This window comes from Caretta caretta, chromosome 14 (assembly GCF_965140235.1).
Source record: "Caretta caretta isolate rCarCar2 chromosome 14, rCarCar1.hap1, whole genome shotgun sequence".
Classification (NCBI taxonomy): Eukaryota; Metazoa; Chordata; order Testudines; family Cheloniidae; genus Caretta; species Caretta caretta.
The window spans coordinates 37,406,217-37,550,395 of record NC_134219.1 but is presented as its reverse complement, the minus strand read 5'-3'; the positions used below and the strand labels follow the sequence as shown (position 1 = coordinate 37,550,395).

Sequence of the window (144,179 nt, the reverse complement as noted above, 5' to 3'; positions counted from 1 at the left end):
CCGCAAGCCAGTGGGGTCGTGGAGCGGACCAATCAGACCCTTAAATGGCATCTCTCAAAAGTGTGCCAAGAAGCCTCACTGCAATGGCCTGATGCTTTGCCCCTCGTCCTACTCGGTATCCGCATTCTCCCAAAGGGTAGATTAGGGCTTAGTCCCTTTAAAATTATGTTTGGAAGGGCATGGCCTATGAATGGCACCCCGGTTCTGTCAGGGGAATAGGAGTTGGGTAATGTTTTTTCGTCACAGCATATGTGTTCCCTGTCTGCTGTTCTCTTGTCTCTTCACAGGTATACCAAGGATTCCCAGCCTCTCCCCTTGGACTCTCCCGTCCACTCCTTACAGCCTGGTGACTCCATGCTTGTTCGTACCTGGAAAGACAAGCCTCTCCAGAAAAAGTGGAAAGGACCCTATACCGTCCTGCTGATCTCCCATACAGTGGCAAAGGTCGAGGGACACAAGAACTGGATCCATCACTCTCGTCTGAAGGCAGTACCCGCCCCCTCGTCAGCAGAACAGTGGACCGTCCAACCTGCTGACTCCTCATCTAGTGACGATCTCGGGCTAACGCTACTGTTTAAAAGACACAAATAGCTAGCACCTTAATGCTAAAATGGGCCCACCCAGGTACTGGAGACCCTGGGTTAAAAATAAACTCTGGTAGTAATTAATTGGGTAACATTGGTATTCTCTGTATTGGTATTTCCAAACTATGCATATCAGGAGAATAACTCCTTTGTTTCGCTTGTGCACCATGTTGCTACTTTAACAAACCAGACTGATTGCTGGGTATGTGCTCCAACTCCACTGTCCCCCAAAACGGGAATGCCCCTTGACATGCTGCCCCTGACTCTAGCAGAATTAGCTGCCACCAAAAAGCAAAAAAGAACGGACTTGCCATTCTGGAACAAAACCTCTTTACAGCAAGCCACTTATCAGGACCAGGAGTATTCAGTTGCAGTACTCACTGAGGGAGTATTATGTTTTACCCGAAACCAATCTGATCACTATGGGCGTCCTGTGAAAAAAAGCTCCTGTGTTATTACACAGTAGGCTAATGGATATTAAACAAAAACCAAAAAAAAAAAAAAAAAAGGTCAGCAGTGTAAATGTAATGGTTCCTCCCCTTTTAAAAAAAACTCTTACAAATAATCTCACCACAAAAAAAGGGTTTGGAAATATAACTTGCTGGAAATATAATATCTCCAATGTAGCAAGACCAATGGTGGGTTTATAGTGGTCCCTCTGGCAAGTGTAATTTAAATGGCACAATTAGAAACCCCCCCACTTGTACCCAATCAGGAGGATGGGATGCCCCCTTAGGGGCATATAAACTGTTTAAAAAAGCAGCCAAAGCAGCCTTAAATATCCCTTAAGAAACAGTCCTTACTGGGCCCTACAGGGTCACTATTTTGTATGTGACCAAAAGGCTTACAAGGTGCTGCCAGCCAACTGGACAGGTAGCTGTTATATAGCTCATGGAGTTCCCCATTTGCCAATAACTGCCACACTGCCCCCCCAAAAAAATTAGAAATGCCCAAGATACCTCTGTTAAGTCACACAAAAAACCCCCTGCGGCGACTGACTATGGCATTAAAGGGCAACATAAAGAATTCCCTCACACCCGAGAAGCTTGTAGGGTCCTCTGTACTGAGAATAGCGCCACTGTTTACCGGGCCAGCCATGGCATGCATAGGCCGCTATACTGTAAGGCTGCAAATGGTACTTGAGAAAGTTGCCTAAAAGTTAAAGGACTCGGTTAGTAATTTAAAGTCAGCAATAAAAATATTAAATAAAAAGGTACAGCAGCTCAGGACGTTTTCCCTCCAGAACAGGCTGGCTTTGAACTATCTCTTGGCATCCCAAGGGGCGGGGGGGTTGTGCCCTCGTCGGGCCACAATGTTGTATATATATAAATAATAGCAGTTATAAAATCTATAAAAAGGTGGTACAGGCTGAGGCCCATGCCCGAGCCGGAGCACAGCTTGCCTATACTGCCCCCGAGAGCGACTGGTTGCAAACCTTGTTTTCAAGCTGGGGTTTGTCGTTTTGGCTTGGTGGTTTATTTAGCCTGTTATTGACATTTATTTTTCCTGTATTGCTTGTATTACTTGTATTATGCTGTGCAGTATCATGTGTGAAGACCCTTTTGCAAAAGTTAATAAGTCATTCTCTTCAGGGCTATCACAAAGTGCTTATGCAAAATCCTATTGTAAAAAAATAAGTAGCCCAAGTAAAAAACTCAGAGCCAAGGCTGTTGAGTGTTCTCAAAGGAGGGAGTTGTTGGGAACACTGGGGCATGGCCACTAGGTAACTCGAGGGGATGGAAGACCACGAGTGTCGATGAAGCCCCCTCGCACTAGGCCCAAGTGTCCTTGCCCCCGCGCCCCGGCCTGGAGGCACTCGCAGCAGCTATGCATACTAGGCCCAAGTGTCCTTGCAATATGTTGCAGAGTCAGACTGCCTGAAACGAAACAAGGCCAAACAAGACAAATATGGAAAAACAATGCTAAAGAAAGCAGCTTTATGTATAGTTTAACAGCTGGTACAAAGGACAAAAAAAACTAGCTGGTAACTAAATTGGCTGGCTATATGGATACTTAGGACAGCTTGCTATTAAATAAGTATGCTAAAAAAATGAAAAAAAGCCTGTGTAACTTCCTGCTCTGTGTGCAGGATTTGAGATTCTATTCTCCCTATACCTTCTTTAAAGCTACAAATAAACTTTTCTGCTTCTCCAACCCATTATAATTATTAAGTAACACACACCGGGCAGCAAACCCCTGCTGTTGCTCCCCTCTGGCACTGGGTGCTGGCAACAAGGTTGAACAAAACCGGCCCCAGGACCGACCTCTGGGGCACTCCCCTTGACCCCTGTTCATTGTTTCTGTTAGATAATAAAGTCTTGTCATCAAATTTAGACAGTCTAATACAAATAAAACACAATGGATGACATGTTGGTCCCGACAGATCATTTCTTATGCCCCTAAAGACACAGTGGAGAATCCAGGAAGAGCTCAGGTCAGTGTTGTCTATCTAAGTGAAAGGACCAAGGAGGGAAGTTGCCATAACCATGTTCCCATCATACAGTTTCTAAGAGGTGGAGTGGATACAATTGTTTGACCAATTTTTATTTATTGATCAAAATTAATGTTTGGACAATGAAAATACTAACTCCTGGTGCAGCATAGATGGGGACGTAAGCCTGGGAAATATGCCACCCCTGAAATTGTGCTTATTGCCATCCTCACCATATCCCGCTGCAAACCAGCTACCACCATTGCACTAACATACGCCGGATGCAAACAGCCAGGCCCCAGCAATGACCTCTTGACACTTCACCAGGAACAGCTTCATCGCTCTTATCTAGGCTAAGCCCAGCTGTGACCAGCTCCAGCAAAGCACCAGCATCGGGCTCACAGGACCCTTGGAGGCAGGGGGGTTGGGCAGACAAAGAGATAGACTCACAAACCAGGGCCACTGGGACTGTCCAGACCCAGCTGGGGGTTTGCTAAGGCACATGTAGAAAGCAGGACATTTCTGGGGTTGGGTCTGTCAAACGGCCAGCGAGGAGGGACTTGGCCTGTGGCCCTCAGGGCAGCAGCTGCTCTGCCGCCACCAACTGCACAGAGCAGTTCAAAGGGAGGGGACCTGTTACAATGAGTGTCCCCAAAACTGACTGTAACAAGTGCCCGTCCCGAGAGGGCTAGTTCTCAGGGCACCATGTCCAGCTAGCCTTAGGTACCACAGACAGCTCTGCTCCACGCAGGGTCCCCTCCTCAGGGAATGAGGCAACCTACGGTGAGAGGAAGCGGCTACCACCTACCAATGGACAGAACTCCTGTCACGCCAAAATGGCAGTGCTGGCTCAGTCAGTGGGAGCACGTCAGGGCTTGGCCAGAGGCAGGGGAGCTGGGCACCGGTGAGCACGGTAGAATTTCAGCACTGCAGAAAGGATTTTCCAAGGGACCGAATGGAGTTAGGCACCCACATCCCTGTGAAATGGCAGTTGAATGCTGAACTCCCTTATCAGGGGGTAGCCGTGTTAGTCTGTATCCACAAAAACACTGAGTCTTTAAGGTGCCACCGGACTCCTCATTGTTTAACTCCCTTCGACGCCTCTGAGAATCTCAGCCTGGAGAGCCAGTGAGATTCTGTTATGGTCGGTTCAATCTATGCATTTCCATTGGAAGCAGACACCACAGCAACAGAAATGCACTGGACTGATGGGAAACCCCTGCGAAACCTTTGAGAGCGTCCACTGTTGGGTGTGCTGTTGTAGCCAGTAATGTTCCATTCAAGCTGTTCTACGATTTGGTTCTCTGCGGCTCTAATTTGGAACAGCGCACACCTAGCAGTAGGTAAGAAATGAGGAAAGATGTGATTATGCCCTTTAGGGTCACTAGAGGGCAGGGGAATGAAAATGTGCAGCCATGCTGACCAATGGCCAATGGATAGCAGTCAAAGCAGAAGGACAAGAAAGGAGATTTTTGTTGCCAAATGACCATCACAGGGAAGTGGAAAGGGAGGTGAAGCTGTATAATGGCATATAAGTGGTGAGGAATGGGCTTCTAGGTATGTAATGATAGTAGCAGATGTTGAGGAATGAGAAAGGGGCTGTTATACAGGCAGTCCTCAGACTTAAGACACAATTGGTTCCTGAATATCACGTCTTAAGTCGAAACGTCCTAACTCGGAACCAAGAGTTGTAAAGTCGAAACCAGCATTGTAAAGTGGATTTTATATTTCAATTTATAAATGTCATAAGTGCCCTTTGTCTTAACTCAAACTTCATAAAGTCGAGGACTGCCTGCACAAAATAATGGCCAGCATGTGACAAGAGTCAAGAACTGGAAAGAGGCAGCTATAGCAAGAAGAATCCACTAGAAGAGAGCAGAATAATGGGCTGTCATGCTGGGAAATGAACACTAGATTGCAGCAGAGTAGAGGAAATGAGCGGGGGGTTGCAGAAATATTGACTAATGACCAATAGATTTTAGTATCCAACACAATGATGGAAAAGTCATACTGTAAAATGGCCACTAGGTGGCAGCATGTTGTAAGGGTGAGATATGAGCTGCTATTTTCAGAAGTACCCACTAGATGGCAGCATATATTTCATATTAATAAAGGTGTGGTGGGAGTACATTATAACAGGCCATCACCTTGGACAGGCATCTTCCAAAAATATAAGCTCGTGTTTGTTCATCATCAAATTATTTTCCATATAGGATCATTAGAATTAAATAAAATGCAATTGTACAAGTCACACTGTACAAGTCCCATTGGGCATTGTTAGCCACAACGCTTTGGAGACACAAAACGAACCATGTGGGAGAAAGGTTGAAGTGGTACCATATTAAAAAGTGTGAAGACCGAATACAAATAGGAGGGAGCATTTACACTTTGTAGATCGAAGGGGAAGCTCATTTTCCAAACGTAGATCAACTGTACCTGCTCATTCCTTCAGGTAACTGCAGGTCTCTTCAGTGAGAAAATCCAGTTTCTGCAGAAAGAGGAGAGACAAGAACCTCAGCTGAAGATCCTGAGTCCGAGTGGCCAATCCCTGAGAAATAAGAGCTCATCGCTTCAAGCTTGGGCTGTGCTGTGGTTACAGGTGAGCACCGTCTTCCTGACTGCATTTCTATACCTCCACCAAATAGGGGCATGAATGTGTTTTGTGAATATTAGAGGGACAAGGTGGGTGAGGTAATATCTTTTACTGGACCAACTTCTGTTGGTGAATGAGAGAAGCTTTTGAACTACACAGAGCTCTTCTTCAGATTAGTATGTGTAGTTTTAGGTTCACCTTCCCACAGCAGTGCCAGTCAGCGTTCACAGCAGCATTTCACAGAGATGGAGCTTGAGATCCATGTCTTGTGACAAGTCCTCAGTTGGGGATCTGCCCCACTGACACAAATGGAGCTACCTTGACTTACACCAGCTGAGGATCTGGCTCAGTGTGTGCCCCAATGGGGTGGCAAGTGGTGCTGGAATCTTACTAGCCCAGATCACATATGCCAGATTGTTTCTAGACTCCGAGTTCAGGGACAGCATCATCCCCCCACCCCCGCACCCTGTGCCTTTCTTGTTCCTGTATTTTCATCCCACATTCGTTATGGAGTGCAGAGGGTCACACCCCACTTAGGGTTGAACATGAACCTGGTTTTGCCCCTTCCTAAGATCCACCCTCCAAAGAGCTGTATTTTATTACTGCACCAGTCAACATCAGGCAACAGAAAAGGCATTGCCAGTCTCTGACAACATCACCATCACACCCAGAGGAACTAAGGGAGAATTTACGCCACTTCAGAATTTATGGCATAACCTGATCTCTTGTGAGGGGCTGAAAATTATTCCTTCTCCGACAGGGTACTGAAATGCTGAATAGACCAGAATATATGGTTAGACTAATTTCCATTAATTCTAACAGAAGATCGTGCCTAAGGGTACTAGACTGCACTGGAAATCTCAGTCCAAAGTATTGGTTGATGTATTTATTGATTTTGACTCTGGTCATTGCCAGAAGCGAAATACAGCATTTAAGCATCATTGTTAAGCTCTAGTATGTTACTAGATGGGATATGACAGTAGATAAAGAAGTGGTCTGATCTGTCTTATCAGTACTCGGCTACCAGAGAAATGGCCTGTTATATTAGTCATTGCTCTGATATGGCAGAAGGAGGTCTACATTGATACCAATGATCTGTCCTCGGACTGAAACTCCTGGCACTTAGCTCTGAAGTCTACATTTAGTCTAAAACTTAGACTCAGTAAGTTTTATAAATGACTAAAGTCTACATTTAGTCTAAAACTTAGACTCAGCCTGTAACCAAGAGAGGAAGGTGCGTTTCTGAATATTTATGTAATTAATTCATGAGACTTGATTAACTTTTAACTTTATGTTCTTCCAATTCAATTTCACAGTTTGTTTTCTTGTTCCTTGACTCAACCCATGGCAGACAGAGACTGGAAAAATCAAACAGCTGTCACAGAATTCATCTTCCTGGGATTCGGGGATCTCCCTGATCTGAAAATTCTTCTCTTCCTCATGTTCCTAGTGATCTATATCGCAACCGTGACTGGGAACATGCTCATCACTGCACTAGTTGTGACGGATGAGCACCTTCACACCCCCATGTACTTCTTCCTGGGGAACTTGTCCTGCCTGGAGACCTGCTACACCTCAACCATCCTGCCCCGGATGCTGGCCAGTCTCCTGACTGGGGACAGAACCATCTCATTCAGTGGCTGCATCACACAACTGTATTTCTTTTGTGCTCTGGCGGCTACAGAATGCTGTCTCCTAGCAGCGATGTCTTATGATCGGTATTTAGCGATATGTAAACCCCTGCACTATTCAACTATTATGAATACCAGGTTTTGCCTCCAGTTGGCTGCTGGGTCAGGGTTAAATGGTTGTTTGGCTACTGCAATCTTTGTATTATTCATGTCTCATTTAATATTCTGTGGCCCGAATGAAATTGACCATTTCTATTGTGATCTCATCCCATTGATAAAGCTTTCCTGCAGTGACACACACCTGAGCATACTGCTGGATTTCGTACTGGCCTGTGTATTCACCCTGCCTCCATTCCTACTTACACTGACATCCTACGTGTGTATCCTCACAACCATCCTGAGAATCCCTTCCACCACTGGGAGGCAAAAGGCCTTTTCCACCTGCTCCTCTCACCTCATCGTGGTGACGATTTACTATGGAACCCTCATGATTGTCCACGTGCTACCGAATCGTGACACATTAAACATCCTAAACAAAGTGCTCTCTCTTTGCTACACAGTCCTGACTCCCCTGGTTAACCCACTCATCTACAGCCTGAGAAACAGAGATGTCAAGGAAGCCTTGAGCAAAGCAGTCAGTAAATATGTGGCTTTCACAAAAACAAGCAGAGAATCCTCGATTATAACTTAGCCTAAATCACCCAGGCAGCTTTGAAAACCTCAGGCTATCAGCCTCCACTGAAATTCATTTGAAATCCCCCATTGAAAATCTCACCACTAATGTGAAAAAAATGGAGATGATCTGTATGGAGTCACTGAGACAGTGTTGGCAGTCCCACGCTGTCTCCATGTAACAGAACAGAGAGGAAAGTGAGATTGCGGACAGCTCTGTCACGCTCTCATGTTCACCACTGACACACGCAGAATGATGGTATTTTTCTCCATAGTCTTGTCTTAACATTCACCCTCTGTGAGGAGCGTGTACAGCGTCTGAAACTGCACAGAGCTGACACTGTGTAAGGCACAAAGTCCACTAACGATCAAAGTAAATCCCTGTGTGTATCCGCTGTTCATTGTTTCTCTGTGCTAGATACTTAAGTCTTGTAATCAAATTCAGACAGTCTCATACAAACAAAACGCAATGGGTGACATCTTCATGTTTCTTGCTGCAGACCGTTTCTTATGCCCCTAAGGACACGATGGAGAATCCAGCTGGAGCTCAGGTCAGTGTGGTCCATCTAAGTGGAAGGACCAGGGAGGGAATGGCCATAACCATGGGCCCATCACGGAGTTTTTAACTGCGCAACAGGCAGAGTGGAGACCATTTTAACCAAGTTTTTATATCCATAAAAAAGCCATTTCTGATCAAAATTCATGTTTGGACAATAAAAATACTAACTCCTGATGTAGCTGAGATGGGGATGTAAGCCTGGGGAATCTGCCACCCTTGAAATTGTGCTTATTGGCATCATATCCCTTTGCAAACAAAACACCTTCCCGACGCTCACACAGACCAGATGCAAACACCCAGGCCACAGCAGTGGCCTCTGGACACTTCACCAGGAACAGCTTCATCGCTCTTACATGGGCTAAGCCCAGCTGTGACCAGCTCCAGCAAAGCCACAGCACCAGGCTCACCGGGCCCTTGCAGGTGGGGAGGTTGGGCAAACGAAGAGGTTGTTCTCACAGCGAAGCAGTGTAAGAGACACCCCACGTTGGAAAATTGAGGGGACTCAGCTGTCCCTCTGTGCAGATTGTACCCCAAATAATGTCACAGTATCTTAGTTCTTGCTTTATCTCCAGCACTTTTTTGATCCACTCTGCCATTCTCAGGAGGTCGATATCCCCTATCTTTGTGTCCTTATCTAGGGATTTTACTATTAGGTCATTTCCCCCCATTTCCTTTTCCTGCCCTCCTATTCTTCTTCTGGTTCCAGAGAATCTACGCTTTTCTTTTTCCTTGCTTGCATCCACTCTTCTTCAGTGCTTCCCCTATCCTCATGGTCTAGCCTGGTTTCAGTTCACTTATCTCTTTCATCTCACACTGCCAGCCAGCCAGCAGCTCCTCTGTCAGCCCATGTGATAAATAAAGGTGGGGGTGGGAGGGAGTAGCTTCCTTTGATGGACACCCAGCCAGCCAGTTTGCTGTAAAATCTCTCTTGGTAGCTGTTCTTTCCTTGCTTTACCTGTAAAGGGTTAAAAAAAAAATCCCCTAGGTAAAGAAAAAAAAAGTGGGAAGCACTGCAGCTCCTTGATGTTCCAGGAGGGCCACCCAGGTCTGGACAGCGTTCACCTTCCTGAGGTCCATCCAAAGGCTCTCAGAGTAACACAAGTACTCCATGGAGTGCTGGTCAAAGCTGCCCCCCTTTTGTTTGCAACATGGGGAGTTCCATCTCTCAACCCATTCAGGTGTACCTCGCGCCCCTTGGATCATGCTGGATAGAGGACGACCCACTTCCTCCATGTCCCACAAGGACAGCCTTCTACAAGTGTTAGGGGTGGTCCAGACAAACTGTCAGGATCCTGGACAAAGGTAGGCAGGAGTAGTGGCAGGAGCTTGGGGTCCCAGTCAAGCTGAGGGTCAGTGTCAAAGACAGAGTCAGGAATTGGGCCGAAGTTCAATACCAGGTATTGGTGTCCCAATCTAAGGTTCCAGGGGTCGATCAGGAGTCAGAATCCAAGTCAGAGCAGAGGTCAGTACTGTGCGTACAGCAACAGAGAGGCAGGGCGATTGTGGCAGATAGCTGGAATCCATGTTGTTCCCTGAACACTTCCTGGTGCGCCCCATGGGCACATATGGGAGTCAAGACCACTGTCAGTCCGATCACTCGAGGTGAAGCTTACTGTGGCACCCAACCACTGCAGATTGTGGGCCGCAGGGAATAAATCAGCTGCAGCTGCTGGCAGGTGGCTGCGTGGAGCTATTAGTTACCTAATAACTCTACAGGTTCAAGTCCTGCTGATACTTACAGCCACTTTGGGTGGCTTGCTCAAAGGTAGATAAGGGTTATATTCTGCAGGAACCCCACCCGTGGTAGATGTAGACAGATCTCAATGGTGTGGTGCTCAAAAGGACTATCCTAGGAAAAGTCCCTTGGGGGAAATGCATGAACCAGTTTACTAGAGAGACAAGATGGGTGAGGTAATATCTTTTATTGAACCAACTTCTGTCAGTGAGAGAGACAAGCTTTTAGCTACTATACTGCATGAACCAGTGTAGTCAGGTTCAGATGCCCTTCTCAACCCCCCAGGGGACCTTTAGGAAGGAACCCTGAACTAAGGGACTTTGAAGTCGATAAAAAAAAAAACCAGCCTGTGGCTCAAAGGGTTAATGTGATACTTGGATATATAAACAGGGTAATCTAGAGTAAAGAGGCTATTTTACCTCTGTATTTGGCCCTGGTGTGACCACTGCTGGAATTCTGTGTCCAGTTGTGGTGCCCACAATTCATGAAGGATGTTGAAAAACTGGAGAGGGTTCAGCGAAGAGCCATGAGGATGATTAAAGGATTTGAAAACCTGCCTATTCGTGATTGAACTCCTTGAGTCTATCTGTTCAGCTTAACAAGGAGCAGGTTAAGGGGTGGACTAATCATAATCTGTAGGCAACCATGTGGGGAACAGAAATGTGATAATGGAGGGCTCTTCAACCTAGCAGAGAAAGGTAGAACAAGATCCAATGGCTGGAAGTTGAAGCTAGACAATTAATACTGGAAATAAGGCACAGTTTTTATCAGTGAGGGTAATTAGCCATTGGAACAATTTACCAAAGAGTCATGGTGGATTTCCCATCAGTGGAAATTTTTAAATCTAGATTGGGTATTTTTTTTCTCAAGGGTCTGCTCTAGTTCAAACAGGAATTAATTCAGGGAAGCCTTACAGCCTGTGTTACACAGCGGTTCAGACTAGATGATCCCAGGGACCCTTTCTGGCCTTGGAATCTATGAATCTATGAATAAGTGGGGAGAGATTCTGATTGGGGTGTCAGACTGTACGAGAGGCCGTGACTGCAGGGGGAAATCTGCCTCATTGTTCTTGGGGGTGTACCTGGGTTAAGTGGAACCTGCTTCAACTGGCAAGGAAAGGCAGTGTTTCTATAAGACAATATGTGCATAGGATTTTATTGTTTTAACCCTGTTTCCCTCTGGCTATGACCACAGTAATAGTTCTTATGTTACAGTTAACTTTCTGTGGCCCCAATGGAATTGATCCTTTCTACTGTGAATCCACAGAAATAATAAATCACTACTGCTGCGACACCAACCGCACGGAGCTTGCCAATACCATTGTGGCTGCTATATTCACTCTGCCCCCATTGACACGGCTGTCACCAACATGTTAACTGAGCACCTCCCGGTCATTAACAATAGGACACCTCAAGAAAGAAGAGTTTGTCGATATGGGGAGAAATTATATCAATTTGAAGAAATATGGACCCTGTTTCTTGATACTTTTGAATAAAGAGTGTTGAAATAATGCCTGACTTCCATTCCACAGGACCTCTCTGCTTTCTCCCTCCTATTTCCTGCTCCTGTTCCCAACTTACATTTTTTGCCAATTTGTGTCTTTTTTAAATTGTTGTTACCCCCTCCCTCTCTTGCAATGTTTGTCTGATTTTGTATTGTCTAGTCTTGAATCTCTGGCAAATTGTAAAGTTGCATAATTGCATTTTTAGCTCACCTGTAACATATGCAGTGTTAGGTAACATGTACAGGTTGAAACAATTGTTCTTGTTTGTTTCTTTTTGAAAATTAATAAAAAATGAATCACAAAAATAAAATGACAGGACACCTCACAATTACTCCCAGGAGGTAGGGAATTAATATCCCCGTATTGCAGAGGCACAAGGCAGATTACGGGATATGCCCAAATCCACGCAGGAAATCTGTGGTTGAGCTGGAAATTGAATGCAGATGTCCCACATCATGCTCCAGGGTCCTATCACTACACCATCCTTCAGCACCTGAGAGGGTAAAGCCTCCTCATTCCCATTGGTTAACCTCCTGTGCCTTCTACTGGCCACAAAATACTGACCCCACAAGCAGAAGGTAAGGTTTGAGAAACAGGCATTTATTCACTGTAAGAGCCATTGGATGGCTAACAAGGCAACTGGTGAAAAAGGGGATGCTGTACTGTTTAATGGCTACCCTGGTAGAGGGTGAGGGACGGGAAAGGGGCAGCTATACTGTATTATGGGCACTACGGGGCAGCAGTAATTCTCTAAAATGCCCTCTAGAATGCAGCTTTTATGACTATCGACAAAGCAATACTACTGTCATTATTCCTTTGTATTATGGCCAGGCTGTAATAGGATCATCCAGTAATCTGGCCCTGGCCCCATTGTGCTGTACAATGTACAAACACAGAATAAGAGAGTCTCAAAGAGCTTACAATCTAAATAGACAAGACAGACCCGGGGTGTGGACAGGGCTATAACTAGATTTAGAAGGATTCAATTTTTATGAGTAAATGATGGTACATTTTGATTCACTGCACACACATTGTCAGCCAATACTATCAAGTAAACAAACACTTGGATGCCACCATTATGGGTATGGTGCCATAAGATAGATAGATAAATAGATATTGTAGTCAGTTCTTTGTCTACACTTTGGTTTCTTATGAAATATATTCAAGAGACCAAATAACTGATGTCAGTCTTGTTTATCAGTAGGGTACAGGAAAAAGTTTCTATAGAATACCAGTCTCAGAAGAGCAGTCCCATGCAGCGATGTTATATTCACCTTACGCAGAAGGTGTACTCCCAAGATTACACATTTCAGCTGGTATTACTTCCATGATTTTACAAGTTACACATTTCTTTATAGAACAAGGAGTCTGGTGGCACCTTAAAGACTAACATTTATTTGGGCATAAGCTTTCATGGGTAAAAAACCACTTCTTCAGATGCGTGGAGTGAAAATTACAGATGCAGGCATTCGATACTGACACATGAAGAGAAGGGAGTTACCTCACAAGTGGAGAACCAGTGCTGACAGGGCCAATTCCATCAGGGTGGATGTAGTTCACTCCCAATAATTGATGAGGAGGTGTTAATTCCAGGAGAGGCAAAGCTGCTTTTGTAGTGAGCCAGCCACTCCCAGTCCCTATTCAAGCCCAAATTAATGGTGTTAAATTTGCCAATGAATTTTAGCTCTGCAGTTTCTCTTTGAAGTCTGTTTCTGAAGTTTTTTTGTTCAAGTATGGCTACTTTTCTTTACCCATTACTAAAATCCAACCCTCAGTTCATTCCAGTTCCCTAACATGTTGTTCTGTTCCTTCCTTATCTTTGTTTCAGATAGTAGCATTCCAGGTACTGATCTGCGAAGGTACTTCCATAGCTTGTAGGAAGACATAAAGCAAATGTATCTTGATTTTGACAAGTTTCCTATCTGCTTCTGCCAAATGCTTACTTCAGCAAATGCAAGATGTTATGGGATACTTACTGTAGGTGAACAGGATTATGGTATAGGCCAGTTTAGGCTATATCACTGTTATAATATTTGTGCTTCATGTTATTGGTGCTTAATGCATATCTATATCTATCTATCTATATTGTGACAGGGTCGGGCCAGATGGCTATAGGAGAGTAATTTTTTTTTTTTTTGAGCAGGAAAGAGTTTTATTTGCATAACACTTACAAAGAATCACCAAAAAGGATAAAGCAAAGCTATGCAACAAAACAAAAGCAAACGCAAGGTATAACACAGCAGCCTTCAGGAGGGAGAAGTGTTCAGGCTATCCTGGGCCCAGAGCAGGGGGGCTTCCTCAACACTCGTGGTCTTCCACCCTCCTGAGTTACCTGGTGGCCTAGAGCGGGGGGTCTTCCTCAACACTCCTTCCACCCCCTCGTGTTACCTAGTGCCATGCCCAGTGTCACCTATTATTCCTCTCCTGATAGTGCCCGACAAGATGGGCACGGCTGTGGGGTGGGCAGTTTGAGGGTAGGGGGACGTACACCCACGTGTGATAGGACCCCTCCTAGTGATGATGGTATCCACAGTGGCAACAGCTGTGGCTGGGGTCTCTCAGTCTTCTCCTCAATCAAAGGGTCAGACGGAGGGAACCGGACGGGGTCACCGAGCAGAGAACCTCAGACAACACCCAGCACTCCTCAAAGGTGTCAAGGGAGTCAGTGGACGCCCGGATACGTGAATGTACTGAGGATCGTAAAATGGCCCTACAGTTGCAGGACACTTCATTGGCCAACCTCCTCTCTCTGGTTTTATAGATGGCTGTTTTATCTCGGGCTAGGAGGAGGTTAACCAGGAGATCCCGCGACTTTGTGGGGCCACGGGTGGGGAGTGTGTAGATAAAAAGGTGAGGGGAAAAGTGTAGCCAAAAGCATAATAAAATATTCGTGAGGAGCCGGAAAAGGGGCTGCAGCCTGGCACGTTCTAAATATACGTGTGCCAGGGTTTCCCTCACGTTGCAAAAAGGGCAAGTATCCGGGATGGGGGTGAACCGCGTCAAAAACACACACGTGCTCACAGCTCAGTGAAGGAGCCGCCAACTAATGTCGCCAACGGGCCTCGGGACCAAGGTGGAATACAGGCTGGCCCACCGGGGCTGCTCACCCTCCAAAGGTGGCAGGACGTCCCCCCACTTTGTATCGGGGCAGGACACCAGGGTGTGGGTGTGAAGGGTGTGAAGCGTGAGTGTATATAGATGTTTCCATGGTGCGATTTGGAAGCTGACCGGCTGCAGTTCATGCAGCCGGCTCACAGTGAAAGGGCGAGGGGTTTGTTGGGATCTACGGGGCAGGGGCCCAATTGAAAGGTCCGGTGGGCCTGGGGTAGAGGATGGGCGGGGTGCGCCCTCGCGCAGGACTCGGTTGAGATAAGCCCGAGCAGCAGGCGTCAAGGCGGCCTTCACCTCCTGAAGTACGCGCCGGGGGGTACCAGGTCTGGAGAGCCCCATGCGCCGAGCGAGCGTCAGGGGATCCAGCCAGTCTCCCCAGGAGGTATCCGACTCTCATGACTTCCGCCAGGACCAAACTCTGGCGCACCGAGCGGGACTCCGCCACCTGCACAGGGAGCTGGGGGTTGTGTAGCAGGGGCTCCGCAAGGAGATCTGCTCCCACGGTGGCCGCCATGGACCTGGTTGTTGAAAACAGTTTCCAGGTCCGGAGGAGGTCGTGGTAGAAGACTGGCAGCCCTGAGAGGTCTCGCGGAAAACCTCTCGGACAGAGATAAAAGAGCTGCCGGTCGTATCGGAGCCCTTGGAAGTGGCGGAGGAAGGCGTGCGCCAGTATGCTCTATGTCGAACTACCTGCACTATAAAGGAGCCTCTGCAGGGCCTGGAGGCGGAAGACACGGACCTGAGTGTGCAGACACTTCAGGCCCTGCCCTCCTTCCTTCAGGGCTAGATGAAGAACCCCAACAGGGGCCCAGTGCATTCCTGACCAAAAGAACTCTAGAATCGATGTCCAGAGGTTGGTCAGGAAAACCGGGGCCGGGACCAGGGTTTTGAGCTGGTACCAGAGCGTGGACAGGACTAGTTGGTTAAGCACCAGTGCTCTCCCTCGGAGGGAGAGACATCAGAGTAGCCTCATCCATTTCCAGATCCGCTCTGTAACCCCACCCTCTAAATTTTGCCAGTTCTCCGGTGGGGAAGGGTGCGTGGCGGAAAGGTAAACGCCTACGTAGAGCAGTGGCCCCACGCTCCACCAGATGGTCTGAAGCGCGGGTGGGAGGGAGCTCACCTGCCGCCAGTCCCCCACCGCCAAGCCAGAGCACTTGAACCCGTTGACTCGGGCGGAGGAGGCTGCCGAAAAGATGCCCTGGCAAGCCTCCACGCGCGCCAAGTCGCCCGGGTCCTGGACCATGAGGAGCACGTCATTGGCGTACGTCGACAGGACCAGCTGCATGTCCGGCTCCTGCAGCACCAACCCTGTCAACCTCCTTTGGAGGAGACAGAGGAAGGGCTCGATTGCCAGAGCTTACAGCTGGCCCGAGAGGGGGCACCCCCGCCATACTCCTCGCCCGAAACTGACCGGTTCGGTCAGGGTCCAGTTGAGCCTAACGAGACACTCCGCGGAAGCGTACAGCACCCGGAGAAAACTCACAAACTGAGGTCCGAATCCAAACGCCTGCAGAGTGCCCAGGAAGTACCCATGGTCCACTCTATTGAACGACAGACCGTCTCTACGCCCGAGTTCCAAAAGGTCTCGGACTAGAAATAGGTTGTCAAAAATGCTGCGGCCCAGGACACTGTAGGTCTGGTCTGGGTGGATCACGTCCGCCAGCACGGACCCTAGCTGCAGCGAGATTGCTTTCGCTATGATTTTGTAGTCTGTGCTAAGGAGCGAGAAGGGATGCCAATTTCATAAATCGCAAAGGTCCCCCTTCTTCGGCAACAAGGCGAGCAGCGCTCGCCTGCATGAAAGATGGAGGACGCCACCCTGCAAAGACTCGGCCCAGACAGTGGCTAGGTCTGGGCCAAGGATGTCCAGAACGCGCGGTAGAACTCCACGGTCAGCCCGTCCATGCCTGGAGATTTATTGGTGGGCATGCGACGGAGGGCTTCCGAGAACTCGGCCAGGGTGAGAGTCAGCTCGAGTTGGTCTCGGTCGCCCACGCTGACCGTGGAGAGTTCCTCCCAGAGCACCCTGCAAGCACCAGGATCCGTCGGATCTGGGGAGAAAAGGCTTGTGTAGAAGTCAAGGGCCTTCCCACACATCTCCACTGGATCCGTGAGGGGGGTGCCATCTTCTGGTAGAAGGCAGATGACGTGTTTCTTGGCTCCCCTTGTTTTCTCCAGGGCGAAGAAGAAAAGGGAGCCACGATCCATCTCCCGAAGGAGGCGGATGTGAGATCGAACAAGGGCACCTCGGGCCTGATGGTCCTCGAGGGCCCAGAGCTCCTCCCTCTTCTCCCGGCACACTCCACAGAGGAACGGGTCCTCGGGGCTGGCAGCCAGACGCCTCTCCATCTCTAAGACCTCCCGTTCCAACTGCTCTATCACTGCATTCCTCCGTCGGCTGGTGCCCCAGGTGTAGTCACGGCAGAAGAGCTTGGCGCGCACCTTCCCTAGATCCCACCGTCCCTACGCCAAGGGAAAGGCGCGCTGCTGCTCTCGCCAGGCCAGCCAGAACTCCTGGAAGGACGTCACGAAGCCCTCATCCTCCAACAGGCTGTTGTTAAAGTGCCAATAGGCCGGCCCTGGCCTCTCTGCATGGAGGGAGGCTGTTATGGTGGCTAGATGGTGGTCGGAGAAAGGGGGCAGCCGAATATTGGAGGAGTGGGCTCGTGAAAGATGGAAATGGGATAAATAAATACGGTCCAACCAAGAGTGGTGTGACCGATGAGCCTCCACCCGGACAAAGGTGAAATTGGAAGTGTCATCTGGGTGGTGGTCACGCCAGACGTCCACTAGGGAGTGATGTTCGACTATTCCTCAGAGAATGTTGCGGCGGCCGGGCTCAGCTCGGCCCCTGAGCGGTCCCGTTCCTCGAGGGTGGTGTTAAAGTCCCCTCCCAGGACTAGGCACTCGTGAGAATCTAGGGTGCTGAGGAAGTCGGTGACCTGCTGATAGAATTGCGGCCACTTCAGGCTCGTTGTTGGGGCATAGATGTTAACGAGGTTGACCGCGAGCCCCTCCATATGGACTCGAAGATGCAGCAGGTGGCCCGGCAAGGTGTCAGTGACGCCTAGCACCTCGGGCCATAGGTCGGGGGAGAACAGGGTTGCCATTCCAGCTTGTCGAATTGTGAAGTGGCTAAAGTAGACCCCTCCCCCCATTCCAGCCGCCAGCTGTCCTTGGCGGTCGGATCCGTATGGGTCTCCTGCAGGAAAACCACAGAGTACCCCCCCTTCCTGAAGGTAAGAGAGCACCTGGGACCTGCGGAGAGCCATCTTACAGCCCCTGGTTTTTAAAGTTGCGATAATGAGAAGCGTCATGCGGAGGGTTGGGGGGGTGGGGGTTCCTTGTTGGCTGGGGTGTTCGCGTCCCCTGGCGGGTCGTGCAACAATCCGTGACCCATCCCGTAAGTGAGTAAATCATCACGGAAGCTGCGGGCCCGCCTGTAGGCCGTGGCACCGTGCCTTCCTTTCCCTCTACCCTACTTTATAAGGGCCCTTGTGGCCTGGAGGAGTTGATCAAAGTCCCCCCATAGCTGGAAAGCTAGCTGTACCCTGTTGCAGGAGCCACAGATGTCTTCTAAAAACTCCCGCAATGCTGAAGATTCATCAGTAACCTGAAGGTAACCTGTGGGTAGCTATCCCACAGTTCCCGCAGTCTCCGCTGCCCATTGGAATTCTGGGTTGAGATCCCAATGCCTGATGGGGCTAAAACATTGTCGCGGGTGGTTCTGGGTACATATCGTCAGGCTCCCGTTCCCTCCCTCCCTCCGTGAAAGCAGCAGCAGACAATCGTTTCGCACCTTTTTTCTTGAGTTACCTGTGCAGACGCCATACCACGGCAAGCATGGAGCCCGCTCAGGTAACCGTCACCGTATGTCTCCTGGGTGCTGGCAGACGTGGTACTGCATTGCTACACAGTAGCAGCAACCCATTGCCTTGTGACAGCAGACGCTACCGTACAATTGGTAGCCGTCATCGTCATGTCCGAGGTGCTCCTGTCGGCCAGGAGTGCCTGGGCAAACATGGGCGCAGGGACTAAATTTGGAGTGACTTGACCAGGTCATTCTCTTTAGTCCTGCAGTCAGTCCTATTGAACCATCTTATGGTGAGCAGGCAGGCGATATGGATGGCTAGCAGTCCTACTGCACCATCTTCTGCCAAGCAGCCATGAGATGTGGATGGCTTGCAGTCCTTCTGCACTGTCTGCTGCCAGCCAAAGATGTAAAAGATAGATGGAGTGGATCAAAACAAGAAATAGACCAGATTTGTTTTGTACTCATTTGCTTCCCCCTCTCCCCCATCTAGGGGACTCATTCCTCTAGGTCACACTGCAGTCACTCACAGAGAAGTTTCAGAGTAACAGCCGTGTTAGTCTATATTTGCAAAAAGAAAAGGAGTACTTGTGGCATCTTAGAGATTAACCAATTTATTTGAGCATAAGCTTTCGTGAGCTACCGCTCACTTCCACAGTATGCATCCGATGAAGTGAGCTGTAGCTCACGAAAGCTTATGCTGAAATCAATTGGTTCGTCTCTAAGGTGCCACAAGTACTCCTTTTCTTTTTACTCACAGAGAAGGTGCAGCGAGGTAAATCTAGCCATGTATCAATCAGAGGCCAGACCAACCTGCTTGTTCCAATAAGAACAGTTACTTAGGTGCACCATTTCTTATTGAAAGTCTCATGAAGTCCTGCCTGAAATACTCATTGATGTAAAGCCACCCCCTTTGTTGATTTTAATTCCCTGTAAGCCAACCCTGTAAGCCATGTCGTCAGTCGCCCCTCCCTCCGTCAGAGCAACAGCAGACAATCGTTCCGTGCCTTTTTTCTGTGCAGATGCCATACCAAGGCAAGCATGGAGGCCGCTCAGCTCACTTTGGCAATTAGGAGCACATTAAACACCACACGCATTATCCAGCAGTATATGCAGCACCAGAACCTGGCAGAGCGATACCGGGCGAGGAGGTGACGTCAGCGCGGTCACGTGAGTGATCAGGACATGGACACAGATTTTTCTGAAAGCTTGGGCCCTGCCAATGCATGCATCATGGTGCTAATGGGGCAGGTTCATGCTGTGGAAAGCCAGTTCTGGGCTTGGGAAACAAGCACAGACTGGTGGGCCGCATAGTGTTGCAGGTCTTGGACGATTCCCAGTGGCTGCGAAACTTTCGCATGCGTAAGGGCACTTTCATGGAACTTTGTGACTTGCTTTCCCCTGCCCTGAGGCGCATGAATACCAAGATGAGAGCAGCCCTCACAGTTGAGAAGCGAGTGGCGATAGCCCTGTGGAAGCTTGCAACACCAGACAGCTACCGGTCAGTTGGGAATCAATTTGGAGTGGGCAAATCTACCGTGGGGGCTGCTGTGATGCAAGTAGCCCACGCAATCATAGATCTGCTGATATCAAGGTTAGTGACCCTGGGAAATGTGCAGGTCAGAGTGGATGGCTTTGCTGCAATGGGATTCCCTAACTGTGGTGGGGCCATAGACAGAACCCATATCCCTATCTTGGCACTGGAGCACCAAGTCAGCGAGTACATAAACCGCAAGGGATACTTTTCAATAGTGCTGCAAGCTCTGGTGGATCACAAGGGACGTTTCACCAACATCAAGGTGGGATGGCCGGGAAAGGTACATGACGCTCGCACATTCAGGAACTCTGGTCTGTTTCAAAAGCTGCAGGAAGGGACTTTATTCCCAGACCAGAAAATAGCTGTTGGGGATGTTGAAATGCCTATAGTTATCCTTGGGGACCCAGCCTACCCCTTAATGCCATGGCTCATGAAGCCGTACACAGGCAGCCTGGACAGTAGTCAGGAGCTGTTTAACTACAGGCTGAGCAAGTGCAGAATGGTGGTAGAATGTGCATTTGGACGTTTAAAGGCGCGCTGGCGCAGTTTACTGACTCGCTTAGACCTCAGCGAAACCAATATTCCCACTGTTATTACTGCTTGCTGTGTGCTCCACAATATCTGTGAGAGTAAGGTGGAGACGTTTATGGTGGGGTGGGAGGTTGAGGCAAATCGTCTGGCTGCTGGTTACGTGCAGCAAGACACTAGGGCAGTTAGAAGATCAAAGGAGGGCGCGGTACGCATCAGAGAAGCTTTGAAAACCAGTTTCATGACTGGCCAAGCTACGATGTGAAAGTTCTGTTTGTTTCTCCTTGATGAACTCCCCCGCCCCTTGGTTCACTCCACTTCTCTGTAAGCTAACCACCCTCCCCTCCTCCCTTCAATCACCACTTGCAGAGGCAATAAAGTCATTGTTGCTTCACATTCATGCATTCTTTATTCATTCATCACACAAATAGGGGGATGACTACCAAGATAGCCCAGGAGGGGTGGTGGAGGAGGGAAGGAAAATGCCACACAGCACTTTAAAAGTTTACAACTTTAAAATTTATTGAATGCCAGCCTTCTGTTTTTTGGGCAATCCTCTGTGGTGGAGTGGCTGGTTGGCCGGAGGCCCCCCCACCGCGTTCTTGGGCATCTGGGTGCGGAGGCTATGGAACTTGGGGAGGAGGGCGGTTGGTTACAGAGGGGCTGCAGTGGCAGTCTGTGCTCCAGCTGCCTTTGCTGCAGCTCAGCCATACACTGGAGCATACTGGTTTGATCCTCCAGCAGCCTCAGCATTGAATCCTGCCTCCTGTCATCACGCTGCCACCACATTTGAGCTTCAGCCCTGTCTTCAGCCTGCCACTTACTCTCTTCAGCCCGCCACCTCTCCTCCCGGTCATTTTGTGCTTTCCTGCACTCTGACATTATTTGCCTCCACGCATTCCTCTGTGCTCTGTCAGTGTGGGAGGACAGCATGAGCTCAGAGAACATTTCATCACGAGTGCATTTTTTTTCTTTCTAATCTTCACTAGCCTCTGGGAAGGAGAAGATCCTGTGATCATTGAAACACATGCAGCTGGTGGAGAAAAAAAAAGGGACAGCGGTATTTAAAAAGACACATTTTATAAAACAGTGGCTACACTCTTTCAGGGTAAACCTTGCTGTTAACATTACATACATAACACATGTGCTTTCGTTACAAGGTCGCATTTTGCCTCCCCCCACCGCGTGGTTACCCCCTCAACCCTCCCCCCTCCCCATGGCTAACAGCAGGGAACATTTCTGTTCAGGCACAGGCAAACAGCCCAGCAGGAACGGGCACCTCTGAGTGTCCCCTGAAGAAAAGCACCCTATTTCAACCAGGTGACCATGAATTATATCTCACTCTCCGGAGGATAACACAGAGAGATAAAGAACGGATATTATTTGAACGCCAGCAAACATACACTGCAATGCTTTGTTGTACAATGATTCCCAAGTACGTGTTACTGGCCTGGAGTGGTAAAGTGTCCTACCATGGAGGACACAATAAGGCTGCCCTCCCCAGAAACCTTTTGCAAAGGCTTTGGGAGTACATCCAGGAGAGCCGCGAATGCCAGGGCAAATCAATCCTTTCACATGCTTGCTTTTAAACCATGTATAATATTTTAAAAGCTACACTCACCGGAGGTCCCTTCTCTGCCTGCTGGGTCCAGGAGGCAGCTTTGGGTGGGTTCGGAGGGTACTGGCTCCAGGCCCAGGGTGAGAAACAGTTCCTGGCTGTCGGGAAAACCGGTTTCCCCGCTTGCTTGCTGTGAGATAGCTACAACCTCATCATCATCATCATCTTCTTCGTCCCCAAAACCTGCTTCCATGTTGCCTCCATCTCCATTGAAGGAGTCAAACAACACGGCTGGGGTAGTGGTGGCTGAACCCCCTAAAATGGCATGCAGCTCATCATAGAAGCGGCATGTTTGGGGCTCTGACCCGGAGCGGCCGTTCGCCTCTCTGGTTTTCTGGTAGGCTTGCCTCAGCGCCTTAAGTTTCACGCGGCACTGCTTTGGGTCCCTATTATGGCCTCTGTCCTTCATGCCCTGGGAGAATTTGACAAAGGTTTTGGCATTTCGAAAACTGGAACGGAGTTCTGATAGCACGGATTCCTCTCCCCATACAGCAATCAGATCCCGTACCTCCCGTTCAGTCCATGCTGGAGCTCTTTTGCGATTCTGGGACTCCATCATGGTCACCTCTGCTGATGAGCTCTGTATGGTCACCTGCAGCTTGCCACGCTGGCCAAACAGGAAATGAGATTCAAATTTCACGGTTCTTTTCCTGTCTACTTGGCCAGCGCATCTGAGTTGAGAGTGCTGTCCAGAGCGGTCACAATGGAGCACTCTGGGATAGCTCCCGGAGGCCAATACCGTCGAATTGTGTCCACAGTACCCCAAATTCGACCCGGCAAGGCCGATTTAAGTGCTAATCCACTTGTCAGGGGTGGAGTAAGGAAATGAATTTTAAGAGCCCTTTAAGTCGAAATAAAGGGCTTCATCATGTGGATGGGTGCAGGTTTACGTCTATTTAACGCTGCTAAATTCGACCTAAAGTCCTAGTGTAGACCAGGGCTTAGAGAGAAAAGGTGGGTGAGGCAATATCTTTTGTTGGACCAGCTTCTCTTATCAAAAGACTAGCTTTTGATCTTACACAGAGATCATCTTCCTGTCAGACCCAGACTCATGCTCACTGCACTGGGAAATTTGAAAAACGTACCATATCCTCCCAGGAAAAATAACACCTGAAGAAACATTGGAAGTCCTGAGAAGTCCTCATGGAAACAATCAGTGTTAATAGATGCTGCAGGGTCTGCGTTTGGATAGAAAAGAACCATATCTTGAATGCCAAGAAGAAATCCAATTACAAGCTAGAGACCTCACAGCAGAGGAAAGGTCCAGACTAGTCCAAATATTCCAGGAATTTGACTGTTTTCTCTAAAGAAAACCTCGTTGTGGACTCGGTGTGCTCCACATTGTAGAGATCCCCTAGCTTTCCATAGAATATTAGGGTTGGAAGAGACTCAGGGGGTCATCTAGTCCAATCCCCTGCTCAAAGCAGGACCAACACCAACTAAATCATCCCAGAGAGGGCTTTGTCAAGCCAGGCCTTAAAAACCTCTCATGATGGAGATTCCATCACCTCCCGAGGTAACCCATTCCAGTGCTTCACCACCCTCCTCGTGAAATAGTGTTCCCTAATATCCAACCTAGACCTCTGTCACTGCAACTTGAGACCATTACTCCTTGTTCTGTCATCTGCCACCACTGAGAACAACCTAGTTCCATCCTCTTTGGAACCCCCCTTCAGGTAGTTGAAGACTGCTATCAAATCCCCCCCTCACTCTTCTCTTCTGCAGACTAAGTAACCCTAGTTCCCTCAGCCTTGCCTCGTAAGTCATGTGCCCCAGCCCCCTACTCATTTTTCTTGCCTTCCGCTGGACTCTCTCCAATTTGTCCACGTCCCTTATGTAGTGGCGGACTAACTCTGGACGCAATACTCCAGGTGTGGCCTCAACAGTGTCGAATACAGGGGAATAATCACTCCCTTTGATCTGCTGGCAATGCTCCTACTAATACAGCCCAATATGCCACTGGCCTTCTTGGTAATGAGGGCGCACTGCTGACTCCTATTCAGCTTCTTGTCCACTGTAATCCCCAGGTCCTTTTCTGCAGAACTGCTGCTTAGCCAATCGCTCCCCAGCCTGTAGTGGTGTGGGATTCTTCTTTCCTAAGTGTAGGACTCTGCACTTGTCCTTGTTGAACCTCATCAGATTTCCTTTGACCCAATCCTCCAATTCGTCTAGGTCTCTCTAGACCCTATCCCTACCCTCCAGCCTATCTACCTCCGCCTCCAGCTTAGTGTCATCTGCAAACTTGCTGAAGGTGCAATTCATCCCATCATCCACATCATTAATAAAGATGTTGAACAAAACCGGCCCCAGGACCGACCCCTGGGGCACTCCGCTTCATACCGGCTGCCAACTAGACATCAAGCCATTGATCACTTCCAGTTGAGCCTGACAATTTAGCCAGCTTTCGGTCCACCTTTTCAGTCCATTCATCCAATCCATACTTCTTTAACCTGCTGGCAAGAATACTGTGGAGACCATTTCAAAAGTTTTGCTAAAGTCAAAATATATATCACATACACCGCTTTCCCCATATCCACAGAGCCATTTATCTCATCATAGAAGGCAATCCGGTTGATGAGACATGACTTAGCCATAGTGAATCCATATTGACTGTTCCTGATCCCTCTCTTCCAAGTGCTTCAAAATGGATTCCTTTAGGATCTGTTCCATGATTTTTGACGGGGACTGAAGTAAGGCTGACCAGTCTGTAGTTCCCTGGGTTGTCTTTCTTCCCTTTTGTAAATATGGGCACTATATTTGCCTTTTTCCAATTCTCCAGGACCTCCCCTGATCACCACGAGTTTTGAAAGATAATGGCCAATGGCTCTGCAATCACATCAGCCAACTCCATCAGCACCCTTGGATGCATTAGATCTGGACCCATGGACCTGTGCACATCCAGCTTTTCTAAGTAGTCCTTAACTTGTTCTTTCACTACCGAGGGCTGCTCATCTCCTCCCCATACTGTGTTGCCCAGTGCAGCAGTCTGGGAGATGACCTTGTCTGTGAAGACCAAGGCAAAAAAGCATTGAGTACTTCAGCTTTTTCCACATCATCTGTCACTATGTTGCCTCCCCCATTCAGAAAGGGTCCCACACTTTCCCTGACCACCTTCTTGTTGCTCACATGCCTGTAGAAACCCTTCTTGTTACCCTTCACATCCCTTGTTAGCTGCAATTCCAATTGTGCCTTGGCCTTCCTGATTACACCGCTGCATGCTCTCGCAATATTTTTATACTCTTCCCTAGTCATCGGTCCAAATTTCCACTTCTTTTAAGCTTCCTTTTTGAGTTTAAGCTCACCAAAGATTTCACTGTTAAGCCAAGCTGGTGGCCTGCAATATTTGCTATTCTTTCTGAACTTCAGGATGGTTTGTTCCTGCACCCTAAATAAGGCTTCTTTAAAATACAGCCAGCTATCCTGGACTCCTTTCCCCCTCATATTCGCCTCCGAGGGGATCCAGCCCATCGGTTCCTTAAGGGAGTCTGTCTGCTTTTCTAAAGTCCAGGGTCCGTATTTTGCTACTTTTCTTTCTTCCTTTTGTCAGGATCCTGAACTCAACCATCTCATGGTCACTGCTGCCTAGGTGGCCGCCCGCTTCTACTTCCCCTACCAATTCTTCCCTGTTTGTAAGCAGCAGGTCAAGAGAAGCACGGCCCCTAGTTGGTTCCTCCAGCACTTATACCAGGAAGTTGTCCCCAACACTCTCCAAAAACTTCCTGGCTTGTCTGTGTATTGCTCTCCCAGCAGATGTCAGGGTGATTGAAGTCCCCCATTAGAACCAGGGTCTAGGATCTGGAAACTTCAGTTAGTTGTCCGAAGGAAGCCTCATCTACCTCATCCTTCTGATCTGGTGGTCTATAGCACATGCCCACCAGAACATCACTCTTGTTGCTCTCACCTATAAACTTAACCCAAAGACTCTCAACAGGTTTTTCTCCAGTTTCAAAAGGGAGTTCTGGGCAATTATACTGCTCTCTTACATACAGTGCAACTCCTCCACCTTTTCTCCCCTGCCTGTCCTTCCTGAACAGTTTATACCCATCCATGACAGTGCTCCAGTCATGTGAACTGCCCCACCACGTTTCCAATCATGTCATAGTTCCTTGATTGTGCCAGGACTTCCAATTCTTCCTGCATGTTTCCCAGGATTCTTGCATTCGTGTACATGCACCTAAGATAACTAGCTGATTGCCCTACTTTCTTAGTATGAATCAGAAGTCCTCCTGTCTTTTACCCTCCTTGTGTTTCCTCCCGGTATAGGAAAGGTGCAGCCCAATGGCCAATGGACAGCAGCCAAAGTGGAAGGGCAAGAAAGCAGAACTTGTGTTGCCAAATGACCAAGAGAGGGAAGTAGAAAGGGAGGTGAAGGTATAGAATAGTGTATAAATAGCGAGGAAAGAGCATTGAAGAGCAAAGGACCTCTATGCTATGTAATGAACGCTGGATAGTAGTAGATGTTCGGGATTGAGAAATGGGCTGTTTTACTAACTAATGTCCACCAAGTGACATGAGAGTCAAAAATGGGAAAGAGACAGCTATAGCAAGAAGAATCCACTAGAGGAGAGCACAGTAACAGGCTGTCATGCTGGGAAATCGACATTAGATGGCAGCAGAGTAGAGGAAATGAAAGGGGGGATCAGAACTACTGACTAGTGACCAATAGATTTCAGTAGCCAATAAAATAATGGGAAAGTGATACTGTAAAATGGCCACTAGGTGGCAGCATAGAACATAGGGTTAGAAGGGACTGCAAGGGTCATCTAGTCTGACCCCCTGCCAAGATACAGGATTTGGTGAGTCTCAGCCATCCAAGCCTGATTACTGTCCAGCGTCCACTTTCTCTTCATCCTTTCTATACATTGGTGACCAAAATTGGACACAGTCTCCAGCTGAGGCCTAACCAGAGCCCAGCAGAGCCTTACTGTCACCTCCCGAGACTTGCATGCTATGCCTCTGTTAATGAAACCTAAAATTGCATTTGCTTTTTTTGAAACAGCATCACATTGCTGACTCATGTTGAGGTTGTGATCCACCACAACTCCCAGATCTTTCTCAGAAGTGCTGCTGCCAAGCCAGTTATCCCCTATTCTGTATTTGTGCATTTGTTTTTTCATCCCTAAGTGAAAGCAGGTGGTAAGGGTGATATATGGACAGCTAGTTTCAGAAATGCCCACTAGATGGCAGCATATCTTGAATATTAATAAAGGGCCGGTGTAAGTACATTATAACAGGCCATCACCTTGGACAGGCATCTTCCAAAAATGAAAGTTGGTGTTTGTTCATGATCTCAGATATTTTCCACATAGGATCATTAGACTTAAAAAATTTGCAATTCTACAAGTCCCGCTGAACAAGTCCCATTGGACATCGTTAGCTACAAAGCATTGGAGACACAAAATGAACCAAGTGGGAGAAAGATTGAAGTGGGAGCATATTAAAAAGCATGAATGCTGAATACAAATATGAGGCAGCATTTACACTTTGTAAATCCAAGGGGAAACTCATTTTCCAAAGGTAGATCAAATGCACGTGCTCATCCCTTCAGGTAACTGCAGGTCTCTTCACTGAGAAAATCCAGTTTCTGCAGAAAGAGGAGAGACAAGAACCTCAGCTGAGGATCCTGAATCCTGGTGCCCAAGCCCTGAGAAATAAGAGCTCATCGCTTCAAGCTTGGGATGTCCTGTGGTTACAGGTGAGCACCATCTTCCTGACTGTATTTCTATACCACCACCAAACAGCGGCATGAATGTGCTTTGTGAATATTAGAGGGACAAGGTGATGAGTTAATATCTAATATTGCACTAACTCTAGTTGGTGGAGGAGAGAAGCTTTTGAGCTACACAGAGCTCTTCTTCAGGTGAATATTAGCAGTTTTAGCCTCTCTTTCCCACAGCAGTGCTAGTCAGCATTCATAGCACCATTTCACAGAGGTAGAGGCTGAGATCCATGTCCTGTGAGGAGAGCGGAGAAGTTATTTCTTCTCCTACAGGGCACTGAAATGCGGAATATACCAGGAAACATTTTTAGAATAATCTGCATTTATTCTAACAGAAGATCAATGCCTAAGGAAAATAGACTGCAGCGGATATATCAGTTCAACATTTTAGTTGATGTATTTATTGATTTCTGACTCCTAAGTCGTAGCATGATTCTGGCAGTTGCCAGAAGTGAAATACTGCATTTAAACATCATTGTTCAGCTTCAGTATGTCACTAGATAGGATAGGACAGTAGATAAAGAGTCTGATCTGCATATCAGTACTCGGCTACCAAAGAGAAATAGTCTGTTATATTAGTCATTGCTCTGATACGCCATAGGGTTGTCTAGGTGGATACAAAAGATCTGTTCTTGAACTGTGACTCCTTGCACTTTGACTAAAGTCAACACTTAGTCTTAAAACTTCAGCTGGTAACCAGGAGAGGGAGGGGAGTTTCTGAATATTTATGGAATTAATTAACATTTGATTAGCTTTCAGCTCTATGTTCTTCCAATTCAATTGCACAGTTTGCTTTATTATTCCTAGACTCAACCCATGGCAGACAGAAACCAGAGAAACCAAACGGCTGTCACAGAATTTATCCTCCTGGGATTCGGGGATCTCCCTGAACTGAAAATTCTTCTCTTCCTCATGTTCTTAGTGATCTACATGGCAACTATGGTCGGGAACATGCTCATCACTGCACTAGTTGTGACTGATCAGCACCTTCACAGCCCCATGTACTTCTTCCTGGGGAACTTGTCCTGCCTGGAGACCTGCTACACCTCGACCATCCTGCCCCGGATGCTGGCCAGTCTCCTGACTGGGGACAAAACCATCTCATTCAGTGGCTGCATCACACAACTGTATTTCTTTTGTGCTCTGGCGGCTACAGAATGCTGTCTCCTAGCAGCGATGTCTTATGATCGGTATTTAGCGATATGTAAACCCCTGCACTATTCAACTCTTATGAATACCAGGTTTTGCCTCCAGTTGGCTGCTGGGTCATGGTTAAATGGTTGTTTGGTTACTGACATCTTTGTATTATTCATGTCACAGTTAATATTCTGTGGCCCGAATGACATTGACCATTTCTACTGTGATCTCATCCCATTGATAAAACTCTCCTGCGGGGACTCACACCTGATCATATTGTTGAATTTCATACTATCCTGTATATTCACTCTACCTGCGTTTCTACTAACCCTGACGTCCTATGTGTGTATCATTGCGACCATCCTGAGAATCCCTTCCACCACAGGGAGGCAGAAGGCATTTACTACCTGCTCCTCTCACCTCATTGTGGTGACAATTTTCTATGGAACCCTAATGATTGTCTACATGCTACCGAAACATGAGACACTGAGAGACCTAAACAAAGTGCTCTCTCTTTCCTACACAGTCCTGACTCCCCTGGTTAACCCACTCGTCTACAGCCTGAGAAACAGAGAGGTCAAGGAAGCCTTGAGCAAAGCAGTCAGTAAATATGTGGCTTTCACAAAAACAGGCAGAGAATCCTAGATAACAACTTTGCCTAAATCACCCAGGCAGCTGTGAAAACCTCAGGCTATCAGCCTCCAGTGAAAATGAGTTGAAAACCCCCATTAAAAATCTCATCACTATTGTGAAAAAAAATGGAGATGATCTGTATGGGGTTACTGAGCCACGGTTTACAGTTCCGTGCTGTCTCCATGTGTCAGGGTTCCCACCCCACTTTGAACTCTAGGGTACAGATGTGGGGACCCGCATGAAAGACCCCCTAAGCTTATTTCTACCATCTTAGGGTAAAACTTCCCCAAGGCACAAATTCTTTACCCTTGGAGGGTACATTGCCACCACCAAGTGATTTAACAAAGATTCAGGGAAAGGACCACTTGGAGTTCCTATTCCCCCAAAATATCCCCCCAAGCCCTTACACCCCCCTTCCTGGGGAGGCCTGAGAATAACCTAGATGAGCAGAGACCAGCCTTGGGTTTTTAGGGTCCTAAAATCAGATTCTTTTAAAAAAAGAGCTTTATTAGAAGAACAAAATAAAGATAAAAGAACAACTCTGTACGATTAGAATGGAAGATAATCTCACAGGCAGTCAGATTCATATGTGGACATATCGATTCATGGGACACAATCACAGGGGCTAATCACATCAGCCACACTATCAGAGGGCTCATTCACCTGCACATCTACCAGTGTGACATATGCCATCATGTGCCAGCAATGCCCCTCTGCCATGTACATTGGCCAAACCTGACAGTCTCTACGTAAGAGAATAAATGGACACAAATCTGATGTCAAGAATGATAACATTCAAAAACCAGCCGGAGAACACTTCAATCTCTCTGGCCACTCGATTACAGACCTAAAAGTCGCAATATTGCAACAAAAAAGACTTCAAAAATAGACTTCTACGAGAGACTGCTGAATTGGAATTAATTTGCCAACTGGACACCATTAAATTAGGCTTGAATAAAGACTGGGAGTGGATGTGTCATTACACAAAGTAAAACTATTTCCCCATGTTTATTCCCCCCCCCACACTGTTGCTCACATGTTCTTGTCAACTGCTGGAAATGGCCCATCTTGATTCTCATTACAAAAGCTTTTCTTCCCCCTCTCCCTCTCCTGCTTGTAATAGCTCATTTTAACTGATCACTCGTGTTATATTGTGTATGGTAACACCCATGGTTTCATGTTCTCTGTGTATATGAAATCGTCCTACTGTATTTTCCACTGCATGCATCTGATGAAGTGGGCTGTAGCCCATGAAAGCTTATGCTCAAATAGATTTGTTAGTCTCTAAGGTATCACAAGTACTCCTGTTCTTTTTATGCAGGATGATGGTATTTTTGTTCACGGTCTTGGCTGAACATTCACCCTATGTGAGGAGTGTGTACGGCATTTGAAAATGCACAGAGCTGACATTGTATAAGGCACAAAATCCACTAATGATCCAAGTAAATCCCTGTGTCTATTCCCTGTTCATTGTTTCTCAATGTTAGATAATAAAGTTTTGTAATCTAATTCAGACAGTCAAATGGAAATAGAACACAATGTGTGGCATCATGTTTTTTGCTGCAGTTCTTAAGTTCCTAAGGACACAATAGAAAATGCAGCCTGAACTCGGTTCCATGTTGTCCATCTAAGTGGAAGGACCAGGGAGGGAGGTGGCCATAACCATGTTTCTATCATGGAGTTTAACTGGGCATGAGGCAGAATGGAGACAATTTTAACGAATTTTTTATTTCCATAAAAAAGCCATTTTTGATCAAAATCATTTTTATGTTTATATTAATTGTGATTATTGCCATCATACCCCTCTGCAAACCCACCTTCACTGCACTCCCACAGGCTGGAGGCAAACAGCCAGGCCCTCTGGACACTTCACCAGGAGCAGCTTCATTGCTCTTATCTGGGCTAAGCCCGGCTGGGACCAGCTCCGACAAAATACCAGCACCAGGCTCACTGGGCCCTTGGAGGCAGGGAGGTTGGGCAAACAAAGAGGTAGACTCACAAGCCAGGGGCACTGGGACTGCCCAGACCCAGCTGGGGTTTTGCCAGGGCACCCGTAGAACTGAGGCCGTTCCTGGGGGCGGGTCTGTCAACTGGGCACCGAGGAGGGACTTGGCCTGTGGCTCTGCAGGGCAGCAGCTGCTTTGCTGCTGCCAGCTGCACAGAGCAGTTCAAAGGGAGGGGACGTGTTACACTGAGTGCCCGTCCTGAGAGGGCTAGTTCTCAGGGCAGCATGTCCAGCCAGCCTCAGGTGCCTTAGACAGCTCTGCTCCATTACAGGTTCAATTATGCATTTCCATTGGAAACAGACCCCACAGCAACAGAAAAGCACTGGATGGATGGGAAACCCCTGATAAACCTTTGAAAGCCACTGCTATTGTTGTATGTGCTTTTGTAGCCACTAATTTTGCAATCATGCTGTTGTCCGGTTTTGTTCCTAGTGGCTCTAATTTGGAACAGCGCACCCCTAGCAATAGGTAAGAAATGAGGCAAGATGTGATTATGCTCTCTAGGGTTACTAGAGGGTAGAGGAATGGTAAAGGTGAAGTGGTGCTGCCCAGTGGATAGCAGCCAAAGTGGAAGTCAAGAAAAGGAAGTTATGTTGCCAAATGAACAGCAAATGGAGGTGGACAGAGGTAAAGCTGTATAATACAGATTAGATGGCATCAGTGTAAATGGTGAAGAAAGAATTTTGTGGAGCAATGGACCTCTATGCTATGCAAGGAACTGGAAATATCTTTAGCAACCAAAGTGAGGAATGTGAGTGAGCAATGTACAAATGAAGATATTGAGGAATTCTGAAATCGTGCCTAAAGATGGGAAAAGTGTACCATGGTGGAACAAGGATTGTGAAATGGTAGCAGGTGTTACGGGACAAGAAATGGGCTGTTATACTGAATAATGACCAACAGGGACACAAGAGCATCAAGGTTGGAATGAGGTCGATACAGCATCCACTGTGATTAACTCCAGAAGAGAGCAGAGGGTAAGAACTGAGCAATAGACTGTCATGCTGTGTAATCGACCCTAGGGGAATCAGATTGAAAGAAATGAGGAAAGCTCAGGAATATTGGCCAATATATTTCAGAACAGGATAAAGTCCTCAATGTGAAAAGGAAAGGTCATTGATGCTGCAATGTGTCCACTAGAGGGCAGCATATTCTAAGCAGGAGAATTGGGCTGCTATTATCGGAAATGTCCAGTAGATGGCAGCAGATAAAGGCTTCATATTATTTATTATTATAGGTTTCAGAACAGCAGCCGTGTTAGTCTGTATCCTTAAAAAGAACAGGAGGACTTGTGGCACCTTAGAGACTCACAAATTTATTAGAGCATAAGCTTCCGTGAGCTTCATCGGATGCATCCGATGAAGTGAGCTGTAGCTGACGAAAGCTTATGCGCTAATAAATTTGTTAGTCTCTAAGGTGCCACAAGTACTCCTGTTCTTTTTATTATTATAGGGGCAGTAGGTTTTAACAGGCCATCACCTAGTGCAGTGGTTCCCAAACTTTTTGGCATCACACCCCCTTTTTAATTTTTGAGACACCCTCATGCCCCCCCACCTCTCCTTTACCATCATCCAACCCGCCCTGTTCCTTGTCCCCTGACCACGCCCTCCCAGGATCCCCCTTCCCTAACCTCCCTCCCGGGACCCTACCCCCTATCCAATCCCCCCGCTCCCTGTCTCCTGACCATCCCTGTCCCCCCCAGAACCTCCGCCCCATCCAACTGCTCCCTGTCCCCTGACTGCCCCGCCGGGACCTCCTGCCCCTTATCCAACCTCCCTCGCCCTGCTCCCAGCCCCCTTATCAGGCTGCTCAGAGTGGCAGAACTGGCTTATTGGAAAGCCTGGGAGGTGTGGGTGCAATCTGCGCTGCCCGCACGGCGGCGTAACTGTGGGGGAGGGTGGGCAGGAGGGGAGGGGGCAGGGGCTCGCCTCCCCAGACGGGAGCTCAAGGGCTGGGCCGCCTCGTGCCCCCCTTGGAATTTCTTCATGCCCCCCCGGGGGGGATGCCCCCCCAGTTTGGGAACCAATGATATAGTGTTTCACCATTATGTCAAATATTTTCCCCAGTGGGATTTTTCCCCCCTTTTATAAGTATAAGCAAGGTCTGCATGAACTCTTCCCTGACCTCTCGCAATGAGCTGGGGAAGAAGATTTCATGAACTGACCTTGTTTGCATAGACACGCCCACTCTGCCTAGGCATGATGGGAATGCTTTGCCCAGCATGCATCCGACGAAGTGGGTATTCACCCACGAAAGCTTATGCTCCAATACATCTGTTAGTCCAAAAGGTGCCACAGGACTCTTTGCCTCTTACCCAGATAATGACTTTTGGTGGTGGTGGATCACAAGTCACTTTGTTATTGGGGCAGGGGTAATAAAGGATTGTGTATCCTTATTGTGGGGATCAAGGGCAACAGAACTGTGCTTGGCATCTCCTGATAGAGGGACTCACCCTCAACTAAACTTCATTCGCTAAGCAGGGGACGTGGGTGCCAAAGCCCAGTGGAATTGAGAGAGGGTGTGGACAGGTAGTTCATGGTGTGAGCTTAGCTGAAGGGTACTAAACACTAGTTGACCCTTCTTTTCTGTACTGTGTAATAATAGAGTTGAGTAAGACTCAACTGAGAGTCTTGTTGCAAGCCAACAGAATTGAAATCACTAATACTTGCTTACAGACAGCCCCCGCAACCTAAAGCAAATACTCACCAGCAACCACACACCACAAAACAAAACCACTAACCCAGGAACCTATCCTTGCAACAAAGCCCGTTGCCAACTGTGTCCACATATCTATTCAGGGATACCGTCATAGGACCTAATCACATCAGCCACACCATCAGAGGCTCGTTCACCTGCACATCTACCAATGTGATATATGCCATTATGTGCCAGCAATGCCCCTGTGCCATGTACATTGGCCAAACCGGATAGTCTCTACGTAAAAGAATAAATGGACACAAATCAGATGTCAAGAATTATAACATTCAAAAACCAGTCGGAGAACACTTCAATCTCCCTGGTCACTCGATTACAGACCTAAAAGTTGCAATATTGCAACAAAAAAGACTTCAAAAATAGACTTCTACGAGAGACTGCTGAATTGGAATTAATTTGCCAACTGGACACCATTAAATTAGGCTCGAATAAAGACTGGGAGTGAATGGGTCATTACACAAAGTAAAACTATTTCCCCATGTTTATTTCCACACACACACACACACCCCACACTGTTTCTCACACCTCCTTGTCAACTGTGGGAAATGGGCCATCTTGATTATCACTACAAAAAGTTTTTTTCCTCCTGCTGTTAATAGCTCACCTTAACTGATCACTCGTTATAGTGTGCATGGCAACACCCATTTTTTCATGTTCTATCTATCTATCTATCTATCTATCTATCTATCTATCTATCTATCTATCTATCTTCCTACTGTATTTTCCACTGCATGCATCCGATGAAGTGGGTTTTAGCCCACAAAATCTTATGCTCAAATAAATTCGTTAGTCTCTAAGGTGCTACAAGTACTCCTTGTTCTTTTTGCTGATACAGACTAACATGGCTACCTCTCTGAAATCTGTACTTACTGCTGCTTTTCACCACATCTGCTATTTCAATTAGGATGTGAATTCGAATACATTGTCCCGTTCCCTATCTCTTGAGTCAGTTGGACCAGGGATAGTGGGGACTAGTTAGGCAGCCTCCAAATGTCCAGGTTCCATTCTGTAACCAGGCAGGGGCTCCAAAAGAGCAGACTATCAAAGGACACATTTATGGAAAACGTTTTCAAAACTGTCATCTCTACAATCTCTCTGACACTTTTGCAGGTACAGTTTTGAGAACTCCTCAGTGCCACTTGGGATGAACATTGGCCAAATCAAAGAGATCGGAAAACCGAAGAAGTTTACTTTAAAACAGGGTTTTCCCCAAAACTGGGATCTATGTATAACACCAGTGGGCTCAGGACTGAGACGGCTGGACATTTTCTTTCCCACTGTAAACAATTTATTTGAGAGGCAGGAACCTCTCAGAAATGAGAATCCAACACACAGAATGGTCAGGCAACCCACAGGGCACATCCCAGGAACAACACTGGAACTATAGAGAAACTATTGCAATAGCTATTATGATACAGTCCAGAGGGCTGTTGCATCGAAAATATCTGAACAGTTAGTTCATGATGCAAAAGCATTAGAGACAAGCATGCAACACTCGTCAGAGTGATCATAGTGAGAAGTAACCTGTCTTGCCCAGCTCCCACTTGCTGGTGATGACCCAGCTTTCACCTTAGTGTCCTGGGATAAGAGTATCGTGTGGGGGAAGGTCCTTGCATGCTAGTCCTGCTCCTGGTGTATGGGCTGAGATCCCTAAAAGAGGGGAGTCCCTGCATTTTGTCTGTGGCCACCTCTGCTCCAGGACTGGTGTATATAGTGTAAAAACAAACAAGTTACCTTCAGCAATTACCCAGACTCCACATCACTGAATTCTCCTCCCATGGGAAACCAATCTGCAAGACCCTGAATTCTGCTCCTGCTCATCAGATGGTTGAGAATATTGCTAAATAAACAAACATTAGTAATTACTAATAACATCAAAGTTCCTTCGGAAAAATATTTCCATTGGGGATGTGAGTGTGTGAGAGATGCATCTTTCTTTCCATATCTTTCATTTGCAAATTATGGATTAAATTTACTTTATATTCAGTTTCCTGTGTGTTTGTTAAACTCCATGGCTTCAGCACCCAATCAGGTAAGCCGGAGTCATGTTAGCCATTGTTACTCACGCTATTCTTCCACTGAAGGCTGTTGTCACTTGTTGACTGTGTGCAGGGCTGGCTCCAGGCACCAGCTTTCCAAGCAGGTGCTTGGGGCGGCATTCAGAATGAGGCGGCCATCCGTGTCCCTCGGCGGCCATTCGGCAGCAGCTCTGCCTCTCTTCTGGGCGCGGCAGCAATTCGGCGGCGACTGCTCGGAGTGGCAAAATCGGTAGAGCCACCCCTGGCTGTGTCTGTGTTCTCTCTGTGAGCTGCACCAGCTCTGTGCCGATAGATGGTCCAGCAGACTCCAGTCGAACTGCCCAAGAAGACCACAGGCTCGACTCGGTGGCGACGACACTAGGCCAGGTTTATTGTCAATGAAGCATAGTCCTAGCGTTCTATACGTGCTACCGGTACGCTAACCCATGTACACCCATTACAATAGTCTCGGCTCAGTGAGCAGTGGGCTCTTCGCTCCCCCTTCAGCCGGGCCAATACGCCCTCTCTCTGACCCCTCTTTTATACAGTGATACAAACAAGTTACCAATTGCCCCTCTAACGTGCCTACTTACCACTTTACCTTGTACTTGTTGGTTCCATCCAACTATCTCTATCCATCACCCTGTTATCCTGACCTTATCTTTAGGAGGCATCGGTGTGTCCCTGTTATCTTCGGGGAGTGTATTTACACCGTACTCGGTGTCAGGGTGTTCTGGTACCACCCTTCTGGAATGAGTTTACATGAGTGTCCCGTGCTTAGCACTTCTGAGGAATCTTTCTGTTTTGGCAATGCCAGCCCTGTTCTTGCTAGGCTCTGTGAACTTGCAAGTAGGCATGTTTTGTGACAAGGCCTGAGTCCTGCTCACAGCCTGACTTTTCCTAACTTGGTTTTATTTCACACTTGCCTGTGTATTCACCCTGCCTCCATTCCTACTAACCCTGACGTCCTACGCGTGTATCGTCGCCACCATCCTGAGAATCCCTTCCACCACCAGGAGGCAGAAGGCGTTTTCCACCTGCTCCTCTCACCTCATCGTCGTGACAATTTTCGAAGGAACAATAATGATTGTGTACATGCTACCGAAACGTGATACACTGGGAGACCTGAACAAAGTACTCTCTCTTTGCTACCTGGTCCTGACTCCCCTGGTCAACCCCCTCATCTACACCTTGAGAAACAGAGAGGTCAAGGAAGCCTTGTGCAAAGCAGTCAGCAAATGTGACTTTCACAAAAACGTGCAGAGACGCTGAGATAACTTAGCCTGAGGTTTTCAAAGCTGCCTGGGTGATTCCATTAAGTTGAAAAGTCCCATTGAAAAATCTCAGCACTAAAGTGAAAAGGAGTTGGAGATGATCTGTAGAGAGATACTGAGACAGTTTTCGTGGTCCCCCGCTGTGCCCATGTAATACAACTTGCAGGAAAGTGCCATTGTGGACAGCTCTGTCACTCTCCAATGTTCAGCACTGATACACACGCAGTATGATGGTCTTTTTTGTCATGGTGCTGGCAGTTCACTCCATGTGAGAAGGGTGCACAGTGTCTGAAAATGCACAGAGCTGACATTTTGTAAGGCACAAAATCCACTAACCATCAAAGTAAATCCCTGTGTATATCCCCTGTTCTTTGATTCTCTGTGTTAGATAATAAAGTCTTGAAATCAAATTCAGACAGTTTCATATGAATATTGTCTGTGCCTCAGTTTCCCCTATGTGGTGCATATTTAATTAGGTGGGGGAAGAGGCTGTTTATGCTTTGCAAAGTCTCAGGGACACAGGTGGTGACCGACGGCTAGCTGCCTGAGTCCCCATGCCCATGGAGACTCCCAGAAGACAATGGCCACTCCAATTGCCCAGACATGGGGCGCCTAGCAACAAATGACCATGGATGGCCTATCCTCCACAGGAAGCCAGCTGGGTGTGACCAGCTGGAGGACAACGGACTGGGGAGGGGCCAGGTGGGGTTCTTAAATGTGGGCTGTTGGAGGCAGGGAGAAGCTTCTGGACTGGGACTACAGAGGGGTCAGAGGGCTCTGGGCTCTGGGACTGTCCCGGGTGGGCTCTGCTGTAACTTTCCATTCTATATGACAACGAGGGTTTTTCTACGCTGTGTTCCAGACATCTCATAAACCCTTCTGCTTTTACAAGGCTGGCTGAGAGTCACTCCAGAGTCAGGAAGTTGGGGGTGCATTGCTCCTTTTCGGTGTGCAAGTCTTCCCCAGGGATCCAATTCAGGTGGACTCCCTGAGGGGAGCTCACAGTGAGAAGCAGGGGTTCCTAAGTTGGGTCCCCGGAGGTGGTGAAGCCAAGAGGTATACCCTAATGAGAGTGTGACCCTAAGTGGGCTGACACACTACAGGGGCCCTCCCAGGTACTGTTCCAGAGCCATTCAAGAGCACCAGACCTGTGGATCCATGACAGGTGGTAGCAGAGTATGGTTGGCGAATGCACCCAGTAGACGGTTGGCTGCTGAAGGTACCAGAAGGGCCTTGCAGTAAGTGACTGGCAGCGGTAAAACAAGGGAAGTTAAAGGAAAGAGCGAGGAAATGGCCTATAACCATCTCTCTAAGTAGAACATTGCAAACCTGGGTAGGGAGAGAGGCTTAAGCATTGGGAAGCTCAAAAAGGCATGGCTGATTGCATGACTAGAGAAGGAGGACCAGTCTAAATAGTAGGTTCCAGGCCCAACAGAGTCTGGGAGCAGCAGAGACCGCAGCCAGAGCAAACCAGGTCATTTATCAGACCTGGTTTCACCTCCAGCAGGGGGTCTTCACGACCTGGTTCCCCATCAGTAGATTTGAACCAGTTGGAGTTGTAGCTGAGAGCACAGGAGGTAGAGGACAAAGAGAAGCAGCAAAAGCCTGAGCTAGAACAGCAGGAGAAGCAGCAAAAGCATGAGCTGGAGATGGAGAAGAGGAGGGGCAAGAGGACCCACTGATGGGTAAGTGGGGAAAGGCCCTGAGATGCCCATTCTTTAGGGAACCAAGGCTACGAGGTTAACTATGAGGTTAGGTCGAATTTAGCTGCATTAGGTCGATTTTATAATGAATGTGTCTACACAACCAACCCCGTTACACTGACCTAAAGGGCTCTTAAAATCGACTGCTGTACTCCTTCCCAACGAGGGGAGTAGCACTAAAATCGACCTTCCTGAGTCAAATTTGGGGTAGTGTAGATGAAGCACTGCGCAATTCAATGGTATTAGCCTCCAGAAGGTATCCCAGAGTGCTCCAATGTGACCACTCTGGGCTGCACTTTCAACTCCGCTGCACTAGCCAGGTACACAGGAAAAGCTCCGGGAACTTTTGAATTTCATTTCCTGTTTGGTCAGCTTGGCAAGCTCAACAGCACAGGTGACCATACAGTCCCAGAATTGCAAACAAACTCCAGCATGGAGTGAACTTGAGACACTGGATCTGATTGCCGTATGGGGAGAAGAATCTGTGCAGGCAGAACTCCCATCCAGCAGAAGAAATGCTGATATATATGCCAAAATCACCCAGGGCATGGTGGAGAGAGGCTAGACCAGGAATGCACATCAGTGTTTTGTGAAAATTAAGGAGCTCAGGCAAGCCTCCCAAAAGCAAGACAAAGGAGGCACCCCAGACATGCCACTTCTATGATCAGCTGCATGCCATTCTAGGGGGGGACCCTACCAGTACCCCAACACGGAGGAGGATTTTGTGGATGAGGAAGAGGAAGAAGAGGAGGAGAATGCAAAGCAGACAAGCGGAGAATGCATTCTTCCTGGCAGCCAGGACCTTTTCCTCAGCCTGGAGCCAATACACTCCTAGGGCCTGTTGTTCCCGGACCCTGAAGGAAGAGAAGGCACCTCTGGTGAGTGCACATTTGTAACGACACTACAGGGGTTAAAAGTAATTGTGTTTCATGTTTGATTTGCCTTGAACAATTGGGATGCATTTGCGGCCAGTACAGCTAATGGAAAAATCTGTTAACGTGTCTGGGGATGGAGCAGGAATCCTCCAGGGACATCTCCAGGAAGCTCTCCTGGAGGAACTCTGAAAGCCTTTGAAGAAGGTTTCTGGGGAGGGTTGCCTTATTTCATCCTCCACGGTGGGACACTTTACCATGCCAAGCCAGTAGCAAGTGGTCTGGAATCATTGCAGAACAAAATATGGCAGCAAATGGTCCTGGGTTTTGGTCGCATTCATGCAACATTTGGTCTTTATCTTTCTTTGTCAGCCTCAGGAGAGTGATATCATTCATGGTTGAAATAGGGGAAGTTTTGTAAGGGACCAATAATCCCCTCTGTGTGGTGAGCCCCAACACATTAGACCCTGGTCATGCTGGGCTGTTTGCGCTTGGCTAAAAGGGATCATCACGAAGTATAGCCTCCCTGGGGGGTGGGACAGGGGGTGCTGCTGCACATCCACCCCAAAAATGCAGCCCCTCCTTCTAAATGGCAACCCCAACCAGCATTGGTTGCTATGGGAAAGGAGGGCGCTGCACTTTCAAACCATTCCCACATGTTATGAACGCGGAAGAAGCCAACCCCGTGTACCCTTTGGCTTACCATGGCTGCCTGCAAAATGAATGCTGTTGCCCAGCTGTATGTGATGTGTCACCATACCGGCAGGCGCTCAATATAAAAGGCAAAATGTGACCTTGTACCTAAAAAAATGTGCTCTCCGCTGTGAATTGCTTGATTCACTGTGAAAGAGTTTCCCTTTTGTTCTCAGAAATGTATCTTTTTAAAAGTCTACTCTCCCTTCCCCCCTCCCTGCAGCTGCAAATGCTTCTATGCTCCCTGCGTCAACTCTGTCCCTAGGTTATCGCAGATGAGAAGGCGAAAAAAACGCACTCGCGATTACATGTTTTCAGATCTCATGCAGTCTTTCTGCACTGATAGGGCATAGCTGAATGCATGGAGACATTCAGTGGCAGAGGCCAGGAAAGCATATAGCGAGCGTGATCGGAACACGCAGGAGGAGATACTGAGGCTAATGGGGGAGCAAACGGACATGATGAGGCATCTGGTGAAGCTGCAGGAAAGGCAACTAGAGTACAGACCCCCGCTGCATCCATTGTGTAAGTGCCCGCCCTCCTCACCAAGTTTCATATCCTCCTCACCCAGAGGCCCAAGGTGGTGGGTGGGGGGAGGCTCTGGGCACCCTGCCACTCGACTCCAGGGGATGGCCCAAGCAACAGAAGGCTGTCATTCAAACAGCTTTGATTTGTAGTGTGTCTATAATAAGCAATGTGGCCTTGTCCTTCCCTCTTCCCCCACTCCACCCCATTATGAACGCCCGGGTTTCCTTTTGTACGCCCGGGTTTCCTTTTACTAGTCAGCGTTGTCAGTGATCTCCTTTTTTTTTAAACAAATAAAGAATGAATGGATTCAGAACAATAGGGTCTTTATTTCCTGTGCCAGCTGTGGTCGAAGGTGGGAGGGGGATTGGTATACAGGGAAGTACATTTACCAAAGGGGGTGGGTTTCCATCAAGGACAAACACACACAACTGTCACACCGTAGTCTGGTCAGTCATGAAACTGTTTTTCAAAGCCTCTCTGATGCGCAGCGCGCCTCGGTGTGCTCTTCTAATTGCCCTGGTGTCTGGCTGTGCTAAAGGGGGAGAGACACCCGATTGTATACCTGAGCAAGAAATGGCTTCCCCAGGAGCAGAACTAGGCCACCAATGAGAAGGAAAGCCTGGTCATGGTGTGGGCTCTTAAAATGTTGCAGCCATATATAGCGGGGGGTCGCTTTACTGTGTATACTGACCACTCTCCCCTGGCATGGCTGAATCAAATGAAAGGGGCTAATGCCAAGTTTTTGAGATGGAGTCTGATCCTCCAGGATTATGATATGGAAGTGATCCATGTTAATGGGAGTGCAAATCTTATGGCAGATGCTTTCTCATGGAAAGGGGTGCCTGAATTTCCCCAGGTCACTGGCTGAAGTGACCCCACTCAGTTCAGTCTCGAAGGGGGAAGAGATGTGACAAAGTGGGAATTTTTCCTAATGTTGTGTGTGAATATTGTGTGTGCCTCCGTTTCCCCTATGTGTTTAATATTTAACCAGGTGGGGGGTATGACCTGGAATTGTGGGACCGCTGTGCCCCCTGAACTCACTAGCCTGGGGTGTCTCTCACAATGCTGTGCTGGTGACATGCAGCAAACCCCTCCAGGTGCTGTTATCACTCAGTCCAGCAGCATGTGAAGCCACACACCCAGCTAGCTTGTCTGAGTGCTCCCAGAGTCACTCATGAAATCTCACAGAGAAAGGCACCAACCAGCTCCCCCCAGCTCCCAGCCTTGTGCCTCAGGAGTATACTGTCCTGCACTGTTCAAGATCCTTTCTTGAACATGGCAAATGTATTAACTGATTCGCCACTTACTTCAAGGGAAAGTGGACATGCACAGCCCTTGTTACCTGAGCAGATTTACCAAACACTTCAGACAAACTCATTGGTAAGAATAAACATAAAAGTAAGTTTATTGACTTCCAAAGATAGATTTGAAGAGGTTAAAAGTGATAAGTTACCAAAAGTAAATAAAAGATAAGCAGGCAGTCAAGACTCTAAATGTGGTTAGACATAGACAGTATCTAGTTTAAGCAGTTTTTTTCACCCTACTGCATACTGAAGGTTGGGAACAGTTTTTCTTACACAGGCTTCCTTCCGAGCCTGGTACCAGTCTCCCCAGCTCCAGCGTTCCCATTGCCTTCAGTCTAGGTGTGGGGAGGAGAAAGGACAAACTTTGGTGCCCCTGTGTTCCATTTAATATCTTAGCCATGTGCTCTGGAAGACAAGTGCAAGCATGTCTGGCGGGGGCGGGAGGGCATTGCTGAGTCACAGGGTTGAGTAATTCCCTGGTGTGGTCTTCTGCCAGGTGAGTCATCGGGTTCGTCCCTGCCTTGCCAGACAATAAATTGTGATGATCTTCAATGTCCGCCTGGTCGCTAATCATTTCCTTTGTCACTCTCTGTGAGTTGATTTCTGGGCTACACCCAAATTTACAGCATGCATATTTCAATGATAATCACACAGCACAATCTTATAATTTCATATGCACTCATGCTACACATAATTCAGTAGGATGATGATTTTCAACTGATCATAACCTTTCCCATGATACCTTACATGATGTGCTTTACATGAAGTATCACAATTATATACCATTGATGAATATGGGGGTTTACAGGGTGCTCCCCTCAGGGCGTGAGGCAACCTATGGTAAGAGGAGGCGGCTACCACCTACCAATGGGCAGATCTCCTGTGATACCAAAATGGCAGTGCTGGCTCAGTCAGTGGGAGCACGTCAGGGCTTGGCCAGAGACAGGGGAGACGGGCACCACTGAGCAGAGTAGGACTTCAACACTGCAGAAATAACTTTCCAAGGGACCTAACAGAGTTAGGCACACAAATCCCTTTGAAATGGGAGTTTGATACTTAACTCCCTTCGACGCCTGTGAGAATCTCAGCCTGAAGAGCCACTGGGAATCTGTCATGGTAGGTTCAATCTATGCATTTCCATTGGACACAGAGCCCAGATCAACAGAAATGCCCTAGATGGATAGGAAACCCCTGCTGAACCTTTGTGAGCCGCTGCTGTTGTTGCAGGTGCTGTTGCAGCTGCTGTCGTTAGATGTTTTGGCTGCATGTGTGCGTTCTCACCGTGTGCGTCACTGGCTCTGCCCAGGTAGCCAGTACAGCAGGCTTTGGTCAAACTGCCCAATAAAACCACCAGACTCCCGTTCAGCAGCGAAGGCACTCGGCCAGGTTTATTGCCGACGAAGCACGATCCTAGTTGCCTGGATCAATGTCTACAGTTACACTAATATGTATGGTTTCAGAGGAACAGCCGTGTTAGTCTGTATTCGCCAAAAGAAAAGGAGGGCCTGTGGCACCTTAGAGACTAACCAATTTATTTGAGCATGAGCTTTCGTGAGCTACAGCTCACTTCATCGGATGCATACCGTGGAAACTGCAGCAGACTTTATATATACACAGAGAATATGAAACAATACCTCCTCCCACCCCACTGTCCTGCTGGTAATAGCTTATCTAAAGTGATCATCAGGTTGGGCCATTTGAGAAAACCTGGATTTGTGCTGGAAATGGCCCAACCTGATGATCACTTTAGATAAGCTATTACCAGCAGGACAGTGGGGTGGGAGGAGGTATTGTTTCATATTCTCTGTGTATATATAAAGTCTGCTGCAGTTTCCATGGTATGCATCCGATGAAGTGAGCTGTAGCTCACGAAAGCTCATGCTCAAATAAATTGGTTAGTCTCTAAGGTGCCACAAGTCCTCCTTTTCTTTTTACTTATATGTAAGCCCGTGGCAATGGACACAGCTGAGCAAACGGTGGGCCTTTCCGTTCCCTCCTAGGCCGGGCAAAGACACCCCCTCTGTGACTCTTCTTTTAGACACGGATGCAAACAAGTTTCGTATTGTCCCTCTGATATAGTTAGTGACTGCCCCCTGACGTAGCTTGTTACCACTCAATACCTTATCAAAACAACTCTATCCATCTTACTGTCATCCTGACCTTATCTTTAAGGGGTCAGCATGTTTCTCTTATCTTTGGGGAGCATGCTTGTACCATTCTTGGTATCGGGGTGTTCTGGTACTATCCCTCTGGAATGTGTTTACGTGACTGGAGTGCTTCTGTTTTTGCAATATTGGGAAAGTTCATATATCGAAGAGTGAACCTGCCAGCAGGCATGTTTTCTAACAGCCTGACTTCTGCTCACAGCCTGCCTTTGCTTTATAGCAGCAGGGCCTGACTTCTACTCAGACTTTAGGCCTTATGTCTCAGGCTCTTTCTACCACAGCCACTAATGTTGCAATCAGGCTGTTCTACGATTTGGTTCTCAGTGGTTATACTTTGGAATAGCGCTCACCTAGCGGTAGGTAAGAAATGAGGAAAGGTGTGATTCTGCTCTCTAGGGTCACTAGAGGGCAGAGGAATGGACAAGATGTAGTGGTGTTGCCCAGTGGATAGTAGCCAAAGTGGAAGGGCAAGAAAGGCGATGTTATGTTGCCAAATGACCACCTGAGAGAAGTGGAAAGGGAGGTGAAGTTGAATAACGGTATATATATGGTGAGGAATGGGCCCTGAAGAGAAAAGGACCTCTGCAATATGTAATGACCTGTGGATAGTAGCAGATGTTGTGGAGTGAGAAATGGGTTGTTATACTAAATAATGGCCAGCAGGCGACATGAGTCAAGAACTGAAAGAGGCAGCTAGGACAGCAAGAAGAATCCACTGGAGGACAGCAAAGAAACAGGCTGTCATGCTGGGAAATCAACACTAGATGGCAGCAGAGGAGAGGAACTGAGAGGGGGTGTTAGAAATACTGACTAGTGACCAATAGATTTTAGTAGCCAATACAATAATACTAGGAAAAGGGCCACTAGGTGGCAGCATATCTTGACTATTAATAACCGGGCGGGGCAAGTACATTATAACAGGCCAACATCTTGGACAGGCACCTCCCAAAAATGGAAGCTGGTGTTTGTTCATGATCTAAAATATTTTCCACATGGAATCATTAGACTTAATAAAAGATACAATTATACAAGTCACACTGTACAAGTCCCATTGGGAATTCTTAGCTACAAAGCTTTGGAGACAAAAAATCAACCAAGTGGGAGAAAGGTTGAAGTGGGACCATACTAAAAACCGTGAAGACCGAAAACAAATATGAGGCAGCATTTACACTTTGTAAATCCACGGGAATGCTCATTGTTCAAAGGTAGATCAAATGCACCTGCTCATCCCTTCAGGTAACTGCAGGTCTCTTCACTGAGAAAACCCAGTTTCTGCAGAAAGAGGAGAGACAAGAACCTCTGCTGACTGACCTGAATCCTGGAGGCCAAACCCTGAGAAATAAGAGCTCATCGCTTCAAGCTTGGGCTGTGCTGTGGGTACAGGTGAGCTCCGTCTTCCCGGCTGCATTTCTATACCACTGCTAAACAGAGGCATGAATGTGTTTTGTGAATATTAGAGGGACAAGGTGGGTGAGGTAATATCTTTTATTGGACCAGCTTCTGTTGGTGAATGAGAGAAGCTTTTGAGCTACACAGAGCTCTTCCTCAGGTGAATATTAGCAGTTTTAGCCTCACCTTCCCTCAGCAGTGCCAGTCAGCGTTCATAGCACCATTTCACAGAGATAGAGGCTGAGATCCATGTCCTGTGACAGGTCCTCAGTTGGGGAACTGCCCCACTAACACAAATGGAGCTGCCTTGATTTATATCAGCTGGGGATCGGGCTCAGTGTGTCCCCCAGTGGGGTGGGGAGTGGTGAAGGAGACTTACTAGCCTGGATCACACATGCTAGATAGTTCCTAGACTCCAAGTTCAGGGACAACATCTTCTACCCCCATCCCCAAGTGAATTATCATCCCACAAACATTTTGAAGCGCAGAGGGTCACTCCCCAGTTAGGACTGCACATCAGCCTGGTTCTGTCCCTTCCTACGATCCACCCCCACAAAGAGCTGTATTTTATTATTGCAACAGTCAACATTGGGAAACAGAAAAGGGATTGCCAGTCCCTGACCACATCGCCATCACCACCACAGGAATTAAGGAAGCATTTACGCCACTTCAGAATTTATGGCATAAACTGATCTCTCGTGAGGGGCTGAAAACGATTCCTTCTCCTACAAGGCACTAAAATGCAAAATATATCAGGATACATGTTTAGATTAATTTCCATTAATTTTAACTGGAGATTGGTGCCTTAGGACACTAGAGTGGGTTGGAAATCTCAGCCCAACATTTTAGTTGATGTATTTATTACTTTTGACTCCTAAGTCATAGCATGATTCTGGCCATTGCCAGAAGTGAAATACAGCATTTAAGCATCATTGTTAAGCTCCAGTATGTCACTAGATGGGGTATGATAGCAAATAAAGAAATGGTCTGATCTGTCATGTCAGTACTCAGCTACCAGAGGCTATGGTTACAGTAGTTATTGCTCTGATCATGGTAGAGGGAGGTCTACATGGGTACCAATATCCTGTTCTTGAAGTGAGACTCCTGGCACTTGCTCTGAATTCTACATTTAGCCTTAAAATCAGCCTGTCACCAGAAGACGAAGGGGAGTTTCTGAATATTTATGCAATTAATTTAGGAGACTTGATTAACTTTTAACTCTATGTTCTTCTAATTCAATTGAACAGTTTCTTTTATTATTCCAAGACTTATCCCATGGCAGACAGAAACTGGAGAAACCAAATGGCTGTCACAGAATTTATCTTTCTGGGATTCGGGGATCTTCCTGACCTTCAAATTCTTCTCTTCCTGATGTTTCTAGTGATCTACATGACAACCTTGGCCAGGAACACCCTCATCGTGATGCTCATTGTGACTGATTGGCACCTTCACATCCCCATGTACTTCTTCTTGGGGAACTTGTCCTGCTTCGACACCTGCTACTTCTTGACCATCCTGCCCAGGTTGCTGGCCAGTCCCCTGACTGGGGACAAAACCATCTCAGTCAGTGGCATTATCACTCAACTGTATTTCTCTCATTCTCTGGTGGCTACAGAATGCTGTCTCCTAGCAGTGATGTCTTATGATTGGTATTTAGCAATATGTAAACCCCTGCACTATTCAACTCTTATGAATACCAGGTTTTGCCTTCAGTTGGTTGCTGGGTCCTGGTTAAATGGTTGTTTGGCTACTACCATCTTTGTCTTATTCCTATCACAGTTAACGTTCTCTGGCCTGAATGAAATTGACCATTTCTATTCTGATGCCATCCCGTTTATGGAACTCTCCTGCAGTGACACACACTGGTTAGTATTGTTCCATTTCATACTATCCTGTGTATTCACCCTGCCTCCATTCCGACTAACCCTGACATCCTATGCGTGTATCATTGCCACCATCCTGAGAATCCCTTCCACCACCAGGAGGCAGAAGGTGTTTGAAAATGCACAGAGTTGACATTGGTAAGGCACAAAATCCACTGTCAGAGTAAATCCCTATGTATATCATAGAATCATAGAATATTAGGGGTGGAAGAGATGTCAGGTCATCTAGTCCAACCCCCTGCTCAAAGCAGGACCAACACCAACTAAATCATCCCAGCCAGGGCTTGGTCAAGCCAGGCCTTAAAAGCTTCTAAGGAAGGTGATTCCACCACCTCCCTAGGTAACCCATTCCAGTGCTTTACCACCCTCCTAGTGAAATAGTATTTCCCAATATCCAACGTAGATCTCCCCCACTGCAACTTGAGACCACTGCTTCTTGTTCTGTCATCTGCCACCACTGAGAACAGCCAAGCTCCATCTTCTTTGGAACCCTCCTTCAGGTAGTTGAAGGCTGCTATCAAATCCCCCCTCACTCTTCTCTTCTGCAGACTAAATAACCCCAGTTCCCTCAGCCTCTCCTCGTAAGTCATGTGCCCCAGCCCCCTACTCATTTTTGTTGCCCTTGGTTGGACTCTCTCCAATTTGTCCACATCCCTTCTGCAGTGGGAGGACCCAAACTGGACGCAGTACTCCAGGTGTGGCCTCACCAGTGCCAAATAGAGGAGAATGATCACTTCCCTTGATCTGCTGGCAGTGCTCCTACTAATACAGCCCAATATGCCATTGACCTTCTTGGCAACAAGGGCACACTGCTGACTCATATCCAGCTTCTCATCCACTATAATCCTCAGGTCCTTTTCTGCAGAACGGCTGCTTAGCCAGTCACTCCCCAGCCTGTAGCGGTGCATGGGATTCTTCCTTCCTAAGTGCAGGACTCTGCACTTGTCCTTGTTGAACCTCATCAGATTTCCTTTGGCCCAATCCTCCAATTTGTCTCGGTTACACTGGACCCTATCCCTACCCTCCAGCATACCTACCTCTCCCCACAGCTCAGTGTCATCTGTGAACTTGCTGAGGGTGCAATTCATCCCACCATCCACATCATTAATAAAGAGGTTGAACAAAACCGGCCCCAGGACCGACCTCTGGGGCACTCCCCTTGACCCCTGTTCATTGTTTCTCTGTTAGATAATAAAGTCTTGTCATCAAATTTAGACAGTCTAATACAAATAAAACACAATGGATGACGTGTTGGTCCCTACAGATCATTTCTTATGCCCCTAAAGACACAGTGGAGAATCCAGGAAGAGCTCAGGTCAGTGTTGTCTATCTAAGTGAAAGGACCAAGGAGGGAAGTTGCCATAACCATGTTCCCATCATACAGTTTCTAAGAGGTGGAGTGGATACAATTGTTCGACCAATTTTTATTTATTGATCAAAATTAATGTTTGGACAATGAAAATACTAACTCCTGTTGCAGCATAAATGGGGACGTAAGCCTGGGAAATATGCCACCCCTGAAATTGTGCTTATTGCCATCCTCACCATATCCCGCTGCAAACCAGCTACCACCATTGCACTAACACACGCCGGACGCAAACAGCCAGGCCCCAGCAATGACCTCTTGACACTTCACCAGGAACAGCTTCATCGCTCTTATCTAGGCTAAGCCCAGCTGTGACCAGCTCCAGCAAAGCTCACAGGACCCTTGGAGGCAGGGGGGTTGGGCAGACAAAGAGATAGACTCACAAACCAGGGCCACTGGGACTGTCCAGACCCAGCTGGGGGTTTGCTAAGGCACACGTAGAACGCAGGACATTTCTGGGGTTGGGTCTGTCAAACGGCCAGCGAGGAGGGACTTGGCCTGTGGCCCTCAGGGCAGCAGCTGCTCTGCCGCCACCAACTGCACAGAGCAGTTCAAAGGGAGGGGACCTGTTACAATGAGTGTCCCCAAAACTGACTGTAACAAGTGCCCGTCCCGAGAGGGCTAGTTCTCAGGGCACCGTGTCCAGTCAGCCTCAGGTACCACAGACAGCTCTGCTCCACGCAGGGTCCCCTCCTCAGGGAATGAGGCAACCTATGGTGAGAGGAAGCGGCTACCACCTACCAATGGACAGAACTCCTGTCACGCCAAAATGGCAGTGCTGGCTCAGTCAGTGGGAGCACGTCAGGCCTTGGCCAGAGGCAGGGGAGCTGGGCACCGGTGAGCACGGTAGAATTTCAGCACTGCAGAAAGGATTTTCCAAGGGACCGAATGGAGTTAGGCACCCACATCCCTGTGAAATGGCAGTTGAATGCTGAACTCCCTTATCAGGGGGTAGCCGTGTTAGTCTGTATCCACAAAAACACTGAGTCTTTAAGGTGCCACCGGACTCCTCATTGTTTAACTCCCTTCGACGCCTCTGAGAATCTCAGCCTGGAGAGCCAGTGAGATTCTGTTATGGTCGGTTCAATCTATGCATTTCCATTGGAAACAGACACCACAGCAACAGAAATGCACTGGACTGATGGGAAACCCCTGCGAAACCTTTGAGAGCGTCCACTGTTGGGTGTGCTGTTGTAGCCAGTAATGTTCCATTCAAGCTGTTCTACGATTTGGTTCTCTGCGGCTCTAATTTGGAACAGCGCACACCTAGCAGTAGGTAAGAAATGAGGAAAGATGCGATTATGCTCTTTAGGGTCACTAGAGGGCAGGGGAATGAAAATGTGCAGCCATGCTGACCAATGGCCAATGGATAGCAGTCAAAGCAGAAGGCAAAGAAAGGAGAACTTTTGTTGCCAAATGACCACCAGAGGGAAGTGGAAAGGGAGGTGAAGCTGTATAATGGCATATAAGTGGTGAGGAATGGGCCTCTAGGTATGTAATGATAGTAGCAGATGTTGAGGAGTGAGAAATGGGCTGTAATACAGGCAGTCCTCGGACTTAAGACACAATTGGTTCCTGAAAATCACATCTTAAGTAGAAACATCCTAACTCGGAACCGAGAGTTGCAAAGTTGAAACCAGCATTGTAATGTGGATTTTATATTTCAATTTATAAATGTCATAAGTGCCCTTTGTCTTAACTCAAAGGTCATAAAGTCGAGGACTGCCTGCACGAAATAATGGCCAGCATGTGACAAGAGTCAAGAACTGGAAAGAGGCAGCTATAGCAAGAAGAATCCACTAGAAGAGAGCAGAATAACAGGCCGTTATGCTGGGAAATGAACACTAGATTGCAGCAGAGTAGAGGAAATAGGAGGGAGGGGGGTTGCAGAAATATTGACTAATGACCAATAGATTTGAAAAAAGAAAAGGAGTACTTGTGGCACCTTAGAGACGAACCAATTTATTTGAGCATAAGCTTTCGTGAGCTACAGCTCACTTCATCGGATGCTCTGAAATCTGTCAATAGATTTGAGTAGCCGACACAATAATGGAAAAGTCATACTGTAAAGTGGCCACTAGGTGGCAACATGTTGTAAGGGTGAGATATGAGCAGCTATTTTCAGAAGTACCCACTGGATGGAAGCATCTATTTAATATTAATAAAGGTGTGGTGGGAGTACATTATAACAATCCATCATCTTGGACAGGCATCTTCCAAAAATATAAGCTCGTGTTTGTTCATCATCAAAATATTTTCCATATAGGATCATTAGACTTAAATAAAATGCAATTGTACAAGTCACACTGTACAAGTCCCATTGGGCATTGTTAGCCACAACGCTTTGGAGACACAAAATGAACCATGTGGGAGAAAGGTTGAAGTGGGACCGTATTAAAAAGTGTGAAGACCGAATACAAATAGGAGGGAGCATTTACACTTTGTAGATCGAAGGGGAAGCTCATTTTCCAAAGGTAGATCAACTGTACCTGCTCATTCCTTCATGTAACTGCAGTGTCTCTTCAGTGAGAAAATCCAGTTTCTGCAGAAAGAGGAGAGACAAGAACCTCAGCTGAGGATCCTGAGTCCAAGTGGCCAAGCCCTGAGAAATAAGAGCTCATCGCTTCAAGCTTGGGCTGCGCTGTGGTTACAGGTGAGCACCGTCTTCCTGATTGCATTTCTATACCTCCACCAAATAGGGGCATGAATGTGCTTTGTGAATATTAGAGGAACAAGGTGGGTGAGGTAATATCTTTTATTGGACCAGCTTCTGTTGGTGAATGAGAGATGCTTTTGAACTACACAGAGCTCTGCTTCAGATTAATATATGTAGTTTTAGGTTCACCTTCCCACAGCAGTGTCAGTCAGCATTCACAGCAGCATTTTACAGAGCTGGAGCTTGAGATCCATGTCTTGTGACAAGTCCTCAGTTGGGGATCTGCCCCACTGACACAAATGGAGCTACCTTGACTTACACCAGCTGGGGATCTGGCTCAGTGTGTGCCCCAATGGGCTGGCAAGTGGTGCTAGAATCTTACTAGCCCAGATCACATATGCCAGATTGTTTCTAGACTCCAAGTTCAGGGACAGCATCTTTCCCCCCAACCCACACTCCCCAGTGCCTTTCTTGTTCCTGTATTTTCATCCCACACTCGTCATGGAGTGCAGAGGGTCACTCCCCACTTAGGGTTGAACATGAACCCGGTTTTGCCCCTTCCTAAGATCCACCCTCCAAAGAGCTGTATTTTATTACTGCACCAGTCAACATCAGGCAACAGAAAAGGCATTGCCAGTCTCTGACAACATCACCATCACACCCAGAGGAACTAAGGGAGAATTTACGCCACTTCAGAATTTATGACATAAACTGATCTCTTGTGAGGGGCTGAAAATTATTCCTTCTCTGACAGGGCACTGAATAGACCAGAATATATGGTTGGACTAATTTCCATTAATTCTAACAGAAGATCATGCCTAAGGGTACTAGACTACACTGGAAATCTCAGTCCAAAATATTGGTTGATGTATTTATTGATTTTGACTCTGGTCATTGCCAGAAGCGAAATACAGCATTTAAGCATCATTGTTAAGCTCTAGTATGTTACTAGATGGGATATGACAGTAGATAAAGAAGTGGTCTGATCTGTCTTATCAGTACTCAGCTACCAGAGAAATGGCTTGTTATATTAGTCATTGCTCTGATATGGCAGAAGGAGGTCTACATTAATACCAGTGATGTGTCCTCGGACTGAAACTCCTGGCACTTAGCTCTGAAGTCTACATTTAGTCTAAAACTTACAGCCTGTAACCAAGAGAGGAAGTTGCATTTCTGAATATTTATGCAATTAATTCACGAGACCTGATTAACTTTTAACTCTATGTTCTTCCAATTCAATTGCACAGTTTGTTTTCTTGTTTCTTGACTCAACCCATGGCAGACAGAGACTGGAAAAATCAAACAGTTGTCACAGAATTCATCTTCCTGGGATTCGGGGATCTCCCAGAACTGAAAATTCTTCTCTTCCTCATGTTCCTAGTGATCTACATCGCAACCGTGACTGGGAACATGCTCATCACTGCACTAGTTGTGACTGATCAGCACCTTCACACCCCCATGTACTTCTTCCTGGGGAACTTGTCCTGCCTGGAGACCTGCTACACCTCAACCATCCTGCCCCGGATGCTGGCCAGTCTCCTGACTGGGGACAGAACCATCTCATTCAGTGGCTGCATCACACAACTGTATTTCTTTGGGTCTCTGTTGTCTATAGAATGCTGTCTCTTAGGAGCGATGTCTTATGATCGGTATTTGGCGATATGTAAACCCCTGCACTATTCAACCCTTATGAATACCAGGTTTTGCCTCTACTTGGCTGCTGGGTCATGGTTAAATGGTTGTTTGGCTACTGCAATCTTTGTATTATTCATGTCTCATTTAATATTCTGTGGCCCGAATGAAATTGACCATTTCTACTGTGATCTCATCCCATTGATAAAACTTTCCTGCAGTGACACATACCTGATCAAATTGCTGAATTTTGTACTGGCCTTTGTATTCACCCTGCCTCCATTCCTACTAACACTGACATCCTATGTGTGTATCCTCACAACCATCCTGAGAATCCCTTCCACCACTGGGAGGCAAAAGGCCTTTTCTACCTGCTCCTCTCACCTCATCGTGGTGACGATTTACTATGGAACCTTAATGATTGTCTACGTGCTACCGAAACGCGACACATTAAACATCCTAAACAAAGTGCTCTCTCTTTGCTACACAGTCCTGACTCCCCTGGTTAACCCACTCATCTACAGCCTGAGAAACAGAGATGTCAAGGAAGCCTTGAGCAAAGCAGTCAGTAAATATGTGGCTTTCACAAAAACAGGCAGAGAATCCTAGATTATAACTTAGCCTAAATCACCCAGGCAGCTTTGAAAACCTCAGGCTATCAGCCTCCACTGAAATTCATTTGAAATCCCCCATTGAAATTCTCACCACTAATGTGAAAAAAATGGAGATGATCTGTATGGAGTCACTGAGGCAGTGTTGGCAGTCCCACGCTGTCTCCATGTAACAGAACAGAGAGGAAAGTGAGATTGCGGACAGCTCTGTCACGCTCTCATGTTCACCACTGACACACGCAGAATGATGGTATTTTTCTCCATAGTCTTGTCTTAACATTCACCCTCTGTGAGGAGCGTGTACAGCGTCTGAAACTGCACAGAGCTGACACTGTGTAAGGCACAAAGTCCACTAACGATCAAAGTAAATCCCTGTGTGTATCCGCTGTTCATTGTTTCTCTGTGCTAGATACTTAAGTCTTGTAATCAAATTCAGACAGTCACATACAAACAAAACGCAATGGGTGACATCTTCATGTTTCTTGCTGCAGACCGTTTCTTATGCCCCTAAGGACATGATGGAGAATCCAGCTGGAGCTCAGGTCAGTGTGGTCCATCTAAGTGGAAGGACCAGGGAGGGAAGTGGCCATAACCATGGGCCCATCACGGAGTTTTTAACTGCGCAACAGGCAGAGTGGAGACCATTTTAACCAAGTTTTTATATTCATAAAAAAGCCATTTCTGATCAAAATTCATGTTTGGACAATAAAAATACTAACTCCTGATGTAGCTGAGATGGGGACGTAAGCCTGGGGAATCTGCCACCCTTGAAATTGTGCTTGTTGGCATCATATCCCTTTGCAAACAAACCACCTTCCCGACGCTCACACAGACCAGATGCAAACACCCAGGCCACAGCAGTGGCCTCTGGACACTTCACCAGGAACAGCTTCATCACTCTTACATGGGCTAAGCCCAGCTGTGACCAGCTCCAGCAAAGCCACAGCACCAGGCTCACCAGGCCCTTGCAGGGTGAGCCTGGCCCTTGCTCTTTGTTGGGCAAACAAAGAGGTTGTTCTCACAGCAAAGCAGTGTAAGAGACACCCCACGTTGGAAAATTGAGGGGACTCAGCTGTCCCTCTGTGCAGATTGTACCCCAAGTAATGTCAATTTATCTTAGTTCTTGCTTTATCTCCAGCACTTTTTTGATCCACTCTGCCATTCTCAGGAGGTCGATATCCCCTATCTTTGTGTCCTTATCTAGGGATTTTACTATTAGGTCATTTCCCCCCATTTCCTTTTCCTGCCCTCCTATTCTTCTTCTGGTTCCAGAGACTCTACGCTTTTCTTTTTCCTTGCTTGCATCCACTCTTCTTCAGTGCTTCCCCTATCCTCATGGTCTAGCCTGGTTTCAGTTCACTTATCTCTTTCATCTCACACTGCCAGCCAGCCAGCAGCTCCTCTGTCAGCCCATGTGATAAATAAAGGTGGGAGGGAGTAGCTTCCTTTGATGGACACCCAGCCAGCCAGTTTGCTGTAAAATCTCTCTTGGTAGCTGTTCTTTACTTGCTTTACCTGTAAAGGGTTAAAAAATCCCCTAGGTAAAGAAAAAAAAAAGTGGGCACCTGACCAAAAGAGCCAATAGGAAGGAAGAGCTTTTTAAAATTGGGAAAGAAACTTTCCCTTTGTCTGTTGTTCTCTGGGCTGGAGGGACAGAGCAGCCATGCTATAAGCAGCTTAAGCCAGGTATGATTGCAAATGACCAGATCATGCCCAGAACTACTTACCTGAACTCCAACTCTGTAAGTAGATCAGAATGTTTAGCTAGACGCGATTAGGGTTATTTCTTTAAGTTCTTATTGGCTTGTGAACTTCTCTGTGCTAACCCCAGATGCTTTTGTTTGCTTGTAACCTTTAAGCTGACCCCTCAAGAAAGCTATTTTGGGTACTTGATTTTTGGAATTGCTCTTTTAAAATCTAGCCAAAACCTAAGTTCCAAATGTATTTTCTTTCTTTTTGTTTTTAATAAAATGTACCCTTTTTAAGAACAGGATTGGACTTTTGGTGTCCTAAGAGGTTTGTGCCTGTTGTTTGATTAGCTGGTAACCACAGCTAATTTCCTTTGTTTTCTTTCTCAGCTCTTCCCCAGAGAGGGGCTGAAAGGGCTTGAGGGTCCCCACAGGGAGGAATTCCCAAGTGCTCCTGCCTGGGTTCCAAGGGGTTGGGTTTTTTTGCATTTGGGTGGTGGCAGCATTTACCAAGCCAAGATCAGAGAAAAGCTGTCACCTTGGGAGTTCAATACAAGCCTGGAGTGGCCAGTATTAATTTTCAAAATCCTTGTGGGCCCCGCTTCTGCACTTGGAGTGACAGAGTTGGGATTCAGCCTTGACAGCCCACAATCACCACTGAGACAACCCCTCTTCAGACCTTAACCACTTCCTGCCACACCCCATGGGCTTATATAGGATCAAGGAGCCAATCAGGGATTGCTAAAACCAGTGTCAGTCAGATCACTTGAGGCGGAACGTGCCATGGTGTTCTACCACTGCAGATTGCGTGCTGTGGGGAGTAATCAAATGACAGGTGGCAACGTTGGTTGCCTGGTAGCCCTATAGACCAGGGTGAAAGTCCCCCCAGGCCTTACATCACCCCTGTTGGCAGTGCTGCCTAGCCAGTTTCTTCAGTAAGGATGATTGTGTGCTTAGCAGATGAGGGAAGCTTGTCTATAAAATCCAACATAATGGCCACCCAGGGCTGAGATGGGGTTTCTGAAGGTGTTAGGGTGCTGAGGGGCTCCTCCTTCCTAACTGAATGGATAAGGGAGAGGAGGCCTTGGGGAATAGGACACCTAGTAAATTATGGGGCTTGAGGATGTATGTCAGCTCTGTATGGGTGTGGTAATGGTCAGGGAGGTAGTCCCCTTTTTGGGACAGGGCATTGGTTGCCTTGTTCTGGGCTCCTGGGTGATGGTAAAATAAAAGTGTGTGAACAACGAGGCTTCTTGAAGCTATCTTTGGTTCAGCGCCTTTGCTCTATGGAGATACAGGTTTACACAGATCATGAAAATATGGAGTATCAGGTGTAAGGCACCCTCAGGGTGGTGGCACCATTCCCCGAAAGTGGCTTTGATTGCGAGAAGCTCCATATCTAAAATATCATAATTTTGTTGTGCTGGTGTGAGTTTCCGAGAATAATAGGCACAAGGGAGCAGGTGCTGTTGGGGGCCAGATCTTGGGGAAGTATGGTCCCAATTGTAACATTACATGCGTCAGTCTCACTGACAAAGGCCCATGTTTGGTCAGGATGGATCAGGACTGGAGCACTGGTGAAGGCCATCTTGAGTTGGTCGAACACCCGTTGAGCCTCCGGCAAGCAGATGAAGGAGGTTGTTTGTGGAGCACTGTCAATGAGGCTATCTGGTCCAAAAACCCAGGCATGAAGTGCCTATAAAAATTAGCGAACCCAAGGAAGCACTGCAGCTCCTTGATGTTCCAGGAGGGCCACCCAGGTCCGAACAGCGTTCACCTTCCTGGGGTCCATCCAAAGGCTCTCAGAGTAACCCAAGTACTCCATGGAGTGATGGTCAAAGCTGCCCCCTTTTGTTTGCAACATGGGGAGTTCCATCTCTCAACCCATTCAGGTGTATCTCGTGCCCCTTGGAACATGCTGGATAGGGGACGGCCCACTGCCTCCATGTCCCACAAGGCCAGCCTTCTGAAAGTGTTAGGGGTGGTCCAGACAAACTGTCAGGATCCTGGACAAAGGTAGGCAGGAGTAGTGGCAGGAGCTTGGGGTCCCAGTCAAGCTGAGGGTCAGTGTCAAAGACAGAGTCAGGAATTGGGCCGAAGCTCAATACCAGGTCTTGGTGTCCCACTCTAAGGTTCCAGGGGTCGATCAGGAGTCAGAATCCAAGTCAGAGCAGAGGTCAGTACCGTGCGTTCAGGAACAGAGAGGCAGGGCGGTTGTGGCAGTTAGTTGGAATCCCGCTAGTTGGAATCCATGTTGTTCCCTGGACACTTCCTGGTGCGCCCCATGGGCACATATGGGAGTCAAGACCACTGTCAGTCCGATCACTCGAGGTGAAGCTTACTGTGGCACACAACCACTGCAGACTAAATTAGGTGCAGCTGCTGGCAGGTGGCTGCGTGGAGCTATTAGTTACCTGGTAACTCTACAGGTTCAAGTCCTGCTGATACTTACAGCCACTTTGGGAGGCTTCCTCAAAGGTAGGTAAGGGTTACATTCTGCAGGAACCCACATGTGGTAGATGTAGACAGATCTCAATGGTGTGGTGCTCAAAAGGACAATCCTAGGCAAAGTCCCTTGGGGGAAATGCATGAACCAGTTTACTAGAGAGATAAGATGGGTGAGGTAATATCTTTTATTGAACCAACTTCTGTTAGTGAGAGAGACAAGCTTTTAGCTACTATACTGCATGAACCAGTGTAGTCAGGTTCAGACGCCCTTCTCAACCCCCCAGGGGACCTTTGGGCAGGAACCCTGAACTAAAGGACTTCAAAGTGGATAAAAAAACAGCCTGTGGCTCAAAGTGGTCATGTGATGCTTGGATATATAAACAGGGTAATCCAGAGTAAAGAGGCTATTTTACCTCTGTATTTGGCACTGGTGTGACCACTGCTGGAATTCTGTGTCCAGTTCTGGTGCCCACAATTCATGAAGGATGTTGAAAAACTGGAGAGGGTTCAGTGAAGAGCCATGAGGATGATTAAAGGATTCGAAAACCTGCCTATTTGTGATTGAACTCCTTGAGTCTATCTGTTCAGCTGAACAAGGAGCAGGTTAAGGGGTGAACTAATCACGGTCTGTAAGCAACCATGTGGGGAACAGAAATGTGATAATGGAGGGCTCTTCAACCTAGCAGAGAAAGGTAGAACAAGATCCAATGGCTGGAAGTTGAAGCTAGACAATTAATACTGGAAATAAGGCACACATTTTATCAGTGAGGGTAATTAACCATTGGAACAATTTTCCAAGGGTCATGGTGGATTTCCCATCAGTGAAAATTTTTAAATTGAGATTGGGTATTTTTTTCTCAAGGGTCTGCTCTAGTTCAAACAGGAATTAATTCAGGGAAGCCTTACAGCCTGTGTTACACAGCGGTTCAGACTAGATGATCACAGGGACCCTTACTAGAGCAGGGATTTAATGCAAGCCTCCTCCCCCTTTCAATAGTGTTCAACGGTGGATCTCTTCCAACCTTTCTCTTGAAGATATTCCACTTTGTATAAAATACCTCAATAGTCATTGGCCCAGGGAGCAAGCATGAGAATGACTCTACAGCCCAGTGGCTGGAGCATGGAGTTGGGACGTAGAAGAACTTGGTTCAAGTCCCTGCACCACTGAACATTCTTCAAGAGAGGAATCTGAGAGATTCCCCACCTAGAGCAGCCTGTAGCTCTGGTCAGGACGCTCACCAGGGGGGTTCCAAGGCTGGGACTTGTACCCGGGTTTCCCACGTCACAGGCTAGTACCCTAATCACTGGGCCAAAGCTCATATAGGCAAGCAGGGCCCCATTTTCCACTGCCCATTTAATGAATGACACCTAAGGATCCTTGTGAATCTACCCCTTTAAAAATGCCTGGAAGCTAAAAGTTTCAGGTTGAATGACATGGGGGTATTTTCGACCCAAAGTGGATTTTCTGTTGCATTTTGGCTTGTTGAAAATTCCAAAAAACTTCAGATTCAGTTCAAGCTGCAGCAATTTTCTTTTTTGATTTTTTGGAACTGCCACCAAACCAAAAAATCAGCTGTTTGCTCAGTTCTACTTGGGATACCCGTTTTCCAGTCCCTGCTCAACCAGAGATACCCTGTATGAGCATTGACATTTCTGTGCCTCGGTTCCCCAGCTGTACAATGGAGAAAACAGGCATTCCGTACCTCATGGGAGTGTTGTGAGGATCAATACATTATAGACTGTGGGTCACCCAGATACTACGGCAAGGGGGCAGGAGAGGCAGAGCTGTCTCATGTATGAGAGCCTGAACACACCCAGAGGAGATGAGATTACTCGCACAACACAGGTGCTAGTGTCTGACACTGGATTCGCCTCTAAATAGGCTAGTACCTGAACTGACCATTTGGAAGAAGTGGAGCAGAAATATGAGTGAGGGATGGAGATGAAGAGAGACATCAGAGAGGGGCTGCCTAACAATGGCTAGTGAGAGCCCGGCCCTGCCTGCTCAGGTCTCACTCAGCAGTGGTGGTGGAGTTGGGGAAAGCGATCGGGTTTAGCTGAGCCTGACCTAAACTCAGCCCTTTTGCGACTCAAGTTGATGCTGTTGGGCTTGTCTACATGGGAACTCTTACCAGCATATTTATACAGCCACAGTTACACCACTGTAATGCCCCATCTGGACACCCTTATTCTGCATGAAGCTGGCTTTTCCCCAGTGTAGCTGGCATCACTTTCCAAGCAGTATAAGCTGAAGCAGAAAATGGCGCTGAGTCCAGAATAGGTGTTTCCACATGGGGAGTTTCGCCAGTATTGTGACAGTGGTGTATTTGTAGTGACATTATTCCCTGTGTTGACGAGCCTGTAGCATGCCCCGCTGAAGTGAGCTTATGGTGGAAGATCCTTGCTCAGTGCACCGGGTCTTGTCCCAGTAAATTGCTGGTGGGGCACCAGTAACTGGTCTGGATGACTGGGCTGCACTGGGAGTGAATGCACTGGGAGGCAGGTCTCTTGCCCAGCCCAGGCTGTGATTACTGTTTGGCCTGGCAGATTCTCCCCAAGAGGAGGGAACTTTGGGCTAAACAGGCTGACTTCATCAGGACTGGCGTTTGTCCTGTCTATGTCGCTAACCCAGCAGCAGCTCCCCAGACCCAGTTGATGGAAATGCCCTTCAGAAGTAACATCAGGGGAGACACGACCTTCTGCACAGGATGCAAATATGAGGAGGCGAGTGCACTCTGTCAACAGAGGGAGGAGAGCATGCTCCAAGGGAGATCTTTGCCCCTGCTTGTCTCTTCAGGGGGATGTGGGCCACTTTACAGAGAGAACCCAATTTCTGGAGGGAAGTGAGAGAAGAACCTAACTCCTGGTCACCAACCCTGAGAGATCCAAGCTGATCTACTGGAGGGTGAATATTGTGAGGTCTCAGGTAAGCGTTATCCCTCATGCTGCTGCTATGCACTGAGACAGAACCTGTCTGTCAGGGGATATCACTAAAGGGTTAATAGGGTTAATAGGGAAACAGTGCCTGCTGGTCCTGTCCATGTTCTGGCACTGACTCAACACCCTGAGCCCAGCCCGGGGTATCCTGGCCTGGCTCCAGAGGTTAGCTCTGGAGTCCTTTTGGCCAAGGCTGCAATAGGGGTCTGCAGAGGTTTTGAGTCTTCCCCTGGAAGAGGGAGGACAGGACCTGAACTGCCTTTGCAGTCAGGTCCACATATTCCACCTCCAGGCTCTGCAGAGATTCCTTTACGGTGCAGGTCGTCTGGTGTGGACTGGCGCACGCCTTTCTCCGCTGCCTCCAAGGGCTCCGATATGACCGACAGCTCCTTTATCTCCATCCGAGAGGTCTTCCAGCAGACCCCTCCAGGCCGCCAGTCTTCCACCAGGACTTCCTCCGGACCTGGAGGCTGATTTTGGTGACCAGAACCATGGTGACTGTCGAGGGGACAGATCTCCTTGCGGAGCCCCTGCTGCACAATCCCCAGCTTCGTGTGCAGGTGGCAGAGTCCCCCTTGGTGCACTGAAGGTTGGTCCTGGCAGTGCCACCAGGATCAGAGACCTCCTGAACTACGAGCGGGGGGAGTGGGTGGATTCCCTAGCACTCGGCCAGTGCATGGGGCTCTCCACCCCTTCTACCCACCGCTGCGTGCTTCAGGAGGTGAAGGCAGCCTTACTGCCCACCTCTCGGGCCTTCCTTGTGTGGGTCCTGCGGGAGGGTGTTCCCCGCCCACCCCTCACCCCTGGCCATCCAGACCTTGTTATCAGGCCCCTGCCCCACAAGCCAAGGCGGCTATCTATTCCACCAGGAGGAGGATGCTGGACGGGGAGGTGCTCTGCGACTGTGGGGCCTATTTATGCTCCTCTCTTCAATCATGAGTCCAGGTAGAGTTCCTCTGGGCCACATCCACTGGCTCCCTAGACACCTTTGAGAAGCAGTGGGCGCTCTCTGCTCGGTGTCCCCCTCTGGCTCCCAGTTTATGACCTATGACCTCACTCCTGATCATTTTTTTAATAATAGTTGCCCCCTGAACTTGCTTGAGATCTGGGACCAGTAGCTCCACCCCTGAGGCTGGGGGGGGGGGGGGCTTCAGGTATGGGGGGGCTTGCACCCGCCCATCCCTGGATTTCAATAGGTGGGGCTGATCTGTGGCCTCACAAAAGCTGCAGAGATAAAAGGGCTGCAGAGCAGCTGGGTGGGTTAGCTGCTAGAGAGACTGAAGGATTGCAGAGAGGAGTTTCCTTCAGTTCAGCCACAGCCTGGTAAAAAGCTATCCAGGCAATCAGGTTGTTCTCTTGCTTTCTCTCTCTGCTTAGTGGTCACTAGAATTGATCGGAAAACCAGTTTCATTAAAAATGTTGGCATTTGAAAGTTACTTCTGTTAATCAGGAAGACGCTTACATTTTTTTCAAACTTTTTAAACTGCTGTGTGTGATAAAATAAGTAAATCCCCCTGCTCTTTTCCGTCTTTTATTCCTTTTTGCTACTTGGTAACTTTCCACAACTTCTTCAACTTCTGAAAAATTACCCTGTGGCAAAGTAGCAGACATTCACTTTTCCTTTTATCTCTCTGCAACTTTTTCAAAACTGTAGAAGTTCAGAGTGGGAAAAAGAACAATGAATTGTGAACAAAAGAGACCTAAATGTGAACAAACCTTCAACATGGTAGCTGGCATAGTTTCTGAATCATGTGAGTCTCTTTCCCTTATAAATGCATACCTTTGCTAGTATAGATGTTAATGAATATTTTTGTCATTCAGCTTCAGAAAGTTCTTGTAATGCTCTAAACTTAATAATCATTGAGATATATACAGACTGTGGTTATGTATCTCTATAGATAAACTGTGCTCATAACCTGGATTACAACTTCAGCTTCACCTCACAGTGGCCAGTCAGGCAGGGAGGGGCTGCCCACCACCACCAAATGAGACTAGTTCGAAGCCCCTAGCCAGGGGTGAAAGTAAGTTAGAGGACTTACCGGTAAGCCTGAGCGTTGAGCAGGGGGCGTGGCCTCAACTGGAAGAGGCGTAGCCTTGACCGGAGGAAGCAGGGACTTAAATCCCCAGGCCCTTTAAATCTTGATTTAAAGGGCCAGGGGTCCAGCTGCGGTAGTGGAGGCTGGGAGCCCGGGGCACTTTAAATCACCCCCGAGCTACCATCTGCAGAGGTGCCTGGGAACCCCAGGGCTTGGGGGCGATTTAAAGGGCGCAGGGCTCCAGCTGCCACTACCATAGTGGAGCCCTGGGCCCTTTAAATCACTGAGGAACCCTGGGGGCTCCCAGCTGCCACCGCTACCCCGGGGCTCTGGGCTCTGGCAGAGCTTTAAAGGGCCTGGGGCTCCGCTGTGGTAGCAGTTGCCGGAGCCCCGAGCCCTTTAAATCCTCGCCTGAGCCCTGCTGCCCGAGCCCTGGGGTAGCGGCGGCTGGGCTCTGTCATACATATAAAGGGAAGGGTAAACACCTTTAAAATCCCTCCTGGCCAGAGGAAAAATCCTTTCACCTGTAAGGGGTTAAGAAGCTGGGATAACCTCGCTGGCACCTGACCAAAATGACCAATGAGGGGACAAGATACTTTCAAAAGCTGGAGGGAGGGAGAGACAAAGGGTCTGTCTGCGTGAAGTTTTTGCCGGGGACAGAACAGGAATGGAGTCTTAGAATTTAGTAAGTAATCTAGCTAGATATGCGTTAGATTATGATTTATTTTAATGGGTGGGAAATTAAGTGTGCTGAATGGAATGGATGTTCCTGTCTGTGTGTCTTTTTGTCACTTAAGGTTTTGCCTAGAGGGATTTTCTATGTTTTGAATCTAATTACCCTGTAAGGTATTTACCATCCTGATTTTACAGAGGTGATTCTTTTTTACTTTTTACTTCTATTAAAATCCTTCTTTTCAGAAACTGAATGTTTTTTCATTGTTCTTAAGATCCAAGGGTTTAGGTCTGAGGTCACCTATGCAAATTGGTGAGGATTTTTACCAAACCTTCCCCAGGAAGTGGGGTGCAAGGGTTGGGAGGATTTTGGGGGGGAAAGATGTTTCCAAACAACCCTTTCCCAGAAACCCTGTTAAACGTTTGGTGGTGGCAGTGGAAGTCCAAGGGCAAAGGATAAAATAGTTTGTACCTTGGGGAAGTTTTAACCTAAGCTGGTAAAAGTAAGCTTAGGAGGTTTTCATGCAGGTCCCCACATCTGTACCCTAGAGTTCAGAGAGGGGAAGGAACCTTGACAGGCTCCGTCAGGGATTTAAAGGGCCCTGGGGCTCCAGCCGCTACTACCGCCCCGGCCATTTAAATCCACTCCGGAGCCCCACCGCTGCTACCCCAGAGCTCGGGCAGCAGGGCTCAGGTGGGGATTTAAAGACCTGGGGCGGGAGTGGCAGCTGGAGCTCCAGAGCCCTATAAATCCTCATCAGAGACCCCCACCCCTACCCCAGGGCTCGGGCAGCAGGGCTCAGGTGGGGATTTAAAGGGCTCCGGGTGGGGGAGGGTAGCGGCGGCTGGAGCTCCGGGGCCCTTTAAATCCCTGCTCGAGCCCTGCTGCCTGAGCCCTGGGGTAGCGGCGGTGGGGATTTAAAGGGCCAGGGTGTGAGTGGGGGCTGGAGCTCCGGGGCCCTTAAATCCCCGCCAGAGTCCCACCACCGCTACCCCAGGGTTTCAGCAGCAGGGCTCAGGTGGAGATTTAAAGGGCTGGGGTGGTATCAGCGGCTGAAGCTCGGGGGCCCTTTAAGTCCCCGCCGCAGTCCCGCTGCCGCTACCCCAGAGCTTTAAATTGTCGTGTGGGAAAGCCGGTCCCAGTACGACGCACCGGCTCTTACCAGTATGCCGTACCAGAGCGTACCGGCTTACTTTCACCTCTGCCCCTAGCATTGTACAACCCAGGGAAAGAACAATGAATGGATCCTTACAGTTAAGGGAAAAACACTGAGACATCCTGGTGATCAAGTAGAGGGAATTTTCCCTGCTCTGAATAACCATGAATCACCTTAGTCTGAGACAAAGAGGGGAAATAAAACAACCTGCAAATCCTGTTAAAAGGGAAGGGGTTTGAGGTGTGCTCTAGAGCTTGTCACTTCCCCCAGGTGCATCCCATGGCAGACATGGAACAGGGAAATCAAACGTCCCTCACAGAATTCATCCTCCTGGGATTCGGGAACCTCCCTAAACTGCAGGTTTTCCTCTTCCTGCTGTTTCTAGCAATCTGCTTTGTGATCACGGCCTGGAACATCTTCATTGTTGTGCAGTTGTGGTTGATCAGCACCTTCACACCCCCATGTACTTCTTCCTGGGGAACTTTTCCTGCTTGGAGACCTGCTACATCTCGACCATCCTGCCCAGAATGCTGGCCAGTCTCCTGACTGGGGACAGAACCATTTCTGTCAGTGGCTGTATGATGCAATTGTATTTTGTCAGTTTCTTTGGGGCTACAGAATGTTTTCTTAGCCACAATGTCTTATGATCAGTATTTAGCAATATGCAAACCACTGAATTATGCAGCCCTTATGAGTGGCAGCTTATGCCTCCGGCTAGCGGCTGTTTCTTAGATATGGTGATTTTTGACTATTCCCATAATAGTATTTCTTATGTTACAATTATCTTTCTGTGGTCCCAATAAAACTGATAACTTTTTCTGTGAATCTACGCAAATAATAAATCTCTGCTGCAATGACACCTACCAGCTAGAGATTGTCATTACCATCCTGGCTACTTTACTCACTCTGCCCCCATTTGCATTAACCCTGGTATCCTACATTTGTATCATCTCCACCATCCTGAGAATCCCTTCCACCACTGGGAGGCAAAAGGCCTTTTCCACCAGCTCCTCTCACCTCATTGTGGTGACAATTTTCTATGGGACCCTAATCATTGTGTATCTGCTACCAAAAACCAACACACTGAGAGACTTCAACAAAGTGTTCTCTGTCTGCTACACAGTTCTGACTCCTATGGCCAATCCCTTCATTACATCCTGAGAAACAAAGAGGACAAGGAGGTCCTGAGAAAAATTGTCAGCAAATGTCTAGATTTTATGAGAATTCAGAAACCTCAATCTGTTCTCAAAGCAAAATGGTGATGAGCTCAACTGATTTACTGTAAAAAGAAAAGGAGTACTTGTGGCACCTTAGAGACTAACCAATTTATTTGAGCATAAGCTTTCGTGAGCTACAGCTCACTTCATCGGATGCATACTGTGGAAAGTACAGAAGATCTTTTTATACACACAAACCATGAAAAAATGGATGTTTACCACTACAAAAGGTTTTCTCTCCCCCCACCCCACTCTCCTGCTGGTAATAGCTTATCTAAAGTGATCACTCTCCTTACAATATGTATGATAATCAAGTTGGGCCATTTCCAGCACAAACCCAGGTTTTCTCCCAACCCCCGCCACAAACCCACTCTCCTATTGGTAATAGCTTATCTAAAGTGATCGCTCTCCTTACAATGTGTATGATAATCAAGGTGGGCCATTTCCAGCACAAATCCAGGGTTTAACAAGAACGTCTGGGGGGGGGGGGGAGAGTGGAGGAAAAAACAAGGGGAAATAGGTTACCTTGCATAATGACTTAGCCACTCCCAGTCTCTATTCAAGCCTACGTTAATTGTATCCAATTTGCAAATGAATTCCAATTCAACAGTCTCTCGCTGGAGTCTGGATTTGAAGTTTTTCTGTTGTAATATTGCAACTTTCATGTCTTTAATCACGTGACCAGAGAGATTGAAGTGTTCTCCGACTGGTTTATGAATGTTATAATTCTTGACATCTGATTTGTGTCCATTTATTCTTTTACGTAGAGACTGTCCAGTTTGACCAATGTACATGGCAGAGGGGCATTGCTGGCACATGATGGCATAGATCACATTGGTGGATGTGCAGGTGAACGAGCCTCTGATAGTGTGGCTGATGTTATTAGGCCCTGTGATGGTGTCCCCTGAATAGATATGTGGGCACAATTGGCAACGGGCTTTGTTGCAAGGATAGGTTCCTGGGTTAGTGGTTCTGTTGTGTGGTATGTGGTTGCTGGTGAGTATTTGCTTCAGGTTGGGGGGCTGTCTGTAGGCAAGGACTGGCCTGTCTCCCAAGATTTGTGAGAGTGTTGGGTCATCCTTCAGGATAGGTTGTAGATCCTTAATAATGCGTTGGAGGGGTTTTAGTTGGGGGCTGAAGGTGACGGCTAGTGGCGTTCAGTTATTTTCTTTGTTAGGCCTGTCCTGTAGTAGGTGACTTCTGGGAACTCTTCTGGCTCTATCAATCTGTTTCTTCACTTCAGCAGGTGGGTATTGTAGTTGTAAGAATGCTTGATAGAGATCTTGTAGGTGTTTGTCTCTGTCTGAGGGGTTGGAGCAAATGCGGTTGTATCACAGAGCTTGGCTGTAGACAATGGATCGTGTGGTGTGGTCAGGGTGAAAGCTGGAGGCATGTAGGTAGGAATAGCGGTCAGTAGGTTTCCGGTATAGGGTGGTGTTTATGTGACCATCATTTATTAGCATTCTAGTGTTCAGGAAGTGGATCTCTTCTGTGGATTGGACCAGGCTGAGGTTGATGGTGGGATGGAAATTGTTGAAACCATGGTGGAATTCCTCAAGGGCTTCTTTTCCATGGGTCCAGATGATGAAGATGTCATCAATATAGCGCAAGTAGAGTAGGGGCATTAGGGGACGAGAGCTGAGGAAGCGTTGTTCTAAGTCAGTCATAAAAATGTGGGCATACTGTGAGGCCATGCGCGTACCCATAGCAGTGCCACTGATTTGAAGGTATACATTGTCCCCAAATGTAAAATAGTTATGGGTAAGGACAAAGTCACAAAGTTCAGCCACCAGGTTAGCCGTGACATTATCGGGAATAGTGTTCTTGACGGCTTGCAGTCCATCTTTGTGTGGAATGCTGGTGTAGAAGGCTTCTACATCCATAGTGGCCAGGATGGTGTTTTCAGGAAGATCACCGATGGATTGCAGTTTCCTCAGGAAGTCAGTGGTGTCTGGAAGGTAGCTGGGAGTGCTGGTAGCATAGGGCCTGAGGAGGGAGTCTACATAGCCAGACAATCCTGCTGTCAGGGTGCCAATGCCTGAGATGATGGGGCGGCCAGGATTTCCAGGTTTATGGATCTTGGGTAGTAGATAGAATATCCCAGGTCGGGGTTTCAGGGGTGTGTCTGTGTGGATTTGATCTTGTGCTTTTTCAGGGAGTTTCTTGAGCAAATGCTGTAGTTTCTTTTGGTAACTCTCAGTGGGATCAGAGGGTAATGGCTTGTAGAAAGTGGTTTTGGAGAGCTGCTGAGCAGCCTCTTGTTCATATTCCGACCAATTCGTGATGTCAACAGCACCTCCTTTGTCAGTCTTTTTGATTATGATGTCAGAGTTGTTTCTGAGGCTGTGGATGGCATTGTGTTCTGCACGGCTGAGGTTGTGGGGCAAGTGATGCTGCTTTTCCACAATTTCAGCCCGTGCACGTCGGCGGAAGCACTCTATGTAGAAGTCCAGTCTGCTGTCTCGACCTTCAGGAGGAGTCCACCTAGAATCCTTCTTTTTGTAGTGTTGGTAGGGAGGTCTCTGTTGATTAGTATGTTGTTCTGAGGTGTGTTGGAAATATTCCTTGAGTTGGAGATGTCGAAAATAGGATTCTAGGTCACCACAGAACTGTATCATGTTTGTGGGGGTGGAGGAGCAGAAAGAGAGGCCCCAAGCTGCTTCTGCTGGGCTAAGAGTATAGTTGGATAGGTTAACAATATTGCTGGGTGGGTTGAGGGAACCATTGCTGTGGCCTCTTGTGGCATGTAGTAGTTTAGAAAGTTTAGTGTCCTTTTTCTTTTGTAGAGAAGCAAAGTGTGTGTTGTAAATGGTTTGTCTAGTTTTAGTAAAGTCCAGCCACGAGGAATTTTGTGTGGAAGGTTGGTTTTTTATGATCCAAGAGAAGGTTAAGAGTACAGCTGGTCAGGATTTTTTCTGAAAAACTTTTATCCAACACCAGCAAAACTGAGACAGTAAAGATTGTAATACTCAGTGAGTTACAGGTGGGATTTTTGTAGTTTAATGGGAGTTGCATGCCAAACTCCCATATGCCCACAGCAGGTAAACATAGAGGTGGGAATATTCAAAGTGCCCTAATAGACTCAGATGCTCAGTTCCCATTAAAATTAATGGGAATTTGGCATCCTCATCCCCTAGGCAGCTTTGGAAAATCCCATCCAATGTTTGTGTGACAGTTACATGAGTGATTGTTCCTATCATTTCATTCCATTTGGTCCATCTTTCCTTGAATACCTCCATGATTAACCTAATTCAGGCAGTAAGACATCCCATTTCTCTCAATTCGTTGGTGGTGGTCAATCTTCTTTCAGTAGATGGTGTTTGGTTTTGCAACCATAGGGATGAAAGCCATTTATTGACATAGGACTGCATTTGAAAGGCTGGGTCTAGTCCCAGAATCTTTCTGGTTTATTGTCTGTCTGTGCTTGATTTATGCGCTGTGCTTTCTCTAGACACCCCGCACATGACAGATGTTGAGAGGGGAAATCAAAATGACGTTACAGAATTCATCCTCCACGGGTTCAGGAACCTCTACCCATTCCAGATGGGTCCCTTTGTGCTGGTTCTCCTAACATACATCACCACCGTGGCTGGGAACACCCTGATCATTGTCACTATTCTGGTTGACACGTGCCTTCACACCCCCATGTATTTCTTCCTGGGAAACTTGTCCTTCTTGGATATCTGGTATACGTCCAACATAGTCCCCAAAATGCTGCAAGGTTTCCTGGCTGAGAAGGGCATGGCAAACTCCTTCAGTGCCTCTGTCATGAAGCTTTATATCTTTGGCTCCCAGGCTGCCACAGAGATCTTACTGCTAATGGTGATGGCTTACAAATCGCTACTTAGCGATATGCAACCCGCTGCATTACATGGCTCTCATGAACCAGAGGGTGTGCATTAAGCTGGCATCCTGCTCTTGGCTGGGTGGCTTCCTCTTCAACCCAGTGCTAGTTGCCTAGATTTACAGGCGACGTTTCTGTGGCCCTAATGAAATCGACCGTTTCTTCTGTGATTTCATGCCTCTGGTAAAGCTGTCATGCAGTGACACCCATCTGATCACTTTATCATCATTGCTGCTATCAGCTTCAGCCACCCCGATCCCCTTCTTACTAACCCTGACATCCTATGCATTCCTCATAGCAGCGATAGTAAAAAACCCTTCCAACACTGGAAGACAGAAGGCCTTCTCCACCTGCACCTCCCACCTTACTGTGGTCAGCACTTTCTACGGGGCTCTGGCCATGGTCTACATGGTCCCAAAAGCCAACTCAGCCGTAAACTTAAACAAAATATTCTCTCTTCTCTACAGCCTTGTCACCCCATTGCTCAAGCCCCTGGTCTACTCCCTGAGAAACAATGACGTGAATGACGCCCTGAGGACCATGGCCGCTAGACTGATGGATTTTTGAAGGAGATAAAGGGAAAAGGGAGAGTGATGGATTTTAAAATGAAAAATACTGGGCCACATACCCAGATGGTGTAAACTGGCATAACTTCATTTGAATCAGTGGAGCTGTGCAAGTTTGTGCAGGCAGTCCTCGACTTTATGACAAATGGCACTTACGACATTTATAAATTGAAGTATAAAATCAACTTTAGAACGCCGGTTTCGACTTTATGATGCTCCCCCATTCATAACACTCTATGTATGGGAAAATAGGTTCCAAGTTGTGACATTTCGACTTAAGACGCGATTTTCAGGAACCAATTGGGTCTTAAGTCCGAGGACTGCCTGTACTAGCTGCAGATCTGGTCCATGCCAACCCCCGCCCCCCACCACCGATTTAACAGACAAGGGAATCCCATGTTATAGTCCCTGCTGATCAGGATGAATATCATAAACTGTTTCCCAGAAACATTTTCTCAAAAATTGAACTGAGTTCACATTCAGACCTGTTGTTTTTCTTTATTATTGAGGTAGCTAACAAAGATTGTAGTCAGAACTGGGGCCTCGTTCTGCTAAGTATTATCCACAGTCCCTGCCCCTGAAGAACATACAATCAAAAAAGACTTTAATTTGCCCACAAACAGCTGCCTGGAAGGACAGTACAGTGATTAGCATCCTACTTTCAGAGGTGGGAAACCTAGATTCAATGTATTACTCTGCCACGGACTTTGTGTGTGACCTTGGGCAAATTGCTTTGTCTCTTTGGGCCAGATGTTCGAAGGTGTTAAGGTCCCTACACTGTTTAGATGCTTTTTTAAATCCCACCAGGAGCCAGATTCACAAAGAGATTTAGGCACCTAACTGCCACCTTAGGTGCCTAAATCCCAGAATAAGGCCCCTCTGCGATTCTGCCGCCAAACCCTGTGGAAACTTAAACTTGATCAGGGCTCAAAGCTTGCCTACTACTTTGGAAAATAATGAAAACGTCACTGGGCTATATAGAGAGAGAAATCACAAGCACAAGAATGGCTCTAGTCTAGTGGGTAGAGCACTTCTGGGGAGGTGGGAGACCCAGGATCCAGTCCCCCTGCTCCACTGCATTTTTTAATTATTTAGCCACAGTGGAACCACTTCATCTGGAATGCTTTAGTTGTGGATTGGTCCTGCTTTGAGCAGGAGGTTGGACTAGATGACCTCATGAGGTCCCTTCCAACCCTGATATTCTATGATTCTATGATTGAGACTGAGGCTGAGATTTTCAAAGCTGTCTAAGGGATTCAGTCATCCAAATCCAAATAAAATCACTGGGAACTGGGTGTCCAAATACCCTAGACAGTTTTCAAAGGCTCAGCTGGAAAGTACATGCTTACTCTTTGTGAATGGGAAACAGAAAAGAACTCAAAGTCTAGGGCCTTGTTTACACTACAGAATTTTGTCAACCAAAGTCACCTTTTGGCGACAAAACTGTGGAAGTGTACACACTGCAATGTCCGTCCAAGCGACAAAAGTCCCCTGTTTTTGCGGCAAAATAAAACCACCTCAAAGAGAGGTGTAGAGGTTTTTGTGGCAACGTTTTGGCAACAAACTGAAAGTATGGACACCGCACTTGGTTTTTTCTCTGTAATTGGCCTCCAGACATGTTCCACAATGCCCATTCTGACCGCTGTGGTCAGCAGTTCAAACTCCGCTGTTCTGCTCCCAGGTACACAGACATCCACTCCTTCCACCCACCCCCCAAAGTCCCGGGAATTTTGAAATTCCACTTCCTGTTTGCTTGGCGTAGAGACCTCACATCGCATCTTCCCAGCTGACCATGGTGGCTCCATGCAGCAAACACTCTCCCACTTGGAGCACGGCTGAGTTGTTGGATCTCCTGAGTATATGGGTAGAGGAAGCTGTGCAGTCCCAGCTCCGCTCAAGCCACAGGAATTTCAACACCTACGGGCAGATTTCTCATGGCTTGAGCGAGAAAGGCTACAAACGGGACACGGTGAAGTGCCAATCCAAGATAAAGGAGCTCAGGCAAGCGTACCAGAAGGCAAGGGAGGCAAACCGTCACTCCGGTGGTGCACCGAAGACATGCTGCTGCAATAAGGTACTGGACGCCATCTTCAGTGGAGACCCCACCTCCACCCCCAAGAACCCCACTGATACTTTGGAGAGACAGGAGATGGAAGACAATGGAGTGAACCCCTAGATGACCTTCAGAGGTCCCTTCCAACTCTATGATTCTATGATTCAAGGCAATGACCTGGTCAGCCATCTAAATAAATCATTTGTATTTTAGGTCATTAAAATAAGAAGCTATAACAAAAGAAATGCATGACTTTTCCTCCCAAAATGTAATATCAAGAGCATGTGTTTGAATTGTGAGTTTGTGAACAGGTGTTTGTTGGGGAGTCCATGGGTGTATTTCACAGTAATTGCTGTGTGTATTTGTTGTAATCTCTATGTGTTTGTAAAAGTCCTCATGTATGTTTATAACAAATGTGTGTTCACAAAAATGAGAGTGCATTTGCAGAGTTGTGTATTTGTGTCTGTCTGTGATTGTGTTACAGACCCTGTAACACTATCTGTTTGCACCTGTATCCCTGTATATGTGTTAGGGATTTCTTAGGGCGTGCATCCTGTGTATATGTATTGTTCTTGTGTAAGAGAGTGTGTGTGTGTGTGGTGCCTCTGACCCTTTGAACATGTATGTTTTTTAATGCTCATAATTAGCATGTTTGCTTTGTTTCTACGTGAATAAGAACACATTTGTGTTTATACCATTGTGTCTGTGTTTGTGCCTATTGTATAATTGTGTGTGTGCATGCAGATATGTATTTTTGCATTTGTGTCTGAGCTTTTGAACAGATCAGCCAAAATGAGCCATAGCCCCATTTTAGAAACAAAGAAACAGGAAAACCAGGAATAGAACTTGTGTGTCGAGGGTCTGAATTTGATGTACTAGTCATTGGGCGACCTCATTTTCAGTGGAGCTAGCTCAGATTTATACTAAAATAACTGAGAGCAGAGTCTGTCCCATTAAGTTTCAATGGATTGTATTTTCCCTTGTGCTCATAAAACAACAAAACCCATGTGGTTACTGATGCTTCAAGAGTCAGTCAGACTACACTGGTGAATAATATTCATCACGGGTGTTAGTAATGGCAGGATTGGATAGGGGGGTGGGAGAAACAAAAGATTTGTTTTCCCATACCCATATTCAATATAAAAAAAATCAAAATTTCACATTTCTGAAAAATACCAATAATTCTATAAACTGATCAAAAAAGAGCAAAACATTTTTACACCATGTCTGAGAAAAATGTATATTTTATTTTAAAAAATCCATTTTTCTTTATGATCTAATATTTTCCTTCATTGATTTTTTGCTATAGAATTTTGCCCCATTATTTGGATTTGGTTTTTGTGCTTTTCCTCATATCTTTTTGCTTTCTGATTCCCAGCTTCTCACATAACATTTGAATTTTAATTTATTGAAACCTTTCTTATTTCAGCTTCCATTAATTAATTTTTGGGAAGACAGTTCTACTTTAAATTCATCAAGGGCTGGAATCTGCCTTTCTCCCTCTCACGGTGTAGTGCCTTAATCTCTGAATAGACATATCAGTTCTTCGGAACTACTCCTGGAGTTAGGTGTTACTCATTGGAGGGGTGAGTGGCAGCAGTCTGGGTTGGGATTTTTAAAGGATTCTCAGGGAGTTGGGCACCCAAATCCAATTGAATTTCACTAGGTATTCCTACCTGACCCCTTTAGGCCTCTTTGAAAATCCAGCTCTGGTGCTCAGGTCTGATTCCACAGACACTTATCACCATGGTACAGTGTTTACTCCTGGCCGCAGACTGTTCATGGCCAACATTACCTTACTTGGATTCCTTTTCCTCACGTTAGAAGGAGTTGGGTGCAGTTGTCATTGGGGTATTCCTTGTAAACATGCCACCCCTCAGGGAGCTGGTAAAGAGAAACAGAGAGGTCAATGCGAAGATTAAGTGCATCTGATAAGATAGTCCTGGACTGTGTGGATCCATAAAGGTGCTAAAGTTTTTGGAGCCAGGCTTGAACTCATGGCTGAGCTGATTTCTTTTCCGATAACAAAATGCATGACTTGAGCACCAGGCATCGCCCAAAATTTGATCTGAACTCTGCTACTAATGTCCCTCTGTTTAATTTCTAGTGCTTATTAATGTGTTTAAAAATTGTATTTTTCAAGTGGAAGAAAAAAATGAAAGAAAGTGGGAAAAAGTCATTTTCTTTCATGTTTTTATTTACTTTCCTTTTCTCCCCCAATATTAAACAGGGGGCAGAGTTTTTTTAAAGGTTTAAAATGTGAGAGAAAGCAACACTTTTTCTTACTTGTTCAAACTTTTGAACACTTTTCCAGCAAGGGAAAAATGTTTTAAGATACAATGAGGTGTTTTACCTCCTTTAAAAAACAAAACAAAAAAAAAACATAACTTTTTTCAACTTTTTCCATTGAAGTTTTGTCAATACCCCATTTTTCAAGTTTTGGTTGAAAAAATGTCAGCCAGCCCTAGATGAAACCCCATTCTTCCTGCTCCAAAATCACAGGCCTCAGTCTTTGGAGTTCAAAGGTTTCAGAGTAACAGCCGTGTTAGTCTGTATTCGCAAAAAGAAAAGGAGTACTTGTGGCACCTTAGAGACTAACCAATTTATTTGAGCATAAGCTTTCATGAATTGGTTAGTCTCTAAGGAGTTCAAAGAGAATCTGTGTTACCTGTCACCAGTATAAGGCCTTTGACAAACAGTTAAGCAAGTCTGATTGTCACCCCACACATGCTGGGAATGGGTTGAAATGGGGCTCAGAGGCCAGTTAATCTGCCTGCTCTCACCTAGCCAGCCCTAACTAAAGATAAAGCTAAGCAGGGTGAGCCCAGCTGGGGAAAGGAGACTCAGAGAAGAGGGGAAGAAAGTTCCCTCTCTCTGGGAAGCAGCCTGAAAGAAGGGTAGGGTAGAATGGTCACTCCAGAGTCAGCTGGAAGCCTGAGAGGACTCAGGCACCTCAAGGAGCTATAGCCTGTGTGAACCCCGCTGTGAAGGGAGGAATGTGCTAGGCCCCTGGGCTGTGGGTTGATTGAGGCACAGAAGCCTGTGTTAGAGAGGGGGCCATTCTAGAACAACAGAGGCACACCTGTGAGGAGGTGGCTACCGGCTGAGCCCAGCCAGGCTGAAGGTTTTGTTAATATACATTTCTGTTGGACCTTGAGTGAAGGACTGTGAAAAGTGGAGGGCCAGGACACTCTTGTAGCTGGAAGCTAAAAGACAATGGGGGAAACTGAGGCAAAAGTTGCCAGACTGCTGCAGCCAGCTCAGAACGGGCGTGTTGGGGCAGCAACTTCGCCACACTCCCAACACACATTAGCCAGAATATACGACGATCACAGTCCGGAGGGGGTGGGTATCTAATCAGGCTTCTATCGCTGACAGATGAGATGCATGGTTTCACATCTGTGAGAGACAGTTCTGTGCCAACACTCTAAGCAAGTGACATGCCCGTGTCCTCTGCCTTTATTGTCTCTGCAGGTTCAATGTACCCATCCAATGGCGAGTGGCAATCATACCCCAACACCTGGCTTCATCCTCTTGGGATTCGCCAACCTCACGAACCTGCTGGATTTGCTCTTTGTGGTCTTTGAAGCCCCAGCCGATGAGCTGTCCATATACCTTCTCAGGCAGTCTTCTGTCCCAATACCAGGTCCTGGGCCACTTTGCCAGTGGCTGGTGGGGAACCCAGATACCTCTGCAACTCCAGGTGCCACTCCAGGGACCCTCTGACTAGCACGCTAGGCCTGCTCAGTCTCAAACCCCGTTGCTGTGCCCCAACGCTCTATCTCCTTGCCTACCTCTGGGTTCACCCCTGGAGCTTCCTCCACTCCCTATGGCTACTTCACCCCTCTAGGCCTCCTGTAAGACTCCCTAGTCCAGGGCAGAACACCAGGGCTTATTGACCCCCTGTATCTCCTCCTTGTCCCAGGCCAACTCCATTTCTCTCAGTGAGCAACTGCAGACATCCTGCCTCCCAGCAGCCCATTCCTGCTTGGGCTTCCTGGCTTGATAATGCTCGCCCAGCTCCTCCCACAGCTGGGCTTCATCTGCCATTAGGTCCTATCAAGCCCTGGTTTCCCTCCATGCACAGCATCTAAGGTTGATTGGCCCCTCCCAGCCCACATTAACCCACTCAGGGCTCCTGTGGTGTGGACACCCCATCACACCCCCAGTGCACTTTTCAGGTATTGATCTCAAAGCACCTTACAAAGGAAGAGAAGTGTGGCTAACCCCCTTTTTCAGATGGGGAAACCGAGGCATGGAATCATAGAATCATACAATCATAGAATATCAGAGTTGGAAGGGACCTCTGGAGGTCATCTAGTCCAACCCCCTGCCCAGAGCAGGACCAATCCCCAACTAAATCATCTAGGCCAGGGCTTTGTCAAGCCTGACCTTAAAAAACTTCTAAGGAAGGGAATTCCACCACCTCCCTCAGTAACGCATTCCAATGTTTCACCACCCTCCTAGTGAAAAAGTTTTTCCTAATATCCAACCTAAATCTCCCCCACTGCAACTTGAGACCATTATTCCTTGTCCTGTCATCTGCTATCACTGAGAATAGGCTAGATCCATTTTCTTTGGATCCACCTTTCAGGTAGTTAAAAGCAGCTATCAAATTCCCCCTCATTCTTCTCTTCCGTAGACTAAACAAGCCCAGTTCCCTCAGCCGCTCCTCATAAGTCATGTGTTCCAGACACCTAATCATTTTTGTTGCCCTTCGCTGGACACTCTCCAATTTATCCACATCCTTCTTGTAGTGTGGGGCCCAAAACTGGACACAGTACTCCAGATGAGGCCTCACCAATGTCGAATAGAGGGGAACGATCACGTCCCTCGATCTGCCAGCAATGCCCCTACTTATACACCCCAAAATGCCATTGGCCTTCTTGGCAACAAGGGCACACTGTTGACTCATATCCAGCTTCTCGTCCACTGTCAACCCTAGGTCCTTCTCTGCAGAACTGCTGCCTAGCCATTCGGTCCCTAGTCTGTAGCGGTGCATTGGATTCTTCCATCCTAAGTGCAGGACTCTGCACTTGTCCTTGTTGAACCTCATCAGATTTCTTTTGGCCCAGTCCTCCAATTTGTCTAGGTCCCTCTGTATCCTATCCCTACCCTCCAGCGTATCTACCACTCCTCCCAGTTTAGTGTCATCCACAAACTTGCTGAGGGTGCAATCCACACCATCCTCCAGATCATTAATGAAGATATTGAACAAAACCGGCCCCAGGACCGACCCTTGGGGCACTCCACTTGACAACGGCTGCCAACTAGACATGGAGCCATTGATCACTACCCATTGAGCCCGACAATCTTGCCAACTTTCTACCCACCTTGTAGTGCATCCATCCAGCCCATAGTTCTTTAATTTGCTGACAAGAATACTATGGGAGACCATGTCAAAAGATTTGCTAAAGTCAAGGAATAACATGTCCACTGCTTTCCCTTCATAAACAGAACAAGTTATCTTATCATAGAAGGCAATTAGATTAGTCAGGCATGACTTGCCCTTGGTGAATCCATGCTGATGGTTCCTGATCACTTTCCTCTCGTCTAAGTGCTTCATAATTGATTCTTTGAGGACCTACTCCATGATTTTTCCGGGGACTAAGGTGAGGCTGACCGGCCTGTAGTTCCCAGGATCCTCCTTCTTCCCTTTTTTAAAGATTGGCACTACATTAGCCTTTTTCCAGTCTTCTGGGACTTCCCCCAATCTCCATGAGTTTTCAAAGATAATGGCCAATGGCTCTGCAATCACATCCGCCAATTCCTTTAGCACTCTCGGATGCAATGCATCCGGCCCCATGGACTTGTGCACGTCCAGTTTTTCTAAATAGTCCCAAACCACTTCTTTCTTCACTGAGGGCTGGCCACCTCCTCCCCATGCTGTGCTGCCCAGTGCAGTAGTCTGGGAGCTGACCTTGTTCGTGAAGACAGAGGCAAAAAAAGCATTGAATACATTAGCTTTTTCCACATCCTCAGTCACTAGGTTGCCTCCCGCATTCAGTAAGGGGCCCACACTTTCCTTGACTTTCTTCTTGTTGCCAACATACCTGAAGAAACCCTTCTTGTTACTCTTAACATCCCTCGCTAGCTGCAACTCCAGGTGTGATTTAGCCTTCCTGATTTCATTCCTACATGCCCGAGCAATATTTATATACTCATCCCTGGTCATTTGTCCAATCTTCCACTTCTTGTAAGCCTCTTTTTTGTGTTTAAGATCAGCAAGGATTTCACTGTTAAGCCAAGCTGGTTGCCTGCCATATTTACTATTCTTTCTACACATCGGGATGGTTTGTCCCTGTAACCTCAATAAGGATTCTTTAAAATACAGCCAACTCTCCTGGACTCGTTTCCCCCTCATGTTATTCTCCCAGGGGATCCTGCCCATCAGTTCCCGGAGGGAGTCAAAGTCTGCTTTTCTGAAGCCCAGGGTCCGTATTCTGCTGCTCTCCTTTCTTCCTTGTGTCAGGATCCTGAACTCGACCATCTCATGGTCACTGCCTCCCAGGTTCCCATCCACTTTTGCTTCCCCTACTAATTCTTTCAGGTTTGTGAGCAGCAGGTCAAGAAGAGCTCTGCCCCTAGTTGGTTCCTCCAGCACTTGCACCAGGAAATTGTCCCCTACACTTTCCAAAAACTTCCTGGATTGTCTGTGCACCGCTGTATTGCTCTCCCAGCAGATATCAGGGTGATTGAAGTCTCCCATGAGAACCAGGGCCTGTGATCTAGTAGCTTCTGCGAGTTGCTGGAAGAAAGCCTCATCCACCTCATCCCCCTGGTCCGGTGGTCTATAGCAGACTCCCACCACTACATCACTCTTGTTGCTCACACTTCTAAACTTAATCCAGAGACTCTCAGGTTTTTCTGCAGTTTCGTACCGGAGCTCTGAGCAGTCATACTGCTCCCTTACATACAGTGCAACTCCCCCACCTTTTCTGGCCTCCCTGCCCTTCCTGAACAGTTTATACCCCTCCATGACAGTACTTCAGTCACGCGAGTTATCCCGCCAAGTCTCTGTTATTCCAATCACATCATAATTCCCTGATTTTGCCAGGACCTCCAGTTCTCCCTGCTTGTTTCCCAGGCTTTGTGTATTTGTATATAGGCACTTGAGATAACCTGCTGATCGCCCCTCATTCTCAGTATGAGGTAGGAACCCTGCCCTCTCACACGCTCCTGCTCGTGCTTCCCCCCGGTATCCCGCTTCCCCACCTACCTCAGGGCTTTGGTCTCCTTCCCCCGGTGAACCTAGTTTAAAGCCCTCCTCACTAGGTTAGCCAGCCTGCTCGCGAAGATGCTCTTCTCTCTCTTTGTTAGGTGGAGCCCCTCTCTGCCTAGCACTCCTCCTTCTTGGAACACTATCCCATGGTCGAAGAATCCAAAGCCTTCTCTCCGACACCACCTGCGTAGCCATTCATTGACTTCCACGATTTGATGATCCTTCCCCCGGCCTTTTCCTTCCACAGGAAGGATGGACGAGAACACCACTTGCGCCTCATACTCCTCTATCCTCCTTCCCAGAGCCACATAGTCTGCAGTGATCCACTCAAGGTCATTCTTGGCAGTATCATTGGTGCCCACGTGGAAAAGCGGGAAGGGGTAGCGGTCCGAGGGCTTGATGAGTCTCGGCAGAGTCTCCGTCACATCGCGAATCTTAGCCCCTGGCAAGCAGCAGACTTCTCTGTTTTCCCGGTCAGGGCGGCAGATAGATGACTCAGTCCCCCTGAGGAGAGAGTCCCCGACCACCACCACCTGCCTCCTTCTCTTGGGCGTGGTGGTCGTGGAACCCCCAACCTTAGGACAGTACATCTCATGCCTTTCAACTGGTGGAGTCTCCTTCTGCTCCCTTCCCCCAGACATATCATCTGGGCCACTCCCCGCAATGGTACCTGTGGAGAGAACATGAAAACGGTTACTTACCTGTATCTGCGTTGCTGGTACATGGATGTTCCCCCTTCTTCTTCTGGAGGTCACATGTTACCAAATTTCTTCACCGTCCTCCTGTCCCCACTGTGCAGCCTGCTCTGAATCTTCAGAACCTTGTGCCTGTAGAAGCATATCCTGACATCTGTCCAGGAAATCTTCAGTTTCTCTTATGCAACGCAGAGTCTATACCTGTTGCTCCAGACCTTGAATCTTCTCTTCCAATATGGAGAACAGCTTGCACTTTGTACACACAAAGTCGCTTCTGTCCCGTGGAAGAAAGACAAACATGACACATCCAGTGCAGGTCACAACAGCTGAACACTCACCATCCATATTACCTTCCTATATTACTTCCAATTACTTCCAATTACATATTACTTCCAATGGCAGCTCCACTGATTTCAATGGGAGCATCTAAGCCAACTCTGGAAAAACTCACCTTTAGACTGAGATTTTCAACTCAAACGACAGGATTTGCATGCCAGTCCCCATTAGAAATTTAGGATATTTAGTATCTGTGTCAGAGGCCCAACAATAACCGTCCAAGTGTGATTACGGCCTTTTACTGTGTTTTCCGTTTCCCGTTCGTGGTGGGATTACAATGGGCCCTGGCCCTGGAAGTCCCAATGAGCTACAATTCCAGCCGTGTCCAAAGAATATAGTTCTAGGAGGGCTCTGTGATTTCCTGCACGGCCTGGGCAGATGCAGATTTGCTCTTTACTGCTCACTCATTCTGAAAATTTGGCCCGGAACTGTGTCACAAGGGTCTGTGAGTTGGGTACATGCCGAGAAATGCCCTGAGGCCCCCCACTCAGGCTGGTGCAGAAAGGGGATCAGAGCTCGGAGGCCCTCCAGCGTGACTCTCTCTCTCTTTCCCCTCTCCACCTATGTACCTTGTGTACCCAGCTGCGGCTGGGCTGAATCTCGCCCCAGGGGGCCAAGCCGAGGGACACCCTGTTTCTCTCTTGCTCTATCCGAGGGTCTCTCCCAGTGTCAGGGTCACCGTCCACTGACAGAAGAGGTGTCTGAAGGTTGCAGAGAGTCTCGCTTGCTCAAGTGGAGATGACTCCGTCGAAGGCAGAGTGGCACCTGCCGACATACTCCGCTCCCGCAGGCTCTGTACACCAGCTACCTTGTCCCTGAAGTACGGGGTCTCCCCTCTGCCCCACACAGGAGCCCTCATTACTCACTGTGTCCTCCAAATATAAATGGGAGTGGTTTCCCTGGGCTTTGTCTGAGGGTCTGAAAGTCCAGGAGAGCAAGGTGGCCACCTGTCAGGTGAGACTGCTGTCTAGAACTGTCCTTCAGGAAATGTGAGTGGGGTACTCAGAAGATCCTAAAATGTACTGCATAATGGACACTAGCACAGCAGAGAGTGAGGGGTGGGGAAAGGCCAGCTATACTGTACAGTGGGCACCAGGGTCAGAAGAGGATAAGGGGTGGGGAAGGGATGTCTATACTGTATAATGGGCACTAGGGAAGCAGAGGGTGAGGGGTGGGAAGGGGCGGCTATTCTGTATCATGGGCATCAGGGGCAGCAGAATGTGAGGGGTGGGGAAAGGGTATCTATACTATGTAATGATCACTAGGGACAGCAGAGGATGGGGGTGGGAAATGGCAGCTATTCTGTATAATGGGCACAAGAGGCAGCAGAGAGTGAGGGGTGGGTAAGGGGCGCCTATACTGTAAAATGGGCACTAGGTGAAGCAGAAGGTGGGGGCTGGAAGCGGTGGCAATACTGTATAATGGGCAGTAGGGGCAGCAGAGGGTGAGGGACGGGGAAGGGGTGGCTATACTGTATAATGGGCACTGGGGCAGCAGAAAGTGAGGGGTGGGGAAGGGGCAGCTATACTGTATAATGGGCACTAGGGGCAGCAGAGGGTGATGGGTGAGGAAGGGGCAGCCATACTGTGTGGGATACGTGTGTGGGAACACGTGTAACGTCACCTCTTTGAGTTAAACCCCACATGGCTTGAGGTCATTCTGCCTGGGAGTAACTGATTTATTTCATTGTGTCCGTGTTAGTGGGATTTTGCATGTGTGTGCTTATGCCCAATATCTTTGCCAGTGTGTGCATTTTGTGTGTGTGTGTGGGGGGGGTCTGTATGTGTTGACCTCCCATGTGTGTCTCTTCATATGTGGGCTATTGTTTTGGGGCTTTGAAGTTTTATGTGGGCTTTGAGGTAAGAGCCTTAAACCCTCCTACAAGTGCCACTTTCAGAGGGTGGTACTAAAGGGAGAGACTCTGCTGTGAAGTGGAGTGGTTGGCTTCTCCTTGAGCAGGCTGTTTAAGTGTGTGCAATTCTGGTCTCCCATGTTTAAGAAAGATGAATTAAAACTGGAACAGGTGCAGAGAAGGGCTACTAGGTTGATCCGAGGAATGGAAAACCTGTCTTATGAAAGGAGACTTGAAGAGCTTGGCTTGTTTAGCCTAACTAAAAAAGGCTGAGGGGAGATATGATTGCTACCTATAAATACATCAGAGGGATAAATACCAGGGAGGGAGAGGAGTTATTTAAGTTAAGCGCCAATGTTGGCACAAGGGCAAATGAAATATAAACTGGCCTTCAGCAAGTTTAGGCTTGAAATTAGACAAAGGTTTCTCACCATCAGAGGAATGAAGTTCTGGAACAGCCTTCCAAGGGGAGCAGTGGGGGCAAAAAACCTAACTGGCTTCAAGACTGAGCTTGATAAGTTTATGGAGGGGAGGGTATGATGGGACTGCCTACAATGGCATGGAGCCGATCTGCAACTCCTAGCAGCAAATGTCTCCAATAGCTAGAGATGGGGCACAAGATGGGGAGGGCTTTGAGTTACTACAGAGAATTCTTTCCCAGGTGTCTGGCTGGTGGGTCTTGCCCACATGCTCAGGTCTAACTGATCACCATATTTGGGGTTGGGAAGAAATTTCCCCCCGGGTCAGATTGACAGAGACCCTGGTGGGTTTTCACCTTCCTCTGCAGCATGGGGCACAGGTCACTGCTGGTTTAAACTAGTGTAAACGGTGAATTGTCTGTAACTTGAAGTCTTTAAATCATGATTTGAGGATGTCAGTAACTCAGCCGGAGGTTAGGGGTCTGTTACAGGAGTGTGTGGGTGCTGTTCTTTGGCCTGCAATGTGCAGCAGGTCAGACTAGAAGATCATGATGGTCCCTTCTGGCCTTCAAGTCTATGAGTCTATGTGATCTCATTGAGGGGGGAAACTGAAGCAGCCCACAGCAGAGCCACACTCAGCTGTAGGAGGCCATGGTGACCTTCAGCACAACCGGGATCAATTTCATTTGAAACAGGAACGCTCTGCTTAGGACAAAAATAATCATTCAAAAAAAAAAAAACCCAAAGAAGCCTGCTTCATTATGTGTTTGTTAAAATCAGTCCTGTTAGCAAAGCTCCTTCTAAAAAGAAATCTCTCCAATTAGCCTTGCAGTACCTCTGAGCAAACAGAGGCATACAGGACGACACACTGGTCATTAGAACTTCAAGTGCCTTAATGAGCGCTCCGAGAAGGGCTGGGCCCGGCCTGGAGAGCTGACAACACTCTCGAGGAATTACAGGCCAGCAGCAGAAACAAAGTTACTCGTCTCTTTAATGGGTCCCGCCGCGGGCCATTAGAACAACAATGCTGCCGGGAAATGTTGGTCTCCGTGGCAGTCTCGTGGGGGCTGATTAGAACAGAAAGTCAGAGGCATTGATTAAACTTAGACAAAGGAAGGGACAGGTCTGTTCCTATGGCAGATAGCCCCGATGGGTAAAGCCAAAGGAGTCAAGCCGTTCATTCCCAGTGCCCGTGACAGGTGATCCCTCCCTTCGTAAATTCCATCAGACCCTCAGGTAGTGAGGGAATGTGAGGGGGCTGGGGGGGGGGTGGTCTGCAGTGAAACAGACATGTAAACAAACCTCAGTTTCCCACGAGGTTAGCAAAGGCGTCACGGCCCGGGGGCAGTGAGCAAATGGCAATTCCGGGTTTCTAGGCCTCAGTGACTGACGGGCATTGCTGTCCTGCCCGCAACCCCTACCTCTGCCGATGTCCTCGGTCCTAACCCACAGTCCCCTTCTCCCCCACCCCGTTCCATCTCTGGGCTCACAGACACACAACTGTGCTGGTGCCCCTCAATCCCAACCTGCTGTCCCAGCCCTGACTCCCTTACAGCTCTGCCGATGGATCTCAGCCCTGACTTACAACACCCCTGTTGAGCCTGTAATAACGCTGCTCCCCGGCTCTGCCGATATGTCACAGTAATGAGCTGTCATTGCTGTCCTGTCCCAGACACTCAACGCTGACAATTCCCCTCCATCCTGACCCTCTGCGATCCAAGTTCACAGTCCCCCCACCCCCCACACACATTCAGAGCTCTGTCAATGCACCACTGTTGTGACCTGCAGCTCTCCTCCTGCAGCACTTCTGTCTCCTGGCCCAGGCCCTGCGTCCTCAGAGCTCTGGTATTTCTGTTGAGTTCTGAGTGGCAGCAGCCCCGGCAGGCCAGGCCCAGGCCAGAACTGAGCTGTCTCCATGCATCACAAAGCAGCTTGCACTCCCCCCGCCCCGCGCCCCCCACTCACAGAGAACGGGCATCCTTCCTTCCAAGAGGGCGCAGAAGGGAAATACGCACACACACCCACACCCGAGCGAGAGAAGAGGACAGCAGGGATGCATGCACCTGCACCCACACACTGAGCAGGTCTCATTCCCTCCAGCAGGGGGCAACAACAAAACACACACACACAAATGCACAGCAGTTCCCACAGCCTCCGGCAGGGGGAACACCCTCACACACATACTGTCCCAGATCCACAGGATCGGTGCTGCGCCCCCAGCTTTGGACCAGTCCCTTGCAGGACCCCCTTTGATGGGCCAGACGCCAAAAGGGTCTCACCCTCCCTTCAGGGGAGGCCACACAGACTCACCGCCTCCTGGACTGAACCTTTGGCACTCCAGCCCTCCTGCTTCACCCCGTGAGCTCTGTCCAGCGAATCCAGCAAAGCCAGATGCTTGGGAGAGATGTGTCCACTCGGCAGGGACCTGGGCGCCTCCCCGGGGTTCACAGTGACACTCAGGCAGCGTGTGCGAAACAGCCGGGTTTATTAGTCACATGGACACAGCCTGGGAAGCTCTTAGGTTAGCACAGAGAAATGAATGTTAAAGCATCCTCCGTTCTGGTCAGCCCCGGACCCAGCCGAGCTGGAGTGAACCCCGTGTCCAGGCTGTGTCTGTGTGTCTGTCTGACCTCCGTAGTCAGTTCCCAGGAGACAAAGAGAGCATCTAGAAGCCACCTCTTACCCCCACCTCACCCCTTCCTAGTCCTTCGTTCTCCAGCTGGGGTCTTTGGTCACTTTCCCTGCTGAGAAGGAGGGAAATCCAGGAGTCAGGGGAGCTGGCATTATCTCTCTGGCCCCCTTGTTCATCTCGGTCAGTTTCAACCAGTTCCTTAACAACTCTTCATTCCACCTAGACAGGGAGGTGATGCACACACTTCTGTGTCTTTTAGCCTTTCCTGAAAACACACATAGTCCTTTCCCCCCACTGGGTAACCATGCACCATATAGGGGAAACTGGGGCAAACAGCGGGGTCATAAAAATATTACCAAAAATTCCCCCTTCCTCACAAATACACACAGAGCAAAATATCACCAAAAATATTCAAGCTTCTATTATAGATCTGGGTCTTCATAGTCTGAATCAGAATTAATCTCTGTGACTTAAGTGGGGCTAATGCAGCTCTACATTGGGGCATCTGAGACCCTGATTTGTCTCCAGAGGTCAGTTTCTAACCTTCGTCCACTGATGTAAGTTTGGAGAAGAAGAAGAAGAATTCATAATCATACAGTTTGGAGCACCTGATGTGGGTCCAGAGACCTTAGCTTTAATATCAGAGCTGGCCCTGACTTCCTTTGCAACCTCAGCCAAATCACTTAGGCAAAAGTTTTCAAACTCAGGTGCCTAAAGGTAGCCAGCAAAAAAAAAAAAAAAAAAAAGCCAGCCTACTAATCAAAGTGGCCAGACTTGCAGGTGTGTTGGCCACAAATCAATCAGTCAAAAACGTAGCATGTGTGCTAAACTCTTCCTAAGTTTGTTCATTTGGGAAAAGAGGGGGTTGCAATTTTCATGAGGAGCAGGATGCCTAATACTAAACGATTGTTTTGAACAGCCATGGATCACAGTTTCGCTCGGAGACTCAGATTCCCAGCTGTTCTAAGGCCGGAAGGGACCCCTGTGATATAGTCTGTTCTGGGCATAGCACAGGCCAGAGACCCTCACCTACGGACCCCAGCGAGGCGGTGACGGCTGAGCGTGTGTTGGAGGCATTGGACTGGCCCTTGGAACTCCCAGCTCAGTTCCTGGCTTTGCCCCAGACGCCCTGTGTGGCACTGAGCGCGTCGCTTAGGTTGATGTTTTCAAACTAAATGTGATGGGAATTGTGTGCCCAAATCACCTTGTCAGGATTGGAAAATATCAACCTTAAACTCTGTGGGCCAGATCCTCAGCTGGAGCCAATCAGCCGTCGCTCCATTGGAGTCGCTGGGCGGATCCCCAGTTGGTGTGACCCGGCCGTAGCTCCCTTGGAGTCACCTCATCCCTGCGTGTGCTCAGACACGACAGTGCTCAGAGGCATTTACTTACCCAATAGACAATGGGGGCAAAACCTGTCCCCACTGAGATCAAAGGCCAAACTCCCATTGGCCCTGTCTCACCAGGATCGGGGCCTACGTGCGTTCCCTGCTGATGACTTAACAATACCCACTCTGCGTGTGCCTAGGACACTGCGATCCCATCCACAGTCCAAGTGACCCAACAAGCCCTTGGTGCTTAGAGTTTTGACTGGAAATGGGAAGCATTTGGAAGCTGATAGTAAAATACAGGTAAAGAGAAAAGATGGAGAGAAATTCTGTTTGCTTCATATGGTCACCAGAGGGCAGCAAAGGATAAGAAATGAGAAGGAAGCCGCATTAGAGGGACTGGATGGGAGGAGACAACAACTCATTGGTCCCTTCTGGCCTTGGAATCTATGTGACCGTCTCGTCTGCCCTCCTGTATAACACAGACCCTAGCACTAATCTCATTCTGGGGCGTATTAACAGGAGTGTCGTATGTAAGACGCGGGAGATAATTGTGCTTCTGTACTCGATACAGCTGGAGTACTGTGTCTGGTTCTGGGAGCTGCACTTTAGGAAAGATGTGCACGAACTGGAAAGAGTCCAGAGGAGAGCAACAAAAATGATGAAAGGTTTAGAAAACCTGACCTAGGAAGGAAGTTTACAAAAACTGGGCATGTTTAGTCTTGAGAAAATGAAGGGGACCTGATAACAGTCTTCCAATATGTTCAGGGCTGTTAGAAAGAGGACAGTAATCAATAGTTCTCTGTGTCCACAGAACGTAGGACAAGAAGTAATGGGCTTAATCTGCAGCAAGGGAGATTTAGGTTAGATAGTAGGAAAAGCTTTCTAAGGCTTTGTCTACATCTGCACCACACAGTTTTGTCAGCAAAAGGCAACTTTTGCCAACAAAACAGTGGGGGTGTACACACTGCAAGGCTACTTTTGGCAGAAAAACTCTCCTGTTTTCCCAACAAAATAAAACCACCTCGACGAGAGGTGTAGAACATTTTGTGGCAAAGTTAAAGTGACAAAGCATCAGCGTAGAAGCTGTCGTTCGTTACGTTGCTGTAACTGCCCCCCCCCCCGCCGCAGTGTCCCACAAAGCCCACCCTGACCGCTCTGCTCACTGTTTTGACCTCCACTGCCCTGCCTCCAGCTACACAGGCATGCGCCCCTCCCTTTCCAAAGCCCCAGGAAGCTTTGACCTTCCTCAGCGAGGACAGCTCACATAGCTACTGCCCAGCTGAGCATGCCAGCTCCAGGCAGCAAAACAGCAAACAGGCTCCTGCCTGGAGTACAGGGGAGGGTTGGATCACTGGGCTGTGGGCAGGGCCATTCTTAGGCATACACAGCATACGCAGCTGCGTAGGACACCATAAAATGTGGGGCACCAAATTGCCCCAAATTTCATGGTGCCCATAGGCAGCTGCGTGCTCCATACATGGCAGTACCAGCCCTATCCCTCGGCAAGGGGCAGGGCCATCCCCAGGGGTGTGTGGGGCCCCAGACAACTCCCTGCTTCTTACCCTTCCCCCCTGCTCTGCCTCCGGCCAGCCCCCATTTCACCTCTTCCCTGCAAGCCTCTTCCCCCAGCGACCCTGCATTCACCAGCAGCAGCGGGAAGCGGAGCACCCCGGCTGGGAGCTGGCGGAGTAGAGCAGGCTGGGGCCGGGTTGCTCTGCTTCCCACTGCTGCCGGTGGAGTGGGGGGATCCCTTCCCCCAACCCCCCTTCCCCAAGCGACATGACTGGGGCCGGGGCGAAGGAAGCAGAGCAGGCTGCTCCCGGCCCCCCGCTAATCCCCCAGGCCACTCTGGGCCTGTGGGGGCCCCAGAAGTGGCCCCCCACAGCTCCTGCCTCCAAGATCCTTGTGGGGGGGAGGGAGGCCTGGGGCCCCACACAGCCCAAATGGCTAGGGACGGTGTGACGACACAAAATCTTCCCTCTCCCTACACTGGCCTTGGCTGTGGAGGCTGTGGGATAACTCAGAGAGAATCATTAATGTGGAATCCTTCTCTCCCCAGCACTAGGAGCACAGCGGCAAGGCTCAAGTATACATACTGGGCCTGCTTCAAAGTCCATTGAAGTCAGCTGGAAACTGGGATATCCAAAGGAGCCTAAGGGATCTAGTCAATCAGCTTCTATCCAACAGAGTTTATCTGAAGACCATTGGAAAGACTCACTCCAGCTGGAGTTTTCAATAGGAGTTGGTTCCCCAGCTCTCTTTGAAAGAGTCTTTCCACTGACTTCAGTGGGTTTGGAAGAGGATGATAGGTTGGGATTTTCAAAGAGGCCCAAATCCCCTGGAACTGGGTGCCTCAATCACTTCTTCCAAAATCCCAGCCACAGGGTTTAATTTTCAAAAGTCTAGTAATATGGGCTGAAATTCTGTGCCTGCTGAGGTTGAAGACAAAAGTGCCTTTGATTTCAATGGGGCCAGGATGTCACTGCTGGTATCTAAGTTCCAGTATTCATAGCGGGCAATGGTAATTAGGATCTCCGAATTCGATCTGGCCTTTGGGGAAATCTCAGTCCCAGTTCAGCATTCCTTCACAGCACTGGTTTAAGGCAATTAATCAATTATCTGGTATCTTAATCCTTCCCAAGAGTTTCTGCACAATGTGGGGCATGTAGTTGTGACTGGACCCCAGAGTCCGTAAATTGAATTTGTTAAATTTGTACCATTGCACTCCATGTTTGTGGAAATATGTTTATGAGTGTAAATATGATGTAACTGGAATATGCTTTATGCAAAAGGTCTCTTGTAAGGTATCATTACAAAGCTTATGATCTACTGAGTGTGTTCATCCTATTTGAATCGTTATTGTACCTGAAACTAGACATATGTGGCATAACTCTGAGGTCCTTTTGTAATTATTGTAGAAATTGTAATTATGCAAAGTGTGGGCTATTAATGGTGGTTTGGAATCTTGATGGCTCCCATTGGCTAGGACAATTCATAGAATATCAGAATCATAGAATATCAGGGTTGGAAGGGACCCCAGAAGGTCATCTAGTCCAACCCCCGAAATTGACTTTAGATTGACTGTAGATGGCTCTGTTTACCTGCAAGCCTCCACTGCATAGGTGCCGGCCAGTTCTGGCAGAATGAAGGGGGGCTCACAGGACATGTGAACATGTCACCTGGTACTGGAATTCATCTTTAACTTGGTGCTTTTCCATTTAGAAGGAGAGGTGGGAACCCAGAGAGACACAAAGGATTCTCGCCTTGTGCTAAAGATATAAAAGGGGGTGGAACAGAACAAAGGGGGCTGTCAGTCATGAGAAATCCCCAAGTTACAACCTGTGCTGGAACAAGGACTGTATCGGGGAAAGGATTGGGCCCAGACTAAGAAGGTGTTTAGTCTGTGAAAGAAGCTTATTGGAACATCTGTAAGGGTGAGATTTACCTGTATTCAGTTTCTTAAATGTATTAGGCTTAGACTTACATGTTTTGTTTTATTTTGCTTGCTAACTTACTTTGTTCTGTCTCTTATTACTTGAAACCACTTAAATCCTACTTTTTATACTTAATAAAATCACTTTTGTTTACTAATTAACCCAGAGTAAGTGACTAATACCCGGGGTGGGGGTGGGGGGGAAACAGATGAGCATATATCTCTATCTGTGTTATAGAGGGTGGACAATTTATGAGTTTACCTTGTATAAGCTTTATACAGAGTAAAATGGATTTATTTGGGGTTTGGATCCCTCTGGGAGCTGGGCATCTGGATGCTGGAGACAGGAGTACTTGCTGAGTGGTTTTCAGTGAAAACCTGTAGCTTTGGGGACGTGGTTCAGACCCTGGATCTGTGTTGCAGCAGGCTTGCATGTCTGGCTCAACAAGGCAGGGTTCTGGAGTCCCAAGCTGACAGGGAAAACGGGCTCAAAAGTAGTTTCAGCACATCAGGTGACAGTCCCAAGGGGTTGTCTGTGACCAAACCCGTCACGAAGTTGCCATCTCAGACACTGAAAGGCAGACGTGACCCAGAATAGAGTCATATGGTGAGAGCAGGTTGACGGGGGTCAGTGCTGTGTAACATGAAGTGGGGAAACTGTTTGCTTCTTCACTATTTTCCTGAAGTTTCTTGATAAAAATAGCATTTTCTTCCCGGGGAATTGAACAGCTGATGTCTTTCATTGTTTGCTTGAGTCCCAGGAGGTACTGAGAAGGGCCTGGTGCTGCCCAAGATGGACGCAGCATGAGCATTAACTGTCAAGGTGGATGGTCAGGTTTTGAAGCAGTTCTTCCTGTGGTAGAGAATTCAGCAGCTGGTGAATGGGGACGGATTCCCAACACACAGCGCAGGGCAAGCTTCCTCCATCTGCTGCCTGCTTCCACCTTTCAGCCTTCACCTGTTGGCACCACCAACTGGGTTCAAAGGGGAGCTCATGCTCCAAGATTCGTTCAGTGCTTCCCCATTCTGAGCATGCTGTGAAAGAGCAACTATTACAGCCACTTTTTGGACCGGTTTCCTGAAATGGAATCCACAGCTACTAGGAAATGGATGGCCGGGCTGATCCCATAAATCAGTGGGGCTGCTTCCCCTCTCACTCACCGTGGTGTAAATCAGGAGTAACCCTTACTGGTGTCAATAGAGTGACACTAGAATAAGTGAGTGTAGGAGCAATAGAGTTTCTTTGAATGTACACCAGCGTGGCAGCAGAATCTCTTCTGAATAAGCATACCTCTGTCACATCACAAAGGTCCAGATTCTGCAAACCCTTTCTCATGCAAGCTGTCTTTACTTATGTAATTAATCTATCTTAAGGAAATGGGACTTCTCCCAAATTGAGGATAAATCAGAAGAGAGGAGAGTTTTCAGGAACATGCTATAATATCCCCCAAATAAAACAATTACCTATAAATTATTGTTTTACTAGGCCAAATAGTTACTCCCTTGGGGCCCCTTCCTGCTGTAATTGAAGTTGATGACATAATCCTATTGAGCGGAATAAGGCAGGATCAGCCCTACAAGTATGGGGCCTGCAAACTCCTATGAAAGAATCCTAGTACTACTCCTACATCTTCTTCTTCTATTACTAGTAGTAGTAGTAGTAGGAAGAAAGAATACAGGCCCTCATTGTGCCAGGCCCTGCACAGACCCCGACAGACATCAGGCCCCCATTGTGCCAGGCCCTGCACAGCCCATGACTGAGATCAGGCCCCCATTGTGCTGGGCGCTGCACAGACTCACAATGCGGGACAGTCCCTGCTCTGGAGAGTTTATAGTCTTAATAGACAGGACAAAGGAAAGATTATTTTACAGATGGAGAATCTGAGTCACAGAGAGATTAAAGCTGAGAGTTTCAAAGGAGCCCAAGGGAGTTAGACACCCCAAAGCCAATGAGATTTGGACACCTAACTCCCTTAGTCTTCTTTCAAAATCCCAACATAATGGACTTGCCCAAGGTCACACAGCAAGTCTGTGGCAGAGCTGGGACTGGAGCCCAGAGCTCCTCAGCCCAGGCCACAAGCTTCTGTCCCCTACACCTCAATACTGTAATAAATCTCTCCCCCGGCAGGACGTCACTCTGGCTGAGCAGGCTTCATTCCAGGACCTGCCAGAAAGCTGTGGGGCTAGTAGCCAAATCAGATGGATGCAAAAATAACCAGACTCAGCCACTTCAACCTGTGCACTGTAGGGACCATGATACATGGAGGAGCACTTCTCACCCCAGCCAGTAGGGACTTTCCACTCTAGAGCAGTGGCTCTCAACCTTTCCAGACTACTGTACCACTTTCAGGAGTCGGATCTGTGTTGCGTACCCCAAGTTTCACCTCAATTAAAAACTACTTGCATATAAAATCAGACATAAAATACAACAGTGTCATAGCACATTATAACTGAAAAATTGTTGACTTTCTCATTTTTACCATATAATTATAAAATAAATCAGTTGGAGTATAAATATTGTACTTACATTTCAGTGTATAGTCTATAGAGCAGTATAAACAAGTCATTGTGTGTATGAAATTTTAGTTTGTACTGACTTCGCTAGTGCTTTTTATGTAGCCTGTTGTAAAACTAGGCAAATATCTAGATGAGTTGATGTACCCCCTGGAAGACCTCTGTGTCCCCCCAGGGGTATGCATACCCCTGCTTGAGACCCACTGCTCTAGAGGGTCTATGACACAGGCTGGTGCAATTCCAATTCCAACCAGTATGGTGCATCACCTGCACCCCACTGTACAGAGTCAATAGCATACAATGAAGTCCCAGTTCCATTCAGAAGGGTGAAAACTTGGATCAGCTCCAGTCCCAAAATCCAGTCCCTCCTGGCACTTTTGTTACAATTTTGACTTCCCTTGGGGACAGATCCTGTCCCATCCACTAGGGGCAGCACTGGAACTTCTGTGGGACAAGTTGGAACAGTTCTGTTCCCGCCCAGTAGGGGCAGCACTTGGGCTCCTATTCCAGGTGTATTTCCACATGCACACGGGGCGGGGAAGGTGTGATGGAAAATCCCATCCCTTTCCTGCTGCCCCAACCCAACCCAGTGTCACAAATGTAACTTCCTGAGCTTCCTCACGGCCAGCTGCACGTCCGTGTTCCTCAGGGTGTAGATGACAGGGTGACAACCGTGTAGAGAACAGAGATGGGTTTGACCATAGGGAAGGAGCAGAAGGGCCGGGCATAGATGTATATGCGAAGGCCCAAAGATCAGGGTCACCATGGTGAGGTGGGAGGTGCAGGTGGAGAGAGCCTTAGCCTGCCCTTCGCTGGAGCGTGTGCTCAGCTTGGCCAGGAGGACGGAGTAGGATACAAGCAGCACCAGGAAGCCCAGGTGGGTCATCAGGCCACTTTTGGACACCATCAGCAGTTCCACAGCAAAGGTGTTGGCGCAGGTCAGCTTGACTACCTGGGGCACATCACAGTAGAAGTTGCCCAGCTCATGAGGGCCGCAGCAGGGCAGCTGGACAATGATGGAGACCTGGACGATGGAGTGGATCAAGCCGCTGACCCAGGAGGCCCCCACCAGCACCACACACACAGCCTGGTTCATACATAGCACAAGAGATGGAAGATGGCCACGTACCGATCATAGGCCATGATGGTGAGCAGGAAGATCTTGATGCCCCTGATGAAGTGGAAGAAGATCTGGGCCACGCAGCCCCCATAGGAGATGGTCTGAGCCTGAAGGAGGAACCCTGCCAGTAAACTGGGGGGGGGGGGGGTGACAGAGGAGTAGCAGAAATCCAGGAAGGAGAGGTTCCCCAGCAGCACATACATGAGGGTGTGGAACTGCGGCTCACAGGCCACCAGTGCCATGATGAAGAGATTGCCCAGCACCGTCGCGCCATACACAGCCAGGAAGATGACAAAGAAGAGGAGCTGAAGCTTCAAGGACTCAGTCAGTCAGGAGTATGAACTCGGTCACAGTGCTGCAATTCCCCTCTTCCATGGAGGCAGCTTGTGCCTTACACACAGACCCTGGGGCCCTGGGGATAATAACAGGGATATTAATGGGAAGGGATAAAGAAACAAGTGCTGAGACCCTGACTCAGTGGTTACTGAGGGCCAGACACCCAGATGCCTCAGTGCCTTTAAAATCTGACTCTCAGCTCTTACTCAGGCACTCCCGGTGGAACAAACAAGCCACTTCCTGAGGTTCCTTAGTCAACGGAACGATGCCAATTAACCCCAGCTAATGAGCTGCTCCTTAGCCTTGGGGTTAAGGTTCTGGAGACCTGGGCTCAGTCCTCAGCTTTGCTATAGCCCAGCTTTGTGACCTTGGGTGCAGCATGTCAGGCCCAGTTCCCCAAGGAGCTGAGGCATGGTCAGGCTGAGCGTCACCGCAGCTAACTCCGGCCTGAGCTCAGCACACATGCTCCCAACACAACAAATAAGGAGAGAGGCGCCTTCAAGTGGGATTCCCAAAAGACAGCGTGTTAGGCAGGGAGGTGCCTGAGCTATCCAATGGGAGATGCCACGGCAAGGGCATGTCCTAAGCCCCACCCCACGCAGGGAGTTCGGTGCCTCCCTCTGCTTGGGGGTCACAGCTGCAAACCTTCCCTTGAGGCTAGGCAGCAATGCCCTTTGTGAAAGGAGCTGGGGTGAGGGACTCCCCCATAGTGTTCAGCCCCACGGTTAGGGTACCAGCGGGGACACGTCCCATTCAGGCTGCCCTTTGCCGGATGGGGAGACAGGGCTTAAACGTGGCTCTGTGCATTCTCTAACCCCTGGGCTGTCAGATACTCTCATTTTGGGGGTGGGGGGCACTCCTGCAGTTTGTCCCATCAGAGCTGGGCCACTCTGCCTAAAGAACGAAAGACTCAATGGGTGAGAGGCAGAGAGCGAGAGTGCACAGCCCTGAGAATGACTCTAGAGCCTGGTGAGCAGAGCACCCACCTCGGAGGTGGCAGGCCCTGGATCCTGTCCCTGTGCTCCCAGGCCAATTGGTGTAATCTTACCTACAAGGGCCTGATCCCATAGATGAGCTCAGAGCCTGCCCACCAGATCGGGCCCCATGAGCGAGCTGGGCACAGGAACACCTGTCTTTCCCTGGTTTGGGCATCGCTCTAGTGCTGAGGTGTGTGGATGCCCAGTGTGGTGCTGCAGTATGCATGTGCACAGGCAGAAGTAGGTTCCCTAGGAACTTTTACTGCAAAATTATAGGCGGCAAACCAATGTAGGCGCCTACAGGTCTCGGCAGAGGCTGAGCAAGGGTTTTGGGATCCCAGTGGGGCCTGATTCTGGGATGTAGTTGCTGAAAGTGGCAGTTAGGCACCTAAGTCCTTTTGTGACTCTAGCCCTGCATAGCTCTGTGCCTCAGTTTCCCAATCTGTGAAATGGTGAATAAAATCCTTCCTTCACTCACAGGTATGTTATGAGGGCAAACTCCTAATGCCTGTGAGGTTACTGCAGTGAGAAGCAAAAAAGGACCTCGATACAGAGAAAGTAATCTCAGCCACAAGATTAAACCATCATGGTCATCCAGATAGAAGGAAGATCCAAGGATTTTTAAATGTTAATGTTCACATAGTAACACAAAGTACATTTGAAACAATGACAATATACTTGCCCTGCTAAATACTGACCCAATTCAGATTATTCAGAATAGTAAATATGGCAGGCGACCAGCTTGGCTTAACGGTGAAATCCTAGCAGATCTTAAACATAAAAAAGAAGCTTACAAGAAGTGGAAGGTTGGACATATGACCAGGGAAGAGTATAAAAATATTGCTCGGGCATGTAGGAATGAAATCAGGAGGGCCAAATCGCACCTGGAGCTGCAGCTAGCAAGAGATGTCAAGAGTAACAAGAAGGGTTTCTTCAGGTATGTTGGCAACAAGAAGAAAGCCAAGGAAAGTGTGGGCCCCTTAATGAATGAGGGAGGCAACCTAGTGACAGAGGATGTGGAAAAAGCTAATGTACTCAATGCTTTTTTTGCCTCTGTCTTCACTAACAAGGTCAGCTCCCCGACTGCTGCGCTGGGCATCACAACATGGGGAATAGATGGCCAGCCCTCTGTGGAGAAAGAGGTGGTTAGGGACTATTTAGAAAAGCTGGACGTGCACAAGTCCCTGGGGCCGGACGAGTTGCATCCGAGAGTGCTAAAGGAATTGGCGGCTGTGATTGCAGAGCCATTGGCCATTATCTTTGAAAACTCGTGGCGAACGGGGGAAGTCCCAGATGATTGGAAAAAGGCTAATGTAGTGCCAATCTTTAAAAAAGGGAAGAAGGAGGATCCTGGGAACTACAGGCCAGTCAGCCTCACCTCAGTCCCCGGAAAAATTATGGAGCAGGTCCTCAAAGAATCAATCCTGAAGCACTTACATGAGAGGAAAGTGATCAGGAACAGTCAGCATGGATTCACCAAGGGAAGGTCATGCCTGACTAATCTAATTGCCGTCTATGATGAGATTACTGGTTCTGTGGATGAAGGGAAAGCAGTGGATATATTGTTTCTTGACTTTAGCAAATCTTTTGACACGGTCTCCCACAGTATTCTTGTCAGCAAGTTAAAGAAGTATGGGCTGGATGAATGCACTATAAGGTGGGTAGAAAGTTGGCTAGATTGTCGGGCTCAACAGGTAGTGATCAATGGCTCCATGTCTAGTTGGCAGCCGGTGTCAAGTGGAGTCCCCCAGGGGTCGGTCCTGGGTCCGGTTTTGTTCAATATCTTCATAAATCATAGAATCATAGAATATCAGGGTTGGAAGGGACCCCTGAAGGTCATCTAGTCCAACCCCCTGCTCGAAGCAGGACCAATTCCCAGTTAAATCATCCCAGCCAGGGCTTTGTCAAGCCTGACCTTAAAAACCTCTAAGGAAGGAGATTCTACCACCTCCCTAGGTAACGCATTCCAGTGTTTCACCACCCTCTTAGTGAAAAAGTTTTTCCTAATATCCAATCTAAACCTCCCCCACTGCAACTTGAGACCATTACTCCTCGTTCTGTCATCTGCTACCATTGAGAACAGTCTAGAGCCATCCTCTTTGGAACCCCCTTTCAGGTAGTTGAAAGCAGCTATCAAATCCCCCCTCATTCTTCTCTTCTGCAGGCTAAACAATCCCAGCTCCCTCAGCCTCTCCTCATAACTCATGTGTTCCAGTCCCCTAATCATTTTTGTTGCCCTTCGCTGGACTCTCTCCAATTTATCCACATCCTTCTTGTAGTGTGGGGCCCAAAACTCGACACAGTACTCCAGATGAGGCCTCACCAATGTCGAATAGAGGGAAATGATCACGTCCCTCGATCTGCTCGCTATGCCCCTACTTATACATCCCAAAATGCCATTGGCCTTCTTGGCAACAAGGGCACACTGCTGACTCATATCCAGCTTCTCGTCCACTATCACCCCTAGGTCCTTTTCCGCAGAACTGCTGCCTAGCCATTCGGTCCCTAGTCTGTAGCGGTGCATTGGATTCTTCCATCCTAAGTGCAGGACCCTGCACTTATCCTTATTGAACCTCATCAGATTTCTTTTGGCCCAATCCTCCAATTTGTCTAGGTCCTTCTGTATCCTATCCCTCCCCTCCAACATATCTACCACTCCTCCCAGTTTAGTATCATCTGCAAATTTGCTGAGAGTGCAATCCACACCATCCTCCAGATCATTTATGAAGATATTGAACAAAAACGGCCCCAGGACCGACCCTTGGGGCACTCCACTTGATACCGGCTGCCAACTAGACATGGAGCCATTGATCACTACCCGTTAAGCCCGACAATCTAGCCAGCTTTCTACCCACCTTATAGTGCATTCTTCCAGCCCATACTTCCTTAACTTGCTGACAAGAATACTGTGGGAGATCGTGTCAAAAGCTTTGCTAAAGTCAAGAAACAATACATCCACTGCTTTCCCTTCATCCACAGAACCAGTAATCTCATCATAAAAGGCGATTAGATTAGTCAGGCATGACCTTCCCTTGGTGAATCCATGCTGGCTGTTCCTGATCACTTTCCTCTCATGCAAGTGCATCAGGATTGATTCTTTGAGGACCTGCTCCATGATTTTTCCAGGGACTGAGGTGAGGCTGACTGGCCTGTAGTTCCCAGGATCCTCCTTCTTCCCTTTTTGATGATCTGGAGGATGGTGTGGATTGCACTCTCAGCAAATTTGCGGATGATACTAAACTGGGAGGAGTGGTAGATACGCTGGAGGGCAGGGATAGGATACAGAGGGACCTAGACAAATTGGAGGATTGGGCCAAAAGAAATCTGATGAGGTTCAATAAGGATAAGTGCAGGGTCCTGCACTTAGGACGGAAGAACCCAATGCACCGCTGCAGACTAGGGACCGAATGGCTAGGCAGCAGTTCTACGGAAACGGACCTAGGGGTGACAGTGGACGAGAAGCTGGATATGAGTCAGCAGTGTGCCCTTGTTGCCAAGAAGGCCAATGGCATTTTGGGATGTATAAGTAGGGGCATAGCGAGCAGGTCGAGGGACGTGATCATTCCCCTCTATTCGACATTGGTGAGGCCTCATCTGGAGGTACAAAAAATACATACTGGGGCACATCCCTTAAATCAGAACTTTTTATAGGGAACCGGTTGCTAAGATTTTGGCAGCTCATCACTGCATCTATCTATCCATAAACCTATCACCACAAACACCCCTTTATCAACCCAACTATCCTTCATTCCCCCACACACCACTATTCTATTCTCCATCCATCCCCATAAACATCCTCTATCAATCCATCTTTCCATCCATCTATCCCCATACACACTGTTCTCTCTATCCATTTAGCCACCCCCATGTACACCTATTTATCTAATCTATCTGTTCCCATACACACTCTGCTATCTGTTCTCATACCCACCCCTCTCTCCATCACCAAATACACACCCTTCTATCTCTCTCTCTTTCTCTATTCCTATACACACTGATCGATCAAACTCCATGCACACCCCACTGTCTACCTTCTTTGCCTTTTGAAACTCCTATTACTGTAATCCTCCCCCGTCCCCTCCAGTGCTGCACCACTTCTGAGTATCTCTGAATCATCCAATGGCAGTCAGAGATTCCCAGCTCCATTTCCTGTGTAAGCAGTGTCAGGATGAGCTCCACCCTGACATCTGGTGGTGAGGTGTGGCAAGTTGTGGAAAAGAACTTCAGGGGCCGATTTCATTTGCATAGGCACACCCACCCCACCTAGAATGAGGCCATAGCTGCCCAAATGGTCACTTTGGCTGCTGTGGGATCCCCAGTGTCTCTGTTATTGGGGCAGGAAGAATAAATTGTTATTACCCTGCTTATGGGAACTGTGCTTGGAGCTGTACGTGGCCTTTTGTTATGATGGAGGGATTCACCATCAACTAAGTAGCACTCGCTAGGCAAGGGTCATGGGTTCCAAAACTCTGTGAATTGAGAGAGGTTGGGGGACAAGTATTAGTACTTGGTGGCATGGGCTCCTTGGTGAGAGCCTTACATGCTAATTGCACTTCCTCCTCTCTCCACTGTGGAATATCGGAGCTAATTTTGATTTTATTAGGAGTCTGGTTGCAGGCTGGTGAGCTCACTTTGGGCTAATGGTGCACCAGCACTGAGGCTCCCCTACTACAAGCTGAATTCACCTAAGAGCTGAAGTCACTGAGCGTTGTGTTAAGTAGTGGGGGAGCCTGAAGCTATATTGTGGAGCAGTTTGCGGGACGGCTGGAGTGCCTTGTGGACAGGCTGGTGGAGCAGTTCCTAGGCCGGCGGGAGCTACTGGTGGGACGCGGAGCAGTTCGTGGGACAGCGGGAGCTGCTTGTGGGCCGCGGAGTGGTGCAAAGGCCTATGGAGCTGTGGGGTGGTCAGCTTCAGATCACGTAAGGTGCCTTTTACCCCTGCCCCCATCTCCACCCAGGTTAGGAGGTAAAACTCTGCAGATAAACTTTTGAACTCTGGGGCTGCCCTGACCAAGGACAGAGACTTTTGGGTCATTGGACTTTTGGGACTTTGGGTGATTTGGGGTTGCTGGACTCAAGAACCAAAGGGAAAGGGCACGCCCCAATTTGCTTGGGGTGGGTTTTTGCTCATGGGTTGTGTTATGAATCCTGTTGGTGGTGTTTCCCCAACATAATGCCACATTGTTTCTCTCTGTTATTAAAAGGCTTTTTGCTAGACTCAGACTAGGTGCTTGTGAGAGGGGAAGTATTGCCTCTTGGAGGCACCCAGCGGGGGTGGTATATATTTGTCCCAGGTCACTGGGTGGGGGCTAGAGCCGGTTTGCATTGTGTTATTGGAATGGATCCCCTAGATATTGAACCCGGCCCTTGTTGCTGCCAACTCTGACGGGCAGAAGGGTTACACCTGCACTCCCATTTACCTGCACATCAGCCACCACTCCTCTGGCCCTCGGTGCCTCTCCTCCAATGCCCATGGAGTTCCTCCACTGATGGACTTGTCACCATGCATCCCAGCAATTCCAGGGACTTCTCACCCACCAGCCAACACTACTGGAGAGGATCTAAGGAAGTCAGCTCTGGTGAGGTTGAGCCATCCCCACCATGGAGCATCTCACATGTGCATCTCTTGCCATCAAAGACCAGAGTGCTGGTATATCAGCTCCAGAGCTGGGCCGGAGAGAGACCCAGCTGGTGATTGCAAATTGCCTTGGGAGGAGGGCTGGGACCATGGGTGCTGTCATGCTCAGAGGTGCAGCTGCAAAGGGGATCATTATAGCAGGCCAACAGCCTCTGCAGTAATTAAAATCTGCTTTCTGTTCAAAGCTCAATTTTTCTAAGGCTACATCTGCTCTACGAGCTCAGGGTGTGGTTCCCAGCTCACACACACATACTTGCGCTGCTCAGCCCACTGATCTACAGCCTGAGAAACAAGGTGATGAAGGAGGCTCTGAGGAGGACACTGCTGAAGGAGTGGTAGGGGGTTCTGCTCTGGCCCAGTCTGCAGGGACTGGCAGGTCAGGAGGGTAGGCAAAGGGGTCTGGAGCCTTTCTCCTCTAGGGATTGCTGACTCCAATCCTGCACGGGAACACACACAGAATTTTGCATGACCTCTAGGAGTCACTCGTAGTATAAAAAATGCCTGTTTGACGATACAACCAGAACACAAATGGGAGCTGGGGGAGGTGTGTGTCGGGGGGTATCCTGGCTGGAAGAAATGAGCTCTGCTCAATGTGTGTGAATGCAGAGGACAAGAGAACAAACCGAGTGTGTGTGCAGGGAAGCTTGCTTGCATCTCTGCCCTTTTTGTGTACCTGGTTTCAAGATTGTTACCTGGATAAATGTGGTATCACACTAAGATACAGAGAGCAAAGTTCTGCTATCCTTTTCTCTGCTGGAAATCAGGAGCAACCCCAGTGATGTCAAGAGATTGACACCTGTGCAGCTGGGACCAAAATCATGGTGACATTATATTTGTATGTTACAGACCACACTCCCCTCCCACAGCCAGGGACAAAACCCAGGAGTCTGAGCACCACAATCTGCAAATGCATCCCCGAATACTCAAGGAGCTGACTGAGGCGATATCTGAGCCATTAGCGATTATCTTTGAAAAGTCATAGAAGACGGGGAGACATTCCAGAAGGGGGGAGGGATAGCTCAGTGGTTTGAGCATTGGCCTGCTAAACACAGGGTTGTGAGTTCCCTCCTTGAGGGGGCCATTTAGGGATCTGGGTTAAAACTTGGGGATTGGTCCTGCTCGCAGGGGGTTGGGCTAGATGACCTTCTGAGGTTCCTTCCAACCCTGATAATCTATACTTCTAAGACTGGAAAAGGGCAAATATAGTGCCCATCTATAAACATGATCTGGGCAAACTGGAGAAATGGCCTGAAGTAAATAGGATGAAATTCAATAAGGGCAAATGCAAAGTACTGCACTTAGGAAGGAACAATCAGTTGCACACATATAAAATGGGAAAGGACTATGAAGGAAGGAGTACTGCAGAAAAGAATCTGGGGGTCATAGTGGATGACAAGCTAAATATGAGTCAACAGTGTAACACTGTTGCAAAAAAAAACTGAACATCATTCTGGGATGTATTAGCAGGAGTGTTGTAAGCAAGACACAAGAAGTAATTCTTCCATTCTAGTCCACACTGATTAGGCCTCAGCTGGAGTATTGTGTCCAGTTCTGGGCACCACATTTCAGGAAAGATGTGGACAAATTGGAGAAAATCCAGGAAAGAGGAAGAAAAATTATTAAAGGTCTAGAAAATGTGACCTATGAGGGAAGATTTTTTTAAAAAAAATGGGTTTGTTTAGTCTGGAGAAGAGAAGACTGAGAGGGGACATGATGACAGTTTTCAAGTACATAAGAGGTTGTTACAAGGAGGAGCGAGAAAAAATGTTCTTAATCTCTGAGGATAGGACAAGAAGCAATGGGCTTAAATTGCAGCAATGGGAGTTTAGGTTGGACGTTAGGAAAAAACTTCCTTAGTGTCATAGTGGTTAAGCACTGGAATAAATTGCCTAGGGATGTTGTGGAATACCCATCACTGGAGATTTTTAAGAGCAGGTTGGACAAACACATGTCAGGGATGATCTAGATGACCTCTTGAGATCCCTTTCAGTTCTATGATTCTATGATAATCTAACGCTCTAGACACACACCCCCACCCCACCCCAGCCCCCTCTCCTCCCCCCGGTGGCCAGGGACAGAAATGAGAAGTTCTCTAACTCATCAGAGGGGTGAGATTCTGGAACAATCTCCCAATAGGAGTTGTGGTGGGCAAACAACTTCATTAGTTTTAAAGGAGAGCTGGACAAATATATGTGTGGGATTGTATGATGGGGTTGCTTGTGAGGGCTTGGCAGCCCTGAAGGTCCCTTCTGATGTTTCTAAAAGTTCATGCTTAAGGGTTTCAGCTGGTCTTCTGCAAGGATCAGGAGGAATTTCTCTCCCCCAAAATATGTTCTGGTTTTTGGGGGGAAGTGGATGTGTGTTTTTTGTTGTTCTCTCTTTCCTGTGAAGAATCAGGGATGAGCATCAACAGCTGGATCTGGGACACTGGGGGTGGGGGGGTGGGGGGTGTCAACTTTACATATAAAATGATGGGGTCTAAATTAGCTGTTACCACTCAAGAAAGAGATCGTGGAGTCATTGTGGATAGTTCTCTGAAAAGGATTACCCGATGATCGCCTGTTCTTTTCTTTCCCTCTGAAGCACCTGGAATTGGCCACTGTCGGTAGACAGGATACTGGGCTAGACAGACCATTGGTCTGACCCAGTATGGCCGTTCTTATGGTGACAAAGGCCCCAATTCCAGGGTCTGTGGCCCTAACATTCCGGGGTTCTTGGCCCTGTAACTGAGGTCTAACGTTCCACACAGAAGGTGATGCACGTAGCAGACAGGAAGTCTCGAGTTAATTCATGCTTCCCTCCCCTGCAGTGGGGATGGGAGGAAACAACAGGTGGAGGGAGGGGCGTGAGGAAAGGGTGGGGATTAACCCTTAAACTGACGAAGGGCTACAGTCCTGCTTCAACCTGCTATCTCTAGTGACTTCCCATATCCCTCCTCCCCAGGGGCCAGGCCTATGAATCTCTCTAGCACTAAGGACCTGGCTGTGCTCATATTGCCCTGGTGCTGGACATGGTGTTGCTGGAGGTGCAGTTTGGGGATTGCCACCAGGTTACTGATGAGCACACCCCAGCTCTGCAGCATGTTATAGACAGTGATGGCAAAACAGGGGCCCTCGGAGTCAGCCAGGCTGAATGTGCTGCCAGGAAACCAGGTGAGAGCGTGAGCATGGTGCTGGGACAGGAGTTAGGGTGACGGATGGATGGCACCGAGGATATATAGATGGATGGATGGAAGGCCACACTGATAGTCATGAAGATGGATGCATGGGAAAATGGAACTGAGGAAGCACGGATGGATGAACAGAGCTCAGGACTGACAGATGGGTAGCAGGATGGAGAGATGGATGGAGCTCAGGAGGGACAGATGGATAGCAGGATGGATGGATAGACAGATGGAGCTCAGAACTGAAAAATGGATAGCAGGATGGATGGGTGGACAGGGCTCTGGACTGAGATGGATAGCAGGATGGACAGAGATCAGGACTGACAGAGGGATAGCAGGATGGATGGGTGACAGAGCTCAGGACTGATAGATAGATAGCAGGATGGACAGGGCTCTGGACTGACAGATGGACAGCAGGATAGATGAAGCTCAGGACTGACAGATGGGTAGCAGGATGGACAGGGCTCTGGACTGACAGATAGAAAGCAAGATGGACAAATGGATGAAGCTCAAGGACTGACAGATGGGTAGCAGGACTGATAGACAGATGTAGCTCAGGAGTGACAGATAGATAGTAGGATGGACAGAGCTCAGGAGTGACAGATAGAAAACAGGATGGATGGATGGATGGTACAGAAGATGGATAGATGACATTAATAGAAAGCACTAAAGATGGGTAGACGGACAGGCTGGTACTCACAAAGGTACCTTCTTGTCCGTGGTGAGGCTGAAGACCACCCTACCCAGCACTATGGCCCCCGTGTTCACGCCCAGCTGCAGGGCTATCAGGGGCCGATGCTCCAGTGCTGCCTTCTGTCCCAAGGACCCCTGGTACTGCCCATCCTCACAGGGGCCCAGCTGGGATGGGTGCAGGCTTCCCAGCATGCTCTGCCACTTCTTACCCTTCACTTTGCCCTACAAGGGGAGGACGGATGGCTGGGTCACTGACTGAGACATGCCTCCCTGTAGACCGGGCAGGGAGCAGGGTGGATGCTCTACCTTGATCTCCAGGAGGCTGGTGAGATGCTCCAAGAAATCCAGGAGCTGCTGCTGGCACTGCCGGGGTTCGGGCCAGGCTGGATCAAGGGCTGCTGCATGGGAAAACCCCTCCAAGGCCTCTGTGTAATTCTCCTCATATTTATGCAGCTTACCCAAGAGAAACACAGCACATTCACAAACACAGAAAATAACACATTCCACAGCACAATGCTAGGGTTACAGCAGCGGGTTTTGGAGCCAGAACTCCTGGGTTCTGTTCCAGGTCTGAGGTGGTCTAGTGGGTTAGAGTGAGGGGGCTGGGAGCCAAGACTCCTGGTTTCTATTTCTGGCTCAAGGTTGGGGGGAGGGGTCCACTGGGTTAGAGCAGCATGTTCAGGAAATCAAGATTCCTGGGTTCAATTCCTGGGTCTGGTAGGGAAGTGGGCTCCAGTGGTTAGACCAGAAAGTAGCAGTGACACACAGACACCCTGAGCAGGGCTCATTTCTTCCAGCAGGGGGCAGCAGGCACACAGACATAGACACACACCCAGAGTACATCACAGTTCTTTCTAACTTGATGGCCAAACAGAAAGCACCCCAACTGAGCCCTGGCCCTGCTCGGTGCCCTCTAGAACCACACAAGGGCACTGATGCCGGCACTGACTCCCAGGGGAGAGTGATCCCTACTGAGCCCCCATGTCTTTCAATCACATTTTCTGAAGGGGTATAGCTGAGGATGGAGGATTGAATGGATGGCTACAGCTGATGATGGGTGGAGGGATGGCTATAGCTGAGGATGGATAGACAGAATCATATAGCTGAGGGAGATGGATGAATACAGCTGAGAATGGATGGTGGGCTGGAGAGATATAGCTGCGGATGAATGGATGGACAGAGGCATATAGCTGGAGAGATATAGCTGCAGATGAATGGATGTACAGAAGCATATAGCTGAGGATGGATGGTGGGCTGGAGGGATGGCTATATCTGAGCCTGGATGGATGGAGGGAGGGAGGGATTGCTATAGCTGAGGATGGAGGGATGGCAGGACACTGAGGATGGAGGGTTGAATGGATGGAGGGATGGACATCACTGAGGATGGAGGGACATAGTTGAGGATGGATGGATGAATGGATGGACAGAGGCATATAGCTGAGGATGGACGGGCAGGGAGTGGGCGGGAGTGTTGTCTAGGGAAGGGAAAGGGGCTGTCACTCACACCACAAGTGGCTGTCCTGCATGTCCATCTGGACAGCCAGCTTGGCCTGCTGGATGCTGTCCATGACATTCTGGGCGTGCTGCTCTGCACTCTCAGCTTGCAGCTGCTGCAGAACCATGGACAGGTTCTTCAGCAAGACCTTGTTCTTCCACTGTGGGGGTGGACACGGAGCCAGGGTCAGCACCTCAGCCTAGCCTTCTGCCTCCCCACCCAAACCTCTTCTGCCCTGAGTTCGGCCCCCTCGACTCGCCCTGTAGGCCTCGCCCAGCTGGTTCCAGGCCTCACCACCTCTGGGTCTAGCTTCACGGCCTTGGCCAGCAGCTCCTCAACCTGGGGGCTGTAGTCAGGTGTGATGTTCAGAACCTTCCCCTTCAGCATCAGCACCTGGGCCAGGCCCTGGGAACAGCTGGAGAAACAGAGCCATAGGGGGAGGGCACAGCCTGTGGCACAGCTCCCCTCCAGCCCCAGGGCAGGGGACTGGCTGGCTCAGGAGGGGGAATGGGGCACAGGTCCTATCCCCTCTAGGGGGCGCTGGCCGCAATCCAGCCCCAGGGAAGGACACTGGTTGGCTCATTGGGGTGAGGAATGGGGCATGGGGCCTTTCCCTTCCAGGGGTGTCAGTTCTAATCCATCTGCAGGTGGCCCCAGTTCTGTCTGGCTCCTGGGGGTGGGGAATGGGATGCCAGGTTTTCCCCTCTAGGGCAGGGGTCACATTTCCCTCCTGTACCCAGTTGCCATCTATCTCTCCCATCTGCTGTAGTGTCTTCTCTGTTTCCTCCAGCACGTCCTGCTGCTTTCTCTCAGCATCCTCCACGCCATGGCTTTCAAAGTAGTGATCCCGGAAATAGTACAGGTCATCGACCAATTCCTGTGGGGATGAGGGACAGGGATGAGACAGAGGTGAGAGAGGCAGGGATGAGAATGATCACATTGGTAAACTACACCCTAGTTGCACTGCCTCAGGTGGCCTGCAGCCTGGTGCTTAAGGCACTGGACTGGCACGAAAGAAACCTGGATTGAAATCACAGCTTCACCAGAGACTCTGCATGTAACCTTGGGTAAGTGACTTAGGCTAGGGATTTCAAAGGAGCCTAAGGAAATAAGGCCCCAAATTACATTGCAAGCCAGTTGGAATTGGGCTCTTCACTCCTTTGGCCTCATTTGCAAATCCAAGTCACTGAATCTCTCTGTGCCTCAGTTTCCTGCCCAGATTGGGATTTTCAAAGCTGGTGAAGGAATTCGGAAATCAGTTCCCATTATTAGATGTATTATGATAGTCATGGCCCAGGCCCCCTTGAGCTAGATGCTGTACAAACACAGAGAAAAAGGCTGTCCCAGCTCCTAAGAGCTAATTAATGGAAATCGGGCATCCCAATCCATTATGCAGTTCTGATATCATCAATTTCAGATGATGAGCTCTTCGGAGAGGGACTGTCTCACTGCGGGTCTGTGCAGCATCCAGCACAATGGGCCCTCACTTTGGTCAGGGTCTTGGCAGCATCTGGCACAATGGGATCCCAATCTTATTAGGGGTCTGGGTGGTACCCGGCCCAGTGAGGCCCTGACCACATCTTAGATATAATTTGAAGGCATTCAAAGTGCCCAGAGGATCAATCTGACCCATTTAAATATGAGCCCTATCACCTGGTGTACAGGCCTCACACACTTCAGCCTCTCTAACGCTTTTCACCACTATTATTATTTATTATTTGTATTATGGTAGCACTTGTCCAACATCAGGGCCCCTGTTGTGCCAGGTGCTGCACAGGCCCTGACCGAGATCAGGGCCTCATTGCGCCAGATGCTGCACCAACCCCAGCCGAGATCAGTGCCCAGGATTCTGCTGGGTGCTGCACAGACACAGTGGGAGACAGCCCCTGCTCTGAAGAGCTCCCTGTCTCAACAGACAAAAGAAGGATTATTATCCCCATTGTATAGACAGGGAAAGTCAGTCACAAAGGTCTAGTGCCCCAGGCTGCCTTTTAAAGCCCCAAATATCAGTGATCCCATCACACTCAGACCGCTCCCTCTCCCTATGCTAATGACCCCTTTATTGTGATTTTAATTAAAAATCCAATACACAGTTTACAAATGTTACATCCCACAGCATTTTACAGGTTGTTTCATAGACTCATAGATTTTAAGGGCAGAAGGGACCATCGTGATCATCTAGTCTGACCTCCTGCACATCGCAGGCCACAGAACCTCACCCACCCACTCCTGTAATAGACCCTTAACCTCTGGCTAATGTAGTAAGATGAGGCCCTGAAACATAAACCCTTGTATCAGAGGCCCAGTATGAGGCCTACTGCCTGAGCCAAAGTAATTGTTAAGACTTTGCTAACATAAAGCAAAGCTAAGCTATGAGCCAGAGGCAGGCCCTGCTCACAGAAGCTGGCAAGAAGGTGGCTGATGTTGCAAAGACACACATACCTAAAAGGTACTGGACACTAGAGATATAAACATATGCCAGGATGATACCAGAATACTCTGAAAATAACACATTCCACATAGAACATGGTGACCCATCCTAAAGACAGGGTCAAAAGAATAATATGATGGATAGAGTTGTTTTCATTGAACCAACATGTACAAGGTGATAGGTGGCACCTTACTACATAGAGGGGTTGTACCTCAATACGTCAGGAGTGATGTGTAACGGTGATGGAGGTGGATCCGAGGTCGAGTATGGGCAAATTCATCAGGAACAGGGGCAGTAGGTTTGTATAATTTTTGGTGGTGCACAGAACAGGTCCAAGTCCTACCCCACCCCCAGCTTTGTAAACCAACGTGCAGTAACTCCTCACTTAAAGTCGTCCCGATTACCGTTGTTTTGGTGATAAGGTGATGATCAATGAAAGCAGTGGCTCTCAAACTTTTTTTTCCATTGACCACTTGAAAATTGCTGAGGGTCTTTGCGGACCACTTAATGATCTTTCCCAACGTTGTTTGTACCGTTAGCTAACCATTGTAAAGCGCTTTGGATAAAAGTGCTTGTCACACGGAGCCTCCTTTCTGTGAACAGACTGTCTGCAGGGCAAGAAGCTTCACAACTTCGAACTTCCTGGGTCTGACCTCAGAGCATTCAGCATCCCCTTCCTCACCATGCGCTTCCCACAGTAAGCCCACACAGGCGGGGCTCTCGGGAAAGCCAGAGGGTCCTGCACCCCATCTCCGCAGTCAGACATGACTCTCAGCCAGCCAGTAAAACAGAAGGTTTATTAGATGACAGGAACACGGTCTAAAAGAGAGTTTGTTGGTACAGAGAATAGGACGGCTCAATCAGGTCCATCTTGGGGGCAGGGAGGCCAGACCACATCTGTGCCTCCCTCCATTTCCCCAAGCCCTTACACCCCCTTTCCTGGGGAGGTTTGAGAATAATATCCTAACCAATCAGTTACAAAGTGAACACAGACCCAAATCTCTGGATCTTTCGACACTGAAAAAAAAATCAATCAGTTTTTAAAAGAAGAATTTTATTTAAAAAAAAAGAAAAGGTAAAAATCCCCTCTGTAAAATCAGGTTGGAAGATAACTTTACAGGTTAACAAAAGATGAACAAAACACAGAGGAACCCCCTCGAGCCTTAGTTTCAAAGTTACAATGAAACAGGGATAAACCTCCCTCCAGCAAAGGGAAAATTCATAAGTTGAGATAACAAAGATTAAACTAATCCACCTTGCCTCGCTCTACATACAATTTCTGTAATATGAGAGACTGGTTCAGAATGGTTTGGAGGACATGGATTGATGTCCGGTCCCTCTTAGTCCCGAGAGCAAACAAATACAGAAACAAAGAACCCAAAACAAAGCCTCTCCCCCGCTCCCCAGATTTGAAAGTATCTTTTGTCCCCATTGGTTCCTCTGGTCAGGTGCCATGCAGGTTATTTGAGCTTCTTAACCCCTTACAGGTAAGGAGGAATTTTAGGCTACCCTTATGGTTATGACACACACCCCTCCAGTCATGGGAGGGAGGGTGGGAAATGAAGCTGTGTGTGTGTGTGTGTGTGTGTGTGTGTGTGTGTGTGTGTATGGGGGGGGGGAGTTAGTTGGTTACAGTTTGTTGTAATAAGCCATAAATCTAGTGTATCTATTCAGTTCATGATTTTAGTGTCTTGCAAAGTTATGAATTTAAGTTCCCAGGCTCATCTTTTGACAGGGTTGTGCAGATTTCTTTTGAGAATGAGGACTTAGAGGTCAGATGTAGAGTGATCGCTTTGTGAAAAGTACCATTAAACAATTACAATCCACACTTGATGGGGATCACATCCTGAAAGAAATCTTTCCTGAACCCCCACTTCTGGCTTTCAAACAACCCCCCATCCTTTCCAAGCTCATCATCAGAGGCAAGTTCCACACAGATCAGGACACACCAACTCAAAGCCGCATCAGACACTGCCAGAACAACAGATGCAAAAGCAGCAGACATATCTCCTCTGCTACGATGAGCAATACTTCCCCCAACACACCTTTCAAGATCCATGAGTCCTATCTGTGCCTATCATGACATGTGGTGTACCTCATCCAGTGAATCAAATGCCCAGACAACAGCTATGTGGGTGAAACCAGACAATCACTATGCTCTGAAATGAACTGACACAGAAAAATGATAAAAGACAAACACTGTATCACCTCTGGGTGAACACTTTTCACCAAGAGATCACTCTATAGCAGTCCCTTGAAATATGTTAACTACTTATGCTAAACAATCTGTTCCACCTTGTATTTAGCTGACACACTGAGTACATTTCCCAGTCCTGAAGAAGAGCTCTTCTGTCTAAGCTTGAGTCTCTCACCAGCAGAAGATGGTCCAATAAAAGATATTACCTCACCCGCCTTGAGTGATGGGATCCCCGGGGTACAACCTGGAGCTGTGGGACTGCTGCGTCCCCTTAAATCTCCAGCCTGGGCTGTCTCTCACAATAGTATGCCAGTGACAAGCAGCAAACCCCTCCAGGTGCTGTGATCACTCAGCCATCAGCTTGTGCAGACACACACCCAGTTAAATTGCATGAATGTTCTCTAAGCCAGTCATGAATTATACAGAGAGAGGCACCAGCCAATCACCCCAGCCTTGTACCCTAGAAATATACTATCTTACACCTCTCAAGACTCCTTTGGACAGTGCAAGCTCATTAATTAGTTGGCCCTTGTGAAGCTGAGCTGAGATTCCCCAAGCACTTGAACCAAAACCACACTGTTTTAAGTAAAATATAAAACAGATTTATTAACTACAGAAAGATAAATTTTAAGTGATTATAAGAACCAGGCATAGAGATCAGAGTTGGTTACATAAGAAATACAAATAAATTTGCAGTCTAAATTCTACAAATGAAGCAAGATTTGAATCAAACAGTTTCTCACCCTAACAGATGTTACAGGCAACTTACAGTTCTCTATAAACAGGCTGGGATCCCTTCCCAGCTTGGGACCAATCTTCCCCAATTCAAAGTATTTGTCTTCCAGACGACCTTCCAGGTGTTGAGATGGTGGAGGAGAGAGGCCAAGTGGTGATGTCATTGACCCTCCTTATACTTTCTCTCCAGGTGCTAGAAAGATCCTTGCTGTGAGGTGGGGTCGGGCAGTACCCATTGTGTACCTGCCCTCTGAGGAGTCTCTGGGAGAGTGGATTCTTCTTGATGGGCCATCAACGCCTGTCTGGCCAGCGATGGGTGCCCCTTTGTTGTTACTGAAAGGCCAGCTGTGCCCATCAACCAACCTCACTATATTTCAGTAACACATTTAGCAATACTTCATAACATCACATACAATGATAGTACCCACAATTCAACAGGATACTAATGTTCAGCAGATCCAGACTTCTCAAATGATCCCTCCCAAGGCACACTTTGTACCAAACACAGCATCCTCCTATCCCAGTGATGAATAGGGGAGTCCAGGGTGCTATTTTTAAGGTACAGAGGGTCACAGCTTGTCTTTGTAATATTCTGGGACCAGCACAGCCACAACAGTGCACGACACTTTTTTCTTTTTACAGTTTCCATCTGCAGGTTTTCAGATGTCAGTTGCCAAAAATCAAAACATTTTTCATTTTTCAGTTATTTTGATGAAAAGTCAAAATCTTCTCTCCCCTCCTCCCCCTGCAAAATTCCAACCATCTGTATCACTCTTAAATTTATGTGTGTGTGTGTGTGTGTGTGTGTGTGTGTGTGTGTGTGTGTGCAAGCACACACATCTCCTGTACACTGCATTTCTGTATCAGGGCCCACTTAGACCCTCCTTCTTTCACAATAGAAACCAGATTGATTGATCCTCATTTCATTCAACTAGTCTGACTTCTTTGTGAGGGCCAGACATTTCCTGACAGCTTTTCTCAGGGCCTCCTTGACCTCTCTGTTTCTCAGGCTGTAGATGAGGGGATTGGCCAGAGGAGTCAGGACTGTGTAGAAGACAGAGAACACCTTGTTCAGGGCTCTCAGGTTGCTGGATTTCGGTAGCGTGTAGACAATCATTATGGTCCCATAGAAAAGTGTTACCACGATGAGGTGAGAGGAGCAAGTGGAGAAGGCCTTTCGCCTCCCGGTGGTGGAAGGGATTCTCAGGATGGTGCTAACGATACAAACATAGGATGTCAAGGTTAATAGAAATGGGGAAACTGCATCTGGGAGGAAAATATATAAAGAACCAGCATCATCTGGCTGGTGTCGCTGCAGGAGAGCTTTAGCATTGGGGTGAGATCACAGAAGAAATGGTCCATTACATTGGGGCCACAGAAAATTAATTGTGACATAAAACACATCACTATTGTACAAGGTAAAAATCCACTTATCCAACACCCAGCTGCTAGCTGGAGGCACAACTTGCCATTCATACAGGTTCCATAGTGCAGTGGTTTGCATATGGCTAAATACCGATCATAAGACATCGCTGCCAGGAGAGAACACTCTGTAGTTGTTAGAAAACAAAAGAAAAAAACCTGTGTCATGCAGCCCCCCACAGAAATGGTTCTGTCCCCAGTCAGTAGACTGGCCAGCATCCTGGGCAGGAGGGCAGAAGTGTAGCAGGTCTCCAGGCAGGACAAGTTCCCCAGGAAGAAGTACATGGGGGTGTGAAGGTGCTGATCAGTCACAACCAGAACAAAGATGAGGATGTTTCCTGCCATGGTCCCAATATAGATCACTAGAAAAACCAGGAAGAGACGGATCTGCAGTTCAGGGAGATCCCCAAAGCCCAGGAGGATGAATTCTGTCACATCTGTTTGATTTTCCGCATCTCCTTTCTCCATGAGCTGCATCCTGTGATCGTGAAAAGTAATGAACATCGAAAGATTTGGCTGTACCATGAAATTAGATAGATTTCCATCTTTTGATCCCATAAGAGTTCCCACTGCAAACTGAGAGCTGGGTTTATGTTCTCTCACAACAGAGAAACTTCTTCACTTCAGAGAGATTCCTCCACACCCCAAAGAGCTGTCACCCAGTTAACTTGCCCCTCTTCTGCCCCATACCCCAACTTTTTTTCATTAATTGATTCTTAGATTTAAGACCAAAAGGGACCATTTGGGGATGGAGGTTGGCACAACTGATTAAAAGAGCTTTAAACTAGAAACTTGGGGGAGATGCTCATGTAATCTCCACGCTTGATTCTAAGATTGAGAGGGCGGAAAATCAAGTCAGAAAGGATACAGCAATGGAGAAAGGAGCCACAGTGGGTCGGAGAATGGACATTCAGAGGAAGGATAGTGCTGATACCAGTCAGATAGGTGACACTGGAAGAAGAATAACTGTACCCGATCAGGCAAGGAATGTGGGTGAAGCCAAGCAGCACCAGATAAGATGTTTGTACACCAGTGCAAGGAGCCTGGGTGACAAAATGGATTAATTAGAACTACTGGTACTGGAAGTGAAACCAGATATTATAGGGATAACAGAAACATAGTAGAATAATAATCATGACTGGAGTACAGGTATTGATGAGTATGTGCTGTTCAGGAAAGACAGAAATAAAGGCAAAGGTGGTGGAGCAGCATTGTATATTAATGATGAAGTAGACTGTAAAGAAATTAGAAGTGATGGAATCGATAAGACAGGGTCTGTTTTGGCTAAAATCACTTTGGGGAAGAAAGCTTCTGGAGGTTCTCCCAGGATAATCTTGGAGTCTGCTAATGACCACCAGGATCCGATATGGATAGAGACCTCTTGTTAATGTTTGTAATGAAACAAATACTACTGTGAATTGTGTGATTAAGGGAGACCTTGATTTCCCACATATAGATTGGAGGACAAGTGCTACAAAAAGTAATTTTCCCTCTGCTGATACTCACACCTTCTTGTCAACTGTTGGAAATGGGCCACCTTGATTGCATTGGCCTTGTTGGCACGACAACAGTAATTTTCCTTTCCTTGGTATTCACCCCTTCTTGTCAACTATTGAGAATAGGCCACTTCCACCTTAATTGAATTGGCTTGTTAGCACTGACCCCCCACTTGGTAAGGCAACTCCTATCTTTTCATGTGCTAGAATATATATTCTGCTTACTCTATTTTTCACTCCATGCATCTGATGAAGTGGGTTTTAGCTCATGAAAGCTTATGCCTAAATAAATGTGATAGTCTCTAAGGTGCCGCAAGGGCTCCTCATTGCCTTGATACCTCCGTCAGGGTTATTATCCTGAAAAAGAAGAGCCAGAGAACCCACTAAGAACTTTGCTATGGCTACTGATTATCACATAGAATGGTGATGTGAAGCAGTAGATAGATAGATAGATAGATAGATAGATAGATAGATTCCGATTTTAATTACATTGATGTAAACCTAGAGTAACTACAGGAAGGCAAAGGTGAATAGGTGAAGGTGAAATAGGAATAAGGAGATCACAGTGAGGTGAGGTGAGGGAGGCAGGTGGAGACGGCTCTATGCTGGCCCTACTCCGAAGGGATTCTCAGCACTGTTTTTTAGATCTGAACATACGACACAATTATAAAAGCAAAGCAGATTAAACCTAAAAGCACATGAAGAGAAATAACAACAATTTCACCGAGGTACGAGTCAGAGCAGGTGAGGTGGAGGAGCTGGAGGATTTCACAGAAGAACTGGTCCACCACGTTGCCTCCACAGAAGAATATTGCAAACGTGTTCCCGGTGTGCAATGCAGAGTAGAGAATAACACTGCTCCAGGCACTGGCTGCCATTTGTATTAAAGCTCTCCTGTTCATTACTGTCTCCTAGTGCAGTGGTTGGCAGATGGCGATGTATCAATCGTATGCCATGATGGTCAGTAAGGCAAAATTTGCTGAAGCAAAGAATAAGAAAAAAAAAAGACTTGGGTGACACATTCAGAATAAGAAATTGATTTTGTGTTCATGAGGGAATTGACCATAGATTTGGGAATGGTGGCAGAGATGGAACCAAAGTCTAGAATGGACAGATTCATCAGGAAGAAGTACATGGGGTTGTGAAGGTGGCGGTCAAGGGCTATGGCTGTGATGATGATAAGGTTCCCCAGCAGGGATATCAGGTAAAGCGGTAGAAACACCACAAAGATCAAAATCTGCAGCTCCCGAATATCAGAGAATCCCAGGAGAAAGAATTTGATCATGGCGGTTTGGTTGGACATTTTCTTCCTCAGTACACTCTGTGATGTCTGTGGAGGGAATGAGAAGGACAATGATCAGGATTAGAGTGACAGAGGGAATGGCCCTGTTTCTCCTTTCCCTAATACCTCATTCTAGGAATGTCAAAGGTACATAGAACTCATCACTTACAATGACTAGGTATTGTTAGTGCTCCTCACCTCTGACAATCAATCAGTAATATTATCATACTCGTGTAACCTCCTTCATCACTTTACCCAATCTGAGGATTCGGCACAGGGTGTGGCTTGATAAAATGTAGTATGAAGGATGGAACAATCACACTCCAAATCCAACAATTCTTGCAAACAAGGTGCCTCCTTTGCGACCATCACCAAGCTTACCACTTGGGCATGAATCTAATAGACTAAAATGCCAACACAGCCCTGTGTCTTCTATGTCTTCCGTGTAAGTTCTGTACACCCATTTACACCATTTATACTCAGCCAGCAGCAGTGCAGAGCTAGGCCAGGAGCTCTGGGTTCTACTCCCAGTGAGCTCCCATATGTCTTTGAACTGGGTCAGGATAGACAGGCTTTGCTTGGTTCAACTCTAACCCAGGGTCTAAAGGGGCTCCTCTTTATAAAATATTCTGTGCACTGCCAACATTACTCCTTATTCAATTGTTACCCCCACGCAACTATCCCTTTGAAAGCGAAATCACACAGATGGGATAGAATAAATGGGTTTGAAATCAGGCTCTTATCAGGCAATATTAATGATCCCCAATTTATTTAACATTTACTGCTGGTTGGAAATTTTCAGCCGGGTTCTCTTTAGTGGGGATTGTTTTTTCAGCTAAACAATACCGCCAGCAACAATATCTTAGAACTTGTCTGCTTCCCTCAAACATTTTGGGTCATCCAGCACCAGGATGTTTTGGTCAATATCTATCTATATATCAGAATCTAGAAGCTAGGGGTACACGTATCTGAGAATCTTTCACCCCCACCCCCAGATCTTCTGAGACTGAACGGACAGAAATAGACTCAAACCTGTTGCTCTCTGCTGATGAACTATGCGGAGCTGGCTTTGAGTATCACTGGCATTGAAGGACTGATGCTGCGGGAAGGTGATTTATTCATGTCTATTTCCTAAGGGCGAGCGGGACTCACTCCCTGGAGCCCTGCACAGCTCAGCAGCAGAGGCCCAGAGGCAAGTGCAGAGATGCCTAGGTGATAAAGCCAAAAGAGCCATTCTGTCCCTCAAGTCTGAGACCCACATAGTATGAGGCCTATGATGTCCCACAGCATTCCCCGATTCCAGCCCTGCTTCTGTGTTATCTGTGGGCCAGGATCGCAAAGAAGGAGACAGGCACCGACGGGGATTGATCAATGCTCCTAAATGAGCTAGGTGCCTATCATAAAAATAAAAGAAAGGGTAACCACCTTTCCGTATACAGTGCTATAAAATCCCTCTTGGCCAGAGGCAAAACCCTTTCACCTGTAAAGGGTTAAGAAGCTAAGATAACCTCGCTGGCACCTGATCAAAATGACCAATGAGGAGACAAGATACTTTCAAAGCTGGAGGAGGGGGAAACAAAGGATTCCTCTGTCTGTGTGATGCTTTTGCCGGGAACAGATCAGGAGGGCAGTCTCTGAACTTCTGTTAGTCAGTAAGTAATCTAGCTAGAAATGCGTTAGATTTCCTTTTGTTTAATGGCTAGTAAAATAAGCTGTGCTGGATGAAATGGATATTCCTGTTTTTGTGTCTTTTGATAACTTAAGGTTTTGCCTAGAGGGATGCTCTATGTTTTGAATCTGATTACCCTGTAAGATAGTTACCATCCTGATTTTACAGAGGTGATTCTTTTACCTTTTCTTTCATTAAAATTCTTCTTTTAAGAACCTGATTGCTTTTTCATTGTTCTTAAGATCCAAGGGTTTGGAGAGCTATTTTGACCGGATACATTTTAAACATGCTGTGTTTTGTTGCTCTGAATAAATAGACGTATCATTCATGGGTTCCTGAAAAACCAAGGGGCTAATTCTCAGCTGGTTTAAATTGTCATCGCTCTGTTGAAGTCAATAGATCTCTGAGAATTTACACCAGCTGAGGATCTGGTCCACACTCACGATTATGAAATTAAAACTCACTTTGAATATTCTGTACAAAGGCCCTGATTCTGCAGCCACTTCAGCACATTCTCAACTTTAAACACATGAGTGGCTCCACTGAAGGTTTAAAGAAAAAACTTATACTTAAGTCCCTGTTGGTTATGGGTTAGGGCTATGGATAGGGCTTAAGAATAACACCAAACTGGTGTCAGACACTGACACTGTGCAAGGTACTCTCCTTTCCCAATCAATTAAAGCCCTGCAATTGGTGCCCTGGAATTATTCTCCCTTTCTGGGTTCTGGATGATTAACATGAAATAACAGTTTATCCCAAAGCCAGAATCTCTGGGTCTTCGTCTCCAAACTCACCAGTACAGTGTGCCGCTTCCTCACCAACCTCTCCCTCCTGGACGTCCTGCTCACCAGCATGGTCATCCCCATGGTGAGCAATCAGGAGACGAGTTCTTTCCCTTGCTATCATGCCCAGGCCTACTTCAACTTCCTGATGGACTGCATGGAGTTCTTCCTCTTTCGTATCATGTCCTTAGACTTCCAAATGGCCATCTCATACCTCCTGCAATACGTCACTATCATGAGCAATCGTATCTGCCTCTGGCTGGTGGCTGCCTCATGGCAAGGGGTAACATTTGCAAAACCACTTCTGTGGCAAGGTTCCATTTCCAAAAATGCCTTAGTCACTCAGGCCAGATTTTTAAAGGTATTTGGGTGCGTTGTGAGATTTTCAGAAACATCTTATCACTTAATACCCATTGATTTCCATAGGTATTAAGCATCTAGGTTCTTTAGGTAATCCTCCATAGGCACCCAAATACCTTTAAAAATATGGCCGTTTTATGTGTAGAAGTGCCAAAGTCACATTTGAAAATAAGACTTTGGTACCTAAATAACTGGGTGGGAGATGATCATTTTACCCAATGGCAGTAAATGGAGGAGAATTTGTGTGAGCATAAGTGTGAGTGTGTGTGTGTTTATATGAGAAGAAGAGGGAGAATGTCTAGCGAGACAAGGTAGAGCCAGGTCTACACTGGAAAAGTTTTGCTGATATAGCAATACAGACAAACTCTCCTACTGTAAATGGACTAGTAGTTTTGCTGGTATTGCTTACACTGGTTCTCTGAGAGAAACAAGCCACACCGCAGAAGCATTTGTAAGCTGGTTTAACCATGTTTAGACGAGGGGTTTTACTGGAATAGAAATGTTGCCAAAAAAAATCACACTTCCAAGCTGACATTGCTCTGATGGTGAAAGTTTCTAGTGTCGATCTATTCTTTGTGTTTCTTTTTGTGAGATTACATTCTAAGTGCAATGTACTGAGACATTGCTTTCAGTGTGTCTTTGCTAGTCAAGTACGCTGCTCACATGTGTGTTGTTGTCCATGTACATTATTGTGAGTGTATACCTGAGTTGAAATCAGTGTGCATGTGAGTTTTCTATTCCTGTGTGTGTCCTTGAGAACAGACATGAAGTGAATGTACAATATCATGTGTTTATTACTGAAAAATGTTGTGTAACTTGTGTGTGTGTTGTCAGTGCTTCTTCTGGTGTTCGAGTGTGCATTATTGTTGTGTTTGTGAACACACAACATTGTGTGTTTATTAGTGAAAAAATATTGTGTGACTATGTGTGCGTAGTGAATACATCCGATGAAGTGAGCTGTAGCTCACGAAAGCTTATGCGCAAATAAATTTGTTAGTCTCTAAGGTGCCACAATTACTCATTTTCTTTTTGCGAATACAGACTAACACGGCTGCTACTCTGAAACCTACATGTGTGTTGTGACTGTGGATTATTGTTTGTGTGTTTCTACGTGTACATAATTGTGTATTTATGGGTAACTATTATTTTATGCATGTGTGTGTTTGGAAGTGAACATTAATAAGGACTTACCGCTGAGCCTGGTATCAAAATCAAAAGCTGCTGTCTTCCTGCAGCTCCTCAGCTAGTGCAATTTTAGTCCATTCAAAGGTGATGCCTACAATGCGTCATTTCCTCCCATGCCAAGTCCAGCTCATTTCAGGAGTCCTTCAATGTTTGTATTTTCTGTCTTGTTAATTTTAAAACAAAATTTGCAATAATTATTTTGAGCCACATTTTCAAAAGTCACTTTTATACTGCATCCTGAAAGGACTCCAGAATGGTGCAAAAAATTCCATATTGGGGCTTTTATTTTTAAGGGTGTCTAAGGAAGTTTGTGCAGTCAATAGGAATTCTGTACTTGTTCCAGGCCCAGGTCCTCCAAGGTATTATGCACCCAGCTCTCATGGGACTTGGTTTTTGGTTTTGCCACTGACATACTTGGTGGCTCTGGGCAATAGCCAATACTTGGTGCTTCACAACAGGTGAAAAATCAACTCATCCAGTGCTGAACATGGAATGTATCTTATTCCTTATGCCCAGAGGCCAGCTCAGAAGAACTCAGTTCCCAGTCAGGCACCACATTAAATGGCGCCCATGGATGAATTTAATCTGAGAATGACATCAGCCTCATGATAGCCTCGAATGGAAGGAACTGTTATAACTCAACTCTAGAGATGATCAGGAAAAAAAGTCCAATTATTCACTGCTCTGTCTATCTAAAGTGTCTACATGGCTGCCATGACTGCATTCCATCACAGTGTTTTCCAATGTATAAATTGCAGCGTTCATCAAACAAAATTTTCACAGAAAGTCTTCACTTTCCTTGAACATTTTCTGTTCAAGGAAATTTAATGTAATGTTTTTGACAGTTTTCAGACAAAAAAGTTCAGTTTTGAGAAATGTTGGGGATTTTCTTTAACAAAAAAAACCACAAAATTTTCATGAGGAAACAAAGTTTCCAACCACCTCTGTTTTAACCACTAACTCTTTAATATATTTATCCTCCCCCCAACCCTACAAGCCAGGGCAGTACTATTATGTCCATGTTATAGATGGGAACTGTTGTCTGGACACAATGACATGTCCAAGATCACACAGGAAACCCATGGCAAAACAGGTAGCTGAGCTGGGTCTCTCAGGTTCCAGGTTAGTGTCCAAACCACCTGGACAATTCTTCCTCAGTCATTGCTGTCACACTGTCTGGAACGGCTCACAACCATGAGTGCCAATCACAGGTCAGATGGTCAGAACACAGGGCAGACACCCCAAACTGGTGATATATTCTATAATTAGATTTCACCAAGCCAGTAATAAATGTGAATTCCTGGATCGCTATATTAGTATTACCATGGAGCCACAGACAGTCCCCTAGGATCTCCAGCCAATCTTACCAAACAGTTAAACTGGACTTTGTGTCAAACGTTTATTAAAACAAAAAATCACATTCTATTGGGTTACTCCCAACACCAAAGGGTCAGTCACTTATCTCAGGTCAATGGGCCTGTACCGGCAGCCACTTCTTACCAGTACACAATGCCAGCCGATACCGGCCCACTTTCCCCAATGCTCAGCAGAGGCACTGGCTGTGAGTGGGACCCACTGGAATGTCAGCAATGGCAGAATCGCCCCTTTCTCCTGGGCTGGCTGCCCCACACTGTAACCCACTAGACCCCGTTCCCCTCCGAGAGCTGGGATAGAACCCAGGAGTCCTGGCAGGGTCTTTCTCTCTCTAAAGACAGGTTTCAGAGTAGCAGCTGTGTTAGTCTGTATTCACAAAGAAAAAGGAGGACTTGTGGCACCTTAGAGACTAACAAATTTATTTGAGCATAAGCTTTCGTGAGCTACACCTGAAAATACCACTGAATGCATCCAATGAAGTGAGCAGTAGCTCACGAAAGCTTATGCTCAAATAAATTTGTTAGTCTATAAAGTGCCACAGGTCCTCCTTTTTTCTCTAAAGAGTTAGTAACAAAGTAAGAATATACATTACAATTCGAACCAGTTTCCCTAAAGTGATTTTCCAAAAGGTGTCAGACCACGTTAGTATTAGAGCTCAGTGGGTCTAATATTTATTTAATTTTCTTTCTTTTATATATGAAAGTTATTGAGAGGTTAAAGCAGGTAAAATACATGAACAGGTTTGGACAGTCCAAGTTTGTCCGTGCAAAGTGACAGCAGAGATGTGGTGTCTGCTAGTTTTCCATAAGTCTCTCAGGGTTACCAAGATAACTTTGGGAATCTCTGTCTTGCATCTGGAATGTTCCCTGAAAGTGTCCAAATAGCTCAGAGAGACAGAACATCTTCAACATCTTCATAAATGATCTGGAGGATGGTGTGGATTGCACTCTCAGCAAATTTGCGGATGATACTAAACTGGGAGGAGTGGTAGATACGCTGGAGGGCAGGGATAGGATACAGAGGGACCTAGACAAATTGGAGGATTGGGCAAAAGAAATCTGATGAGGTTCAATAAGGATAAGTGCAGGGTCCTGCACTTAGGACGGAAGAACCCAATGGACAGCTACAGACTAGGGACCGAATGGCTAGGCAGCAGTTCTGCGGAAAAGGACCTAGGGGTGACAGTGGACGAGAAGCTGGATATGAGTCAGCAGTGTGCCCTTGTTGCCAAGAAGGCCAATGGCATTTTGGGATGTATAAGTAGGGGCATAGCGAGCAGATCGAGGGACGTGATCGTCCCCCTCTATTCGACATTGGTGAGGCCTCACCTGGAGTACTGTGTCCAGTTTTGGGCCCCACACTACAAGAAGGATGTGGATAAACTGGAAAGAGTCCAGTGAAGGGCAACAAAAATGATTAGGGGTCTGGAACACATGACTTATGAGGAGAGGCTGAGGGAACTGGGATTGTTTAGTCTGCGGAAGAGAAGAATGAGGGGGAATTTGATAGCTGCTTTCAACTACCTCAGAGGTAGTTCCAGAGAGGATGGTTCTAGACTATTCTCAGTGGTGGAAGAGGACAGGACAAGGAGTAATGGTCTCAAGTTGCAGTGGGGGAGGTTTAGATTGGATATTAGGAAAAACTTTTTCACTAGGAGGGTGGTGAAACACTGGAATGCGTTGCCTAGGGAGGTGGTGGAATCTCCTTCCTTAGAAGTTTTTAAGGTCAGGCTTGATAAAGCCCTGGCTGGGATGATTTAATTGGGGATGGGTCCTGCTTTTGAGCAGGGGGTTGGACTAGATGACCTCCTGAGGTCCCTTCCAACCCTGATATTCTATGATTCTATGATTCTATGAACCATTCCCTGGATCCATTCTTATAGCTGTCTTCCCTGGAAAGCAATCTGGCAAGTGTTCCTGTCAGCTCATTGCGAAGTTATTGGCCAAAATACGAGAGTTTTCAGGTGCCTAAGTAGCCCCTGGAATCATGATGAAATTATCCTCCCCACCACCACCAAAATTGGAAATGGTGCCCCTGAGTGCACAGAACCCTACCGTGCTTCCCTCAAGGGAACTGCATTCACAGGCAACTCTGCAAGTGACCCCCATGCCTCTTCAAGTGACCCCCCAGGCCTCTTGATTTCCTTGGCCACATGTATCCTGTCCCTATTCTGGCGGCTAATCCAGAAAAGGAGGGAAAGAGCTCACCACCGTGACCACCTGAGGGATGTGTTGGGCTGAGATCAGCTGGTCAAAGCCGGCAATAGTGACAGAATCTGAGACTTGAAGCTCCGAGAGTGACCTCTTACCTTTCTAGATCTGCCCTTCAATCATACACAGCGATTGTAAAGTTGAATGTGAGAGTAACTAGACCCATTTTAAACCCTTCACCACACAAGACAAAGCCCGTAGGATTCATCATTAACTATTTATTTCTCCTCCCCTGGTTCCCTACAGCTACCAGCCACCTTCAAGCTTTCCCTCTTCTCTTCCAGGCTGTGCTCACTTGATACATCACAGTGGATGTATTGTTTCTTGACTTTAGCAAAGCTTTTGACACGGTCTCCCACAGTATTCTTGTCAGCAAGTTAAGGAAGTATGGGCTGGATGAATGCACTACAAGGTGGGTAGAAAGCTGGCTAGATTGTCGGGCTCAACGGGTAGTGATCAATGGCTCCATATCTAGTTGGCAGCCGGTATCAAGTGGAGTACCCCAAGGGTCGGTCCTGGGGCCGGTTTTGTTCAATATCTTCATAAATGATCTGGAGGATGGTGTGGATTGCACTCTCAGCAAATTTGCGGATGATACTAAACTGGGAGGAGTGGTAGATACGCTGGAGGGGAGGGATAGGATACAGAAAGACCTAGACAAATTGGAGGATTGGGCCAAAAGAAATCTGATGAGGTTCAATAAGGATAAGTGCAGGGTCCTGCACTTAGGACGGAAGAACCCAATGCACAGCTACAGACTAGGGACCGAATGGCTAGGCAGCAGTTCTGCGGAAAAGGACCTAGGGGTGACAGTGGAGGAGAAGCTGGATATGAGTCAGCAGTGTGCCCTTGTTGCCAAGAAGGCCAATGGCATTTTGGGATGTATAAGTAGGGGCATAGCGAGCAGATCGAGGGACGTGATCGTCCCCCTCTATTCGACATTGGTGAGGCCTCACCTGGAGTACTGTGTCCAGTTTTGGGCCCCACACTTCAAGAAGGATGTGGATAAATTGAAGAGAGTCCAGCGAAGGGCAACAAAAATGATTAGGGGACTGGAACACATGAGTTATGAGGAGAGGCTGAGGGAGCTGGGATTGTTTAGCCTGCAGAAGAGAAGAATGAGGGGGGATTTGATAGCTGCTTTCAACTACCTGAAAGGGGGTTCCAAAGAGGATGGCTCTAGACTGTTCTCAATTGTAGCAGATGACAGAACGAGGAGTAATGGTCTCAAGTTGCAGTGGGGGAGGTTTAGATTGGATATTAGGAAAAACTTTTTCACTAAGAGGGTGGTGAAACACTGGAATGTGTTACCTAGGGAGGTGGTAGAATCTCCTTCCTTAGGGGTTTTTAAGGTCAGGCTTGACAAAGCCCTGGCTGGGATGATTTAACTGGGAATTGGTCCTGCTTTGAGCAGGGGGTTGGACTAGATGACCTTCTGGGGTCCTTTCCAACCCTGATATTCTATGATTCTATGATTCTATGATTGCAGGAGCTCAGCGGATGGTCCAGCTTTGCTCTTTATCTTCCATTCTTCACCTCTTTGGATGGCTGCATTAGCAACAGAGCAGCCTGATGGAAATATTGAGTCCTCTGTCTCGGCAGGCAGGCCCAGCAGCTAAAGCCAAGACTCACTGAGAACAGGGGAAGGTTCGCCTGAACTGTCAGGAGTGGAGGCTTGGCCCATAGGGTAGGGTTACCATATTTGAACTTTCAAAAAAGAGGACACTCCAAGGGTGGGGGGGAGTGGTAGCCCTGCCCCCTATCCACTCCCTCCCACTTCCTGCCCCCTGAATGTCCCCCACAGAACCACCAACCCATCTGACCCCCCCTGCTCCTTGTCCCCTGATCGCTCCCTCCAGGGACCCCTGCCCCTAACCACCCCCCCGGAACCCCACCTCCTATCTAAGACTTCCTTCTCCTTGTCTCTGACTGCCCCCTCCTTAGACCCCCCACCTTAACTGCCCCCCTCAAACTCCACCCCGTACCTGTCCCCTGACTGCTCTGTCTCCTGACAGCCCCACCCCCATCCACACCCCCGACACCTGACAGCCCCCTCGTCTCCCACACCTATTCAACCGCTCCCTGTCCCCTGACTGCCCCCCAGAACCTCTGACCCATCTAACCCCCCCGCTCCCTGTCCCTTGACTGCCCTGACCCCTCTCCACACCCCCGCTCTCTGACAGCCCCCTCCAGAACCCCTGACCCATCCAATCCCTCCTGCTCCTGTCCCCTGACTGTCTCTTGGGACCCCATGCCCCATCTCCAACCCCCCAGCCCCCTTACCATGCTGCTCAGAGCAGTGTGTCTGGTGTGCGGAGCCAGACACAGTGCCGTGCTCCCCCACAACGCACGCAGCCCCGCCCCCCAGAGCGCTGCCGGCGTGGGGCGCTGAGGCTGCAGGGGACGGGGGCAACAGGGGAGGGGCTCTGGCTGCTGGAGGCCCCGATACGATCGGCTCAATCCAGCCCGGCCACCCAGTCAGCCGCGCCGCGCTCTGCATTGGGAGGGAAATCAGAGTTCAGGGCTGACCAGGAAAGTTGTAGTATGTCATAAACCAGTCTGCGCTCTGCCACCTCCCTGGTCTCGGAGACAGGGGTACGACGTTGGAGTCTGTTGGAGTTCTTCAACAAAAAAACTTCAAAAACAGACTCCAACGAGAGACTGCTGAATTGGAATTAATTTGCAAACTGGATACAATTAACTTAGGCTTGAATAAAGACTGGGAGTGGATGGATCATTACACAAAGTAAAACTATTTCCCCTTGTTTATTTCCCCCTCTACTGTTCTTGTCAACTGCTGGAAATGGCCCACCTTGATTATCACTACAAAAGGTCCCGCCCCCCCGCTCTCCTGGTGGTAATAGCTCACTTTTCCTGATCACTCTCCTTACAGTGTGTATGGTAATACCCATTGTTTCATGTTCTCTGTGTATATAAATCTCCCCACTGTATTTTCCACTGCATGCATCCAATGAAGTGAGCTGTAGCTCACGAAAGTTTATGCTCAAAGAAATTTGCTAGTTTCTAAGGTGCCAGATACAGACTAACACGGCTGCTACTCTAAACCCTCACTTAAACTTGTCCCGATTCACATTGTTTTGGTGTTAAAGTGATGATCAATGAGAGCAGTGGCTCTCAAACTTTTTTTTCCTTGGACCACTTAAAAATTGCTGAGGGTCTTTGCGGACCACTTAATGACCTTTCCCAATGTCGTTTGTACCCTGAGCTAACCATTGTAAAGTGCTTTGGATAAAAGGGCTTGTCACGCGGCACCTCCTCTCTGTGAGCAGACTGTCTGCAGGGCAAGAAGCTTCACAGCTTCCACCTTCCTGGGTCTGACCTCAGAGCATTCAGCATCCCGTTCTCACACCATGTGTCTCCCGCAGCGAGTCCGCACAGGCGGGGCTCCCGCGGAAGCCAGAGGGCCCTGCACCCAACTCCACAGTCAGACATGACTCTCAGCCAGCCAGTAAAACAGAAGGTTTATTAGACGACAGGAACACGGTCTAAAACAGAGTTTGTTGGTAGAGAGACTAGGACCCCTCAATCAGGTCCATCCTGGGGGGCAGGGAGGCCAGACCATGTCTGCGCCTCCTTCCATTTCCCCAGCCAGCTCCAAACGGAAACTCCTCAGTCTCTCCTCTGGCCTTTGTCTCTTTCCCGAGCCAGGAGGACACCTGATCTCTTTGTTCTCCAACACGTTCAGTTGGCACCTGGCAGGGGAGGGGCCCAGGCTGTCAGTTGCCAGGAGACAGGGAGTTGACCAATCTCTGTGCTGAAGGTATGACACTGGCCCTCTAGGGCTCTGCAACAATCATACCCCTAATTCTCCCACCTCGATACTTAAGGAATGCACAGGGGAAACTGAGGCACCCACAGAGGAGTCAGAGAAAACATGAAGAACAGTCCTACTTCATCACAGTGCTATATAAAAAAAAAACCCTTACTAATAATTAACTTTTTTTGTTCTACACATAAAAGCACACAACTCATGTTTTAATATCCATAGTCTTAACGTTTCTAATGCCATGGATGTGCCCTCTCTCCACCACCACAGCAGCCCCTGAGTTCGGGCTGGAAAGGATGGGGGCAGGGGAGGGCTCTCCCATGCCAGAGCAGCCACAGAGCTGAAGCTGGGAAGGAAGGGGGGTCTCTCCCCAGCAGCCACAGCCCTGGAGCCTCTTTCTCTGGCTACCGTAGCTCAGCACGTCCAAAATTCCCCCCACCCCCTCTTCTCGCACATCCTCTGCCCCCCCACCCCCAGGTGTGTACTCAGAATGCTCACACCTACCCCCTATTCCCCCCAAGGCCACCACCTCACCTTACATGTGCATCTTCTCCAGGGTCCAATGCTCCCTTATAGCGTTTGGTGTATGACCGAAGGGGAAGTCACCATCTGCCAACCACTGCACTATGAGACTATAATGAACAGAGGAGTTTGTGTCCAAATGGCAGCCAGTGCCTGGATCAATGGAATTTCTGTTGCTACTATGCAGACTGGGAACATATTTGCATTAACCTTTTGTGGTGGCAACAAGGTGGATCAGTTCTTTTGTGAAATCCCCCAGCTCCTCCACCTCGCCTGCTCTGACGCAGACCTCGGTGAAGTTGTTATTTCTCTTAGTGTGCTTTTAGGTTTAATCTGCTTTGCTTTTATAATTGTGTCATATGTTCAGATCTTCAAAACAGTGCTGAGAATCCCCTCTGAGCCGGGCCGGCATAAAGCCTTCTCCACCTGCCTCCCTCACCTCCTTGTGACCTCCTTGTTACTTTGCACTGGTATCTTTGCCTACCTGAAACCCACCTCTAGCTCAATATCAGGTCTGGATGTCATGGTGACTGTTCTCGATTCTGTGGTTCCTCCAGCGATGAATCTGCTGTTCCTCATCTACAGCATGAGATGTAACCTTAACTCTGCCCCCAGGAGATGACAGTAGCTGCTGGGAATTATCTGCATGTACTCCAGCTTCATTCACTGTGCTCGTTTTAGCTGTGTTGAGTAGTGGAGGCAGTAGGTGGAGCAAGTTGGTGGAGATGTGATTGTGATATGAGGAGATTTTGGGATGAGCTGAGGAGCATCACAGAACCATGATTGTGATCTAACAAGATCTGGGTCTGAGTCCCCCTATGGGTGTGATCAAAGGAGAGAGGTACACCTGTTCCTTGAGGGTCCCATCTGCATCAATTCAATACAGAACTGGGTTGTGGTAGGTTGTGTCAGGAGCAGGGCACTGGTGTCTTCTTGCCACAGGTGTAGCCGGCAGCGAAGTGGGATATGAGAGCAGGCTCTGGATTTAATGATATGTAGGGAAGTATAAATTTAGGTGGTCTCCTGTGGGCAAGTGTGAAGGGGCTGTTAAAGGGGATGAAGTGGGTGTTAAATTTCACAGGTGTGGTGTTCTCTCAGGAGAGCAGGCTCTCTCCCAGGGGGGCAGGGAAGGTGAAGGTAGCTCCAGTGACAAGGCAGAGTGGAAGCATGTGCTGTTATATTTGCACCCTGTTGTCCCAGTCCCCCTGTCACTCACCCTCAAGTCCCTCCTTCCCAGTGTCCCACCCCTCCTCATCTCCTGATCCCCAACCCACCTCTTACCCACCCATCCTTTCCATCCCCCACCCCATAATCACCCCTCGCACACTGCCCCAAAAAGCCTTCTCCCCCAATTTCCACTCCCATCATCCTCCCCTCCCAGCAGGTAAGTACGTTTCCAAAATACTTTCAGCACCTCCTAAATATCCTGCTGTGCTCAGGTGACATTTCCCCACAATTCAAACCCCTCAGACAGAGTCAGATGCCACCTGGATGTAAGCACTGTCAGGATGAGCTCCACCCTGACATCTGGTGGTGAGGTGTGGCAAGTTGTGGAAAAGAACTTCAGGGGCCGATCTCATTTGCATAGGCACACCCACCCAGCCTAGAATGAGGCCATAGCTGCCCAAATGGTCACTTTGGCTGCTGTGGGATCCCCAGTGTCTCTGTTATTGGGGCAGGAAGAATAAATTGTTATTACCCTGATTATGGGAACTGTGCTTGGAACTGTACTGGGCCTTTTGTTATGATGGAGGGATCCACCATCAACTAAGTAGCACTCGCTAGGCAAGGGTCATGGGTTCCAAAACTGTATGAATGGAGAGAGGCTGGGGACAAGTATTAATACTTGGTGGCATGGGCTCCTTGGTGAGGGCCTTACATGCTAATTGCACTTCCTCCTCTCTCCACTGTGGAATATCGGAGCTAATTTTGATTTCATTAGAAGTCTAGTTATAGGCTGCTGAGCTCACTTTGGGCTGACAGTGCACCAGCACTGGGGCTCCCCTACTACAAGCTGAATTCACCTAAGAGCTGAAATCACTGAGTGTTGTGTTAAGTAGTGGGGGAGCCTGAAGATATATTGTGGAGCAGTTTGCGGGACGGCTGGTGAAGCAGTTCGACGCGGAGCAGTGTGTGGATGGCAGGAGCTGCTTGTGGGCCGTGGAGCTGAGCGAAGGAGTTCGTGGGGCGGCTGGAGGAGCGGAGCGCCGCTATGGGGCGGTCAGCTTCAGATCATGTAAGGTGCCTCTTACCCCCGTCCCATTTCCACCCAGGTTGGGAGGTAAAGCTCCGCAGATAAACTTTCGAACTCTGGGGCTGCCCTGACCAGGGACAGAGACTTTTGGGGCATTGGACTTTTGGGACTTTGGTTTTGCTGGTTGATTTGGGGTTGCTGGACTCAAGAACCCAAGGGAAAGGACACGCGCCAATTTGCTTGGGGTGGGTTTTTTTCTTTTTGCTCATGGTTGTGTTATGAATCCTGTTGGTGGTGTTTCCCCAACATAATGCCATATTGTTTCTCTCTGTTATTAAAATGCTTTTGCTACACTCAGACTATGTGCTTGCGAGAGGGGAAGTATTGCCTCTTGGAGGTGCCCAGCGGGGGTGTATATATTTGTCCCAGGTCACTGGGTGGGGGCTCGAGCTGGTTTGCATTGTGTTATTGGAATGGAACCCCTAGATATTGAACCCGGCCCTTGTTACTGCCAACTCTGACGGGCAGAAGGGTTACATGTTCTTAGTTTCAGATTTCTGCTCAGGGTTAGATCTGAACTCAAAGTGCCCAGCTGGCATGTGGATTTGTCAGCCAGAACATTCCACATTATAAGTAGCTTTCAACCAGCCCATGCTCTCTCCATGCACGTGCCCCGTATAATCCATTCGGCGTGACTCCAAGCACTTCTGAAGGGCCCAACTGAGAGCTAAACCCTTTGGCTAATAACACTGTAACTTTATTTTCCCCAAAGGGCTGCTGGGGTGGCCCTTGAGCACTGGAAATGCTCCCTGCTGTGAGGATCTGAGCCCTGGTTTTATCTCTATCTGGGCACCAAAAATCAGTACCAAACACACCAAAGTTAAGAAAAGTTAGATGTAACTCCTTTGGAATCAATGGGGCTGATTTCCTCTCACTCAGCCTGGTGTAAATCAGGAGTAACTCCATTGCAGTCAATGAGACTGATTCCCCACTCACTCTCTGCAGGGTGAGTCCATACTGTTACAATGGAGTATGTCTGGTCTAAGGAAGAAGAATCATAGAATAGAATCATAGAATATCAGGGTTGGAAGGGACCCCAGAAGGTCATCTAGTCCAACCCCCTGCTCAAAGCAGGACCAATTCCCAGTTAAATCATCCCAGCCAGGGCTTTGTCAAGCCTGACCTTAAAAACCTCTAAGGAAGAAGATTCTACCACCTCCCTAGGTAACGCATTCCAGTGTTTCACCACCCTCTTAGTGAATAAGTTTTTCCTAATATCCAATCTAAACCTCCCCCACTGCAACTTGAGACCATTACTCCTCGTTCTGTCATCTGCTACAATTGAGAACAGTCTAGAGCCATCCTCTTTGGAACCCCCTTTCAGGTAGTTGAAAGCAGCTATCAAATCCCCCCTCATTCTTCTCTTCTGCAGGCTAAACAATCCCAGCTCCCTCAGCCTCTCCTCATAACTCATGTGTTCCAGTCCCCTAATCATTTAGATTTAGATTTAGATTTAGATTTAGATTTAGGCCCTTTGAGTCCAGTCCCTACTGCATCATCTACCCCCTGAACACCCTTACCCTACCCTCTGAGTGTTTCCCTCCCTCTGCCTCCCACAGCCAAGACCCCCAAACAAACACCCGTAGCCCCTAATCTCCTCCCTCTCTCTCACCACCCTCCACCCCACAGACCCTGTCAGACCCTGTTTTTTGAGATTCCCCTCCGATGGCACAAAGCCAATTCCCCCACCCAGAGTTCCTGACTCAGCTTCCTCAGAGATCCCTGCTTAACCCCTCTGCCCACCAGTCCCCTCCTCTGCTCAGCCCCACTCCCCTAAAATGGCCCCAGACCCAGGGAACAGCCCCCCACCCCGGCTCCAAACACCTGCCCATTCTCTCCTCCTTCTTCCCATTGGCAAGCTCTGGCCACCACTTTCTTCCCTACCCGCTCTCATCCTTCCTCTGCCTGGCCCAGTCCCTTTTCTGAACAGTATTTCCAGGGTGGCCTTTGCCCAGCCCCACCCAATACACAGCTAACCTGGGGAACTCACTGCCACAAGGTATCACTGAGACAAAATGACCAGCAGGGTGAGACACTGACAGGGATCATGAAAGCCTTCACAGTTACATTCCACCAGAGAATGAATTAAACCACCATGATGCATGTCTTCAACCAGCCACTCACTCACAGGGAATCTCCCTGACATGGAAGTTAGTGCAAAATTGTCCATTCAGGGGGGCGGGGTCCCCTGCCCCTCCCTCTACAGTAGCTGGAGCTGGTCCCTCCAGGAGTCACTGCTCTGAGCAAGGCTGTTCCCAGGAGCCTGGGGAAAGAGGCCCATTTGTCCCATATAGCTCTGCTGACTCTCAGGGCTGGATTCAGACACTCCAGGGCTATGCAAGGGACTCTGCCCCATTGATCCAGTGTCCCACATGGAGTGGCAGTGGCAGGGGGCCCTCAAAGAGAGGCTGAGACAGTGGCATAGAACCCCTGCTCTGTCCCAGAAGAGGAGCAGGTGACTGTCCCCCAACTCCTTGGGATCAGCAAGGTGCTCACAGACAGGCAGGGGGCAGTTGTGGTACTCCCAGTCCTTACCTCCCCAGCCAGGGTGTATCTGCTTGGGTGAGGGGGTCAGGACTGCTGTGCTCTTCCTCTTTCCTTGCACACTGAGCCCCCTTCTGAGGCGGGGTTGGTGGAGTCCTCCAGAACAGCGGAGCTGGGAGTTTATACCCCGTGGAGATGCCTGGGGCAGTTCCCTTCTCCTAGAATCATTATTTCAGGACCTCTTCAGACTCAGGCAGACAATGCTGCAGATGCTGCAGTGGGGGCAGATCTCCCCACTTCCCAACCTTTGCTCCAGGCTGTGGGTGGTGCATCATCTGGGGCTGGCCCCTGTGAGAGCCAGGGCACAGGATTCTGGTGATTCCTGTATTCCTGTGGAACACGGGCAAATTCTGTTAGAAAAAAAAAAGACAAATATTTCACCCAGATCAATGAAAATTCATTAAGAGGTCAAACAAAACTGAATCATGGATCATCTCTAAATAAAAGTTTCATTATGAATTTTTCATCCAGTCTCAATTATTATGCCCCAGATTTTGGTAAAGTGAGGCACAGAGAGTTGAAGTCACATAGCTGCGTAGCTGGGCTTAGATTACAGGAGTTCTTGGCCTCTTGTGACCTCCTCTCTCTAGATCCCTGGCTCTACTAGTTATCATTTCAGGCTGAGCTTCTCAAAGGAGTCTAAGGGAGTTAGGAGCCCAAGATGTACATGCCTTACTCCCATAGGCTTTTTTGTGAAGCCCAGCCTCCATTATCTGAAATTCCAAGCCCAGGCCTTGAAGTGAACAAGATAGACACAGGACCAGGGTTACAAAGGCACCTAAAGAAGGAGATAGCTGCCGATTGGGATTTACAATGGCATCTAAGCAGGTTACGCTCCTAACTCCCACAGAATGACCATGGGACTTAGCCACCAAGCTCATTTAGGAGCATTGATCAATCCCTGCCAGTGCCTATCTCCATCTTTGTGATCCTGGCCCCGGAATAACACAGAAGCTGGGCTGGAATCAGGGAACGCTGGGGGAGACCATAGGCCTGTGCTATGTGGGTCTCAGACTTGAGGGACAGAATGGCTCTTTTGGCTTTATTACCTAGGCATCTCTGCACTTGCCTCTGGGCCTCTGCTGCTGAGCTGTGCAGGGCTCCAGGGAGTGAGTCCCGCTCGCCCTTAGGAAATAGACATGAATAAATCACCTTCCCACAGCATCAGTCCTTCAATGCCAGTGATACTCAATGCCAGCTGCTCACAGTTCATCTGCAGAGAGCAACAGGTTTGAGTCTATTTCTGTCCATACAGTCTCAGAAGGGCGCAGGCACGGGGGAAGGATTCTCTCTGTGCCTTTAGCTTCTAGATTCTGGTATATAGATAGATATTTGCCAAAAAATCCTGGTGCTGGATGACTGAATGCATCATATGCTGGGAAAAAATCCACAAGATCAGCACAGTAAGTTTGCTATTTCAGTTAAATATGTTGGGGGATCAACATACAGGGGAACATTAAGATGATAAATAAGACGTACATTATGAACTCATGAAGACTTTTACTCTCAGTTTAATCAAATACCTGCTGCTGACTGGAATTTTTCCACCCTTCAGGAAAATGTTGACTTTTCACTGAAAACCCCAAATCAAGTTTTTGGAAAATGAAAACTTTCTGATGAAAACTGGATTTTTTTGATCACAAAACCAAAACTGTTTGGGTTTTGAGTTTTCAGTTTTTTTTTACAAAAGAATCCCAAAATGTTGGAGGGAAGCAGAGAGATTCTAAGATTTTGTTGTTGGCGGTGTTAGCTGAAAAAACAATCTCCATTAAAAATAACACAGCTGAAAATTTCCAACCAGCCATAAATTTTAAATTAATTGGGGAACATTAATATTGCCTGATAAGAGCTTGATTTCAAACCCATTTATTCTATTGAATCTGTGTGATTTCGCTTTCAAAGGGATAGTTGCATCAGAGCGCACAGAATGTTTTATACAGACTTGTCTCTTTAAACCCCGGTTTAGAGCTGACCAAGCAGCCAAAGCCTGTCTATCCTGACCTCATTCAAGGACATATGGGAGCTCCCTGGGAGTAGAACTCAGACCTCCTGGCCTAGCTCCACTCTGCTGCTGGCTGAGTATAAAAGGTGTAAATGGCTGTGCTTAACTTACACAGAGTAAGACACGGGGCCATGTTTTCAAAGGTATTTTGGTGCCTAGTGGGATTTTCAGAAGCACCTAGGAGCTTACAGCTCATTGATTTCTTGGGGGCCTAGATGCTTTTGAAAATCCCACTAGGTGCCTCAATACCTTTAAAAATCTGCCCCACGGCCCCTCTCTAAAAGCCCTTACAGTCCTAGTAGAGATGGCAGAGAAAGGGAGGGAGGGGAAACAGAGTCACAAAGAGGGGAAATGACTGGTTCAAGGTCACACAGCAGGTCACTGGCAGAGACAAGAGTAGAGCCCAAGTGGCCTGGCAACTCCTGCACCGCACAGCACAGAGTAAACGATAAAACATAGTGGTGACGGAGGGATGCTGCTAGCCCATTGTTACATGCAGGCCAAAGTGCAGCTGGGAGTTGTTGCCATAAATTAATCTGGAAGCAGGCAGCAGGCCATCTAGGCACAGAGCTTGCAGTAGAAACATTACAGATGACCTGCTACTTATGATGCTGGAGGAGTCTACGTCATATTGCCCTTCAAAGTGGGAATCAGGCTGTGTTGGCATTTTAGTCTATTAGTTTTATGCCCAAGTTGTGAGCTTGGTGATGGTCGCAATGGAGGACTTTCTTCTTTGCAAGAATTGTTGGATTTGGAGTGTGCCTTGTTCCATCCTTCATACTGCATTTTAACAAGCCACACCTTCGGCCAAATCCTCAGATCAGGTAAAGTGATGAAGCTCTGTTGAGTTTAAAGGAGGTTACACTAGTGTGATAATATGACTGATGGATTGTCAGAGGCGAGGAGCACTAACAACACCGACTCATTGTAAGTGATGAGTTCTGTGCACCTTTGACATTCATAGAATGAGATATTAGAGAAAGAGGAATCAGGGCAATTCCCTTTGTTGCTCTAATCCTGACCATGGTCCTTCTCATTCCCCCTGCAGCCATCACACAGTGTTCTGAGGAAGAAAATGTCCAACCAAACCACCGTGACTGAATTCCTTCTCCTGGGATTCTCTGATGTTCCAGAACTGCAGATTTTACACTTTATTGTGTTTCTACTGCTTTACCTGATATCCCTGCTGGGGAACCTTCTCATCATCACAGCCATAGCCCTTGACTGCCACCTTCACAACCCCATGTACTTCTTCCTGATGAATCTGTCCATCCTAGACTTTAGCTACATCTCTGTCACCATCCCCAAATCCATGGCCAATTCCCTCATGAACACCAGATCAATTTCTTATTCTGGATGTGTCGCCCAAGTCTTTTTTTTCTTATTCTTTGCTTCAGCAAATTTTGTCTTACTGACCATCATGGCATACGACCGATATATCGCCATCTGCCAACCGTTGCACTATGAGATGGTGATGACCAGGAGAGCTTGTGTCCAAATGGCAGCCAGTGCCTGGGTCAGTGGTATTCTCTACTCTGCAATGCACACCGGGAATACATTTGCAATATCTTTCTGTGGAGGCAACAGGGTGGATCAGTTCTTCTGTGAAATCCCCCAGCTCCTCCACCTTGCCTGCTCTGACTCATACCTCGGTGAAGTTGTTCTTATTTCTCTTTGTGTGCCTTTATGTTTAATCTGCTTTGCTTTTATAATTGTGTCGTATGTTCAGATCTACAAAACAGTGCTGAGAATCCCTTCTGAGAAGGGCCGGCATAAAGCCTTCTCCACCTGCCTCCCTCACCTTATTGTGGTCTCCTTATTCCTTTTCACTGGCATCTTTGCCTTCCTGAAACCCACCTCCAATTCAACCTCAGATCTGAATCTCTTGGTGGCTGTTCTCTATACCATAATGCCCTCAATGATGAATCCGATTATCTACAGCATGAGAAACAAGGAAATGAAACATGCACTGAGTAAACTGCTAGGTTGGAGGTTATTCAGCAAGAATAAAATGTCTATATTTCTCCACTGATCACAGTTTCATTCTGTGTTTCTTTATAAATAGAATCATCTGATGACATGATTGCCTTCATGAGAACATACTGTGCAATCTGTTTATGCAGAATTGGGTATTTACACTAATAAAAATCCAGACAAACAATTCAAGAAAAACAGTGGTTACTAGGTTTACATCAATGTAATTAAGATTGGAATCTATCTATCTACCTATGTACTGCTAGCCATCACCATACTATGTGATAATCTTGCAAATAAAATCAGTAGCCATAGCAAAGTCCCTAGTGGGTTCTCTGGCTCTTCTTATTTTTCAGGATAATAATTCTGACTGAGGTATCAACGCATTTGTTCTTTGGGGTTTTTTTGTTTGTCAGATTTTTAGTTGATTTTTGTTGAGTTGTTTGCTGTTTTTATTTGTTTCTTTGTTCCAGGTGGGTTTGCAGGTGGGAAGGCCTGTTGAGATGGTGAGAGTTGGGTTAGATAAGATTTTCAATGTTTGCCTTCTCTTGAGAGTGCTCATATGTCATCTCTTTGATGGGGTTTTCTGAGTGAGCTGAAGGTTTGCTCCCCACAATGATAAAAGGGTGCAAAAGAAATTTCTGCGTGGCTAAGTTCCTCCTGAAATTATTATGTATATACTGTTGGGATATTATTGTATTATTAATGACATGTTAGGAGATAAAAAGCCTCAGGTAGCTGTCTTTTATTATTTTAACCTGAAGAAGAGCTTCATGTCGCTCAAAAGCTTGTCCCTCTCACCAACAGAAGATGATCCAATAAAAGATATTACCTCACTCATCTTTTCTATGTAAGAACTGTGTCATTCTTGCTATGGTGCAAAGACTGTTTTGAAGAGAAACTTTTTCCAGTATTTTCTAAAGAAAATCTAACTCTGGATAATGAGGCCAAATTTGGATCTCATTGAAGTCACTGAGGTTTAGCCCTTCACTTCAAAGAAATTAGGATTTGGCCAAGAGCCTGTCTACATAAGGATCCAGAATTGGCTGATAGACCCCTGGAGAAAGTGAGTGTGACAGAAATGTAAGGATCTGATATCCCAACTCATCTAAATCAGCACCAATGTAAACTAGACCCATTGACATCACCAATTTAATACTGATGAGGTTCTGGCCCAAAGTCTCTGGGCTCCACTCAGTAGTGACATGAACACTGGTGTAAGTTACTTGGTTGGGATCATTTTGTTCTAGCCTTGATGTAAGTGGAAAAGTGCCGTCACATGCACTGATCTGGTGTTCCATACGCTATCCCATGTAGATCTACTCATTTCCAAGCTGAGAAAGGATCTCAGAAGTTGTTACTATTAGAATACCATCTTTGTGAATGGTTCTGTACACTAGATATATGACAGACAAAAACAGACCATGTGATTAGACAGAGAGACAGACAGACAGGACCATTTCTTCTCCTAACACACAACCTCATTTAGTCATAATGACAGATTTCTCTTTGATTGTGAATTATGTTAGCTAGCTAGCTAGATAACATAATCTATGAAAATTATTGTGCTTCTTTTCCTGTTAATGATTGTCTTTGTCCACATCATGATTTTCTTATAAGTACTCCCTATTAAACATTATTTAGCAAAGATTTGTTATGACTATATCTTACTCCATCAATCATTTATAAACAGCTCATCAAAAGAACTCAGTGTTTGGACTTCAAGATGTTTTGACTGGATACATTTCAAACATGAAAAGGAGTACTTGTGGCACCTTAGAGACTAACCAATTTATTTGAGCATAAGCTTTCGTGAGCTACAGCCACACGTACTCCTTTTCTTTTTGCAAATACAGACTAACACGGCTGTTACTCTGAAACATTTCAAACATGCTGTGTTTTGTTTCTCTGAATAAATGGAAGTATTAGACATGGGTTCCTGAAAAATCAATGGGCTAATTCTCAGCTGGTTTAAATTGTCATAACTCGGTTGAAGTCAATAGATCTCTGAGAATTTACACCAGCTGAGGATCTGGTCCAAACACTCATGATTATAAAATTAAAACTCACTTTGAATATTCTGTACAAAGGCCCTGATTCCGCAGCCACTTCAGCACATTCTCAACTTTAAACACGAGTGGCCCCACTGAAGGTTTAAAGAAAAACTTATATTTAAATCCCTGTTGGTTATGGATAGGACTTAAAGCTAACACCAAACTGGTGTCAGACCCTGACACTATACAAGTTACTCTCCTTTCCCAATCAAATAAAGCCCTGCAATTGGTACACTGGAATTATTCTCCCTTTCTGGGTTCTGGATGATTAACATGAAATAACAGTTTATCTCAAAGCCAGAATCTCTGGGTCTTCTTCTCCAAACTCACCAGTCCAGTATGCCCCTTCATCACCAACCTCTCCCTCCTGGATGTCCTGCTCACCAACAAGGTCATCCCAATAGTGGGCAATCAGGATATGAGTTCCTTCCCTAGCTACAGTGCCCAGGCCTACTTCCTGATGGACTGCATGGAGTTCTTCCTCTTTGATGTCATGTCCTAATACTTCTTTATGGCCATCTGATACCTCCTGCAAAATGTCACCATCATGAGCAAAGGTATCTGCCTCTGGCTGGTGGCTGCCTCATGGTGAGGAGTAACATTTGCAAAAGCACTTCTGTGACAAGGTTCCATTTTCAAAAATGCCTTAGTCATTCAGACCAGATTTTTAAAAGTATTTAGGTGCATTGTGAGATTTTCAAAAATATCTTAGCACTTAACACCCATTGATTTCTATAGGTATTAAGCACCTATAGGTATTAAGCAGCTATTAAGCACCTACCGGAGTGGTAGCCATGTTAGTCTGTATCAGCAAAAAGAATGAGGAGTACTTGTGGCACCTTAGAGATTAACAAATGTATTTGGGCATAAGCTTTTGTGGGCTAAAACCCATGTCATCAGATGCATGGAGTCGAAAATACATCAGGAAGATAGATAGATAGATAGGGAGAACATGAAGAGATGGGGATTGCCATCTTCTGGCTCTGTGAATCTGTTTCTTCACTTCAGCAGGTTGTTATTGTAGTTGTAAGAATGCTTGATAGAGATCCTGTAGGTGTTTGTCTCTGTCTGAGGGGTTGGAGCAAATGCGGTTGTATCTTAGAGCTTGGCTGTAGACAATGGATCGTCTGATGTGGTTTGGATGAAAGCTGGAGGCATGTAGTTAAGTATAGCTGTCAGTAGGTTTCCGGTATAGGGTGGTGTTTATGTGACCATCGCTTATTAGCACCGTAGTGTCCAGGAGATCCACTTCCTGTGGCATGGCTGCAGAAGGCCTGGGTCAGAAGAGTACCCAGAAGTCACCTACTACAGGACAGGCCCAACAAAGAAAGTAACAGAATGCCACTAGCCATCACCTTCAGCCCCCAACTAAAACCTCTCCAACACATCATCAAGGATCAACCAACCTATCCTGAAGGACAATCTCTCACTCTCACAGACCTTGGGAGACAGGCCAGTCCTCGCTTACAGACAGCCCCCCAACCTGAAGCAAATACTCACCAGCAACCACATACCACACAACAAAAACACTGACCCAGAAACCTATCCTTGCAACAAAACCCATTGCCACATATCTATTCAAGGGACACCATCATAGGACCTAATCACATCAGCCACACCATCAGGGGCTCATTCACCTGCACAGCTACCAATGTGATATATGCCATCATGTGCCTGCAATGCCCCTCTGCCATGTACATTGGCCAAACCGGACAGTCTCTATACAAAAGAATAAATGGACACAAATCAGACGTCAAGAATTATAACATTCAAAAACCAGACGGAGAATACTTCAACCTCCCTGGACACTCAATTATAGACCTAAAAGTGGCAATTCTTCAACAAAAAAACTTCAAAAACAGACTCCAACGAGAAACTGCAGAACTGGAATTAATTTGCAAACTGGACTCCATCAAATTGGACACCATGCAAACTGAACACCATCAAATTGAATAGAGAGTGGGAATGGATGGGTCATTACAAAAACTAAAAACTGTTTCCCCATGCTAATTTCCCCCCTACTGTTACTCACACCTTCTTGTCAGCTGTTTGAAATGGGCCATCCTGATTATCACTACAAAAGTTTTTTTTTCTCCTGCCAATAATAGCCCACCTTAATTTATTTGTCTTGTTAGAGTGGGTATGGCAACCCGCATCTCTTCATGTTCTCTGTATATATATATATATATATATAGAGAGAGAGAGAGAGAGAACATATATATATTCCTACTGTATTTTCCACTCCATGAATTTGATGAAGTGGGTTTTAGCCCACGAAAGCTTATGCCCAAATAAATTTGTTAGACTCTAGGTTCTTTAGGTAATCCTCTATAGGCACCTAAATGCCTTTAAAAATCTGGCCATATTATATTTATAAGTGCCAAAGTCACTTTTGAAAATAAGACTTAGGTATCTAAATAACTTGATGGTGGGATGATAATTTTACCTATTGGCAGTAAATGTAGGAGAATTTGTGTGCGTGTGTGTCATAAATATAAAGGGAAGGGTATCCACCTTTCTGTATACAGTGCTATAAAATCCCTCCTGGCCAGAGGCAAAACCCTTTCACTTGTAAAGGGTTAAGAAGCTAAGATAACCTCGCTGGCATCTGACCAAAATGACCAATGAGGAGACAAGATACTTTCAAAGCTGGAGGCGGGGGGGTGGGGGTAACAAAGGGTCTGTCTGTCTGTCTGATGCTTTTGCCGGGAACAGATCAGGAATGCAGTCTCAGAACTTGTTAGTAAGTAATCTAGCTAGAAATGCGTTAGATTTCCTTTTGTTAAATGGCTGGTAAAATAGGCTGTGCTGAATGGAATGTATATTCTTGTTTTTGTGTCTTTTTGTAACTTAAGGTTTTGCCTAGAGGGATTCTCTATGTTTTGAATCTGATTACCCTGTAAGGTATTTACCATCCTGATTTTACAGAGGTGATTCTTTTACCTTTGCTTTCATTAAAATTCTTCTTTTAAGAACCTGATTGCTTTTTCATTGTTCTTAAGATCCAAGGGTTTGGGTCTGTGTTCACCTGTACAAATTGGTGAGGATTTTTTATCAAGCCTTCCCCAGGAAAGGGGGTGTAGGACTTGGGGGCATATTTTGGGGGGAAGACATCTCCAAGTGGGCTCTTTCCCTGTTCTTTGTGTAACATGCTTGGTGGTGGCAGCACAGGGTTCAAGGACAAGGCAAAGTTTGTACCTTGAGGAAATTTTTAACCTAAGCTGGTAAGAATAAGCTTAGGGGGTCTTTCATGCAGGTCCCCACATCTGTACCCTAGAGTTCAGAGTGGGGAAGGAACCTTGACATGGTGGCAGAGCGGTGGGAACATTTTGAGATTTTTTTTAGATCATTTTGAGATTTTTGGGGGATCATTTTGAGATTTTTTTGAGAACATTCTGAACCAGAAGCACAGCAGGATTTTAAAAGGTTTTGTAAAAGAGGATTGCAGCTGTAAATTCAGTGTCTCTGCCTGGGGGACAGAGCAGCAGGCATAACAAAAGGGATCTTTCTTTTTTGAGCTGGAGTTTTCTCTACCTAAAGGCAGGGTAGTTAACCTCCTGCAGGGACATTCACAAGTTTTTCACAGACCTGAAGAGGTGTGGTTTTTTTTTAGCTAAAAGCAGCTAGAGGGTTTTCTGTCTATTTGCCTGGAGACAGAGGTGTTAGGGTTTTTTTAAAGGATTTTTCTGTAGGCTGAAAATGGCTATCAGAGAACATAGGTATCAGATTACAGCACAGCAAAATTTTACAAGACAGGATTTTTTTGTTTTTGTTTTTGTTTTGTGGTTTTCTTTCTAACTCTCGGGTGTAAAGTTAGTTAAAAACAGAGAGGCTAACATGAAACCAAGGCACAACACAAACTGGAGTTAACCAGACTAGAGGCAGCGAAAGAGGCAGAAAAAGCCCAAGAGGCTGCCCACAGGAGAGCTAGGGAGGCAAAGGACAAAGATATGGAGACAAAGGAAAAAGAGTGGAAGCATGCACTGGAGATGAAGAAAGCAAAGGCTCAGCAGAATATACCGGATAACTCTAACAATCCTTACCCAACAATCCACAAATGGGAGCAACTATGTCCACAGTATGATGAATCCAGTGATATTGCTGAATATTTTCTTACCTTTGAGAGACTGTGCACATTCCATCAAATTCCTGAAGCTCACAAGATGACCACATTGGTCGCAAAATTGACTGGAAGAACTCTGGACATATTCAATAAGATGCCTGTTGATGAGGCTTCTGACTATAATAAATTCAAGGATTTGGTTTTAAAGTAATTTCAAGTTACACCTGAAACTTACAGAGTAAAATTTAGAGCCCTTAAGAGAGGACCCGGACTAAGTAATGTGGCTTATCTAAACCAGATGAAGGATCTGTTAGCTAAATGGGTCAAAGGAAGGGGTGTAACTAGCTTTGAAGGGATGTGTGATTTGATGGCTCAGGAGCATTCCTGAATATGTCCAAGAAGGAAATAAAACAGTGTTTATGGGATAAGAAAATGGACTCTGCAGAAAGTCTTGCTTCTTATGCTGATCAATACAAGCAGTCCCAGATCACCAGAGAGGTGGAGCAAACCGGAACAAAACAGGTGGAGGGAGGAGAGAGAAACAACCCTGGTTGCAGTTGGAGGGGATACCAGAAGGGACAACCTCACACCACACCCTACTACCGGGGGCAGCCCAAGGCCACAACTACACACCAAGGAATACTCCAGACACCTTATTGTCCCGCCACACCATTCTCCAACAACCCATTTTGCCCCAGTCACCCATCAGCTGGACGATGTTTTAAAAGTAACGAGCTGGGG

General features: G+C 47.5%; 3 protein-coding genes and 5 pseudogenes across 3 annotated transcripts; 5 read left to right on the top strand and 3 right to left on the bottom strand.

Annotated features, from left to right (window-relative positions):
* Positions 1–6,952: 6,952 nt before the first annotated feature.
* On the top strand, positions 6,953–7,935 carry LOC142068959 (olfactory receptor 6N1-like). The gene is given in 2 exon segments (XM_075119075.1): positions 6,953–7,882; positions 7,885–7,935. Coding segments are annotated over 2 exon segments (981 nt in total).
* Positions 7,936–28,799: 20,864 nt separating this feature from the next.
* Positions 28,800–29,818, top strand: LOC125628897 (olfactory receptor 10A7-like; annotated as a pseudogene).
* Positions 29,819–53,653: 23,835 nt separating this feature from the next.
* On the top strand, positions 53,654–54,636 carry LOC142068958 (olfactory receptor 10A7-like; annotated as a pseudogene).
* A 15,602-nt stretch (positions 54,637–70,238) lies between these two features.
* On the top strand, positions 70,239–71,196 carry LOC142069054 (olfactory receptor 11A1-like; annotated as a pseudogene).
* A 23,069-nt stretch (positions 71,197–94,265) lies between these two features.
* Positions 94,266–95,168, bottom strand: LOC142068957 (olfactory receptor 4D5-like; annotated as a pseudogene).
* Positions 95,169–104,643: 9,475 nt separating this feature from the next.
* On the bottom strand, positions 104,644–112,622 carry LOC142068956 (tetratricopeptide repeat protein 5-like; annotated as a pseudogene).
* Positions 112,623–113,389: 767 nt separating this feature from the next.
* On the bottom strand, positions 113,390–114,357 carry LOC142068955 (olfactory receptor 6N1-like). The gene is given in 2 exon segments (XM_075119074.1): positions 113,390–113,727; positions 113,730–114,357. Coding segments are annotated over 2 exon segments (966 nt in total).
* Positions 114,358–136,422: 22,065 nt separating this feature from the next.
* Positions 136,423–137,379, top strand: LOC125629861 (olfactory receptor 14A16-like). The gene has a single exon (XM_048835224.2). It carries the CDS (start codon positions 136,423–136,425, stop codon positions 137,377–137,379), a length of 957 nt encoding a protein of 318 aa, XP_048691181.1.
* Positions 137,380–144,179: the final 6,800 nt, after the last annotated feature.

Excerpts from the sequence above, each read along its gene's own strand:
- LOC125629861 (XM_048835224.2), top strand. The coding sequence starts at position 136,423 with ATGTCCAACCAAACCACCGTGACTGAATTCCTTCTCCTGGGATTCTCT.